We start from the raw sequence: 135000 nt of genomic DNA, 5'->3' as shown, positions 1-135000 counted from the left end.
TAGTTTTCTATGCATTTCGGGGGTTTGACCCCCAAAATGTTTTTGCGTCGCCCACCCTACATTTCCATGTCTTCTTCCATGTCTCTTTACAGATGTTTTCCCACAGTGAGTGTTATGACCGGCTCGTGGAAAAATACCACAAATACCCGATGGTATTGGGTAGTTATTTATTTTAAAAAGTGGTAACAATGAGGCAACTAAGAACCAAACAAGTACTGCTAAACAATAAAAAAACTGAATTTCCTTTAAAAAAAAGAGAGAAAGTGGCTTTGCCAAAGTCATATTTGGCAAGGTGAAGTGTCAAAGACATGCAAGGTGAGTGAACACTTGTTTGAGGAAGGAGAGATGTTCCTCCCACATCATGGTGTACACAATTAGATTGTCCAAATAAGAATTACAGTTAGGCAACCCAGAGAGACCTGTGTTTATAAGCCTCTGAAAGGTAGCAAGGGCATTACACATTGCAAAGGCCCTAACTGTATACTGCAGAAAACAATCAGGAGTTACAACGGCAGATCTCTCAGACGCACGTTCAGTTAAAGGGACTTGCCTGTACCCTTTTAGTAAATCTAGTTTTGTAATAAATCTGGCAGTACCAATGGTTTAAGACAATCTTCCATTCTAGCAAGAGGATCACAGTCTCACAGTTACTGAATTAACTCTCCAGAAATCTGTAATGAAGCGACATGAACCGTCTCGCCAGAGCAACAAAAAGTGAACAATGTTTAGGAAGGTTAAAATAATCAAATGACTGTTACTCATAAATGTTAATGTTCCTCAAAAAGGGGCTTTTCACCCTGTCCAGCTTCTGCTTAGCTATGACTGACAAACAGGATGAAAACTGAGTTGAATTGCAAGTGGAATGGTGGATGGCATACACGTGTTTCATGCTCTAGGTCTCTTTGTGATCTTTGTGTTTACTGGTAAAATTAGGGCAGCAGGAATGAGCCGATTTCCAGGACTAATTCAATGTTCCATTTTGCAGTGTAGTAGCGTGCTGGTCCAAAACCCCCTGCCAGCTGAATGCAATGTTTTCTTTTCCAATCCTTGCCCCACTTTCTTTCTTCATTTGATTTCTCTGCGTTCCCCATAGGCAGCCATTGTTTCATCCTCTGCCAGATGCCATGTTGCTTTCTAGAAGTATGTTAAGTATGTTAAATAAAACTCCAAGGGACGTTCATTCAGATAGGCATCATCACCTCTGCTACTTTTATTATATCATACACTGCAATAATTAACCAGTCGAGTATTTTGTCTTCATTTACATATTCACACGTTTTTTGTTGTTTTTTTAACACTTTTTTTATGTGAAACACTGATTTTTCGAAGAATTTGCCATGCAGCTTTAAATGCCGGGTATGATCTCTGGTGGGAGTTCTAGGACTTTTTAAGTGATATAACATGATGCAGTAACCACGGCGACTGGACAGCTTTTAACTATGGGAGCAGCTGATTGAGATCTTCAAAGCCCCTCAACCCTAGAGTAGGATCCCCCAATCACCAAGGCTTTGAAGAAGAGAAATGGCTGCTAGGTCAGCAGCATATACACAAGGCACAAAGATGATTTTAATTTACCGTTTTGTAGAACATTAAACATCAATCTTTCCCCACTTGTGGAATTCACTCAATAAATCTCTTAAATCATCACCATCCTTGCCAATATTCAAAAAACATTTAAAGAACTTTCTTATTTTTTCATCTTTGTAGTGTTTATTATTTAATCTGAGTTACATTTTCTTTTGTGTGTTTTTTTTTACTCCCCCTTGTGTAGCTTTTGTTATGTTTTTTATTCATATATGGAAAGGATTCTATATAAGCCACCAGGCTTCTTCCTTTCCTTGCATGTTATTTCAATGTTTTTTTTATTTTTTGTTCAATTTGTCTTATATTGCTAAATAAAGAAACTAACTAAAAAAACTAAACTAAAACTATAGGAGAGAAAGAAAAAGGAAGTTTTAATCACTTCTTCCTTCATTCACTATCAAGAATCTGAGATTACTGGCAAATAAACTGGAAAAAACAAAAAGCTCTGAAGAGCAGACATAGAGAATATATGGTTTGTTTCATGGAGAGGTTGCTTCATCTCTCACCCGCTTTCCAGATAAACATCTGGTATCTGAGACTAGTTTGGTGCCCCAGCATAATTTCATTGAGAATCACAAGCAGAGGTTCTTCCAGACAACCAGAGCTGTCTTCCCATCAGCGAGGGTCCAGGGTGAAACCTGGGAAGTTATAAATGTACCAGACCTTCTCATTGGTCCTTTCAGCCATTGCTTCTCCATTTACAGTGACAGACAGATCCACTGATTTAATGAAGTGCCATCCCCTAACACCTGGGGATGGAAATAAACCACATTCTCTGTTTGTCAACCACCAATAAATGAAATAAGAAGAAGACAGCAAAGATGAGGGGAAAAAGAAGCATTCAAACTAAGGGTGCTTTCACACCTGTGGCCCGTTTGTTTTGTTCCGTTTCAGGGGCTGAATCGATACAGTTGTTCCGTTTCTCGTTTGTGGAATTTGTGTTCACAAGGCAAACGTCTGTACCGTTTCAAAGCTGATAACAAATGCCATGCGCGAACCAGCTGCTCTCTGATTGGTCAAATGAACGCGGAAGGAGTTTCCTCTTCCGCACCCCGGGATAAACGACACGCCCCTTTCAGCGCAGCACAGACCGCAGCCGTTGGCTTTGGCTGATTTATGGTTCCGCGTTACACCAACGTAGAGCCTACGGCGTAAAGTACGGTGTACGCACTGCGTCGATTTAACGCGGAACCATAAATCAGGCTTATGCGCTCGGCGCAGAGCGGAGCCCGGCAGCGACAAGAGGCCGCCTGCCGCAGCCGGGTTTGTGCTGCTGTTCAATTCGGGCAGGATTTGCGCTGCTGTTCAATTCGGGCAGGGTTTGCGCTGCGCAAACCCTGCCCGAATTGAACATTGTTTAATTTCATACAATGTTTAATTTGTGCCGTGCTGGGAAGTGGGAAGACATCTCGGCACGTCCAATAAGAGAGAAGCTGGTGGAGGCTGCAGCAACTCCTCTCCTTGCGCCGCGGTCCCACATACACATGAATGGAGTTGTGTCGGTTGCTGCGTGGATCATGTTCTCACTACAAATAAAAAAAATTAACCGTTTCAGGTCTCGATTGGAATCGGGCCGAGACCACCTCTCCTAGGCGATCTCGGAACGCTTGTTTTGTACCGTTTCAGAGCGCGATTGCTGTGTTCACATATACCAAAACGTTCCGATCTGTAGGGGGAAGCGTTCCCTGTTCCGGTACAACTGCTTGAAACGGTACAGGTGTGAAAGCACCCTAAGATGACATGGTCAACATTGATGGAACTGAGATATTTGCTGTGTCTTTTTGCCGTTTACAGTTCAGCGGTGAGAATGAATGACAGATTAGTCATGCTCGAAGATGACATTGAGATGGCTGAACATTGTCATCTCCTCCCCTCAGTATAACCAAAGCTGCACCAATGAATGTATGAATGTACAAAATCAACTCCATACACTTACTTACATTGCCAACACAGGCTTGTTACTTTATCAACCTCCACGACGATGACATGACACTTTTCGGCTCTGTCTGTTATTAATTACAAGCCCATCCAAAATGATGTTGGCTCAATAGAAATCCTGGCACCACGACTGGTTTGAACCCTGTAAATATGTCCTTGTAAAATTATCTAATCCTGTTTTTTATCTCAGCATTATCTTTAAACCTCCATCTATGGTTTTGTGTTTCGTAGATCTTGACTTTATGGAGAAACCCATGGTCCATCTAAGTGACTGCCCATTCTTCAGAGGAGGACTGATTTTGCCTCATCAAGCAGTGACACACTCAAGAAACCTCCAAGCAGCTAGAGTCCTCGCTAACCCATCCAGATACCATGGATGTCCTGAAATCTTTCCCAGGAGTCAGCAACCTTTTCAGACCCTGTACTTTCTTACTTTTACTTGAGTAAAGAAGCTGAAATGGTATTTCTACTTTTACCATTGTCTTTTTTTACATAAATATCTGTACTTCTACTGATGTATAGCATGTGAGTACTTTTTCCATAAGGCGAAGCTCTCGATTTACCGGTCAATCTACGCCCCTACCCTCACCTATGGTCATGAACTTTGGGTAGTGACCGAAAGGACAAGATCGCGGATACAAGCGGCCGAGATGAGTTTCCTCCGCAGGGTGGCTGGACGCTCCCTTAGAGATAGGGTGAGGAGTTCGGTCACCCGGGAGGAGCTCAGAGTCGAGCCGCTGCTCCTTCACATCGAGAGGAGTCAGCTGAGTTGGCTGTGGCATCTGTACCGGATCCTCCTGGACGCCTCCCTAGGGAGGTGTTCCAGGAATGTCCCACCGGGAGGAGACCCCGGGGAAGACCCAGGACACGCTGGAAAGACTATGTCTCTCGGCTGGCCTGGGAACGCCTCGGACTCCCCTCGGAAGAGCTGGAGGAAGAGCTGGAGGAAGAGCTGGAGGAAGTGTCTGGGATGAAGGAAGTTTGGGCATCCCTGCTGAGGCTGCTGCCCCCGCGACCCGGGAATGGATAAAGCGGAAGAAGATGAGTGAGTGAGTGAGTACTTTTTCCACCTCTCCCAGCAGGACCTTATCAACTGCAAACAATTGTGAAATTGTGACGCCACAGAGCTGGACTTCTCTGCCACTTGGCTGCAACTAGCAATTCCAATCCAGAAAGCTTATGAACACAATCTGTGATCAGTGCTCTTCTATGACTTAATGGCCTGGAACAGAACCAGCACCCCATATTCCTGGTGCAGTTTCCACAGAATACCCCAAAGAACATGGTCAGGACTCTAGAGATGGTAGAGTGCTGGTCCAGTGTTCCTTTAGTGTGTTTTCCTTCAGTATTACTACTACCACTACTACTACTGTCATTTAGCAGACACTTTTATACAAAGACATATATATATATATATATATAAATATATATATATATATATATATATATATATATATATATATATATATATATATATCGGTATATGTATATATTTTTTTTTTTTTTTTTTTCAGTAACTCTGCTTCTTCTCTGACTTTGTTAAGCACACCAATTCTTCTCAGACAGACAGGTCTTTTTGGTTAAATTCTCTGGTAAACCCACTGTAATGTATACACTTTTCCCTAAAAGTCATAGTTTACATTAGGAGCTGCAGTCAGAAACATGACTTCTTTTTAAAACTAAAATCAACCCAGTATCATGTGATGAATCTGGAGCTGAAGACAACTGGGCCACACACTCTAACTGAGCCACAATTGTCAAAAGTAACTCACACAAGGCCCAAATGTGCCCACTATCTGGAACCTACTTAGTTAAATGCAATCAATATTTTTCTAATTAGTACCCAAATCTATTTAAAGCTGGGCCTCCCTCTTGATTTATTGATCAACCAAATTACACATCTGAAAAATTACTTTTTGAAGCACTGACAAGAAATCTGTCAAACACAGAACTGTGCATAAATTATATGAAGTGTTCATGCAGTAAGGGTTTAAATTAGCGACTCGAGTGAGTAAACTGAGATGATATCAGCTAAAATACCAAATGCATCTGGAAGAGAAGAGTGTTAGTACAACTGTGGTTTTTATTCCTTGTCAACTTGAAACTGTTAAATGTCAAAGTAGCTGATCGGTGTGAGCTGTCAGCCTGGAACATGCAGAATGTGCCATGTATATATACATGGCACATTCTGCATTTAAAATTCTGTTATTTCGCATTTCAAGGCAGTTTTAAGCCCATAATGTAAATCATTTCTTACCATTGTGTCTTAATTGGGAATCAAATGAACACAAAGAAAGAATTTCCTTTTTGACCTTTTGTATTTTCTTTCAAAAAAGTGCCATGTAGACCAACTTAAAACACTGTCTACTTCAAATACAGTTTTTCAAATTAAACAAAGTGCCATATAGACAGGGCTGCACATAATTATTTTGGTCTGGTGCTCAGAGGAGCCCCTGGATATGTGACTTGGGGCTCCAAAAACGCGGTGACCCGTCTCGCCGGATCAATAAAAGAGGGATGCAGGAATAAGTTATAGGCAAAACAATATTTATTCACTTATAAAGATGAATGGCTCAATATGGTCCTTTACAAAGTTAATTTATTTCAATAATTCAACTAGAATATGGTGTAACAGTTAATTTATTTCAATAATTCAACTAGAATATGGTGTAAAAGTTAATTTATTTCAATAATTCAACTAGAATATGGTGTAAAAGTTCATCTATTTCAATAATTCAACTAGAATATGGTGTAAAAGTTAATTTATTTCAATAATTCAACTAGAATATGGTGTAAAAGTTAATTTATTTCAATAATTCAACTAGAATATGGTGTAAAAGTTAATCTATTTCAATAATTCAACTTAAAAGGTGAAACTAATATATTACCTAGTCTTATTACATTCAAAGCAAGATATGTTGAACCTTTATTTGTTATAATTTTGATGATGGAATTGTTTATTGATTTCATAAAATATTCTCTAATTTATTTTTTATTTGGGGTTTTCATAAACTTTGAGCCATAATCAGAGAGCAGCGTCTTGCTGCTGCACGCAGTGACGGACGCTGGCTGATTTATGGTTCCGCGTTGCACCAACGCAGAGCTTACGGGGTAGGATACGCGGGAGCGCGAACGTACGGTACGCATCGCCGCGTAACATCATGCAGCCACTTCTCGGCGAACACACGTTTTCTGTTTCTATCCACGGGTAGTGGTTCAGTTTGGCGTCTCTTTGTAGTTGTTGGTGGTGGAAGTTTACTTTAGGAAACAGCAAACATGGCGCTACAGAGGAGTCTTCTTCTTCTTGAGGTTTATTGGCGGTTGGCATCCAGTTTTTTCCGGTGCATTACCGCCCTCTTCTGGATCATTACAGAAGAGTCGACTACGGGTGAGTAGAAGGGACAAAAAGGTTTGCGATTAAAATGCGATTAAAAAAAAATAACGCATTATGGATTGCATTAATCTAATCGCGATTAACGCGTTAACGCTGACAGCCCTAATATATATATATATATATATATATATATATATATATATATATATATTAGTGCTGGCCAACGATTAATTAATCCATGATTTCTGTAATTAACTATGTGATTAATTGCGATTAATTTATTCACACATTTTGTGCTGTTCTAAATTACCTCAAGGTACTTTTTTTTTAATGTTTTTAATACTGTTAACAACCTGAGAAAGGGCAAATATGCTGCTTTATGCCAATGTTTATTCAACTTTCCCCCAAAAAAGCTTTTGACCTGAATGTAACATTCCTTCATAAATACAAACAAAATGTAGTCCCCAACTTTACACTTGTAAAGACTAACTTAAGATTCCTTGTTTTTTTAAGCAGGGGGATACAAAAACTAAATTACAAACAAATAAAGTGCACATGTAACAGCAGGGAGTGTTACTCCACCTATAAAGTGCAGACCGTTTCCTCACCTGATCCTCAGCCATAAACTCGTGCGCTCGTCTGTGCGCGTGTGTGTGTGCGGAGGGGCATTATTGAGTTTTATGTTTTATGTAAAGCGCTTTGCGTTGCATTTTTTATTTTGTAAGAAAAGCGCTTTACAAATAAAGTTTGATTTGACTGGTCATTTTTTGCAAGCTGCTACAGCGTTGTCTGCTTTTGACGAGGGGGAGGGGGCGGAGCGGTGCGGAGCGCTGCGCTCTTTAGGCTGATTTATGGTTCCGCGTTACACCAACGCAGAGCCTACGGCGTAGGGTACGGTGCGTGTCGCGGCGCTCTCTGCTCGTGTGTTTGGCTGCAGGTATTTCAGACTCGACGTACTTCCATGGTAATTCATTTCAAATCGACAGTACATGCAAATAACTTTAGTCTTGTCCAGCGAACCATCTGCATCTTTTTGAAAGTGAACTAACCGTTCAAAAGTCCCTTTTCATTCTCCATCTTTCAATCCACCATACATTTCCTCAGGCTACGGTGCCGACGAGCGCCAGAAATGTTGCACCTTTTTTTTTTTTAATCTCATGTGTTAAAAAAATTGTCGGCGTTAAGAGGACGTGAAGTTAACGCATCGTTAACGCGTTTACTTGGACAGCACTAATGTTGTCCTGCCTATACTTACTTCCCTGCTGGTCCATCGTTTAATGAGTCCATCATTTTGCTCCTTGTGTTCTTAAGGTCATCACTTCTCTTTAGTGTTTTGGATGTTTGCCTTATAATTAAAATGATCCCTGTTTGCTCCTCTTGCCTTTACGTCTCCTGAATATTGGACAAAGAAAAAAAATCTTCCCTACTCTATAACTTTTACAAAAGCTAGTGTTCTCGTGCAGTGTGTCGAAACTCTGACTAACCACCAAGTTAAACCATTGCTAATGAAGACAGAGTCGTATTAAAGTTGAGCATTTACTGTCACACTTCTTCATTTAACATTGTGGTGAAAACTGTGAATAAAACAATATTCTGTGTTTTTAACTAAATATTGTATTGTACATGAATTTAAACATGAATTTACATCACTCTATGCACTTTAAGTAGAAATTAAAATGGCTACTAGCATGTTTTTAACCTTGTAAATAGACGTAAATAAACTTCCCTTTTTTAACCGCTCATCAAATATAATTTAAAAAAAAAGCATGACTATTTTTTAAATTACTTTATTACTTTAAATATATGAACTTAGGGCATTGCCTCAATGATGTTTCCTCGCAGATGGACGCAGATTACTTTCAGAGCATGCACCACATTTATTTTTTTATAAACTTTATTTAAAAGAATTATCACAGAATAGTATACAGGAACAGTATACAAATAGAATACAGAACATGTGCCCGGGGTGATGTTCATTATTCAAGAAGATTATACATTTTACACAAGTCTAAGGTTTTAACAGCCTTTTCATTTGTTGATTTAGTGATTAATTTTAAGTAAAGTTCCATTTCTTTCTGGAAAACATAAAAGCAAGGTGTTTTCTTTGAAAATTTACTCTTATGAATATGAAATTTGGCAAGAAATAAAAACAGATTTATCAAAAAGTAACATTTTCCTTCTTTCTTAGGGAAACAATGGAAACCAAAAACCTTTACATTTTCCCAATGTAAATTAAAATCTATGGTGAAAGAGTCAATAATAAATTTGCTAATATCTGCCCATAGTTTTTTCTAATGAGAGCAAAGCCAGAATAAATGACCAATAATAAATGATAAAACTGTTTCTGGATGTAAAGAAACAGGAAGTGACCTAACAGGACGTGATGTCATCAGTGACCAAATATCAAAATAAATCGTTCTTATAAACAATTTAAACTTATAGCATATTAATACATATTTCAAACTGAAATAAATACCAACAAATGATTTAAGGGACAAATAAAAAAAAAACAAAGGAATGCCTTAGAGGCAGCACAAGCTATATTATTGTTTTGAATGTTTTACCTCATTCCAAAAGTAATTTGTTCTACAGCTCATTGTGTTCCTTACATATCTTTAGTAATTGCCTTTTTTTCAAAATCAGACATGGGTGCGCCTGTAAAAGATGATATACACTTCTATGCATGTTGCCTAGGTATAAAATAACCCGCCAAATAACCTGAATGTATAATACTTTTTAGAACAGCTCTTTCCAGATATAATTATTATTTCTGCAGGTAAAACTGGTCCGGAGCAAACAGGGCTTAAGGCTTTAACGTAAACATCGATCCTCACAGCTGGGCCAAAACTCCTGAACACAAAACAAGGCTGCATGCTGACACCAACGTTTAAGGGGGAACGAACAGACATGTTGGGTGTACGTCTGAACTCAGAACTGTCTTCTGAATGAATCTTATATATAATCGTGGCTCATCTACAGATTCTCTTCTCTCCTGACGCACTTTGAGAAAAACAGAGGAAGCTGAGCACATTTCACACGTTTCATCCTTGCCTCGGCATACCACCCAAAAAAAGAATAAAAAACCTTTCTCACTCGCTCAAATACACAGTCATGCACACTGGAGCTCATGCACACTAACAGTTTGATATTTTCTTTAAAGAGCTTTGCTCTGTGACTCTGTTTCTGGGGGCTGCAGCAAGACAAGCACAAGTGTGTGCATGTGTGCGCGCATGTGTGTGTGTGCAGCCACTCTGAACCAAAGTTTCTTGCCCTCGTTCACGTCTCTGGTTGTCCATAATGCTGCCATAAAGTGACCGGAAGGAAATATCAGCTCCGACTCAACTCTGACACCCCCCCAATATAAATGTCACGCGCTTGGTCATTTCTGCTGTAAATCCTTCATGCCAGATCATGTAATGTCACAAATATATAATTATTTACCAAACATCGGTCCAGCCAACGACTGACGGTGAGAGGGTGGGGTTAGGGGGAGAGGCTTGGGAGAGTTCATGATGGGCTGTTTTTTATTAGGGAGCATAAGGGAGGCTTGAGGAGGGATGTTTTGTTTCAAATATGATTAGAAGAGATGGCATTCATCCCACCCAGGGTGGTGCAGCTCTTATTTCTAGAAATCTGGCCAATATTATTAGACACTCCCCCTTCCAGGGAGGGTACAGGCCAGGATTCAGAGCTCCTCTGCTCCTTCTTGAGCACCAACGCCTGCCAATAAAACTGTAGGATTGCATTATGTAATTGGCGACTCTTACAAGGTGCCTAGCAAAATAGAAGTGGTTGCAGTTCCCCGCCCTCCAAAAGTTCCCCAGGTGTGGCATTTTAGAGGCGTTAATCAAAATAACCTTGTAAAAATTAAAACCGATGCGCATTTGATACCAATTAGAGACCGAAAAATGAGATGCAGACTACTAAATATACAATCATTAAGCTCCAAGTCTCTGTTAGTAAACGATCTGTTAGTCTGAATGAATCGATTCCGCCCGGCTACTTAAATCATCATATTCCTCAAGGCCCGGGCCAAGGCGGAGGAGTCGCAGCAATTTATAACTCCAGTCTTCAAGCCAAATTTGAACCTAAATGCGATTATAATTGTTGTGCCACACAAGGAGATGCTGTTTCAGTTCTCAAGAGAGTTATTAATAATTGTCTTTCAACAATTAATAATAATTAATAAGGTAGATTATTTATCTTTTATCAAATTTAATTATCAAAATGACTTAATCAAGACGGGGCACCACCTGATCATTATCAGGGAAATGATAACTACAGCAAAATCAGTCTCAAGATTAATTATTGTACAGAATAATTCTTGAAGGATGGAATCCGAACACAGGCTCCGGCACCCAACATTAGCGGCAAACGTGCGTATAATAAACAAAGACGACTTCTTTCAATCAGAATTTACTTACACCAGTGTCAAGCAGATGGTAAAGCAACACTTCAGATACATTTTGATGGCTCACTACATTAACAGGGACAGTAAATGAGATAATGCAGATCTTCCGATCATCCGTGTGTGTGTGTGTGTGTGTGTGTGTGTGTGTGTGTGTGTGTGTGTGTGTGTGTGTGTGTGTGTGTGTGTGTCAGAGCAGTGTCACGTCGCAGTCAAGGGGTGGGCCACGCTGCATTACGTAGGCACGCAGACAAGTGGGCGGACCACGCCACGTTACTGTTAGGGTTTGGCACACCTTTCCTCCACCTGATGGCGCCAAAGTCTGGTCAGGCTTGGCCAGAGCACCACAGCTGATCCCGATCACCGTCCCCACACCTGACACCACTCAGCCTCGTCACCCAGTCTGCTCTTAAGCTTGCCTCCCACAAGCTGTGGTGTCGGATTATTTTCTCCAACTCAGAGCCCTGTATGCTGCCCGTTTTCCTGGTCTTCCTTGGTCTCCTGTTTGTGGGCCTTCCCTTCCTGGGTCCTTGGGATTACTTTTTCCAGCCGTGAGTTTCCCTCCGGTCTGCGCCTTTTGTTTGGTTTTTCCAGCCGTGAGTTACCCTCCGGTCTGCGCCTTTTGTTTGGTTTTTCCAGCCGTGAGTTTCCCTCCGGTCTGCGCCTTTTTGTTTGAATCTTCCAGCCGTGAGTTTCCCTCCGGTCTGCGCCTTTGTTTGGATCTTCCAGCCGTGAGCTTCCCTCCGGTCTGCGCTTTTAGTTGGACTTTCCAGCCGCGTTTTTTCGGTCTGTGATTTTGTGTTTGCATTCCTTCCCTCCTGTGGAGCGCTTTTTGTTTAATAAACTTTATTATACCTGAACCTTGCTTGTGTTGTCCTGCATTTGGGTCCGCCCTCCTTCCCTCGAGCCTTAACAGTTACTGCCCGAAAGGAAGGTGGCGGACAATGTAACTCAGACCACGAGTAAAAATGGCGAACCGCCACGTGAGTCTGAGACGTTACCGTGTTAGTCAGAGGGGAGAAGGAGGAGCGGGGATCACAGTAAAAGTATTACACTCTGACGACCGCCGGTCTGTCTACGGGTTCCTCGATGCGTTGCGCAAAAGGCACAGCTGCAGATGATCACGTCCACGGCCGTGGAAATCAAATAGGTGTGACCTCTCACGGCCAATTTGATTGATCGTTCCACGGGTCCCACTCGGGAGTCGGGTCGGGGTTGAAATCACCCGCCCGCTCTGGGATTTAACAGGGAAGCCGTGGTTCGATCACTTCGGCGGTGAGGGCTCAACCCAACAAAACGAAATGAAACACCACACAAAAGTACTCTAAACTAAGTTTGCCCAGACACCTAGAGTCTCTTTGAGATCGGACCGGTGGTAGCGGCAGCGTCCTCAGGGGGGGGCTTTAAAGCTCTCAGGCACGTTCGGTTCCGAAGCGCGCTCTGCACTCATAAGCGAACCGGGCGACTCCCGTCTCGCTCCGTTCGACTCTGGGGAAAAAAAAGGGACACAAGTGGCGTTGCAGGACCGGGGTGAACCCGTTTACCAGCGCTGGCAAACTCTCAAGGCTTTTCTTTGCGGCCGGGGCCCGGTCCTTGAGTCGGGATGCTGCGGGGAATCCGTTTACCGCTGGTGAGGCGCGGGCACGAGCCAGCTGGCGGGCGGTCCGGGGCTGATGCGGCGCTGATTGAGGGAAAAGAGTCATGATCGTCCCCCTTGTAGGGACGGGGTCTGAGCGGGCCGAGTCGTGACAGAGGACCACTCAAAAACGGGTCTTTGAACGGGAAGCAAAAAGGGCGAAAAAAAAAAGAAGAAGAACCCGAGTTTTCGGGAGTCGCCGTTATTTATTTGCTCTCTGACTTCATGCAGCCCTTGTCGGCTGCTCTACTGTAAAAACAGTGTGCGCATCCTCTTCTGCGCGTCTTTTCCTGATTCCTGATTCAGGGGACCACAGGGCTGTGGAAATGTCCATGGTCTTTGTTCTCCAGGCCATGCACTCCAGGTGTCATAAAACTTTAGTGTGGTTTCAGTCGGAGGCCCAGAATCTGGCCTTGTAACCTGGTCGAAGCCTGACTGTTCACATAATCACACATTTTTATATGAGTTTATAATCACCCCATGAGTTCCTAATCACACATGACTTCATAATCATATGGGCAGTGGCCTAACATAATACATTTGAAAGCCTCACGCTTAGTCTCAAACTCCAGAGCTGGGAATCAGAGAAGCCAGTTGTGTTAGTGGTAGTGTACCGACCCCCTGCTGGTGCTTATCTAGAGTTTCTGTCTGAATTTTCAGATTTCCTATCTGGTTTATTGATCAATACAGATAAATTCATCATAGTGGGGGACTTTAATATTCATATGGATGTTGAAAGTGATAATCTTAAATGCTTTCAATTCTCTTCTAGGATCGATGTTTATCTCACAAAAAGTAAACAAACCGACGCACTGTTTTAATCATACCCTGGATCTCGTTCTCACCTACGGTGTTGAAACTGATAATCTGTTGGTGTCGCCTGTAAACTCCCTCTTATCTGACCACTATTTAATAACATTTGAATTTAATATTGTTGATGTATAAGCGCAAAATATGAGGTATTTTATTTTAGCAGATGTTTGTCCGATGAAGCTATTGCTACATTTAGGGAGGTCATTGCTCATCTTACGATAGTGAAAATAGTGAAACAATAGAGGCCAGTGGCCTGGGTTCTACCTCTGCAGATGTTGATTTCCTTGCTAGTAACAGTGCTGATTTGTTACATTCAGCTTTAGATGAAGTTGCTCCTTTGAAAAGGAGGGTTTCTAGCCACAGGAGCTTAACTCCCTGGTATAATTCAGATATTCGCATGTTGAAACAAAATGTGCGTAAAATAGAAAGGAAGTGGTACTCTTGTAAGTCTATAGACTCCTATCGTGAATTGAAAGATAGTCTAATAGTATATTAAAAAAAGCCATTCGCAAAGACAGAGCAGCTTATTAGTCATCGGTGATAGAGGATAACAAAAGTGACTAATTCCCTCAAGTTTAATCCTTAGCTAGATTGTTGCCAATAGCTTGACTTAGATGTTTATATAACCACAATGAGTTACTCCAACCCTGTTGGTGGTGAACACGGTGATCATGGATACGTGTTGAAAACAGTGTTAAAGTGTTACCCCACACTGTCTAGTGTTCATTTAACACTAGTGATTTTTTTTATTTAGGAACTTGCACAGCTTTCTCCACATGCCAGGGCTCTGCAAAATATTAAGTTTCATATTTTGTTTTCTGAGGAGGAGATTGCAAGAGGATATGTGGCCAACAATTGAAACAGTCAAGTAGCTGCTTTCTCAGTTTTAGATTTGACTCTGGGTGTTTTTTAAAGGGCTAGTGCTTGCAAACCACCTAGACACACACACACACACACACACACACACACACACACACACACACACACACACACACACACACACACACACACACACACACTCACACACTCTCTATATATTTATATATGCCAGAGGTCAGAGGAGAATAACCAGACTGGTTCAAGCCGATAGAACGACAACAGTGACTCAAATTACCACTTGTTACAACCCAGGTATGCAGAAAAGCATCTCTGAACGCAGAACACGTCCAACCTTGAGGCAATGGGCTACAGCAGCAAAAGACCACATCGGCTGCCACTCCTGTCATCTAAGAACAGGAAACTGAGGCTATAGTTCACACAGACTCACCAGAACTGGACAACAGAAGATTGGAAAAACATTGCCTGGCCTGATGAGTCTCGATTTCTGCTCTCACATTCGGATGGTAGGGTCAGAATTTGGCATGAGAGCATGGATCCATCCTCCCTTGTGTTTAGTTGTGAATCAGTTCTATAATAAAGTGAGTTGCATTAAAATGAAAGAAGAATAAAAAACACCCTAAAGTCAAACTTAAATAATTCCCACGTCTGAGAGTTTAAGAACCCTCTCCAACACACTTAACTTTAGTAAACAAAGTCTGTCTACCCAATATCTGTCACCAGGGCCAGCATGCACACACTGTGGTGACTACAGCAGACACTGATATTGGATTTGTCAGAGACATTTTTCCCCAATTTCCTGAAGTTCATAATCTCTAGAGCCTCTAATGTAAACATATCGCTCAAAATATGATTGCATCAGCCATTATATTCTTATAAAATATAATTTGACTTCTATGTTTATCAATTTAGGCCATTTCCTTTGGGTTTTCTTTTCCAACAGTATTCATTGTCCAAACCCAAGCCATCCCAACAGTGTGGGCGGGGTTTTCTGCGATGATTTTGGTCTTGCAGGTTTGAGAGCTCTTGCAGATGCTCCAGAGGATTACTTGCGTCGGGCTAGTGAGAGATCAGTGATCTTCTCAGCTGCTTTCATGATCCACTGCTGGGAGTGCCAGCTGAGCAGTTCCCACATCATACAGTGATACAACTGCCCAAGCTTCAGTCCCACAGGCAGAGAGAGAGAGAGAGAGACGTGGTTCTAAGTTGCACTAGTTTCACTCCATTTTCAGGGAGTTTTTCATCTTCTAAACTAAACCTCATCGTAGATGGCTCAAATTTAATCTAAAATCCTCTGAATTATCTACCACAACCCCCAATCCAAGGTTGATGTGGTGTTTTTTTTTTTTTTAAATGCCCTGTCTCCTCTCATGTCATTTTCATGTCTGACTTCCTGCCAGCTGGAGCTGACGTGTGTACATTGATGTAGCGTAGCTGGAGACCAGCGCCGAAATAGACTCGACACATATTGTTAGCAGAGGGTTGCTCCTCAATCCCAGTGACTAGAATGACCATATTTCACAGCTGATGCCGTTTCAGAGCTTCAGAAATCTTTCAGTGGAAGGTGTGCATCACCAGAAGTTTAAATAAAGACAGCAAAGAAGGAAGTAAAAATCAGCAGTCTCAAACAAAGTCTCAGGCAGGGCAGTTGGTTTTCTGTCATCTTCTTTGCCTACTATATTCTTACACAATCTATGACTTTTTTGCTGAGAAGTCAGCATCATATATGTATGTTTTTGTTTTTCTGTTTAATTTGTTTGTTTTTTGAAAATGTGTTTTATTTGCATGCTTAGGACAGAAGACTCAGTTTTAAAGAAGATTTGAGACACATACGAATCCAATTAGACTTGATGTGATGGAACTGTAAAGAATAAATAAATGCAGTTTATAACAAATTAAATTTAACTGGAACTTAATTAGATTACATAAGTCTGGAGTTGGACTTAACCACTTTCTTGTTAAAGTGAGTTAAGACAAGTTTAGTTGTGAATTGGTTCTATAATTGAAAATGCATTGAAATGAGAGAAAAAAACCTGATTGCTCATTTCGGTTCTGTACTCATGGAAAATTCCATGAGTCTTGGTGCATAATAGGTGTGCTAGTTACTGGTATCAGGATATATCTCAATTTAAAAAATCAATGGTTTCAAAACTACAAAAAAAGTGGGATACCATTTTCATGGTGACTAACTGTTCCCTTGGATGTGTAGAAAAGTGCTGGTGGTTCCTCTTCTTTGGTCACTGGAAAACAGACTAATGATCAAAGTTGTTAATGTGCTGATTTTTTTCGGATGACTAAAATACCCAGACGGATACAGCTTGGAGGATGACCTGCGAAGCATATTTTAAAGGAGCATGAGGCAGGATTGAGGCAGGATTTATGAAAAAAAATTGTATACGTTTTAAGTTTTCTAGTAATAATGTCAGATGAAGCGTTCCAAACCCAAACGAATGAGCCCTCTAGTGTATCTCTCTGTTGCCTATGTGGCTATGTGCTGCAAAATGTGCTGCAATTCCGTCAAATGACGCTGCATGTGCGTTCTCCCCGTTCTCCCGTGCCGGCTTCACTGTTGGCTGCAGTACCCCCGACGGCCGTCGTGGTGAAGGGTGGCGCTAGAGAGTCTCATTTCTTAAAAGGAGCCTCATGCTCCTTTAAAGTGATTGCAAATTCAGACCATTTTTCCAACATGAAGGACTGTATTAAAATGTACTGTATGTAATGTATGCATAAAGTAAATAGTCATGTTATCAAAAGCTCACAACATGAACGTGATGATGAGCAGAGAAGTGTATTCTCATTTTTCGCCTGATTCTATGTCTCTGCCACCAATGTGTGGCTCTATTCCAGCTTACTATTACTTATCTGGGAATCTCCTGCTGGCTCTCAAACAAGAAGCTACGTGTGTCAAAGTGAACGTTCCCGTTGAGCTCATGCAGAGCAGAATCTCTGTTCATTACTTCTCTAACTTCACAAATCATCCAATTTAGAACTGTGATTGCAATAGCTTAATAAGATCCTGGTGCTTCCCATGCCTAGCACATAACAACAAAACTTTGTCATCCATCATGTTAGAGATCTACTATGCCAATTTCTGCAGAATTATGCAAAATTGGACAGGAGAAGTGGAGAAAACAGCTGATGACCATTTTTTAAGAGAAGCAGCTAATGTAAATCCTTTCCCTGTGCAACATCCTTTCAGAGAGGAATCTGCTAAGTGAAAGATGATGGGCTGATGATGGAAATCCTCACTGCCGGTAAATATCTTGAAGCTCCTTATATGTGCTCTTATTCTATCTAACCACTAACAGTTCTGTTCATTACCTGCAATATTCAACCATGTTTCTCTTTTTCTCTACTTTCTCTACAGTTTCACTACTGGCTTGCAGTGAAACTGATGACATTTTCGAATGCATGACAATAATTGACAATGCTTGCAGCTCTATGAGTGACATTATGTTGTGGAATAATGAGTTATAATCAGATTATATTAGTCGGGCATGAATTTTTATTTACATTTTTTATAGTCATTCAGGGTACAATATTCATGGGGACACACAGATGTGCACAAATTCAATATAATATTCAGAAACATCATAACTTTGTGAAATTGTGTCCTTTTACCTATTTAGAACAAGTAATATTCATCCAAAAATGCTGCAGGACACCCTCCTCCCCTCTGTAGTGTTGCTTGTTACAATGGTACCCAAAAAGGAGGAAATCAAGCGCTGGCTATAACATAGGTCTGTCACGTTATAGCCACCATACTTTGGGTTCGTTCGTTTTAATTAGCATTTTGAGCCATAAGATGCCTCAACATACCCAACACTTGACCTTTATTGGATTGATTTTTCACTGAGCAAGACGGGGATGGCTAAATTGTCCAATTTGAATTTTCCTGATTACTCTAGCCTTTTTTAAACTTTAAAATGTTCATATTGAAGCATGGCAGGAGCATGATGCCAAGCATCCAATTAGTCCATTCCTTTCCTCTTTTCCTCGTCTGTGGATTTTAACATGATGAAGCAGCTCATGGAGTGTTCTAGCTGCTGAGCTGAGGAAGAAAGGGTTTGCCACATCAGCAGAGACCTTCTACTCAATCACTCCAGACAGAAATACATTAAGGCCTGCAACGTGGAGAGGGGTTAAAACCAGGATTACCTCCATTATGTTTCGATTTTAGTTGCGGCTACCTTAAGCTACTGGGATTTCATTTCCCTCTCACAATCTTTTTTATTGAATTCCCTTGCAGGGAAAATGAAATTAGGTATTTTCTCTGCAACTAAAATAGCCACCAGGCAGAAGGTTTTAGAGCACGTCAAGAACCCTGAAGTTCCTGTTTTGAAGGAACAACCGCTGCAAGTCTGAAATGAGAGAAACACAAGAAAACACACAGCGCACACAACCCTTTGGAAAACAAAAAAAAAGAAATGGGAACAGGCAGAGACACAAACAGCAACCATTTCAGGTCTATAAAACTGAATCAAGATTTTGCGATTATTTGTCCCCCAAAACTGTGGCGTGAGTATGTAGGTGAGAGAGCAGGTGTGTACGTCCGTGTAACTGTGTGTGTGCAAAGTGAAAACAAAGCTTTATCTGAACTGCAAATACAGTGGAGGAGGGAGGGAAAAACCACGCCACCCGAGAGACCAGAAGCCGAACCCAGGCCACCAGCAGCCCCACGAAGGACCAGAAGAGGGTGGGAGGAAACCTCCTGCCAGTAGCCCCGCCCCCTCCCAGCAGGTGACAGAGGGAAGCCCCGGGTGGGGCCCCTCTATGCCCCCCGGGGAGGAGGCAGCCAGGAAACCCATGATGATGGACCAGGACCAGCCGAGCACCAGCCACCCGGCATGGGCCCATCACGTGGCCGAGAGGTCCACACCCTCCAGGCCAACCAACCCCATCCGGCGAGAGGCCAGCCTGCCCGGAGAGACGGGGCCACCCAGACCGTTGACGCCGGCGGGCCGGCGACCGCCCCAACAAAAGCGTGAACCCCACAGCCAAAGGCGCGCCCAGCTGCAAGTGCAGAGGGGGGAGTGGAGACGGGCACGGAGTGCGGGAAGCCATTTTCAGGCGAGAGGCAGGGGTTCACCCTGGACAGGTCTCCAGTCCATCACAAGACGTCCATTTACACAGATACTGGAATGGATATTTGCAGCAAAATATCTGTTAACATTAGCTTGTGAAGAAATCAATCGACTTCAGAATAAATTGCCAATTTTGGCCCAGACAAGACTCACAAATATCCCTACAGACAAAATAAAATATATTTTTAAGTGTCCAAATATGCTTAAGTAGGAGTCTTTGTACAGAGAGATTTCTTATTAATGTTGATACATGCAAAAGGAAAAGTTCAAAGCTTCTTCTTCCTATTATGTCAAACATATGTCCATGAGCCGCTTGGTGGCACAGTGGGTTAAGCAAGTGGCTCATATACTGAGGCTACAGTCCTCCTGCAGTGGTTGCAGGTTCGAAGCCTAGCCTGCGCACCTTTGCTGCATGTCTTCCCCATTCTCTCTCTCTACCCCCTTCCTGTCTGCAACTTGAACAAAGGGTCACTAGAGCCGTAAAAATCTTTAAATAAAAAAAAATGATGTCCATTGTTTTGATCCATCCATCATCATCCGCTTCATCAGGGACCGGGTCGTTGGAGCCGCAGTTTAAGGAGAGATGCCCTCACCCCAGACACTTCCTTCAGCTTTTCGGGGGGGGGGGGACTGAGGCGTTCCCAGGCCAGTCGAGAAGAGTGCTCATTTAAGAGGAAAACACTGAATCATCCCTGTCATTATCCAAATCTGGAATAAGGAGTTGGTGTTGAGTTAGGACGTGACATGAATGCAAATCAACTCACTGATCTGGTGACTACAGTCTGTATTCAGAACCAGAACAGCTTACGGGAAGAAGCTTCTTCCTCATTCCCTTCATGTGGGCCTTCAGAGCATGAAACTTTTCACCTCACCAAAGCAGAGATGGGAGCCTATTTTCCAGATGGGTGTGGACCCAAACTATTCCCCTGGCTGTGGTCCAGCAGCACTTGTGGTGAATAAACGGCATGTCTGACAGCTCTGTGTGAAGGATGCGTTCAGCTGAATGCATTACTCTTTGAAGAGTCCTTTGATGCTGCTTTGTGCCGTTTCCAAACCAGGCCGTTAGATTCCCGTCAGGATGCTCTGGATAGTGCAGGTTTGGAGGATGTGAAGCACCATCACTGGGAATGTGAAGCTTGATCTGTTGATAACATAAGATCAGGACACAGAGGTGGTGAGCCTTTCACAATCAAATCTGAGTGGCTGGAGAAATAAAAAATTAAACTGAAGGTTAACTGGAAAATTGAGTTATAAATCGTGACATGATTTGATTAAAACAGTAGTAATATGAAAAACAGAGCCATGTTTTACCATTTTCCCTGTCTGACAATCATCAGTCATCGTTCACAGAACAAAGCGGCTGTTTATCATTTCAGGAAAGAGGCATCCAGGTGGACGGTAAGAAATTAATTAATAAAATGGAAAAGAATTGAAAAAAACTGTAGTAAAAGTCAAAATTAAAGCTGCAAGCGGCGATGAACGTGCCCTCGCACTCACGGCCAAGGCCCCCCATAAGCATATCAGAAATGAAACCACTCACGACTTTCTATGTCAAACCATTCAAAAGTTATGGCAGAAAAAAGGAACTATGAAATATTGACCAATCCCAAGAAGGGGCGGAGCTAATTTACACCAATTATGGTCAAGGACTCAAAACCATGTCCGATGACACCACCCACGAGTCCATATGTCAAACCATTCAAAAGTTATTGTAGAAAATAGGAACTATCACATATCCACCAATCAGAAGAAGGGGCAGGGCTACTTCATGCCAATGAAGGTCAAGTACTCAATACCGAGTCAGATAACACCACCCACGAGGCCTTATGTCAAACCATTCAAAAGTTATGGCAGAAAGTAGGAACTATCAATATGGACCAATCAGATGAAGGGGGGGGGGCACGCTTTTAGGCGTCTAGCGTCGCCACGGTAACGCTTTTGACTGAGAAAAGTAATGCCCATCGTCGCAGGATGGAGACGCACATTTTGATGTATAACACATCTGGGTGCACGTTATGGTTCGGGCTGTATTAACTGCCGAAGGAATGGCATAAATTGCGCCAAAATTACACAATTAATTGAAAATGGCCGACTTCCTGTTCGGTTTCGGCCATGGCGCCAAGATACTTTTCTTTAAGTTGCAACATGATACAGGTGTGTACCGATTTTCGTGCATGTACGTCAAACCGTATTGTGGGGCTTGAGGCACAAAGTTTTCTAGGGGGCGCTGTTAAGCCATTAGGCCACGCCCATTAATGAAAACCATGAAATATCAAATTTTCGCCAGGCCTGGCTTGTGTGCAAAATTTGGTGACTTTTGGGGAACGTTTAGGGGGGCAAAAAGGCCTTCATTTCATTGGAAAAATAAAAAAAAGAAAGAAAGAAAGAAAAAAAAAATCCTACAGATACAATAGGGCCCTAATAATCCTTGCAAATCAAAAATATAAGTAATGCAACTATTGCTACTATCTGGTGAGACTGGGTTGGCCATGACTGAAAGGATATTATATTTAAATTCAGCCAAGCTTCACTTAATAGACGACCCAGAAACAAGAAACGGCTCATGGTGTTACCTACAGTTCAGGTTTACACCTCTGTTTTAACATTTCACTGGTTTGTGATAAGTTAATTTGCAACACTAAAGCGAATTCAGGAAATATTCATGTGAGGCTCTTGATGTTTAGTTTTGCATGCATTTTGCACTAAACACACAAACTTCAGAGCAAAGACATAAACTCATGTTTGGTGCAGATCACAGGGAAATACTGAATTACTAAATTACTGACAGATTCAATTAATGTGAATTTGATAGTTTTCAAATATGACTGACCTAGCAGAATAAACTGCTGCCAGTGAGCATTCATGCTAAAAAAACAAACTTGTTTTGCTCAATTATCCAAATGGCTGTCAAACAAATACTCATCCATCCAACTAATTGTTTTAGCTCTACGCTGTTCCTGAGAGCTTGGGATAATAAGTGCTAAGAAATAGTTAAGGTAGCTAACGTCTGGACATTACATGCTATCACCATTTATTCAGTGATAGATACAATTACAGGTCTAGATGGTGAAATATATTTTTAGAGTGATGATGATGGAAGACCTGTATATGTGAGTCTAACAAACACGAGTCTCCCAGCTGGTCAAAGGCATCTTAGGAAGGGAAAAGATGGTATTGTGATGTCTTCCAGTGCAACTGTGAGAAACCTTGGTGTTGTTTTTGATCAGGATTTGTTGTTTGAAGCGTATATTAATCTTGTTTGTAAAATAGCATTTTTCCATCTCCGTAATATTGCAAAGATTAGGAACATCCTCTCGCAAAGTGATGCGGAAAAACTAATTCAAGCGTTATGTTGGGCCACCGTTCTGTGATTATGAACTCATGTGAAATGTGATTATGTGAACTTTAGGCTTTGACCAGCTCAAGGCCCGATTTCGGCCTCCAACTGAAACCAAACTAAAGTTTCACGACACTGTGACCACATGGATTGGAAGAAAGGAAACCCCTGTGGACACAAAACTTTGCAGGATTTGCATCTGTGGCCCTTCAGTGATAAAGGACCACGCTCTGATTGGACATGACCCCAAACTGCAGGAGGGGCCGCATCAACTTCCTGGGCCCCGCTATAAAAGAGCAAGGCCCCCCTCTCGCTCGCTCTCTCTTCTCTGCTTTTTGCTCTCCCCTACAGGTCTGCTGTAGTACCAGGAGTGACCTGCCAAGGACCGACCTCCTCCAGGATCGTTGACCGAAGGAGCGTCCGTTTTGCATAGCTGCACGAGTGACCCACAAGGTTCCGAGCACCAGAAAGCTGAACCAGGGACCCTGCATGCCTCGACGTGAACGCCTTCGGACCGACCTGAAGCTGAAGGAGGCCAAACTGCTGTGTCCATGCTGCTATCCCCTCGTCCACAGTACAGATAACAGGAGGGAGTGAGAGCAGCTCTTATCAGGACCCCCTGCTAAAGCGTAACCACCTTTGTTCAACAAAGAACCGGCCGGCCAGACCAAACCACTCTTTTCTTCAGTTACAAAAATTCACGTAAGAGGCCGTTGTGTCTGGGCAGAAAACTTAGTAACACATTGGCAGAAAACTTAGTAACACATTTTAAAAGTTAGTTTTACGTGACACACACACACACACACGCACACGCAAACGCACACACGCGCACACACACACACACACACACACACACACACACACACACACACACACACACACACACACACACACACACACACATTCCTACTGACATACACACACACACTGCACGCACTGACACCCACATACGGAAAACTTCAGATTACATGCGTATGTGGGTGTCAGTACAGTGTGTGTGTGTATATGTCAGTAGGAGTGTGTGTGTGTGTGTGTGTGTGTGTGTGTGTGTGTGTGTGTGTGTGTGTGTGTTAAATTAGCGTTGTTTGTGTAGTTAGCCATCAGAATTTATCCGAAGTGTCATCTTTACCATCTTCTTGACACTTATGTAAATACATTCTGATTAATTTGAATGAGAGAAGTTGTTTGTGCTTATTTTACACATTTTACACAACTGCTGGTTGACAAAGGCCTGTCTTCGAACTCCTCCCTTCACTATTATGCTGAAGAATAATCTACCTTGAGACTGAGTTCCGCTGTTTGGTTATCATTTTCCTGATTATATCAGGTGGTGCCCCGTTTTAATTAAGTCCCTTTGATAATTCAATTTGATGAATAATCTACTTTATTAATTATTAATAATTGTCAAAGGACAATTATTAATAACTCTCTCTTGATAACTGAAACAGCATCTCCACTGTGTGGCACAACAGTTATTTCTTTAGACTAAATTACTGTAATGTGTTATTAGCAGGATGTCCCTGAATAGGCTCCAGCTGATCCAAAATGCAGCAGCACGAGTGCTGACAGGAATTAGCAGGAGAGACCACGTCTCTCCAGTGTTAGCGTCGCTCCATTGGCTCCCGTTAAAATTCAGAATCCAATTCAAAATTGTATTACTTGCTATATAAAATGGCTTAGCTCAGCGATATATGCAAGACCTGATAGTACCGTATGTTCCTAACAGAGCTCTCCGTTCTCAGAGTGCAGGTTTACTCGTAGTTCCCAGAGTATCCAAATGCAGATTTGGAGGGCGGGCGTTCTGCTATCAGGAACCATTACTATGGAACCAACTTCCAATCTGGGTTAAGGAGGCTGACACCACCTCCACCTTTAAAACTAAACTTAAAACCTTTCTGTTTAGTAAAGCCTATAATTAGTGTTTAGTAAACCTCTAGTTAGTGTTAATAAGCCTCTAGTTGGTGTAAACAGGCCCTAACCTGTGTTAGGGCCTGTAGTCATAGCTACAGCTATAGAACAAGGCTATGATAGTTAGTGTCAAACATAGCTTCGTGGTACATATGCTGCTATAGGCCTATGCTGCAGGGGGACACCGACATGATCCACTGGGCGGTGCCCACTGGGCAGCGGCAGACGGAGCCAGCCGGGGAAAAGCAGTGCAGGCTTCGGACCTAATTTATAAAGTTCAGACATTATGTCTATACTCCGCTCGCTGAGTCGTAACTTCAGGGCTGTAGTCCTCTACGATCTAAATTGGCTGGCCGCAATGTTTGAGTTTCCCTCGTGCCTCTCTGTTGAGGAGATCTGTCTGTAGGTGGAGGATGACTGGTCACGGCCGCCGTCCGGGGGCTGGTCTCTATGCTAGAGAGCGGTGAGCCTTGTCGAATTAGGGTGGCGATATCAGTAACTTGCTCCAAAATAAACCTCATACAGCAGTAGGACATCTGCTTTCGGTAGATTCCGGCAGCCTCAAAATGCACACATTTTGACCAACCAGAAGATGTGTGAAGCACTTTAAGTTTAAAGTGTGCTATATAAATGAAGTTGACTTGACAATTTTTTCTTAGTAATATTTAAGTTTCAGGCAACAGTGAAGTTATATAAAGCAGGTGTGCTTGGTTTGGAAAAGTTCTGACCTGCACATGTTCCTAAAACAAGGCTCCAGGCTAAACATTGTTACTTTCTCATTAAGCTGCTCTGATCTACAAGTTTTTTTTCACCCTCCACCACGTTCTCTCCTATTGGACACGCCGAGATGTCATCACAGCCCAGCAAAGTTAAAAATTGTTCAATTCGGGCGCAGGCAGGCGCGGCACAGGCAGGCGCGGCGTAAACGCGAGCTCGGTGGCAGAGCGGGCCGCTCTTGCCCCGCGGCAGCACATACACAATGAATGGGAAAGTGGCGGTCTGCGCTTTGCGCCCTCTATGTGTAAGTTTGTGGGAGTTTTTTAAAGACAAACAGCAGAAAAGCCGACACCAAGATAGAAAGTAGAGAGGGGAAACAGAATACGTGAGCTGTGTGCTTCCACCTCTGTCTCTGTCCAATCATAGAGAAGACACTTTTTGTTTTTTGTAAGGCAAAAATGAGCTTCTGTTGTCCAAAGTGGAAACATTTGTTCCACTATGGAGCCAAATCAAGGCCAAAAGTTTTGCTAATTTGAAAATAAAATTTGAACCTGAAAATTCTTTTTTACAGTTTCAATTTGATTTTTTTCAGTATCAGATCTTTTTTTCAGTTTCAAATCTTTTTATTTCAGTTTCAAATCTTTTTTTTTCAGTTTCACATCTTTTTTTTCAGTTTCACTTCTTTTTTTTTCAGTTTCAATTTTTTTTTTCAGGTTCAGACTTTTGGCCCCGATCTGGCGTGGGGGGCGTGGCATCAACTGAGAGGGGCGTGGCATCATGAGTGACAGCAGAACAGAGAAGGCGGGGGACGTTCCTCAGTCATGTTGCCTTCAGGAAACGTAGGTTGCAGAAGTTATCAGTAGAATTATGACACTGTTATAACACTGTATAGACACCATATTCACGTGATTGGCAGTGGAAAAAACTGATACTAGTGACACATTTCTGTTTAAAAAGCTGTTTTAGATCGTACTTGGCACCAATCGCAGTATAAAAGCAATAAACTATGCCAGACTGTACAGTTCAACAGCCACACTTTAAAGTTTGACATTTCCCACTTCCACATACTACCAAGTACGGTCTAAAACAGCTTTTTAAACAGAAATGTGTCACTAATATCAGTTTTTTCCACTGCCAATCACGTGAATATGGTGTATATACAGTGTTGAATCATACTTCTACTGATAACTTCTGCAACCTACGTTTCCTGAAGGCAACATGACTGAGGAACGTCCCCCGCCTTCTCTGTTATGCTGTCACTCATGATGCCACGCCCCTCTCAGTTGATGCCACGCCCCCCACGCCAGATCGGGGCCAAAAGTCTGAACCTGAAAAAAAAAATTTAAACTGAAAAAAAAAGAAGTTAAACTGAAAAAAAAAGATGTGAAACTGAAAAAAAAGACGTGAAACTGAAAAAAAAAGATTTGAAACTGAAAAAAAGATTTGAAACTGAAATAAAAAGATTTGAAACTGAAAAAAAGATCTGATACTGAAAAAAATTTAATTGAAACTGTGAAAAATAATTTTCAGGTTCAAATTTTATTTTCAAATTAGCAAAACTTTTGGCCCTGATTTGGCTCCATATTCCACCTGCTCTATCTTCCTGATTGACAAAATATATAAACACAACAACAAGAAACACCTGTACACAACAGAACCGATGATCTTCCAAGTCAGGTCCAGCTCGGTACCAGTGAGTCTTACATCAGAATGTCATGACTGAGCAATAAATGCTAAAAGGCAGCAAACATCCAATCTATATTATTCTTTGCAGCAGGGTTTGAGGAGTATTCTCTTCATATCTTCAAGTGTGAGAACTTATTTTGGTACTTGAGAAGCAAAGTCATCATGCCAGTGGACAATATTTCAATCTAATTACTAATTACACTGCAACGCAATATAATTGGAGCACAACAATTAACTAGTATTGTCTCATTTTGGTATTTAATGGAGCAATCTTTCATTAATAGCCTTATTCAATTGGGTCAAAGCAAATTTCTTTCCTGTTATTAAAAAGTATTCAAAACTAAAAAATAAACAAGAGAGACTGTGGGCTTCAGTGTCAATATTCCAGTTTAGGAACACATTATCTTCCACTGAGCTTATTGTTTGGTGAAAAGAAAAAAAAAGAAATAACCATCTCTATAAATAGATGGACTTTTTCTGGAAATATTCTTACACTTTGCAGCTGCAGAGTATACGAGCGAATGTAAAAGCATGGGTTTGTCCAGGATATGAGGTGCGTATGAATTTAAGCCTTGCTCTCGTTATGGATTTTTTATCATTCTCTACCTCATGTTGCCCCCTCATTTTGCAGTGCAGCCCTTTCAAATGAATCTCAATTTAAAATGCATTAATTTAAATGTCAAGAGGAAAAGAGTCACACATGTCACATTGGACAATGTCTTGCAGAAAGTGCTGTTTTTAATATATATATATATATATATATATATATATATATATATATATATATATATATATATATATATATATATATATATAAATAAATAAATGGGGTACACTCAAGCAGCTTCAGAGTAAAAGATTAGATAAATTAAACCTCCAATCATTTTTCCCACTTGCTCCTCACCAGCCGACGGTCTCGCCCTGCCTCTCTCTCTTCCTCACACCCTGGGCTATTAGTTTAAATATGATTGGAAAATTCCCTTAAAACTCTAGGGATTTTTGCTGCCAGAACAGCTGCGAATAAGAGCAGAAACTCTTCAGGCACTTGGAAATTGACAGTTCTGTCATCTCTCACAAGGCCTGACTTTCTCAGCCATTATCTTCTTCCAAATCAGGATCAAAAGCAGTGGGGCTGCCCTCCCTCCTTGACCCACGTCAGAATCCCCCGTTCTGAAGCATATTTCAAGGGGCTTGGATAACTGTAGAAATAAAAGGGAAGCTGTGATGAGGTCTTGGCTAAGACTTGGTGGAAAGTAAGAGACAGGATGATTTTTCAGCCTTAGACACTTTGATTGGCCTCCAGATGAAAGAACCATCACAGAAGGTGAGGAAAGGACTGACAGATGAACGAGGCAGAGAGCTGCTGACACCATAAATAGAAAGAGACTTTTACATATGACAATTACTGACATATGTATAAATAGCCACTTACCTGCTAACGACTGAGTCACAGCAGAGCTCCAGAGCAGCGGGAGAGTCGGCCGTTTCAGCCCTCCTCTTGCGTCTGTAAATTTTCAGGACTCTTGTACGTGCAGCCAAGCTGGCAATTCAAGCTGTTATCGATTGAACATAATAAATATACCTCATACAAGCAGATCTGTGGTTATTTATGTCTATGTTTCTCAGCTGAATTGGGCACAGGAGTATTTAGCGCCGCTGTCATGCTGGGTTACAGTCCACCAGTATATTTGGCCCTCTGAATCAGCACTTTTCCAATACTGCAGCTTTAGCTCTTCCTGCACGTGGATCCTTTAAATTATTTGAACCTTTGCTTTGCAGGGTGCGGAAAGCTCAACCTCTATGAAATAAATCTAACCGTTTAAAACGATGGGAGCATGCTCCAGCTGTGGTAAGAAAGTTAACAGATGTTCATGTTTGAGCATCAGGGACAGCGACCCACGGAGCCAACCCACGTTTTACGGTCTGTCCAAGCTGCTGATGGTGTGATGCTGGTGGAAATGACTCACTTTATGTCCCTTTCACCATCAAATTAGTCACAGCTTGAATGCCATTGCCTCTTGTTGCATGGATGGATGGATGGATGGATATTAAATCATGTCAGGTGACAAAAGAGTTGAACGTCTCCAAGAATGTAGCTTCAGGTTGATCACTGGACAGCATAATACAATACTGGAAACATCTTTTTTGTTTTCTATAGACACAGTAGGCCTGTCCTTTTCTTTTGTCCGTTTTTTTGTTTTTAGCTTTTCCAGAGCTGGTCCTGACATCTCGGACCTCAGACTCATCTGGGATGGATCATCACATGGGTGCACGTTGCGGCTCGGGCCGCAAAAAAGCGTGCGAAATAAAAATAATAAGAAAAGGTAAACCTTTTCCGGATACTAATATTTCGCCTGCATTTTCATGTTTTTCCTCGTTTTTTCAGGCGTGTTTTATTTTTTGGTGATTTTTTCTTCCACATCAGAGCGGGGTCATGCTCTACACCGCGCAGGGGGATTTTTGCGACTTTAGCTTGTTAGCGGCAGGGGCGCTAACAACCAGGGCAGAGCGGGGCGGCAGTAGCTCAGGTGGTGGAGCGGGGCGTCCAATGATCGGAGGGTTGGTGGTTTGAATCCCGCTCCGTCCCAGTTTGCTGTCGTAGTGTCCTTGGGCAAGACACCTTACCCACCTTGCCCCATGTGAATGTGTTTGAATGTGTTTGAATGTTGGTGGTGGTTGGAGGGGCCGTTTGGTCAATATGGCAGCCACGCTTCTGTCAGTCTGCAGGTCAGTTGTGGCTACAAACGTAGCTACCACCACCACTGAGAATGTGTATGAATGAATAATGGTCTCTGTAAAGCGCTCTGGGTGTCTTGACGGGCGCTATATAAAACCAAGCCATTATTATTATTATTAGCAAAATGCTAGCAACATTGCCCTTTGGGCCGTTTTGGACATTTGCAATAATAAAGAATAAAGATTTCCTTCAGGTTACATAGGGTCCTCACACTCTCAGTGTACGGGTCATAATGATAAAAATTTCCTTCTAATTTTAATACCTTGCATTTATTTATTTAGTTAGTCGGGACAATGCATATTCATGAACACTACATTAAGCAGTGTAAATACACCAGGTTTTAGCAGAATTGCTAGTTTCCACCCACAGTCCCCACAAACAACCAGACACACTCACACTCACACCATGGGCAATTTAGAATGATCAATTTACCTAGCATGCATGTTTTTGGACTGGGGGAGGAAACCGGAGTACCTGGAGGAAACCCACGCAAGCACGGGGAGAACATGCAAACTCCACACAGAAAGACCCTGCTGGGCCTTGGAGTCGAACCGGGAACCTTCTTGCTGTGAGGCAACAATGCTAACCACTAAGCCACCGTGCTGCCATACGGTCCTCGTACCCTCAGTGCTCGGGCCCTAACAATAAGAATAATAGAGGCGACAGGGGCCGCCACAGCAGTAAGTATGGTTTTAACTTGCATAGTATTAGATTCTTATCAAGGATTTACTTAACTAACTTAGCTAAAATAATCCTAGTAGAGATTAGTTATAAGCATCAATGCACGTTATGAATAGTGTATGAATAGAGTTCTGGGCATATCTATGCTAAAACCCACAAAAGAAAATAGTAAATTAACACAAAACTAGTATTTTGTAAATGTCTTTTAAGGTTTAGTATGTGGGGTGAAATATGTCCACTCTAATTCTGATCATGGTGGGATATTTCACACATTACTAGTATTTACTACTAATACTTTGATTTGATAAATTGCTACAGCATCACCTTCCACAGGTGAAAGTGTGAGAGAGAGAAGTGAAAATGGAGGAGCATGTGAAAGTTGTTGGTCCAGTGAATGGGAAATTGACATTTCAAAAACGCCCAGACGGCACCGTTGATAGAGGTAGAGTGATATGTGTTCTTTGTGGAAAGGAATTTGCTTACCAACAAGGCAGCTCAAGTTTAGCCACAGCTAACGTTAGCAGCAAAGATGTTATCAAGCCACAGCAATAATCTTCTCCAAATACAACTCGAGGAGAGCACGCCGCGCATGAGCAAGTCTGTGACCGAGAGGATGGCGAATGTTCTTCCCAAGTGGATGTAAATGGCTAAGACTGTCTCTGTTCAAGTCTGTTAAAAAAATGAATTAATGACTTTATAAAGTCAAGTTATATATGAATCTTTTGATCTGCCACAATCATGTAATGGGACTTGCTGATTGGGCCGGAGCTTCGGGAGCTGCGTGCTGGCCTGCGGTCCCCACCCCTGGTCATCCCGTTGCTGGCCCCCCCTTCTCCTCCCTTTTCTCTCTTTTGTCCTGCAGGTGGTCGTGGGTGGCTGTAGCTTGCATTACGGAGCACAAGTCTTTCCCTGACCCTGCACCCCAACCTGGGGCTTGCTGATTGGGCCGGAGCTTCGGGAGCTGCGTGCTGGCCTGCGGCCCCCACCCCCGGTCATCCCGTTGCTGCTTCCACCTGCCTGCTGTGCTGTTGCCGTCCCTGACCCACCAGTCTGGCCCTCGGCAGGAGGGTCCCCCCTGATGAGCCTGGTCCTGCTCAAGGTTTCTTCCCTGCTAAAGGGGAGTTTTTCCTTGCCACTGTTTGGCTTAAGGTTTTTCTCCCACTAGGGGAGTTTTTACCTGCCATTGTTTATGTAATAACTGCTCGGGGGTCATGTTCTGGGTATGGGTCTCTGGAAAGCGTCTAGAGACAACTCTGTTGTATTAGATGCTATATAAATAAAATTGAATTGAAAATTGAATTGAATGTAATTAATTTAAAGGAAAACACCTCAAGTTGAGGGCTTTTCTCTGCAGGTTTTAGGTGAGATTAAAAGAGAGATTAATTATTAATTTCATTTTTCATTTTATTCTTTATTTCATTCAAAAAACAAAACAATTTAATACAAACACAAATACAAATGTTCCTAACTTATGAATGAAAAGGGAGCAGAAAGAAGAAGAATCTTATCTGATCTGCCCCTTTCACAAATAACATAAATTAAAAATAATAATAAAAAAAAACAACTAAGTGAATAAAAACAACTAAAATAAAATTAAAATAACATTAAATAAAATTACCACCGCCTACGGGTATGTCAATCAAACTCAACATTTTTCGTTATATTTCCTTAACATACAGACTTTAATTGTTCTTTTGAATGTAATGTTTGATTTGGATTATTTGTTTTCTTTGTTCAGATTGTTCCAAAAATTTAATTATTTAATTATATTGCAATCCAATTGATGTCAGATGAATTAATCTCTAAAAATGTTTATCGCTTGTCAGCACTAAATATAACTCATGACAGCTGGCATTTAGGCTGTACAGATGGTATTACAATCTGCAGCTTTATGTTCTGTAACTGTAGCTCACCTACCCTCTCCCTCATTTGTCATTCAGCGGTGTTCAACTTGCACTATCATATATCTTTTAGTGGGGAGAGAGGAAGTACTACTAGTTCCCCGTCTTCTTCCATTACACTAAAATGTGCAGAGTAAAACTTAATGTTGTACTCTGCACATTAACTTAAACTGCAGACTTGAGCACCTTCCCACTCATGTTCCAGCGCTGCATGTGAAGCTGCTTTCCTCTCTGTGTGAAGAATTTTTAGTTCCTCGCATGAACACATGGTTCGTCTTCCTGATTCATCATCTGCCAAAAGCACTTTACCATTCTCAGCTTTTCAGTGGATGTGGAGCAGAAGTTGCGATCAGGCTTTTTCTTACACTTTAACTCAGACTTGCCTTGAGTTTATTTGTTATGCAACATCATTTAATTACTCAATATATCCATTTATTAAATGAAGATTTCATCCAACAACTGTTTTTTTAATACTCAGAGGTACCAGAAACGTAAGCCTATAATCCAGTTTTCTTATTATTGTATGAAGCTCTTTTTTTAACATATTTATAAGGGGGATAGGAGGGGAGGTGAGGGTGGCATCTGCTGGAAGTCTGAAATGAGAAAAACACAAGAAAACACACAACAGGCACACAAGCCTTTGGAATCTGCAAGAGAGAAAACAAACAAACAGAAACGGGAACAGGGAGAGACACAAACATCAACCGTTCCAGGTCTCTAAAACTAAATCAGTACTAGGCTACTGCGATTATCTCTCCCCAAAACTGCGGCGTGAGCATGGAGGTGAGTGCAGTACTGGAGTTGAGGGGGATGAGGGGGGATGGCATTCCCCCCTGAAATAAAAACGGTCCAAATCATCCCCCCTGCAAACTGTCATCACCAGGAAAATAACACCAGAAAAATAACTTATTTGACAATTTTCACCTGTTTCAAGTAAATTTTCACTTGAAATAAGTAGGAAAATCTGCCAGTGGGACAAGATTTATCTTCCACTGGCAGATTTTTCTACTTATTTTAAGTGAAAATCTACTTGAAACAGGTGAAAATTGTTGTTTTTTCCAGTGATGAGTCTTGTTTTAAGTGTAATGAGATTTTTTTTAGTAAAATAAGACATTTTAACTAGAAATAAGACAAATATTCTTGTTAAGATTGTGAGTTTTTGCAGTGATCCATGTTACTTATCCTGTGAAGGACAGAGTCATATTGATAAGTTCAGAAAAGTGTTTTTTATTGTTGTGTTTGGATGTATTTGATGTAAGCCCAGTGGATATTTAAAGCTTACAGAAGGCTGCATTTAACTGCTGCTATGTCATTCCTGCAGTATTTCTGCAGGTGTTTTGGTCACTGCTATTATTTGTAATATATTATATTATTTGTAATCAGCACAAATTATCTGTCCCCATATGATTAAATCCACCATCCCCCCTGATTTTATTTTACAACTCGAGTACTGAGGGAGTGAGCAGGTGTGTATGTCTGTGTAACTGTGTATGTGCAAGGTGAAAACAAGGCTTTGCCTGAACTGCACCAACAGTGGAGGACAGAGGGCACAACCACGCTACCCGAGAGACCAGAAACCAACAAGGAAGAAACTCAAACCCAGGCCACCAGGAGCCCCACGGAGGACCAGAAGAGGGACAGGAGGAAACCCCCCACTAGCAAGCCCCGCCCCCTCCCAGCAGGCGACAGAGGGAAGCCCAGCAGAGCCCCCATGACCACGGGAGAAGGCAGCAAGGAAACCCACAGAAACAACTGTTATGATGTAACTGCTTTGACCTAGTTAAAACTCATATTCTTCTCCCTGGTATGAGTGTGAGTGAGTGTGTGTGTACGCGTGGGGGGTGGGGTCGTATGGGATGTTTTAAATTGTGTTTTTGATTGTTATTTTATTCTGCATGTAAAGCACCATGTGTAGCATTTATATTGTATGATTTGGTGCTATATAAATAAATAAAGTTTGAGTTTGAGTTTGGTATTTCCATGCTGTTATTGTAGCCAGCATGCAGGTGTAATGGATGCGACCTGATCTGGTTGCTAACTTTTAAGGAGATCAGATATCTGCCAGAGCAACTGTGAAAACTATACTTGCAGAGTGAGAGGAAACCAGAACCTTCGCCTGTCTCTCTTCATGATGAAAGGCTTAAAATAAGTTTCCTCCCAGTTGGACACACCCAAAAACTCCCTAGGAAGGCATCCAGGATGCATCCTAACCAGATTAGCTAGCTGCTCGCGGCAGGGAAGAGCAGCAACTTTACTTCGAGGTGCTTTAAAATGCCACGATGTCTCATCCCAGCTCGAAGCAGAGTCTTCTGTATTTGTGATTCGTTTTCTTGTATAATGTGCCTTAAATCACAAAGCATTTCCATTTCTTTATGTCACCATGGGAGAACTGGAGAGAGTCTTACCATTTGGTTCAACTCTCCTTTTACCCCAACAGACCAGAGTGCATTATGCAGGCACCACATAGATCCTCCTGCTGGTCATTGTTCCCCCACTGTAAACACACTCTTAGATAAGTTAAATGTCCCAGCTGATAATTCCTCATTCTCAACCCATCCAGCAATTATTATGCGATTTAGTAATCAGAAACACAAGTCTGCGCTGCATAAACAGGGCAGGATGCTAAAAGGGTAAAGCTGCTTTCACATAGAACGCGGTTTGCGCCGCGCACACCTCCAGGTGGCCGCAGAGTCAGCGCAGAGTCGTGCAAGGTGGGCACAGAGCAAGGCGGACATACAGGCGGACATACACACATCGCGCACATATTTGTTGCAAGTTACTAGGCGACCGAAAAAGGTTTTTCCGGTCTGGCGCCCTTTTCCCACTTGTTTGGACGTACAGTAGCTACAGCTCGGTTTGAAAAATGCATCTGTCCCTGCTTCAAAGAAAAGCCCTGGCTTTAGTTCTTCTTCTTCTGAGGAGGAGACGAGCAGCAGCAGCAAGGAGGGGATGGGTCCATGAAATCCTCATGAGAAGATTTGGGGGAACACAGGCTCATACCACTTTTAAACACACCTGGTGTTGTGCAACAGGTTAGCTTAGCTGATCAGTTATCAGGAGGTTATTAATAATTATATTCATAAATTATTAATAATTAATGAAGTAGATTACTTATCAAATTGAATTATCAAAATGATTTAATCCTCGTGGGGCACCACCTGTTTCCAGGAAAATGATAACTTTCACGGCAGGAATCAGTCTCAGAAATTAGGGATTATTCCACCAGAATATCAAGAAGGTGCTATTATTCCTGGTGAACCGGGTACCAAAGCAGATGTAAAGTAATACCCAAAATAAATTCCGGTGACACACTACGATAAACATAAAATTATCACTAACAGGAAAAACAACAACAATAAAAAATGAAACTTAAATGCATGGGATGTAAAAGAAATCAAAACAATAATAATAAACACAATCCAACGGTCATGTACGGTTCAAACATTTAAAGATGGCGGGGCTCTTTGGTATTTAAAGATGGCGGAGCCCTCACCACGCCACGTGCAATTAGACCGGATGGCAAACGCGGCGTCTTAAAACGTGAGTAACTGGCAGAAAATGTCGCCAGAAAATAACGAACACAATAATGATAATGTACAGCAATACGCATACAGTAATCTCATTAAACATAAATTCAGCTCTAAACCGCTGTAAGTGAACTGATCACCCAAACACAGCCTCAGCTTCAGCCCAAGGCTGAAGCTTCTACGGCGGGTTCTGGCTCCCGGAGCGCCCCGTTCCTAGTGTAGGACAGGGTTCGGAGAAAAGAAAGGAGTTAGCAGACAGGAGAGTGAAGAGGCTCGATCAGGGCTCACACCTGGCCGGTCGATCCGGTCCAAGCGGCTCCTCCAACCCTCCCACAGCTCTTAAGAAGCTGGGGAGAAATGGTCCACATGCTGGACAGCAGCACGCGTCTGTCCCGGCTCAGCTGGGCTGGCGAAGAGAGGGAAGAGTGGTCGCAGCGCAGCTTGGCGCTCCGCGGGTTGGGTTACGTCATCAGTACCTCGCTCGTGATTGGATGCGCGCCGCTTTAGGTGCCGCCCCCCCACGCAAGGCACGGTGGGCTTTGTAGTTTCTGACAAGGCGGCCATTTTAGGAGGCACATTAAAGTTGAATGTACATATTCACGAAATGTTCATGAACATTTATAACAGTCCACATGATCACTGGACGTGGTCCAACACTGGTATGTCCAAATTCTGGGAGATTTCTCTCCACTTTTGTCCCTTTTTATTGAGGTCACGATAGGCCTGCAATCTCGTATCCCACAGCTCCTCACAGACTCACAGCCAAGATAATTTTTCCTCCATCTTGATCGTCTCTGATCTACAACCTGCAAGTTTTTTTTACCCTCCACCACCTTCTCTCCTATTGGACGCGCCGAGATGTCGTCACAGCGTGGCACGGTGAAATTAAAAAATGTTCAATTCGGGAGCAGGCAGGTGCCCTCTTGCGCGCCGTTTTGCGCGTTCTATGTGAAAGGGGCTTAAGACGTCTACATTAACGAACACCTGACCAGGAAGGACGCTGACATTGCGAGGAAGGCCTGTTTCCTGAGGAAGCAGAAGAAGATCCAGTCTACGTGGATCATGAACTGTAAGGTCTTCCTTAAGCTGAACGGAACACTGGAGGAGGCGAAGGTTCTGGTTGTTCGGGACATCACTGAGCTGGACAAATACGATTGATTGGATCAGCTCTGAGAAGGAGGATGACTTTGACCTGGAGGTTATGGGTTCAATTATATCAACAGAGAAGGGAAAACTGGTGGAGGAGTAGCTGTGTATGTGGACAGAAACCTGAAGTATAAAATAGTAGAAAACATGACCAGAGTGACTAAAGATGAATATCTGTTGAATTATATATAGAGAAAAAACAAAAAATGTATTGTTAGTTGCATATACAGGACTGTCTCAGAAAATTAGAATATTGTGATAACGTCCTTTATTTTCTGTAATGCAAAAATGTCATACATTCTGGATTCATTACAAATCAACTGAAATATTGCAAGCCTTTTATTATTTTAATATTGCTGATCATGGCTTACAGCTTAAGAAAACTCAAATGTCCTATCTCAAAAAATTTGAATTTTCTGGGAATCTTAATCTTAAACTGTAAGCCATAATCAGCAATATTAAAATAATAAAAGGCTTGCAATATTTCAGTTGATTTGTAATGAATCCAGAATGTATGACATATTTTTTTTTTTAATTGCATTACAGAAAATAAAGAACTTTATCACAATATTCTAATTTTCTGAGACAGTCCTGTACAGAGCACTTGGTTCTAATATGGAAATAATCAGAGTATGGTTTAAGCAAACATACAGTTGCATCTCCAAACGTCTTTTTCATCTGTGTTGAATTTAATATAGATGTACTTAACTCAAACAATCTTAAACTTACTGAAGAGTTCATTAATACTTTATAAAGTTGGAGCCTTTTTCCCAGCATCACTAGACCCAGCAGGATCACACTTAACAGGGCCACATTAATAGATAATATACTTACTAACATCTGAGATAACAATACAATAAGTGGATTAATGATTCAGCATATTAGTGATCATCTACCTGTCTTTGTAGCTAGCGACAATTTATTTATGAAATGTATGGAGAGAATTAGGTCATAGTTTAAAAGAGTAAAAACAGAAGAATCAATCAAATAATTTAACGTTGAATTATTGAAACATAATTGGGAGTCTGTATTGCAGGAAGATGATATGGATAAAGCATATGAACATTTTCTGAAAATCTTTATATTATTATAAGATGAAAACTGTACATTAAAAATGTTCTCTCATAAAAATTAATACTTAGAAGCTCCATGGATCACGAAAGGATTGCAAAATGCCTGTAAAAAAAAGAACAAACTAAAAACCGTAATAATTAGCATGATGAGGTTGTACGGTCCTTTAGTGCCAATCGGGCCGAGTGTTTGTAAATTTGAACAATGTCTCTACGATAAAGTTCGGCCGAGTAATAAGCGTCCGAATTTTCATCTAATGATGTATGCCATGCACGTTGCGGTTCGGGCCGCATTAACAAACAAAAAAAGCGTGCGGAATAATAAGAAAAGGGAAACCTTTTCTCTATACTAATATATCGACTTCATTTTCATGTTTTTCATATTAAGAATTAATTGCAGTCGTCCATCTGCGTTTATTTTGGCCGATTTTTCCAGCTTTTAAAAGGCTGTAGAATAAGCCACTAGCTATCGGCTTCTATGACCAATCGGAATGTGGGAGTACTAGCCCTTGACTAGTGAATCAAAGTTAACCGTAAATGACGATGGTAAACATACTCGATAGACAAAGATAGCACAGATGCTAAACGACACTCTACCATTGTGCGAAACCATGAATGTGTCACCACATTAATTTAAATTTAAAGGAAATTAATCCTTCTGTTAAATTTTGCAGATTGAAGATGATTCCCCGGTAATATATGTTAGACATTCTATTTTTCATGTATTGTGGAGTAAAAGTAAAAATTAATAAGTGGTACCTTTGAGGCTGGAACTGTTGCCATTCGGGTGGTCTCAGGTGTGGAGTTTCGCTCACTCTCCAGATGGAACTTGGACTGCACATGAACCACTCCGTGTCTCCATTGCTCTTCCTGTCACATCCACTCCAGCTCCATACCTGCATCCATAGACATATATAAAGGCTAGATGACTCGCCCGCGCTGCTGCCAATGCAGAGCAACGTCGTTCACCGGCGGCCATCTTGCCACAGGAGAGCTCGCTCAGAATAACATTGTGTTTAATGGTGCCTGTACTGCTTAAACAACCTTAACTTGCTCAATTCTCAACAGATTTTCAAACAGTTTGCTTTGTTATGACGTCAGAGATGTAGTTATGACACTGCATAGTTGTGAATAATTATAAACATTGAAAAACCTACTTTTATTTGAAAATAACAAGAAATAGCTATGACATGGTATTTATATTAAATGAATATTTCTATAGTATTCTTAGTAATATTTATATTTACATTATAACATATTATTACCTTATAACATGTATATATATATATATATATATATATATATATATATATATATATATATATATATATATATATATATATATATATATATATATATGCTATAACAATCGCATCGGTTTGGATTTGGATTGTATTTTATTGTGTTGTGAACGCCAGTGTATTTTCATTAGCCGTCGTATTTTCGATCCTTCTTGAAACTGCTCTGGTTTTTCAAAACATAATGCATATCATCGACTCATCAGAAAATAAAAGCTGCTGTCAGCTCAAAATGAAAAGACTGACTGATGACAGCAGGCTCTGCTTAAAACTCTAGACAGTAGCGTTCCGTCATTCCCGGTTCTTTTCTTTTTGGGCATCATAACCAGTGTTGGGACTAACACGTTATTTAGTAACGCGCTACAGTAACGCCGTTAGTTTTGGTGGTAATTAATACTCTAACCCATTATTTTTTAAATTCACTAACTCAATTACCAAACGGTGCGTTACTCCCTTATTTCTGGCTACAGTGAAGCTTTTTTTCCCCACACGTGGAGACCAGAGGAAATGTAGTGGGCGAGTGTGTGCGTTCAGAAGCATGACAGTCATGGTGAGCCAAGAGAGCAAGGCGAGTTTCGCAACGTGGAGATATTGTCATTACAGTAATCCCTGGTTTTTCGCGGGGGTTACGTTCCAAAAAGAACCTGTGATAAGTGAAATCCACGAAGTAGCAACTTTTTTTTTTTTTTTTTTTTACAATTATTATACAAGGCTTCAAATTGCGGAGATCAGCACCGCCTCGCACGTATTTCACTGCACCGCTGCATCCCGATTCGCTCTGTAGCATCTTTTTCTTCTGAAGCCCGTGTTGTAGGTGTGTTTTTTCGAGAGAAGAAAATAGTTATGGGTCATTTTGGTTGCTCTTTTTTCTTCTGGACAAAAAGATTCTTATAAACCAACATGCCACCATGGATTCTATCTGAGACTGTAATGAACGATTCATCAAAGAGTCCTGTTCTTCAGCTGCTGCTGAAGCTCATTGGCCGTTCTCAGCTTGTTGCTAAGCAACCAACGTTATTGACACAGGAAGTGAAGAAGCGGGGAGACTGTTTAGCCAATCAGAATGCAGAACACGATGCAAGTTTGTATTATTCTCCATACAGTACCTGCTGAAATGAAGGCTAGAGGGGCATTAATGGGAGCATTTTAAATGTTTTTTTTTTTAAGTAACTAAAAGTTACTTTTCATAGTAACTCATTACATTTTGGTCTAAGTAACTGAGTTACTAACTGAGTTACTTTTTAATGAAGTAACTAGCAACGGTAACTGGTTACTATTTTTCAGTAACTAGCCGAACACTGATCATCACGGACTGGTGCCTGCAGTTATGGCAGTGGTCCTCACTCCTGGTCCTCCAGAGCTGCTGTCCTGCATGATTTTGATGTCTCCCTGCATCAACACACCTGATTCTAATTAGTGGTCATCACCAATCTTTCCTCTGGGTCTGCACAGTTCTGTTGGTGACACAGTCATCTGTATCAGGGTTTACTGGAGCAGGGAAACATCAAAAACATGCAGGACAGCGGCTCTCCAGGACCAGGAGTGAGGACCACTGAGTTATGGGGACGTATTACGCCTCACGCATGTGCACAACGTACGCTCCAGTCGGCGTCAGGTTGGTGTGTTCGGGAGTATTTTTTTCTCTGAGCCTGCTTTCAGTCCAACTGCTTTTCTGCCAACGGCCGGCCGTCGGGTTGGTGTGTCCCGGCCTTTATTCAGCTGCTCGGTCTGCTGGTAAGGCTGTTTTACATGCCACACAGTCCCACATTAAACATAAAGGGGACAGAGCTTTTAGAGTTGCTGCTCCAGGTCTGTGGACCCATTGACTCCTCTTCATTAAAAGCATTCACCGCATCTCTGGCTTCATATCTAATCAAAAGACCCACCTTTAGGCAAATCATTTAAACAGCTTTTTTTTTTTTTTTTTTTTTAAATAAATGTGCTTTACAAACAGAATATACTTATTTATATGCCTAGTGTTCAGTTTTTTTTGGCATACTTATTTACGTAAATGTAATAGAGTGAGTAATAGAGTAATAAATCTTGCTGAGAAGATGAGATATTAAGTGAATATTTCCATGTAGACTGAGGTCATGGCTGAAAATACGTTTTCATTTTTGGAGAACAGAGAATTTAAAGCTGCCTTGACCTCATCAGAAATAGTATCTTAAGTAGTTTATATTCTCTTCTAGCCGATTAAAGAGAAAAGACAGCCTTTGCTATATCACGCCCTTGTATTCCTCTTAGTTCATGTTCCCTGACATGTTCACTACCAGCTCATAAAGAAGGAGGGATACGCATCGAATAAAATTATCTTCATTGATTTCACGGTAGCTCGGTCAGTAGATTAATTTCCATATTATGCTTTACAAATATTTCCACTAGTGTGCCTCTGCACACAACACAACCCTTCAGCACATTGCATCGCTTGAGACCTTAATGAGTACTAATTAATGAGGGTGGATAAAGCAATGCCTCTTCAATTAAATGATACTACTTCTACTACTGACTGCCTCAGACATACAGAGTGACTGTTTATCTCAGAAGCATTTACGTTGCAATTAGCTTCAGAATGTCGTCTCAGCTTCATGAAGAATGTCACATGACACTGATTACAGTGTCTCGGCTCTGAGCTGATCCAGCGCAGAATAAACCCTTAAAGACTGTGCCTCGTTAATTTTAAATATCCTGTTGCATGTGCATTTGAGCTTCCTGCACAGGTGCAAATCAGATTCTTTCAATCTTGGCGAGGTAATGCACCCTAAGGGGAATTACAATTTGAAAGTGTCCTGCTGATAAAGTTAGAGCATTTTCACCTGTGCTGCTCAGTATTCTGTGTGGCACAGCACACAGGGGTGGACATAAAGGTGGAAAAGTTAATTAAAACTCCTATTTTTCCAAACCTAAGCACATTTTGTTTTAGTAATATTGTTTCCTGTGAAAAGATTTTATCATTCAATGAACACAAACAAGACTTAGAGTTGTATTAAAAGCCGTTGTAGACAGAAATAATGGGAAAAAGCGCAAGTGCCCATGCTGTGTAATGTATTGCAGCACAACGGAAAGATACTCAAACATCATAGCTTTTGTTTTCGTCACATAAAACATTTTCTAGCTGATTTGTTTCGAAAAACAAACTCCCATTCTGCAATGCATTTCTGCATGTGAGGCGCCCCGCTCACATCCTTAATGTAACTGCTGTTTGGTCTTACATTTTTCCAGCTTTTAAAAGCTCAGAGTTTAAATTTTACACCATGTTGTCCAAGCTAATAACATCTCCAAGTGCACAGCAGGCAACCAACTCTGTTAATTGAGCTCTGCTGTTGTCCTGTTTTTTGCTGACAGACTACATAATTAAACCTTATAGCCTATGCTGGGTTCTTTTTTGAACTGTGTTGCTTATCAGTAGCTTCTAGCTTAGTTGTTCAAAATGGGGAGTGATTGTTGCTCGGGGTGTGGGCAGTAAACCTGCCATGAAAAAACAAAAACTGGTGGATTTGGAGTAAGCAGATAAAGAGACATGCTTCACAACTGCAGTTTTCTGTGTTCTACATTTGGCCTTGACTGACAGGTACGTGGGGATGCCTAAACCTAGCAACATATCTAACATGACCCAAACCTCTGCACTTCCTGCACTTCAGGGGCCGTAACAGGACCCCCCCCTCCGATGGGAGCCACCTGGCGACCAGGACGGCGCGTCGGGATGGGCCCGAGTCTCGCAGGAGCCCTGGATCCATGATGAGAGCCCGGGAGACCCAGCTGCGCTCCTCGGGTCCGTACCCCTCCCAGTCGACCAAGTACTGGTAGCCACGTCTCCGGCGCCGCACTCGCAGAAGCCCCTGCCCATTGTGGATGCCCGTCGACCATCTGTGGTGGGGGAGGAGCAGGGAGAGGCGGTAACACAGTAGACTCAGAGCATGGTTTTACCTTGGAGACGTGGAAGACTGGGTGAATCCGCCGCATAGAGGAGGGTAGACGGAGGCGTACAGCAGCTGGTTTGATGATGTCCACAATAGGGTAGAGACCCAGGAACCGAGGTGCCAGCTTCTTGGACAGGGAAATTAACTAGAAAGAAAAAGCAGCTTTTTTCCATCCATAAGTGGTAGTGTGGCCGAGAGGTCTAAGGCGCTGGATTAAGGCTCCAGTCTCGGAAGAGGCGTGGGTTCTGAAAACTATGTACCGTATACGCTGTCTTTTCTTAACTTGTGTGATCGGCATAGTCCACTGCAGCTCTGAGCTCAAACATTCCACCATCCTCAACCTCCCAATAACTTGGATTACAGGCGTGTGCCAATACACACGACAGGTACGTTTCACACTCATCTGTCTTTTGACCTGAGTTTGACACATGTCCAAACGAAGCAGACTAGTATGAGAAACAATCTCTGATCCATTTAAAGTGGATCAAATGTCTATGTTCTGATAGCAGTCTGAGATTCAAGATGGGAACCATTTTGAGTTAATGCACAAACCTCTGAATGGATGGAGACTTGAGATCACCTTTGTTGTGAATTGACAGAAAACGGCAAAAATTCAGGGAAATTAACTGGAAAGAAAAAGCAGCTTTTTTCCATCCATAAGTGGTAGTGTGGCCGAGTGGTCTAAGGCGCTGGATTTAGGCTCCAGTCTCGGAAGAGGCGTGGGTTCAAATCCCACCACTGCCATCAAGGCTTCAAAGATATGTTGATGCCTACATGTTACATCAAATACTAAACCTTCTTTGTGATGATTCTTGGTTTGGTAAAAACAACAAACATTGACTGTTACAGGAAACTATGGATATGCTGTCTTTTCTTAACTTGTGCGATCGGCATAGTCCACTGCAGCTCTGAGCTCAAACAATCCACCAGCCTCAACCTTCCAATAACTTGGATTACAGGCGTGCGCCAATGCACACGGCAGGAACGTTTCACACTCATCTGTCTTTGAGATGAGTTTGACACATGTCCAAACGAAGCAGACTATGATAAAAAAACAATCTCTGGTCCATTTAAAGTGGATCAACTGTCTATGTTCTGCTAGCAGGTCTGAGATTCAAGATGGGAACCATTTTGAGTTAATGCACAAGCCTCTGAATGGATGGAAACTTGAGATCACCTTTGTTGTGAATTGATATGAAAACGGCAAAAATACAGGGAAATTAACAGGAAAGAAAAAGCAGCTTTTTTCCATCCATAAGTGGTAGTGTGGCCGAGAGGTCTAAGGCGCTGGATTTAGGCTCCAGTCTCGTACGAGGCGTGGGTTCAAATCCCACCACTGCCATCAAGGCTTCAAAGATATGTTGATGACTACATGTTACATCAAATACTAAACCTTCTTTGTGATGATTCTTGGTTTGGTAAAAACATTGACTGTTACAGGAATCTTTCTGAAACTATGGATATGCTGTCTTTTCTTAACTTTCGCGATCGGCATAGTCCACTGCAGCTCTGAGCTCAAACAATCCACCAGCCTCAACCTTCCAATAACTTGGATTACAGGCGTGCGCCAATGCACACGGCAGGAACGTTTCACACTCATCTGTCTTTTGACATGAGTTTGACACATGTCCAAACGAAGCAGACTATGATAAGAAACAATCTCTGGTCCATTTAAAGTGGATCAAATGTCTATGTTCTGATAGCAGTCTGAGATTCAAGATGGGAACCATTTTGAGTTAATGCACAAGCCTCTGAATTGATGGAGACTTGAGATCACCTTTGTTTTGAATTGACAGAAAACGGCTAAAATTCAGGGAAATTAACTGGAAAGAAAAAGCAGCTTTTTTCCATCCATAAGTGGTAGTGTGGCCGAGAGGTCTAAGGCGCTGGATTTAGGCTCCAGTCTCGGAAGAGGCGTGGGTTCAAATCCCACCACTGCCATCAAGGCTTCAAAGATATGTTGATGCCTACATGTTACATCAAATACTAAACCTTCTTTGTGATGATTCTTGGTTTGGTAAAAACAACAAACATTGACTGTTACAGGAATCTTTCGGAAACTATGGATATGCTGTCTTTTCTTAACTTGTCCGATCGGCATAGTCCACTGCAGCTCTGAGCTCAAACAATCCACCAGCCTCAACCTTCCAATAACTTGGATTACAGGCGTGCGCCAATGCACACGGCAGGAACGTTTCACACTCATCTGTCTTTTGACAAAAGTTTGACACATGTCCAAACGAAGCAGACTATGATAAGAAACAATCTCTGGTCCATTTAAAGTGGATCAAATGTCTATGTTCTGATAGCAGTCTGAGTTTCAAGATGGGAACCATTTTGAGTTAATGCACAAACCTCTGAATGGATGGAGACTTGAGATCACCTTTGTTGTGAATTGACATGAAAACGGGAGAGATACAGGGAAATTTACTTGAAAGAAAAAGCTGCTTTTTTCCATCGATAAGTGGTAGTGTAGCCGAGTGGTCTAAGGCGCTGGATTTAGGCTCCAGTCTCGGAAGAGGCGTGCGTTCAAATCCCACCACTGCCATCAAGGCTTCAAAGATATGTTGATGCCTACATGTTACATCAAATACTAAACCTTCTTTGTGATGATTCTTGGTTTGGTAAAAACAACAAACATTGACTGTTACAGGAATCTTTCGGAAACTATGGATATGCTCTCTTTTCTTAACTTGTCCGATCGGCATAGTCCACTGCAGCTCTGAGCTCAAACAATCCACCAGCCTCAACCTCCCAATAATTTGGATAACAGGAGTGCGTCAATACACACGACAGGTACGTTTCACATTCATCTGTCTTTTGAGATGAGTTTGACACATGTCCAAACAAAGCAGACTAGTATAAGAAACAATCTCTGGTCCATTTAACGTCGATTAAATGTCTATGTTCTGATAGCAGTCTGAGATTCAAGATGGGAACCATTTTGAGTTAATGCACAAACCTCTGAATGGATGGAGACTTGAGATCATCTTTGTTGTGAATTGACATGAAAACGGGAAAGATACAGGGAAATTTACTGGAAAGAAAAAGCTTCTTTTTTCCATCGATAAGTGGTAGTGTGGCCGAGTGGTCTAAGGCGCTGGATTTAGGCTCCAGTCTCGTAAGAGGCGTGGGTTCAAATCCCACCACTGCCATCAAGGCTTCAAAGATATGTTGATGCATACATGTTACATCAAATACTAAACCTTCTTTGTGATGATTCTTGGTTTGGTAAAAACAACAAACATTGACTGTTACAGGAATCTTTCTGAAACTATGGATATGCTGTCTTTTCTTAACTTTCGCGGTCGGCATAGTCCACTGCAGCTCTGAGCTCAAACAATCCACCAGCCTCAACCTTCCAATAACTTGGATTACAGGCGTGCGCCAATGCACACGGCAGGAATGTTTCACACTCATCTGTCTTTTGACATAAGTTTGACACATGTCCAAACGAAGCAGACTATGATAAGAAACAATCTCTGGTCCATTTAAAGTGGATCAACTGTCTATGTTCTGCTAGCAGGTCTGAGATTCAAGATGGGAACCATTTTGAGTTAATGCACAAGCCTCTGAATGGATGGAAACTTGAGATCACCTTTGTTGTGAATTGATATGAAAACGGCAAAAATACAGGGAAATTAACAGGAAAGAAAAAGCAGCTTTTTTCCATCCATAAGTGGTAGTGTGGCCGAGAGGTCTAAGGCGCTGGATTTAGGCTCCAGTCTCGTACGAGGCGTGGGTTCAAATCCCACCACTGCCATCAAGGCTTCAAAGATATGTTGATGACTACATGTTACATCAAATACTAAACCTTCTTTGTGATGATTCTTGGTTTGGTAAAAACATTGACTGTTACAGGAATCTTTCTGAAACTATGGATATGCTGTCTTTCCTTAACTTTCGCGATCGGCATAGTCCACTGCAGCTCTGAGCTCAAACAATCCACCAGCCTCAACCTTCCAATAACTTGGATTACAGGCGTGCGCCAATGCACACGGCAGGAACGTTTCACACTCATCTGTCTTTTGACATGAGTTTGACACATGTCCAGACGAAGCAGACTATGATAAGAAACAATCTCTGGTCCATTTAAAGTGGATCAAATGTCTATGTTCTGATAGCAGTCTGAGATTCAAGATGGGAACCATTTTGAGTTAATGCACAAGCCTCTGAATTGATGGAGACTTGAGATCACCTTTGTTGTGAATTGACAGAAAACGGCAAATATTCAGGGAAATTAACTGGAAAGAAAAAGCAGCTTTTTTCCATCCATAAGTGGTAGTGTGGCCGAGAGGTCTAAGGCGCTGGATTTAGGCTCCAGTCTCGGAAGAGGCGTGGGTTCAAATCCCACCACTGCCATCAAGGCTTCAAAGATATGTTGATGCCTACATGTTACATCAAATACTAAACCTTCTTTGTGATGATTCTTGGTTTGGTAAAAACAACAAACATTGGCCCGGTTTCCCAGATCAGTTAAGTAGTTCTTAACAGCGAAAGACTTCTTTCACAGGCTCCTTAAGATGGTTTGAAAGAAGTCTTTCGCTGTTAAGAGCTACTTAACTGATCTGGGAAACCGGGCCATTGACTGTTACAGGAAACTATGGATATGCTGTCTTTTCTTAACTTGTCCGATCGGCATAGTCCACTGCAGCTCTGAGCTCAAAAAATCCACCATCCTCAACCTCCCAATAATTTGGATAACAGGAGTGCGTCAATACACACGACAGGTACGTTTCACATTCATCTGTCTTTTGAGATGAATTTGACACATGTCCAAACAAAGCAGACTAGTATAAAAAACAATCTCTGGTCCATTTAACGTCGATTAAATGTCTATGTTCTGATAGCAGTCTGAGATTCAAGATGGGGACCATTTTGAGTTAATGCACAAACCTCTGAATGGATGGAGACTTGAGATCACCTTTGTTGTGAATTGACATGAAAACGGCAAAAATTCAGGGAAATTTACTGGAAAGAAAAAGCTTCTTTTTTACATCGATAAGTGGTAGTGTGGCCGAGCGGTCTAAGGCGCTGGATTAAGGCTCCAGTCTCGGAAGAGGCGTGGGTTCAAATCCCACCACTGCCATCAAGGCTTCAAAGATATGTTGATGCCTACATGTTACATCAATTCTTTGTGATGATTCTTGGTTTGGTAAAAAAAAAAAACATTGACTGTTACAGGAATCTTTCGGAAACTTCGGATATGCTGTCTTTTCTTAACTTGTCCGATCGGCATTGTCCACTGCAGCTCAGAGCTCTTGAGCTTAAAAAATCCACCATCCTCAACCTCCCAATAATTTGGATAACAGGAGTGCGTCAATACACACGACAGGTACGTTTCACACTCATCTGTCTTTTGAGATGAGTTTGACACATGTCCAAACAAAGCAGACTAGTATAAGAAACAATCTCTGGTCCATTTAACGTCGATTAAATGTCTATGTTCTGATAGCAGTCTGAGATTCAAGATGGGAACCATTTTGAGTTAATGCACAAACCTCTGAATGGATGGAGACTTGAGATCACCTTTGTTGTGAATTGGTTTGGTAAAAACAACAAACATTGACTGTTACAGGAATCTTTCGGAAACTATGGATATGCTGTCTTTTCTTAACTTGTCCGATCGGCATTGTCCACTGCAGCTCAGAGCTCTTGAGCTCAAAAAATCCACCATCCTCAACCTCCCAATAATTTGGATAACAGGAGTGCGTCAATACACACGACAGGTACATTTCACATTCATCTGTCTTTTGAGATGAGTTTGACACATGTCCAAACAAAGCAGACTAGTATAAGAAACAATCTCTGGTCCATTTAACGTGGATTAAATGTCTATGTTCTGATAGCAGTCTGAGATTCAAGATGGGAACCATTTTGAGTTAATGCACAAACCTATGAGTCGATGGAGACTTGAGATCACCTTTGTTGTGAATTGACATGAAAACGGGAAAGATACAGGGAAATTTACTGGAAAGAAAAAGCTTCTTTTTTCCATCAATAAGTGGTAGTGTGGCCGAGCGGTCTAAGGCGCTGGATTAAGGCTCCAGTCTCGGAAGAGGCGTGGGTTCAAATCCCACCACTGCCACCAAGGCTTCAAAGATATGTTGATGCCTACATGTTAGATCAAATACTAAACCTTCTTCGTGATGATTCTTGGTTTGGTAAAAACATTGACTGTTACAGGAATCTTTCTGAAACTATGGATATGCTGTCTTTTCTTAACTTTCGCGATCGGCATAGTCCACTGCAGCTCTGAGCTCAAACAATCCACCAGCCTCAACCTTCCAATAACTTGGATTACAGGCGTGCGCCAATGCACACGGCAGGAACGTTTCACACTCATCTGTCTTTTGACATAAGTTTGACACCTGTCCAAACGAAGCAGACTATGATAAGAAACAATCTCTGGTCCATTTAAAGTGGATCAAATGTCTATGTTCTGATAGCAGTCTGAGATTCAAGATGGGAACCATTTTGAGTTAATGCACAAGCCTCTGAATTGATGGAGACTTGAGATCACCTTTGTTGTGAATTGACATGAAAACGGGAAAGATACAGGGAAATTTACTTGAAAGAAAAAGCTGCTTTTTTCCATCGATAAGTGGTAGTGTGGCCGAGTGGTCTAAGGCGCTGGATTTAGGCTCCAGTCTCGGAAGAGGCGTGGGTTCAAATCCCACCACTGCCATCAAGGCTTCAAAGATATGTTGATACCTACATGTTACATCAAATACTAAACCTTCTTTGTGATGATTCTTGGTTTGGTAAAAACAACAAATATTGGCCGGGTTTCCCAGATCCAACCTCTCTTAAGGATTTAAGAGAGGTTCAAAGAAGGTTTGAACTAAGAGAGAACCCTAAGATACGGGTGTTTCCCAGATGACTTCTTAACACCGTCCTTTAGTTTCGCTCTTTCAGAAGCTCTTTGGAGCAGCTGTCTGGTTCTGAAACCAAATCAATCGATGCCAGGCAAATCGATCACCGATCACTATCAGCGCATTTTTACACGCAGCACTGCTACCTAACGCACTAATTCCCTGCTGCCTGTGCGTTATAATGAAAAATTAAGATGATAAATATAATTCAATGACCCTTTTTCATCCAGACGGTGCGTTACTCCGTTATTTCTGGCTACAGTGAGGCTTTTTTCCCCACACGCAGAGACCGGGAGGAAACGGGGTGGGCGGATGTGTGCGTTCAAAAACATGAGCCAAGAGAAGGCGAGTTTCGCAAATCGCAACGTGGAATTACAGCAATCCCTGGTTTTTCATAGGGGTTATGTTCCAAAAAGAACCCGTGAAAAGTGAAATTCTTTTTACAATTATAGAGGGCTTCAGATTGCAGAGATCATCCCCGCCACGCACGTATTCCACTGCGCTTCTGAGACGCTGCATCCCGACTCGCGTCTTTTTCTCCTAAACCCCGCGGTGCAGCTGTGAAGAAAATAGTTATGGGTTGTTGTCTTCGCTCTTTTTTCTTCTGGGCAAAAAGATTCTTTAATATAAACCGACACCATTGATTATATTTGAGACTGTAATGAACGATTCATCAAAGGATCCCTGCTTCCCTGTCATCACACAGGTGTAGGTGCGCTCGGGCTCGGGCAGGAGGATCGGTGTCGGTGTCTGGACAGCCCGGTCCGACTGCACGTCCAGGGGACTGAAGTGCTGACGCACGAATGCGTTCATAAAAACAGTTCTGCTTCGCGCACGGCGACGCGGTTGATTTGCAGCGAGAACATGCTGTATAGCAGCCAAATTATCAAATAAATGATATTCATGATGATCGTTTTATTTGTGCGTAATGCATAAAGCATATACAGGAACACACTTGTTATTCCTTATTTTTCTTCTTTTTTTTCTCCCCTTTGCTGTCACCAATAAATGCTAAACAATATAATTCTAAAGTATAAAATAGATCAAAATTTGTGCGGGGTGCATTGTTTTAATATCTCATTACTTGGTGTGATATTGATTTGCCTGACGCGGCTGGATCTGTGAGTCTTTGTTCACTAAGATGGTTGTAAAGACTGGGTCAGCAGCATCTTTCATTTCCTTCTTAATGAAAGAGATACTTAAGCTAAGAGCAACTCTGGGAAACGCGATTTTCTTTCACAGGCTCCTTAAGAAGGTTTGAAAGAAGTCTTTCGCTGTTAAGAACTACTTAACTGATCTGGGAAACCCGGCCATTGACTGTTACAGGAATCTTTCGGAAACTATGGATATGCTGTCGTTTCTTAACTTGTCCGATCGGCATTGTCCACTGCAGCTCAGAGCTCTTGAGCTCAAAAAATCAACCATCCTCAACCTCCCAATAATTTGGATAACAGGAGTGCGTCAATACACACGAAAGGTACGTTTCACATTCATCTGTCTTTTGAGATGAGTTTGACACATGTCCAAACAAAGCAGACTAGTATAAGAAACAATCTCTGGTCCATTTAACGTCGATTAAATGTCTATGTTCTGATAGCAGTCTGAGATTCAAGATGGGGACCATTTTGAGTTAATGCACAAACCTCTGAATGGATGGAGACTTGAGATCACCTTTGTTGTGAATTGACATGAAAACGGCAAAAATTCAGGGAAATTAACTGGAAAGAAAAAGCAGCTTTTTTCCATCAATAAGTGGTAGTGTGGCCAAGAGGTCGAAGGCGCTGGATTTAGGCTCCAGTCTCGGAAGAGGCGTGGGTTCAAATCCCACCACTGCCATCAAGGCTTCAAAGATATGTTGATGCCTACATGTTACATCAATTCTTTGTGATGATTCTTGGTTTGGTAAAAACAACAAACATTGACTGTTACAGGAATCTTTCGGAAACTTCGGATATGCTGTCTTTTCTTAACTTGTCCGATCGGCATTGTCCACTGCAGCTCAGAGCTCTTGAGCTCAAAAAATCCACCATCCTCAACCTCCCAATAATTTGGATAACAGGAGTGCGTCAATACACACGACAGGTACGTTTCACACTCATCTGTCTTTTGAGATGAGTTTGACACATGTCCAAACAAAGCAGACTAGTATAAGAAACAATCTCTGGTCCATTTAACGTCGATTAAATGTCTATGTTCTGATAGCAGTCTGAGATTCAAGATGGGAACCATTTTGAGTTAATGCACAAACCTCTGAATGGATGGAGACTTGAGATCACCTTTGTTGTGAATTGGTTTGGTAAAAACAACAAACATTGACTGTTACAGGAATCTTTCGGAAACTATGGATATGCTGTCTTTTCTTAACTTGTCCGATCGGCATTGTCCACTGCAGCTCAGAGCTCTTGAGCTCAAAAAATCCACCATCCTCAACCTCCCAATAATTTGGATAACAGGAGTGCGTCAATACACACGACAGGTACATTTCACATTCATCTGTCTTTTGAGATGAGTTTGACACATGTCCAAACAAAGCAGACTAGTATAAGAAACAATCTCTGGTCCATTTAACGTGGATTAAATGTCTATGTTCTGATAGCAGTCTGAGATTCAAGATGGGAACCATTTTGAGTTAATGCACAAACCTATGAGTCGATGGAGACTTGAGATCACCTTTGTTGTGAATTGACATGAAAACGGGAAAGATACAGGGGAATTTACTGGAAAGAAAAAGCTTCTTTTTTCCATCAATAAGTGGTAGTGTGGCCGAGCGGTCTAAGGCGCTGGATTAAGGCTCCAGTCTCGGAAGAGGCGTGGGTTCAAATCCCACCACTGCCACCAAGGCTTCAAAGATATGTTGATGCCTACATGTTAGATCAAATACTAAACCTTCTTCGTGATGATTCTTGGTTTGGTAAAAACATTGACTGTTACAGGAATCTTTCTGAAACTATGGATATGCTGTCTTTTCTTAACTTTCGCGATCGGCATAGTCCACTGCAGCTCTGAGCTCAAACAATCCACCAGCCTCAACCTTCCAATAACTTGGATTACAGGCGTGCGCCAATGCACACGGCAGGAACGTTTCACACTCATCTGTCTTTTGACATAAGTTTGACACCTGTCCAAACGAAGCAGACTATGATAAGAAACAATCTCTGGTCCATTTAAAGTGGATCAAATGTCTATGTTCTGATAGCAGTCTGAGATTCAAGATGGGAACCATTTTGAGTTAATGCACAAGCCTCTGAATTGATGGAGACTTGAGATCACCTTTGTTGTGAATTGACATGAAAACGGGAAAGATACAGGGAAATTTACTTGAAAGAAAAAGCTGCTTTTTTCCATCGATAAGTGGTAGTGTGGCCGAGTGGTCTAAGGTGCTGGATTTAGGCTCCAGTCTCGGAAGAGGCGTGGGTTCAAATCCCACCACTGCCATCAAGGCTTCAAAGATATGTTGATGCCTACATGTTACATCAAATACTAAACCTTCTTTGTGATGATCATTGGTTTGGTAAAAACAACAAATATTGACTGTTAAAGGAATCTTTCGGAAACTATGGATATGCTGTCTTTTCTTAACTTGTCCGATCGGCATTGTCCACTGCAGCTCAGAGCTCTTGAGCTCAAAAAATCAACCATCCTCAACCTCCCAATAATTTGGATAACAGGAGTGCGTCAATACACACGAAAGGTACGTTTCACATTCATCTGTCTTTTGAGATGAGTTTGACACATGTCCAAACAAAGCAGACTAGTATAAGAAACAATCTCTGGTCCATTTAACGTCGATTAAATGTCTATGTTCTGATAGCAGTCTGAGATTCAAGATGGGAACCATTTTGAGTTAATGCACAAACCTCTGAATGGATGGAGACTTGAGATCACCTTTGTTGTGAATTGGTTTGGTAAAAACAACAAACATTGACTGTTACAGGAATCTTTCGGAAACTATGGATATGCTGTCTTTTCTTAACTTGTCCGATCGGCATTGTCCACTGCAGCTCAGAGCTCTTGAGCTCAAAAAATCCACCATCCTCAACCTCCCAATAATTTGGATAACAGGAGTGCGTCAATACACACGACAGGTACGTTTCACATTCATCTGTCTTTTGAGATGAGTTTGACACATGTCCAAACGAAGCAGACTAGTATAAGAAACAATCTCTGGTCCATTTAACGTGGATTAAATGTCTATGTTCTGATAGCAGTCTGAGATTCAAGATGGGAACCATTTTGAGTTAACGCACAAACCTCTGAATGGATGGAGACTTGAGATCACCTTTGTTGTGAATTGACATGAAAACGGCAAAAATTCAGGGAAATTAACTGGAAAGAAAAAGCATTTTTCTCCATCAATAAGTGGTAGTGTGGCCGAGAGGTCTAAGGCGCTGGATTTAGGCTCCAGTCTCGGAAGAGGCGTGGGTTCAAATCCCACCACTGCCATCAAGGCTTCAAACATTTGTTGATGCCTACATGTTACATCAAATACTAAACCTTCTTTGTGATGATCATTGGTTTGGTAAAAACAACAAATATTGACTGTTACAGGAATCTTTCGGAAACTATGGATATGCTGTCTTTTCTTAACTTGTCCGATCGGCATTGTCCACTGCAGCTCAGAGCTCTTGAGCTCAAAAAATCAACCATCCTCAACCTCCCAATAATTTGGATAACAGGAGTGCGTCAATACACACGAAAGGTACGTTTCACATTCATCTGTCTTTTGAGATGAGTTTGACACATGTCCAAACAAAGCAGACTAGTATAAGAAACAATCTCTGGTCCATTTAACGTCGATTAAATGTCTATGTTCTGATAGCAGTCTGAGATTCAAGATGGGGACCATTTTGAGTTAATGCACAAACCTCTGAATGGATGGAGACTTGAGATCACCTTTGTTGTGAATTGACATGAAAACGGCAAAAATTCAGGGAAATTAACTGGAAAGAAAAAGCAGCTTTTTTCCACCCATAAGTGGTAGTGTGGCCGAGAGGTCAAAGGTGCTGGATTTAGGCTCCAGTCTCGGAAGAGGCGTGGGTTCAAATCCCACCACTGCCATCAAGGCTTCAAAGATATGTTGTTGCCTACATGTTACATCAATTCTTTGTGATGATTCTTGGTTTGGTAAAAACAACAAACATTGACTGTTACAGGAATCTTTCGGAAACTTCGGATATGCTGTCTTTTCTTAACTTGTCCGATCGGCATTGTCCACTGCAGCTCAGAGCTCTTGAGCTCAAAAAATCCACCATCCTCAACCTCCCAATAATTTGGATAACAGGAGTGCGTCAATACACACGACAGGTACGTTTCACACTCATCTGTCTTTTGAGATGAGTTTGACACATGTCCAAACAAAGCAGACTAGTATAAGAAACAATCTCTGGTCCATTTAACGTCGATTAAATGTCTATGTTCTGATAGCAGTCTGAGATTCAAGATGGGAACCATTTTGAGTTAATGCACAAACCTATGAGTCGATGGAGACTTGAGATCACCTTTGTTGTGAATTGACATGAAAACGGGAAAGATACAGGGAAATTTACTGGAAAGAAAAAGCTTCTTTTTTCCATCGATAAGTGGTAGTGTGGCCGAGCGGTCTAAGGCGCTGGATTAAGGCTCCAGTCTCGTACGAGGCGTGGGTTCAAATCCCACCACTGCCATCGAGGCTTCAAAGATATGTTGATGCCTACATGTTACATCAAATACTAAACCTTCTTTGTGGTGATTCTTGGTTTGGTAAAAACATTGACTGTTACAGGAATCTTTCTGAAACTATGGATATGCTGTCTTTTCTTAACTTTCGCGGTCGGCATAGTCCACTGCAGCTCTGAGCTCAAACAATCCACCAGCCTCAACCTTCCAATAATTTGGATTACAGGCGTGCGCCAATGCACACTGCAGGAATGTTTCACACTCATCTGTCTTTTGACATGAGTTTGACACATGTCCAAACGAAGCAGACTATGATAAGAAACAATCTCTGGTCCATTTAAAGTGGATCAAATGTCTATGTTCTGATAGCAGTCTGAGATTCAAGATGGGAACCATTTTGAGTTAACGCACAAACCTCTGAATGGATGGAGACTTGAGATCACCTTTGTTGTGAATTGACATGAAAACGGCAAAAATTCAGGGAAATTAACTGGAAAGAAAAAGCATTTTTCTCCATCAATAAGTGGTAGTGTGGCCGAGAGGTCTAAGGCGCTGGATTTAGGCTCCAGTCTCGGAAGAGGCGTGGGTTCAAATCAAAGCAGACTAGTATAAGAAACAATCTCTGGTCCATTTAATGTGGATTAAATGCCTATGTTCTGATAGCAGTCTGAGATTCAAGATGGGAACCATTTTGAGTTAATGCACAAACCTATGAGTCGATGGAGACTTGAGATCGGAGGGTTACACGGTAACCCAGGTTCTCTGAGTGGAGAGACTGACTCTCCACTACAGATTAATTTCATTTATCTGTATGGGAACTGACCTCGAACGAGGCAGTCTCGTGGAATACCTCTTTAAGACACACGTACTGGTGGCCCTGCCTCCATGCCAATCACGGGGCTACATAAGCCCCCCGTGGGCAGTGCCACCCTGATTTAATTTTTGATTGACACGACGTTCAGAGCGGCTCTTGTGTGGAGAGTCAGTCTCTCCACTCAGAGAACCTGGGTTACCGTGTAACCCTCCGTTCTCTTTCGTGTTCGAGACTGACTCTCCACTACAGATTAATTTCATTTATCTGTATGGGAACGCTGTAAGACACACCGCGAAGAACGAGCAGACCAGCCGCCCCGCGGCAGCCAAAGCGGTTCAACCCCAAATGAGCCCGCCTATCGAAAAAACTCCGCCAGCAAAAGCCGTATAACTCTTGGCCTAGGCGCGAGACGCTACCTAGGCCCAGCTGACCCCGCCAGACGCAGAAGGCCAGTCAAACAAGACGTCACGGCCTAGGCGCAAGACGCAACCTAGGCCCAGCTGACCCCGCCAGACGCAGAAGGCCAGTCAAATAAGACGTCACGGCCTAGGCGCAAGACGCAACCTAGGCCCAGCTGACCCCGCCAGACGCAAAAGGTCAGTCAAATAAGACGTCACGGCCTAGGCGCAAGACGCAACCTAGGCCCAGCTGACCCCGCCAGGCGCAAAAGGTCAGTCAAATAAGACGTCACGGCCTAGGCGCAAGACGCAACCTAGGCCCAGCTGGCCCTGCCAGACGCAGGCCAGTCAATAAAGTAAAAATAGCCGGCCAGACGCACGGCTAGCCGAAAACCCAACATCACCCCGAGCCAAACCGAGGCGACCGGAGGCACGGTGAGAACGAGCTGTTCTACTGCGCAGCGCCCAGGACACGCTCCGCGAACGGAGTGCCGGCTGCCATATTCATGCAGTAGAACCTAGCAAATGTGGAGGGCGCAGACCAAGAGGCTGCCGCACAAACTTCGGACAACGAGGCACCCCGCCACAAAGCCCATGAGGTAGAGACGCCTCGCACCGAATGTGCGCGCACCCGGGTCGGGGCCGGCTTGCCCGCCTGCCTGTAAGCCTCCAGAATCGTCTCCACGACCCAATGAGACAGCCGGTCCTTCGAAACCGGCTGACCCCTACAGTTAGGCCGATAACAGACGAAGAGCTGGTCCGTCGCCCTGTAGGCCCGAGTCTGCTGAATGTAGGCCCTCAGGGCCCTGACAGGGCACAAGGACGTCTGCAATTCGGCGTCCCCACCCTGCAGGGGATTGAAGGGGCGCAGGACCAAGGACTGACTAGCCTGGGACTCCCACACCTTCGGTAGGAAAGCTGGGTTCGGCCGCAGCTCCACCCCAGCATCACCCGGCAGGAACCGGCAGCAGTCTTCATGGACCGACAAGGCATGGAGCTCTCCTATCCTCTTCGCAGACGCGATAGCCAGCAAGAAGGCCGTCTTGAAAGAGAGCCACTGAATCTCGACCGACTCCAGGGGCTCAAAAGGTGCGTGACGCAAGGCCGCCAGGACTAGTCCCAAATCCCAAGGAGGGGGGGGCGGTCTCGGCCCTCTAAGTGAGGGGCGACCCCGACGGGCGCCCCGAAGGAACCGGGCAATAAGGGCGCAACTGTCCCCCGACAGCTTGCGCGGCCCGACACGGGCTGCCTTTATGGCCGACACCATCCCCCTGAGAGTCGAAGGGGACCTACCCGCCTCCAACAGTCCCTGGAGGAACAGGAGGACGTCACCAGCCCCACAAGTCAGAGGATCTAACTGCCTCGCATCGCACCACGATCGGAACACTCCCCATCTGTATACGTATGCCCTCGTCGTAGAGAGAGCCCGGGCCCCCTCCATAGTGCCCACTACAGCCGGGGCCAACCCCATGGCTAGAAACTCGGCCCTTTCAGGGGCCAGGCCCAGAGCTTGAGACCCCGGGGAAAAGGATGAAAGAGAGTCCCGTGGGCTTGCGACAGGAGGTCCCGGCGCACCGGAAGCTCCCAGGGTTGACCCTGGAGAAGGGGCGCAATCGCCGAGAACCAGAACATCTGCGGCCAATAGGGAGCCACCAATATGAGGCTCACGCCCTCGACCCGGACTCTCTGAAGGACCGAGTGAAGGAGAACAAAGGGAGGGAAAGCGTAGAGGAGACCCCGGGGCCACTGATGCGCCATCGCGTCTGTGCCCAGCGGAGGGTCGTCCCTCCCCACGGAAAAGAACAGGGGACAGTGTGTTGTCGCCCTGGACGCAAACAGATCGGCCACTGCGGTACCGAACTGGTCCCAGATCTGTTGCACCACCTGGGGATGCAGTCTCCATTCCGTGGCGAGGGGGCCCCCCCGCGAGAGTCGGTCCGCAGCGACGTTCACGACCCCCGGCACGTGCATCGCCCTCAGGGACTTGAACCGTGGGTGAGCCCAGTCCCATAGTATCCGCGCCATCCTGCAGAGGCGAGGGGAGCCCAAGCCCCCCTGCCTGTTGACATACGCTGCTGCCACCGTGCTGTCTGTTCGCACCAGCACATGGCGGCCCGCCAGGACTGGCCCGAAGTGGAGAAGCGCCCGATATATCGCACGCAGCTCCAACACATTGATATGCTGGGCCAACCAATGACCCTGCCAGCGACCGCTGACGCCGCTGCCCTCGTGGACCGCACCCCAGCCGACCGGGGAGGCGTCCGAAGACACCACCTGGCGACGCACAACAGGGCCCAGTGTGTTGCCCCTTGTCAACGTGGCGGGCTGCTCCCACCAAAGGAGAGCCAGCCGCATCTTGCGTGTCACTGACACCCTGGCCTGCCCGTCTCTTTGTGGACAGAGACCCAGTCCCAGGAAGCGCCGTTGTACCGGCCGCATATGCAAGAGCGCCAGGGGCACCACGTGCACCGTGGCCGCCATCAACCCCAGCAGGCGGAGGCACAGCTTCCAGCGCACTCTGGCTCCCAGCCGAAAGTGAGACAAGCACGTCCTGATGGCAGCCTGTCTCACCGGAGTCAGGGACAGTGTCCCCGCCCTGGAATCCACACACATGCCCAGAAAGTCCGTGGACTGCGACGGCTGAAGCCTGCTCTTCGCCAGATTGAGACGCAGGCCCAGGAGATCCAGATGCCGCCGGAGTCGAGCAACGTTGTCGCGACATAGCTCCGCTGAGCGAGCACACACCAGCCAATCGTCCAGATAATTCAGGATGCGCATGCCCTCCTGACGCAGGGGACCCAAGACCGCATCCATGCACCGCGTGAACGTGCGAGGGGCCAAAGAAATGCCGAATGGAAGGACACAGAACTCGTAGACTTTGCCGTTGAAGGCAAATCTGAGGTAACGTCTGTGACCCTCCCAGATTGGAACTTGGAAGTAGGCGTCCTTCAGGTCGATGGTGGCAAACCAATCGCCCGGAAGAACCGCCTGACGGACCCTCGGCACCGTCAGCATCCTGCAACGCAGGGGTCTCAAAAATCTGTTGAGCCCCCTCAAGTCCAAAACAGGTCTCAACCCCCCATCCTTCTTGGGGACGAGAAAATAACGGGAATAGAACCCAGCCTGCCGGTTGATCTGCGGCACCTCCCTGATGGCTCTCTTCGCCAGGAGAGTGCCGATCTCCGCCGCCAAAACCCCTCTCTGCTGTGCGTCTGTCACTACCGTGAGGGTGACGGACTCTGTTTGTGGGGGCTTGTGCAGAAACTGCACCCGATACCCCTGGGTCATGGTGGAAACTACCCAGGGGTCGGCCCCGATTGTCCCCCAGAACAAGGTCTGAGCCAGGGGACGGCAAGAGGGGGCTGGGCCCCACCAACTGTCAGGGACGAGACGAGGCCGCACGGGGACCCTTGCCCCGGCCTCGACCCGAACGCTGCCCGCGTCCCGCGTTCCCGCGCCGAGCAGCATCCAGCTGGACCCTCAGGTCGCCCTGATCTGACTGCCGTAGTACCGGCTGCCGCCGCTGCGCCACCTGGGGAGCCCTGAAGCCCTGTCCACGGCCCCGTCGTTTCTGGAGGCCTCCTGACAGGTCTTTGGCACACTTGCGGGCCTCTCGGGCCTCCTCGAGCAGTGCCTTGGCGTCCGGGCCGAACATGGCAGACGGCACCACCGGCAGCTTAAACAGCACATTCCGGTCTTCCGTACCAAACGACGATTGGGACAACCACAGATGGCGCCTTGCCAGCCAAACCGAGGCTGTGGCCCTACCGGACGCCACCGCCTGCTCCTGCATCAGCTTCGCCGAGAGCGAGGACACTCGATGCAGCTCAGCCGCTACACTGGAGTCCCCGCCTACCAGTCGCTTGGTTAGGTGGCGCTGGTACAGAGCCAGGATGGACCCCGTATTGACCAGCTTAGACTGCACCGCCGTGGTTGCGTGCACTCTAGTAAGCAATGCGTCCAACGGCTTAGTGTATTTGCCCGAGCACTTCGGCTGCCCCAGAACCGATGCGGAGGGGGGGGTGAAGAAAGCCCTCATGGACTGATCCACCTCGGGAGCCGGCCCACAGCCAATCTTCTGACTGTCACTCACGTTTGACAGCTGTCTACACATCCCTGACCACCTGCGGGCCTTGGACGGGTCAGTCCACTGCCGGAGGACAATATCCTCTACATCCGGCAGTAACGGGACCATTCGGGGGCGTGGCTGCTCCTCATCCTCATCGGCAAACCGGGAGGCCCCCCGGCGATGCTCGGTCGGCAGCTCGACGCCCAATGCCTGAGCGGCGCGAGCCATGATCTCATGCAGGAGAGGTGGAGGGTCCCTCTGCTCCTGGTCCTCCCCCTGCTCTTGCTCCGCCTCCCCCTGTTCTCCTTGACTGAAGGGGTCTTCTCCCTCTGAGTCGAACCCAATAATATCAACCTCATACACTGACTCCGCCGCATCGTCCATAGGCTGCTCGACAGGCTGCTCGGTCACTGAGGCGGCATCAGAGTCTGATGCGGGCGGCGGCACGGACACCGTCGCCTCCGGAGGTGGCGTAAACAATGTGCCGTCCCCCACCGACCGCCTTTGTCGTTTGGCTGGAGCCGGACCACCGCCCGAGGGGTCCAGAGAGAATGACTCAGCTCTAGCTCTCCTCACCCTGGCCGGCAAGATGAAGCAGCTCATACATGCCGATGGGTCCCGCATGGACATACGGGCATGTTCCGGTCCCAAACACAGCCGGCACATGTCATGGGCATCCTCTGCAGGCATCCTGACTTCACAGGTCTGACATAAGGGAGCCTGTGAACCGGGAGTGGCCATTGTTCACAGAGGTAAACTGTATTTATATAATATATATATATATATATATACATATATATAATACAGGAGAATCCTGTATATATAAATGACAGTGGTAGCCAACCTACAAACTCAACGCGTTGCCGCGGTGTAGGCTGCTAACGCCGTTGCAACAATAATATGTCTATGTGTGTAAACCACACCATATATATATAACGCCAGGTAACAGCCAGCAAACCGCAGCACAGGCAACAGTGCCCTCTCGTGGACACCGGCCACAGTGTGGCCTGCGCTCACCCCTCCCGCCGACGCCGACGTCACGCGGAAGCGGAAGACAGATGCCGGTGCTGCTGCTAATGCTGTCCCCTGGTCGTTTGTTTACAACGTGACGCGTGTTGTACACGACGCCACGAGCGCTCCACCAACTAGGTCGGTTTCACGCTGAGGAACGCCGCGTACAGTCAGTTCGTGAAGCGCCGACTACCAGGTCTCCCCCACCTTAGGCGGGTTTAACACAAGCAGTACGACGCGACGAGTCAACGGCGACTACTGCACCTCCCCTGCCTGAGGCGGGTTCGGTACAATGTCCCGCTGTCTGACAAGGCAACAGTGCTTCCCCCGCCGCCGGCGGGTTCGACTACCGTGCCCGGATTTTCTATGGGAATATCTGTACAGCTGGGACCCCAAGGGATCCTGAGAGGAGCCCCGCAGGACCTGCTCTCTACACAAAGGTAAGCTACGATTCACAGAAACGCTTTGAGGTAACCCCACGTCTGCCAACGTGGAAATCAAATGAATCAGGGTGGCACTGCCCACGGGGGGCTTATGTAGCCCCGTGATTGGCATGGAGGCAGGGCCACCAGTACGTGTGTCTTAAAGAGGTATTCCACGAGACTGCCTCGTTCGAGGTCAGTTCCCATACAGATAAATGAAATTAATCTGTAGTGGAGAGTCAGTCTCGAACACGAAAGAGAACACCTTTGTTGTGAATTGACATGAAAACGGGAAAGATACAGGGAAATTTACTGGAAAGAAAAAGCATTTTTTTTCCATCAATAAGTGGTAGTGTGGCCGAGAGGTCTAAGGCGCTAGATTTAGGCTCCAGTCTCGGAAGAGGCGTGGGTTCAAATCCCACCACTGCCATCAAGGCTTCAAAGATATGTTGATGCCTACATGTTACATCAAATACTAAACCTTCTTTGTGGTAGTATAAGAAACAATCTCTGGTCCATTTAACGTCGATTAAATGTCTATGTTCTGATAGCAGTCTGAGATTCAAGATGGGAACCATTTTGAGTTAATGCACAAACCTCTGAATGGATGGAGACTTGAGATCACCTTTGTTGTGAATTGGTTTGGTAAAAACAACAAACATTGACTGTTACAGGAATCTTTATGAAACTATGGATATGCTGTCTTTTCTTAACTTTCGCGATCGGCATAGTCCACTGCAGCTCTGAGCTAAAAACAATCCACCAGCCTCAACCTTCCAATAACATGGATAACAGGAGTGTGTCAATACACACGACAGGTACGTTTCACATTCATCTGTCTTTTGAGATGAGTTTGACACATGTCCAAACAAAGCAGACTAGTATAAGAAACAATCTCTGGTCCATTTAACGTGGCTTAAATGTCTATGTTCTGATAGCAGTCTGAGATTCAAGATGGGAACCATTTTGAGTTAATGCACAAACCTCTGAATGGATGGAGACTTGAGATCACCTTTGTTGTGAATTGACATGAAAACGGGAAAGATACAGGGAAATTTACTGGAAAGAAAAAGCTGCTTTTTTCCATCCATAAGTGGTAGTGTGGCCGAGTGGTCTAAGGCGCTGGATTTAGGCTCCAGTCTGGGAAGAGGCGTGGGTTCAAATCAAAGCAGACTAGTATAAGAAACAATCTCTGGTCCATTTAATGTGGATTAAATGCCTATGTTCTGATAGCAGTCTGAGATTCAAGATGGGAACCATTTTGAGTTAATGCACAAACCTATGAGTCGATGGAGACTTGAGATCACCTTTGTTGTGAATTGACATGAAAACGGGAAAGATACAGGGAAATTTACTGGAAAGAAAAAGCTTCTTTTTTACATCGATAAGTGGTAGTGTGGCCGAGCAGTCTAAGGCGCTGGATTAAGGCTCCAGTCTCGGAAGAGGCGTGGGTTCAAATCCCACCACTGCCATCAAGGCTTCAAAGATATGTTGATGCCTACATGTTACATCAATTCTTTGTGATGATTCTTGGTTTGGTAAAAACAACAAACATTGACTGTTACAGGAATCTTTCGTAAACTATGGATATGCTGTCTTTTCTTAACTTGTCCGATCGGCATTGTCCACTGCAGCTCAGAGCTCTTGAGCTCAAAAAATCCACCATCCTCAACCTCCCAATAATTTGGATAACAGGAGTGCGTCAATACACACGACAGGTACGTTTCACATTCATCTGTCTTTTGAGATGAATTTGACACATGTCCAAACAAAGCAGACTAGTATAAGAAACAATCTCTGGTCCATTTAATGTGGATTAAATGCCTATGTTCTGATAGCAGTCTGAGATTCAAGATGGGAACCATTTTGAGTTAATGCACAAACCTATGAGTCGATGGAGACTTGAGATCACCTTTGTTGTGAATTGACATGAAAACGGCAAAAATTCACGGAAATTAACTGGAAAGAAAAAGCAGCTTTTTTCCATCCATAAGTGGTAGTGTGGCCGAGAGGTCAGAGGTGCTGGATTTAGGCTCCAGTCTCGGAAGAGGCGTGGGTTCAAATCCCACCACTGCCATCAAGGCTTCAAAGATATGTTGATGCCTACATGTTACATCAATTCTTTGTGATGATTCTTGGTTTGGTAAAAACAACAAACATTGACTGTTACAGGAATCTTTCGGAAACTTCGGATATGCTGTCTTTTCTTAACTTGTCCGATCGGCATTGTCCACTGCAGCTCAGAGCTCTTGAGCTCAAAAAATCCACCATCCTCAACCTCCCAATAATTTGGATAACAGGAGTGCGTCAATACACACGACAGGTACGTTTCACACTCATCTGTCTTTTGAGATGAGTTTGACACATGTCCAAACAAAGCAGACTAGTATAAGAAACAATCTCTGGTCCATTTAACGTCGATTAAATGTCTATTGTCTGATAGCAGTCTGAGATTCAAGATGGGAACCATTTTGAGTTAATGCACAAACCTATGAGTCGATGGAGACTTGAGATCACCTTTGTTGTGAATTGACATGAAAACGGGAAAGATACAGGGAAATTTACTGGAAAGAAAAAGCTTCTTTTGTCCATCGATAAGTGGTAGTGTGGCCGAGCGGTCTAAGGCGCTGGATTTAGGCTCCAGTCTCGTACGAGGCGTGGGTTCAAATCCCCCCACTGCCATCGAGGCTTCAAAGATATGTTGATGCCTACATGTTACATCAAATACTAAACCTTCTTTGTGGTGATTCTTGGTTTGGTAAAAACATTGACTGTTACAGGAATCTTTCTGAAACTATGGATATGCTGTCTTTTCTTAACTTTCGCGATCGGCATAGTCCACTGCAGCTCTGAGCTCAAACAATCCACCAGCCTCAACCTTCCAATAATTTGGATTACAGGCGTGCGCCAATGCACACTGCAGGAATGTTTCACACTCATCTGTCTTTTGACATGAGTTTGACACATGTCCAAACGAAGCAGACTATGATAAGAAACAATCTCTGGTCCATTTAAAGTGGATCAAATGTCTATGTTCTGATAGCAGTCTGAGATTCAAGATGGGAACCATTTTGAGTTAACGCACAAACCTCTGAATGGATGGAGACTTGAGATCACCTTTGTTGTGAATTGACATGAAAACGGCAAAAATTCAGGGAAATTAACTGGAAAGAAAAAGCATTTTTCTCCATCAATAAGTGGTAGTGTGGCCGAGAGGTCTAAGGCGCTGGATTTAGGCTCCAGTCTCGGAAGAGGCGTGGGTTCAAATCCCACCACTGCCATCAAGGCTTCAAACATTTGTTGATGCCTACATGTTACATCAAATACTAAACCTTCTTTGTGATGATCATTGGTTTGGTAAAAACAACAAATATTGACTGTTACAGGAATCTTTCGGAAACTATGGATATGCTGTCTTTTCTTAACTTGTCCGATCGGCATTGTCCACTGCAGCTCAGAGCTCTTGAGCTCAAAAAATCAACCATCCTCAACCTCCCAATAATTTGGATAACAGGAGTGCGTCAATACACACGAAAGGTACGTTTCACATTCATCTGTCTTTTGAGATGAGTTTGACACATGTCCAAACAAAGCAGACTAGTATAAGAAACAATCTCTGGTCCATTTAACGTCGATTAAATGTCTATGTTCTGATAGCAGTCTGAGATTCAAGATGGGGACCATTTTGAGTTAATGCACAAACCTCTGAATGGATGGAGACTTGAGATCACCTTTGTTGTGAATTGACATGAAAACGGCAAAAATTCAGGGAAATTAACTGGAAAGAAAAAGCAGCTTTTTTCCACCCATAAGTGGTAGTGTGGCCGAGAGGTCAAAGGTGCTGGATTTAGGCTCCAGTCTCGGAAGAGGCGTGGGTTCAAATCCCACCACTGCCATCAAGGCTTCAAAGATATGTTGATGCCTACATGTTACATCAATTCTTTGTGATGATTCTTGGTTTGGTAAAAACAACAAACATTGACTGTTACAGGAATCTTTCGGAAACTTCGGATATGCTGTCTTTTCTTAACTTGTCCGATCGGCATTGTCCACTGCAGCTCAGAGCTCTTGAGCTCAAAAAATCCACCATCCTCAACCTCCCAATAATTTGGATAACAGGAGTGTGTCAATACACACGACAGGTACGTTTCACACTCATCTGTCTTTTGAGATGAGTTTGACACATGTCCAAACAAAGCAGACTAGTATAAGAAACAATCTCTGGTCCATTTAACGTCGATTAAATGTCTATGTTCTGATAGCAGTCTGAGATTCAAGATGGGAACCATTTTGAGTTAATGCACAAACCTATGAGTCGATGGAGACTTGAGATCACCTTTGTTGTGAATTGACATGAAAACGGGAAAGATACAGGGAAATTTACTGGAAAGAAAAAGCTTCTTTTTTCCATCGATAAGTGGTAGTGTGGCCGAGCGGTCTAAGGCGCTGGATTAAGGCTCCAGTCTCGTACGAGGCGTGGGTTCAAATCCCACCACTGCCACCAAGGCTTCAAAGATATGTTGATGCCTACATGTTAGATCAAATACTAAACCTTCTTCGTGATGATTCTTGGTTTAGTAAAAACATTGACTGTTACAGGAATCTTTCTGAAACTATGGATATGCTGTCTTTTCTTAACTTTCGCGATCGGCATAGTCCACTGCAGCTCTGAGCTCAAACAATCCACCAGCCTCAACCTTCCAATAACTTGGATTACAGGCGTGCGCCAATGCACACGGCAGGAACGTTTCACACTCATCTGTCTTTTGACATAAGTTTGACACCTGTCCAAACGAAGCAGACTATGATAAGAAACAATCTCTGGTCCATTTAAAGTGGATCAAATGCCTATGTTCTGATAGAAGTCTGAGATTCAAGATGGGAACCATTTTGAGTTAATGCACAAGCCTCTGAATTGATGGAGACTTGAGATCCCCTTTGTTGTGAATTGACATGAAAACGGGAAAGATACAGGGAAATTTACTTGAAAGAAAAAGCTGCTTTTTTCCATCGATAAGTGGTAGTCTGGCCGAGTGGTCTAAGGCGCTGGATTTAGGCTCCAGTCTCGGAAGAGGCGTGGGTTCAAATCCCACCACTGCCATCAAGGCTTCAAAGATATGTTGATGCCTACATGTTACATCAAATACTAAACCTTCTTTGTGATGATTCCTGGTTTGGTAAAAACAACAAACATTGACTGTTACAGGAATCTTTCGGAAACTATGGATATGCTCTCTTTTCTTAACTTTCGCGATCGGCATAGTCCACTGCAGCTCTGAGCTCAAACAATCCACCAGCCTCAACCTTCCAATAATTTGGATTACAGGCGTGCGCCAATGCACACTGCAGGAATGTTTCACACTCATCTGTCTTTTGACATGAGTTTGACACATGTCCAAACGAAGCAGACTATGATAAGAAACAATCTCTGGTCCATTTAACGTCGATTAAATGTCTATGTTCTGATAGCAGTCTGAGATTCAAGATGGGAAAAATTTTGAGTTAATGCACAAACCTCTGAATGGATGGAGACTTGAGATCACCTTTGTTGTGAATTGACATGAAAACGGGAAAGATACAGGGAAATTTACTGGAAAGAAAAAGCTGATTTTTTCCATCGATAAGTGGTAGTGTGGCCGAGCGGTCCAAGGCGCTGGATTTAGGCTCCAGTCTCGGAAGAGGCGTGGGTTCAAATCCCACCACTGCCATCAAGGCTTCAAAGATATGTTGATGCCTATATGTTACATCAAATACTAAACCTTCTTTGTGATGATTCTTGGTTTGGTAAAAACATTGACTGTTACAGGAATCTTTCTGAAACTATGGATATGCTGTCATTTCTTAACTTTCGCGATCGGCATAGTCCACTGCAGCTCTGAGCTCAAACAATCCACCAGCCTCAACCTTCCAATAACTTGGATTACAGGCGTGCGCCAATGCACACGGCAGGAACGTTTCACACTCATCTGTCTTTTGACATGAGTTTGACACATGTCCAAACGAAGCAGACTATGATAAGAAACAATATCTGGTCCATTAAAGGTGGATCAAATGTCTATGTTCTGATAGCAGTCTGAGATTCAAGATGGGAACCATTTTGAGTTAACGCACAAACCTCTGAATGGATGGAGACTTGAGATCACCTTTGTTGTGAATTGACATGAAAACGGCAAAAATTCACGGAAATTAACTGGAAAGAAAAGCAGCTTTTTTCCATCCATAAGTGGTAGTGTGGCCGAGTGGTCTAAGGCGCTGGATTTAGGCTCCAGTCTCGGAAGAGGCGTGGGTTCAAATCCCACCACTGCCATCAAGGCTTCAAACATCTGTTGATGCCTACATGTTACATCAAATACTAAACCTTCTTTGTGATGATCATTGGTTTGGTAAAAACAACAAATATTGACTGTTACAGGAATCTTTCGGAAACTATGGATATGCTGTCTTTTCTTAACTTGTCCGATCGGCATTGTCCACTCCAGTTCAGAGCTCTTGAGCTCAAAAAATCCACCATCCTCAACCTCCCAATAATTTGGATAACAGGAGTGCGTCAATACACACGACAGGTACGTTTCACATTCATCTGTCTTTTGAGATGAGTTTGACACATGTCCAAACAAAGCAGACTAGTATAAGAAACAATCTCTGGTCCATTTAACGTGGATTAAATGTCTATGTTCTGATAGCAGTCTGAGATTCAAGATGGGAACCATTTTGAGTTAATGCACAAACCTATGAGTCGATGGAGACTTGAGATCACCTTTGTTGTGAATTGACATGAAAACGGGAAAGATACAGGGAAATTTACTGGAAAGAAAAAGCTTCTTTTTTCCATCGATAAGTGGTAGTGTGGCCGAGCGGTCTAAGGCGCTGGATTAAGGCTCCAGTCTCGGAAGAGGCGTGGGTTCAAATCCCACCACTGCCATCAAGGCTTCAAAGATATGTTGATGCCTACATGCTACATCAAATACTAAACCTTCTTTGTGATGATTCTTGGTTTGGTAAAAACAACAAACATTGACTGTTACAGGAATCTTTCGTAAACTATGGATATGCTCTCTTTTCTTAACTTGTCCGATCGGCATAGTCCACTGCAGCTCTGAGCTCAAACAATCCACCAGCCTCAACCTCCCAATAATTTGGATAACAGGAGTGCGTCAATACACACGACAGGTACGTTTCACATTCATCTGTCTTTTGAGATGAGTTTGACACATGTCCAAACGAAGCAGACTAGTATAAGAAACAATCTCTGGTCCATTTAACGTCGATTAAATGTCTATGTTCTGATAGCAGTCTGAGATTCAAGATGGGAACCATTTTGAGTTGATGCACAAACCTCTGAATGGATGGAGACTTGAGATCATCTTTGTTGTGAATTGACATGAAAACGGGAAAGATACAGGGAAATTTACTGGAAAGAAAAAGCTGCTTTTTTCCATCGATAAGTGGTAGTGTGGCCGAGAGGTCTAAGGCGCTGGATTTAGGCTCCAGTCTCGGAAGAGGCGTGGGTTCAAATCCCACCACTGCCATCAAGGCTTCAAAGATATGTTGATGCCTACATGTTACATCAATTCTTTGTGATGATTCTTGGTTTGGGAAAAACAACAAACATTGACTGTTACAGGAATCTTTCGGAAACTATGGATATGCTGTCTTTTCTTAACTTGTCCGATCGGCATTGTCCACTGCAGCTCAGAGCTCTTGAGCTCAAAAAATCCACCATCCTCAACCTCCCAATAATTTGGATAACAGGAGTGTGTAAATACACACGACAGGTACGTTTCACATTCATCTGTCTTTTGAGATGAATTTGACACATGTCCAAACAAAGCAGACTAGTATAAAAAACAATCTCTGGTCCATTTAACGTCGATTAAATGTCTATGTTCTGATAGCAGTCTGAGATTCAAGATGGGGACCATTTTGAGTTAATGCACAAACCTCTGAATGGATGGAGACTTGAGATCACCTTTGTTGTGAATTGACATGAAAACGGCAAAAATTCAGGGAAATTAACTGGAAAGAAAAAGCAGCTTTTTTCCATCCATAAGTGGTAGTGTGGCCGAGAGGTCAAAGGTGCTGGATTTAGGCTCCAGTCTCGGAAGAGGCGTGGGTTCAAATCCCACCACTGCCATCAAGGCTTCAAACATTTGTTGATGCCTACATGTTACATCAAATACTAAACCTTCTTTGTGATGATTCTTGGTTTGGTAAAAACATTGACTGTTACAGGAATCTTTCTGAAACTATGGATATGCTGTCTTTTCTTAACTTTCGCGATCGGCATAGTCCACTGCAGCTCTGAGCTCAAACAATCCACCAGCCTCAACCTTCCAATAACTTGGATTACAGGCGTGCGCCAATGCACACGGCAGGAACGTTTCACACTCATCTGTCTTTTGACATGAGTTTGACACATGTCCAAACGAAGCAGACTATGATAAGAAACAATCTCTGGTCCATTTAAAGTGGATCAAATGTCTATGTTCTGATAGCAGTCTGAGATTCAAGATGGGAACCATTTTGAGTTAACGCACAAACCTCTGAATGGATGGAGACTTGAGATCACCTTTGTTGTGAATTGACATGAAAACGGCAAAAATTCACGGAAATTAACTGGAAAGAAAAAGCAGCTTTTTTCCATCCATAAGTGGTAGTGTGGCCGAGAGGTCAAAGGTGCTGGATTTAGGCTCCAGTCTCGGAAGAGGCGTGGGTTCAAATCCCACCACTGCCATCAAGGCTTCAAACATTTGTTGATGCCTACATGTTACATCAAATACTAAACCTTCTTTGTGATGATCATTGGTTTGGTAAAAACAACAAATATTGACTGTTACAGGAATCTTTCGGAAACTATGGATATGCTGTCTTTTCTTAACTTGTCCGATCGGCATTGTCCACTGCAGCTCAGAGCTCTTGAGCTCAAAAAATCCACCATCCTCAACTTCCCAATAATTTGGATAACAGGAGTGCGTCAATACACACGACAGGTACGTTTCACATTCATCTGTCTTTTGAGATGAATTTGACACATGTCCAAACAAAGCAGACTAGTATAAGAAACAATCTCTGGTCCATTTAACGTCGATTAAATGTCTATGTTCTGATAGCAGTCTGAGATTCAAGATGGGAAAAATTTTCAGTTAATGCACAAACCTCTGAATGGATGGAGACTTGAGATCACCTTTGTTGTGAATTGACATGAAAACGGGAAAGATACAGGGAAATTTACTGGAAAGAAAAAGCTGCTCTTTTCCATTGATAAGTGGTAGTGTGGCCGAGCGGTCCAAGGCGCTGGATTTAGGCTCCAGTCTCGGAAGAGGCGTGGGTTCAAATCCCACCACTGCCATCAAGGCTTCAAAGATATGTTGATGCCTACGTGTTACATCAAATACTAAACCTTCTTTGTGATGATTCTTGGTTTGGTAAAAACATTGACTGTTACAGGAATCTTTCTGAAACTATGGATATGCTGTCTTTTCTTAACTTTCGCGATCGGCATAGTCCACTGCAGCTCTGAGCTCAAACAATCCACCAGCCTCAACCTTCCAATAACTTGGATTACAGGCGTGCGCCAATGCACACGGCAGGAACGTTTCACACTCATCTGTCTTTTGACATGAGTTTGACACATGTCCAAACGAAGCAGACTATGATAAGAAACAATATCTGGTCCATTTAAAGTGGATCAAATGTCTATGTTCTGATAGCAGTCTGAGATTCAAGATGGGAACCATTTTGAGTTAACGCACAAACCTCTGAATGGATGGAGACTTGAGATCACCTTTGTTGTGAATTGACATGAAAACGGCAAAAATTCGCGGAAATTAACTGGAAAGAAAAGCAGCTTTTTTCCATCCATAAGTGGTAGTGTGGCCGAGTGGTCTAAGGCGCTGGATTTAGGCTCCAGTCTCGGAAGAGGCGTGGGTTCAAATCCCACCACTGCCATCAAGGCTTCAAACATTTGTTGATGCCTACATGTTACATCAAATACTAAACCTTCTTTGTGATGATCATTGGTTTGGTAAAAACAACAAATATTGACTGTTACAGGAATCTTTCGGGAACTATGGATATGCTGTCTTTTCTTAACTTGTCCGATCGGCATTGTCCACTGCAGCTCAGAGCTCTTGAGCTCAAAAAATCCACCATCCTCAACCTCCCAATAATTTGGATAACAGGAGTGCGTCAATACACACGACAGGTACGTTTCACACTCATCTGTCTTTTGAGATGAGTTTGACACATGTCCAAACAAAGCAGACTAGTATAAGAAACAATCTCTGGTCCATTTAACGTCGATTAAATGTCTATGTTCTGAGAGCAGTCTGAGATTCAAGATGGGAACCATTTTGAGTTAACGCACAAACCTCTGAATGGATGGAGACTTGAGATCACCTTTGTTGTGAATTGACATGAAAACGGCAAAAATTCAGGGAAATTAACTGGAAAGAAAAAGCATTTTTTCTCCATCGATAAGTGGTAGTGTGGCCGAGAGGTCTAAGGCACTGGATTTAGGCTCCAGTCTCGGAAGAGGCGTGGGTTCAAATCCCACCACTGCCATCAAGGCTTCAAACATTTGTTGATGCCTACATGTTACATCAAATACTAAACCTTCTTTGTGATGATCATTGGTTTGGTAAAAACAATGAAATATTGACTGTTACAGGAATCTTTCGGAAACTATGGATATGCTGTCTTTTCTTAACTTGTCCGATCGGCATTGTCCACTGCAGCACAGAGCTCTTGAGCTCAAAAAATCAACCATCCTTAACCTCCCAATAATTTGGATAACAGGAGTGCGTCAATACACACGAAAGGTACGTTTCACATTCATCTGTCTTTTGAGATGAGTTTGACACATGTCCAAACAAAGCAGACTAGTATAAGAAACAATCTCTGGTCCATTTAACGTCGATTAAATGTCTATGTTCTGATAGCAGTCTGAGATTCAAGATGGGAACCATTTTGAGTTAATGCACAAACCTCTGAATGGATGGAGACTTGAGATCACCTTTGTTGTGAATTGGTTTGGTAAAAACAACAAACATTGACTGTTACAGGAATCTTTCGGAAACTATGGATATGCTGTCTTTTCTTAACTTGTCCGATCGGCATTGTCCACTGCAGCTCAGAGCTCTTGAGCTCAAAAAATCCACCATCCTCAACCTCCCAATAATTTGGATAACAGGAGTGCGTCAATACACACGACAGGTACGTTTCACATTCATCTGTCTTTTGAGATGAGTTTGACACATGTCCAAACAAAGCAGACTAGTATAAGAAACAATCTCTGGTCCATTTAACGTGGATTAAATGTCTATGTTCTGATAACAGTCTGAGATTCAAGATGGGAACCATTTTGAGTTAATGCACAAACCTATGAGTCGATGGAGACTTGAGATCACCTTTGTTGTGAATTGACATGAAAACGGGAAAGATACAGGGAAATTTACTGGAAAGAAAAAGCTTCTTTTTTCCATCAATAAGTGGTAGTGTGGCCGAGCGGTCTAAGGCGCTGGATTTAGGCTCCAGTCTCGGAAGAGGCGTGGGTTCCAATCCCACCACTGCCATCAAGGCTTCAAAGATATGTTGATGCCTACATGTTACATCAAATACTAAACCTTCTTTGTGGTGATTTGTGGTTTGGTAAAAACATTGACTGTTACAGGAATCTTTCTGAAACTATGGATATGCTGTCTTTTCTTAACTTTCGCGATCGGCATAGTCCACTGCAGCTCTGAGCTCAAACAATCCACCAGCCTCAACCTTCCAATAACTTGGATTACAGGCGTGCGCCAATGCACACTGCAGGAACGTTTCACACTCATCTGTCTTTTGACATGAGTTTGACACATGTCCAAACGAAGCAGACTATGATAAGAAACAATCTCTGGTCCATTTAAAGTGGATCAAATGTCTATGTTCTGATAGCAGTCTGAGATTCAAGATGGGAACCATTTTGAGTTAACGCACAAACCTCTGAATGGATGGAGACTTGAGATCACCTTTGTTGTGAATTGACATGAAAACGGCAAAAATTCAGGGAAATTAACTGGAAAGAAAAAGCAGCTTTTGTCCATCAATAAGTGGTTTGGCCGAGCGGTCTAAGGCGCTGGATTAAGGCTCCAGTCTCGTACGAGGCGTGGGTTCAAATCCCACCACTGCCATCAAGTCTTCAAAGATATGTTGATGCCTACATGTTACATCAAATACTAAACCTTCTTTGTGGTGATTCGTGGTTTGGTAAAAACATTGACTGTTACAGGAATCTTTCGGAAACTATGGATATGCTGTCTTTTCTTATCTTGTCCGATCGGCATTGTCCACTGCAGCTCAGAGCTCTTGAGCTCAAAAAATCAACCATCCTCAACCTCCCAATAATTTGGATAACAGGAGTGCGTCAATACACACGACAGGTACGTTTCACATTCATCTGTCTTTTGAGATGAGTTTGACACATGTCCAAACAAAGCAGACTAGTATAAGAAACAATCTCTGGTCCATTTAACGTGGATTAAATGTCTATGTTCTGATAGCAGTCTGAGATTCAAGATGGGAACCATTTTGAGTTAATGCACAAACCTATGAGTCGATGGAGACTTGAGATCACCTTTGTTGTGAATTGACATGAAAACGGGAAAGATACAGGGAAATTTACTGGAAAGAAAAAGCTTCTTTTTTCCATCAATAAGTGGTAGTGTGGCCGAGCGGTCTAAGGCGCTGGATTAAGGCTCCAGTCTCGGAAGAGGCGTGGGTTCAAATCCCACCACTGCCATCAAGGCTTCAAAGATATGTTGATGCCTACATGTTAGATCAAATACTAAACCTTCTTTGTGATGATTCTTGGTTTGGTAAAAACATTGACTGTTACAGGAATCTTTCTGAAACTATGGATATGCTGTCTTTTCTTAACTTTCGCGATCGGCATAGTCCACTGCAGCTCTGAGCTCAAACAATCCACCAGCCTCAACCTTCCAATAATTTGGATTACAGGCGTGCGCCAATGCACACTGCAGGAACGTTTCACACTCATCTGTCTTTTGACATGAGTTTGACACATGTCCAAACGAAGCAGACTATGATAAGAAACAATCTCTGGTCCATTTAAAGTGGATCAAATGTCTATGTTCTGATAGCAGTCTGAGATTCAAGATGGGAACCATTTTGAGTTAACGCACAAACCTCTGAATGGATGGAGACTTGAGATCACCTTTGTTGTGAATTGACATGAAAACGGGAAAGATACAGGGAAATTAACTGGAAAGAAAAAGCTTCTTTTTTCCATCAATAAGTGGTAGTGTGGCCGAGCGGTCTAAGGCGCTGGATTAAGGCTCCAGTCTCGGAAGAGGCGTGGGTTCAAATCCCACCACTGCCATCAAGGCTTCAAAGATATGTTGATGCCTACATGTTACATCAATTCTTTGTGATGATTCTTGGTTTGGTAAAAACAACAAACATTGGCCGGGTTTCCCAGATCAGTTAAGTAGTTCTTAACAGCGAAAGACTTCTTTCAAACCTTCTTAAGGAGCCTGTGAAAGAAAATCGCGTTTCCCAGAGTCGCTCTTAGCTTAAGTATCTCTTTCATTAAGAAGGAAATGAAAGATGCTGCTGACCCAGTCTTTACAACCATCTTAGTGAACAAAGACTCACAGATCCAGCCGCGTCAGGCAAAACAATATTACACCAAGCAATGAGATATTAAAACAATGCACCACGCACAAGTTTTGATCTATTTTATACTTTAGATTTATATTGTTTAGCATTTATTGGTGACAGCAAAGGGGGGAAAAAAAGAAAAATAAGGAATAACAAGTGTGTTCCTGTATATGCTTTATGCATTACGCACAAATAAAACGATCATCATGAATATCATTTATTTGATGATTTGGCTGCTATACAGCATGTTCTCGCTGCAAATCAACCGCGTCACCGTGCGCGAAGCAGAACTGTTTTTATGAACGCATTCGTGCGTCAGCACTTCAGTCCCCTGGACGTGCTGTCGGACCGGGCTGTCCAGGCAGCCGGGACACCGATCCTCCTGCGCCGCGCCCGAGCGCATCTATGTGATGACAGGGAAGCAGCAGCTGATCAACGGGATCCTTTGATGAATCGTTCATTACAGTCTCAAATATAATCAATGGTGTCGGTTTATATTAAAGAATCTTTTTGCCCAGAAGAAAAAAGAGCGAAGACAACGACCCATAACTATTTTCTTCTCTTGAAAAAACCCACCTGCGGGATGCAGCAGCATCAGAAGAGCAGGAATACGTGCGTGGCGGGGATGATCTCTGCAATCTGAAGCCCTCTATGATTGTAAAAAGAATTTCACTTATCACGGGTTCTTTTTGGAACATAACCCCTGCGAAAAACCAGGGATTGCTGTAATTCCACGTTGCGATTTGCGAAACTCGCCTTCTCTTGGCTCATGTATTTGAACGCACACACACGGCCACCACGTTTCCTCCCGGTTTCTGCGTGTGGGGAAAAAAAGCCTCACTGTAGCCAGAAATAACGGAGTAACGCACCGTTTGGATGAAAAAGGGTCATTGAATTATATTTATCATCTTAATTTTTCATTATAACGCACAGGCAGCAGGGAATTAGTGCGTTAGGTAGCAGTGCTGCGTGTGAAAATGCGCTGATAGTGATCGGTGATCGATTTGCCTGGCATCGATTGATTTGGTTTCAGAACCGGACAGCTGCTCCAAAGAGCTTCTGAAAGAGCGAAACTAAAGAACGGTGTTAAGAAGTCATCTGGGAAACACCCGTATCTTAGGGTTCTCTCTTAGTTCAAACCTTCTTTGAACCTCTCTTAAATCCTTAAGAGAGGTTGGATCTGGGAAACCCGGCCATTGACTGTTACAGGAATCTTTCGGAAACTATGGATATGCTGTCTTTTCTTAACTTGTCCGATCGGCATTGTCCACTGCAGCTCAGAGCTCTTGAGCTCAAAAAATCCACCATCCTCAACCTCCCAATAATTTGGATAACAGGAGTGCGTCAATACACACGACAGGTACGTTTCACACTCATCTGTCTTTTGAGATGAGTTTGACACATGTCCAAACAAAGCAGACTAGTATAAGAAACAATCTCTGGTCCATTTAACGTCGATTAAATGTCTATGTTCTGAGAGCAGTCTGAGATTCAAGATGGGAACCATTTTGAGTTAATGCACAAACCTATGAGTCGATGGAGACTTGAGATCACCTTTGTTGTGAATTGACATGAAAACGGGAAAGATACAGGGAAATTTACTGGAAAGAAAAAGCTTCTTTTTTCCATCGATAAGTGGTAGTGTGGCCGAGCGGTCTAAGGCGCTGGATTAAGGCTCCAGTCTCGTACGAGGCGTGGGTTCAAATCCCACCACTGCCATCAAGGCTTCAAAGATATGTTGATGCCTACATGTTAGATCAAATACTAAACCTTCTTTGTGATGATTCTTGGTTTGGTAAAAACATTGACTGTTACAGGAATCTTTCTGAAACTATGGATATGCTGTCTTTTCTTAACTTTCGCGATCGGCATAGTCCACTGCAGCTCTGAGCTCAAACAATCCACCAGCCTCAACCTTCCAATAATTTGGATTACAGGCGTGCGCCAATGCACACTGCAGGAACGTTTCACACTCATCTGTCTTTTGACATGAGTTTGACACATGTCCAAACGAAGCAGACTATGATAAGAAACAATCTCTGGTCCATTTAAAGTGGATCAAATGTCTATGTTCTGATAGCAGTCTGAGATTCAAGATGGGAACCATTTTGAGTTAACGCACAAACCTCTGAATGGATGGAGACTTGAGATCACCTTTGTTGTGAATTGACATGAAAACGGCAAAAATTCAGGGAAATTACAGTTTTTCACTATTGCTTAAACACATTTCACGATACTGCCCTCACTTTTCACAAAACTCTAAACACAAAACACTTTTCTAAAGCTACGTACACTAAACCTCACAGTTTCTTTTCAAAACCAACCCATCACACCAAAACAGATGCTCATATGCACAAAAACCAACCCATCACACCAAAACAGATGCTCATATGCACAAAAACCAACCCATCACACCAAAACAGCTGCTCATATGCTCAAAAACCAACCCATCACACCAAAACAGATGCTCACATGCTCAAAAACCAACCCATCACACCAAAACAGTTGCTCATATGCTCAAAAGCAAACTCTGACACCAAAATACCACTCAAGGCTTGCAGAAATGTAAACACTACTGAGCATCATTAACCACATTACCAAAAAAATTTAAAACACAATGTTCACAGTGTGAGACTGTTCTTTTTACAGTTTCACAACTGCCAGGATGCATTTGAGCAACCCTTATTTATTCTCAAATATGTTTTGGGCATTTACTATAGATTTGTGCATTTCATGGGAATAGTTACATAATGCAGAAAATGCAGTAATATCACAACTCAATGCAAAAATTAGTACTGTAAACTCCATAGAGGATCCATTACACACAATACAGTACAGTAACAATTGAGAACACAATGTTCAGGGTGGTATTTCTTTTATTACAGTACGTTTGAAAATTGACACAGTATGTTGTATGTTGACACCGAAATCATGGGGCGGCATCACGTTGGGCTGGGTGGGGCCACAAGACCTCATCAACGTCACAGGCAATATTGTCCATAGCCAAACAACGTGGGAAGAATGCCCTGGCATGCCACACTCAGCCTTGGAACGCCTGCACAGCCACATCATCACAGGCCAGGTCCATAGCCCTGAGAAGGTTCTCTCTGGTGTAAGGTTGGCGGTCATAGACCTTCCACCGCCATGATGAGAAGAACTCCTCTATTGGGTTTAGGAACGGAGAGTAGGGTGGCAGACATACACTAATGAATTGCTGATTGATGTTACAGTTTTTCACAATTGTTTAAACACATTTCCTGATAGACTACCTCACTTTCTCAAAACTCTAAACACAAATTACAAAACTCACACACAAAATGCAAAATCCTACACTTCTCTTGCAAAAGCACACTCTACCCTCAAAACAGTGTTAACTCTTCACTAAATGGTATTTCCTTCTCAAATGCCAAACACATCTGACACGAACTCCTCTTCTCCTGTCTTGATCATCTATTTTTGTTTTTGAGCCTTCAGCTAACTGCACTGACTTATATAGGTGTGGTCACATCATTTGCAATAGGTGTTTTCAATTATGAGTAGTTGTGTTTACTGATTGACACCAGGTATGTTCATTGTGTTCAAGTTTTGCTGATTGTGGGTAGCATTTTGCATCACATGAGCTTCACAATGCATATTGGAGCAGAGTTATATGCAAAATGTGTTTTAGCACGGCAAAATGTGTTTAGAGTTTTGAGAAAAAGGGGATGGGTTTTGTGAACAGTGTCTACAGGTGAATTGTGTTTGTGGTTGTGGCAAAAGGGGGGTAGTTTTACTAAATGTGTTTAGGCAACTGGTCATTTGGTTTAGAGTACTGGGTTTTGTGTTTTGGCAATAGAGAAAAACTGTAACTGGAAAGAAAAAGCATTTTTTCTCCATCAATAAGTGGTAGTGTGGCCGAGAGGTCTAAGGCGCTGGATTTAGGCTCCAGTCTGGGAAGAGGCGTGGGTTCAAATCAAAGCAGACTAGTATAAGAAACAATCTCTGGTCCATTTAATGTGGATTAAATGCCTATGTTCTGATAGCAGTCTGAGATTCAAGATGGGAACCATTTTGAGTTAATGCACAAACCTATGAGTCGATGGAGACTTGAGATCACCTTTGTTGTGAATTGACATGAAAACGGGAAAGATACAGGGAAATTTACTGGAAAGAAAAAGCTTCTTTTTTCCATCGATAAGTGGTAGTGTGGCCGAGCGGTCTAAGGCGCTGGATTAAGGCTCCAGTCTCGGAAGAGGCGTGGGTTCAAATCCCACCACTGCCATCAAGGCTTCAAAGATATGTTGATGCCTACATGTTACATCAATTCTTTGTGATGATTCTTGGTTTGGTAAAAACAACAAACATTGACTGTTACAGGAATCTTTCGGAAACTATGGATATGCTGTCTTTTCTTAACTTGTCCGATCGGCATTGTCCACTGCAGCTCAGAGCTCTTGAGCTCAAAAAATCCACCATCCTCAACCTCCCAATAATTTGGATAACAGGAGTGCGTCAATACACACGACAGGTACGTTTCACACTCATCTGTCTTTTGAGATGAGTTTGACACATATCCAAACAAAGCAGACTAGTATAAGAAACAATCTCTGGTCCATTTAACGTCGATTAAATGTCTATGTTCTGATAGCAGTCTGAGATTCAAGATGGGAACCATTTTGAGTTAATGCACAAACCTATGAGTCGATGGAGACTTGAGATCACCTTTGTTGTGAATTGACATGAAAACGGGAAAGATACAGGGAAATTTACTGGAAAGAAAAAGCTTCTTTTTTCCATCGATAAGTGGTAGTGTGGCCGAGCGGTCTAAGGCGCTGGATTAAGGCTCCAGTCTCGTACGAGGCGTGGGTTCAAATCCCACCACTGCCATCAAGGCTTCAAAGATATGTTGATGCCTACATGTTACATCAAATACTAAACCTTCTTTGTGGTCATTCGTGGTTTGGTAAAAACATTGACTGTTACAGGAATCTTTCTGAAACTATGGATATGCTGTCTTTTCTTAACTTTCGCGATCGGCATAGTCCACTGCAGCTCTGAGCTCAAACAATCCACCAGCCTCAACCTTCCAATAATTTGGATTACAGGCGTGCGCCAATGCACACTGCAGGAATGTTTCACACTCATCTGTCTTTTGACATGAGTTTGACACATGTCCAAACGAAGCAGACTATGATAAGAAACAATCTCTGGTCCATTTAAAGTGGATCAAATGTCTATGTTCTGATAGCAGTCTGAGATTCAAGATGGGAACCATTTTGAGTTAACGCACAAACCTCTGAATGGATGGAGACTTGAGATCACCTTTGTTGTGAATTGACATGAAAACGGCAAAAATTCAGGGAAATTAACTGGAAAGAAAAAGCATTTTTTCTCCATCAATAAGTGGTAGTGTGGCCGAGAGGTCTAAGGCGCTGGATTTAGGCTCCAATCTCGGAAGAGGCGTGGGTTCAAATCCCACCACTGCCATCAAGGCTTCAAACATTTGTTGATGCCTACATGTTACATCAAATACTAAACCTTCTTTGTGATGATCATTGGTTTGGTAAAAACAACAAATATTGACTGTTACAGGACTCTTTCGGAAACTATGGATATGCTGTCTTTTCTTAACTTGTCCGATCGGCATTGTCCACTGCAGCTCAGAGCCCTTGAGCTCAAAAAATCCACCATCCTCAACCTTCCAATAATTTGGATAACAGGAGTGCGTCAATACACACGACAGGTACGTTTCACATTCATCTGTCTTTTGAGATGAGTTTGACACATGTCCAAACAAAGCAGACTAGTATAAGAAACAATCTCTGGTCCATTTAACGTGGCTTAAATGTCTATGTTCTGATAGCAGTCTGAGATTCAAGATGGGAACCATTTTGAGTTAATGCACAAACCTCTGAATGGATGGAGACTTGAGATCACATTTGTTGTGAATTGACATGAAAACGGGAAAGATACAGGGAAATTTACTGGAATGAAAAAGCTGCTTTTTTCCATCGATAAGTGGTAGTGTGGCCGAGTGGTCAAAGGTGCTGGATTTAGGCTCCAGTCTCGGAAGAGGCGTGGGTTCAAATCCCACCACTGCCATCAAGGCTTCAAACATTTGTTGATGCCTACATGTTACATCAAATACTAAACCTTCTTTGTGATGATCATTGGTTTGGTAAAAACAACAAATATTGACTGTTAAAGGAATCTTTCTGAAACTATGTACCGTATACGCTGTCATTCCTTAACTTGTGCGATCGGCATCGTCCACTGCAGCTCAGAGCTATTGAGCTCAAAAAATCCACCAGCCTCAACCTTCCAATAACTTGGATAACAGGAGTGCGTCAATACACACGACAGGTACGTTTCACACTCATCTGTCTTTTGAGATGAGTTTGACACATATCCAAACAAAGCAGACTAGTATAAGAAACAATCTCTGGTCCATTTAACGTGGATTAAATGTCTATGTTCTGATAGCAGTCTGAGATTCAAGATGGGAACCATTTTGAGTTAATGCACAAACCTATGAGTCGATGGAGACTTGAGATCACCTTTGTTGTGAATTGACATGAAAACGGGAAAGATACAGGGAAATTTACTGGAATGAAAAAGCTGCTTTTTTCCATCGATAAGTGGTAGTGTGGCCGAGTGGTCAAAGGTGCTGGATTTAGGCTCCAGTCTCGGAAGAGGCGTGGGTTCAAATCCCACCACTGCCATCAAGGCTTCAAACATTTGTTGATGCCTACATGTTACATCAAATACTAAACCTTCTTTGTGATGATCATTGGTTTGGTAAAAACAACAAATATTGACTGTTAAAGGAATCTTTCTGAAACTATGTACCGTATACGCTGTCATTCCTTAACTTGTGCGATCGGCATCGTCCACTGCAGCTCAGAGCTATTGAGCTCAAAAAATCCACCAGCCTCAACCTTCCAATAACTTGGATTACAGGGGTCCGTTTCACAAAGCAGGTTCAACAAACTCTGAGTCTAATCCTGAACTCTTAGTTGATCTACTCTGAGATCGGAAACTCTGAGTTTTCGGTTCCAGAACAGCGGATTTGAGGTAATTTACTCAACTCTAAGTAGTTTCACCTGAAGTTAAGCGCGAGCGTGAGGGAAATCAAAAGCCATCATCAGTAGAGCGCTGATACAACGATTCACCATGGCAACCGGCGACAACAAAAGAGCGACATACATTTTCTTTTTTTTCTTTTTAACTTTATTTATCTTTTCAATTTACAAAATCCGTTTGAGGAAACATTAGTTTGCATCTCAAGATCCACATACTTCACGCCACTGGAGTTAGAAGTGTTAATACGTGCATATGGCGAGTATGAGAGCATATTTTGGGAATTAAATGAAATTTTATTGTCATTTAGATCAGGGCCGTCACTTGGTTACGGCAGCTGCCACACCTCGGCTTCAGGGGAAAATCTAAATGTTTTTTTTTTAAATACATTTATGGAATTACTCTGTATCTATTTGTATTGATTTATTCTATTACTTCATACATATAAAATAACTACAAATGCATATCAGATCAACATGATGGATTTCAGTATGTATTATCTATCCCAACACTTGTATACTCCCCTCATATCTTGAAATGTCCCAGCGTCCCTGACGACAGTCGTCGCTATCAATCTGGTTTTTAGTGCGCTCTGCAGTGTTACTAACTTACAAAAATGAAAAGGAAGCAGACAACCACGTAATAAAAAAAAAGAAAGAAGGCAAGTGATGGGTCCAGAAGATATTAATGAGGCTGTTAGCCACTGATGGATTAATTATGCAAGTTCATCTCAAAGTAAGATATAAATCCTCTTATACATCTGTTTAAGGGAAATATTTGACTTTTTTTTACTCTCCCTCTCCTTTTTGCATTTGGACTTTAACTGTTTGAAGTTAAACTGGGATGTCCCAGTGATATTGTTGCACTGACATAGTGAATAAAGTGAACGAGTTAAATTGCGTTTGTTAGATAAGCTTTTTCCGCTCTCTAACTTTGCCGCTTGCTGTCCGTGGTGCAGAAAACTGCGTATTGCGTAAAGACCCATTGGCTGAATTGACGCCACTGAGGGAGGAGACAGAGAGAAACTCCAGGTTCACTGAAATAAACCTGGTCCCGACCAGGTTAGGTTCAGAGCGTCTGTTACTACGGTAACTGACCGAGAGCTTAAGTTACCTCTCTTTGTGAAACAGGCTAGAGTTACCTCTCTTTCTCTAGTTTGAGTGACCTCCCTTTGTGAAACGGAAAACTCAGAGTTTCCCTCAATTCAGGGTTAACAGAATCAGAGTTTTCACTAAACCTGCTTTGTGAAACGGACCCCAGGAGTGCGCCAATGCACACGGCAGGAACGTTTCACACTCATCTGTCTTTTGAGATGAGTTTGACACATGTCCAAACTAAGCACACTAGTATAAGAAACAATCTCTGGTCCATTTAAAGTGGATCAAATGTCTATGTTCTGATAGCAGGTCTGAGATTCAAGATGGGATCCATTTTGAGTTAATGCACAAACCTCTGAATGGATGGAGACTTGAAATCACCTTTGTTGTGAATTGACATGAAAACGGCAAAAATACAGGGAAATTAACTGGAAAGAAAAAGCAGCTTTTTTCCATCCATAAGTGGTAGTGTGGCCGAGAGGTCTAAGGCGCTGGATTTAGGCTCCAGTCTCGTACGAGGCGTGGGTTCAAATCCCACCACTGCCATCAAGGCTTCAAACATTTGTTGATGACTACATGTTACATCAAATACTAAACCTTCTTTGTGATGATCATTGGTTTGGTAAAAACAACAAATATTGACTGTTACAGGAATCTTTCGGAAACTATGGATATGCTGTCTTTTCTTAACTTGTGCGATCGGCATTGTCCACTGCAGCTCAGAGCTCTTGAGCTCAAAAAATCCACCAACCTCAACCTCCCAATAATTTGGATTACAGGACTCCGCCAATACACACGACAGGTACGTTTCACACTCATCTGTCTTTTGAGATGAGTTTGACACATGTCCAAACGAAGCAGACTAGTATAAGAAACTATCTCTGGTCCATTTAACGTGGATTAAATGTCTATGTTCTGATAGCAGTCTGACATTCAAGATGGGAACCATTTTTAGTTAATGCACAAACCCATGAGTGGATGGAGACTTGAGATCACCTTTGTTGTGAATTGACATGAAAACGGCAAAAACACAGGGAAATTAACTGGAAAGAAAAAGCAGCTTTTTTACATCTATAAGTGGTAGTGTGGCCGAGCGGTCTAAGGCGCTGGATTAAGGCTCCAGTCTCGGAAGAGGTGTGGGTTCAAATCCCACCACTGCCATCAAGGCTTCACAGATATGTTGATGCCTACATGTTACATCAAATACTAAACTTCTTTGTGATGATTATCGTTTTGGAAAAAAACACAAATATTGACTGTTACAGGAATCTTTCTGAAACTATGTGCCGTATACGCTGTCATTCCTTAACTTGTGCGATCGGCATTGTCCACTGCAGCTCTGAGCTCTTGAGCTCAAACAATCCACCATCCTCAACATTCCAATAAATTGGATTAAAGGCGTGTGCCAATGCACACGGCAGGTACGTTTCACACTCATCTGTCTTTTTAGATGAGTTTGACACATGTCCAAACGAAGCAGACTATGATAAGAAACAATCTCTGCTCCATTTAAAGTGGATCAAATGTCTATAGCAAGTCTGAGATTCAAGATGGGAACTATTTTGAGTTAATGCACAAACCTCTGAATGGATGGAGACTTTAGATCACCTTTGTTGTGAATTGACATGAAAACGGGAAAAATACGGGGAAATTAACTGAAAAGAAAAAGTAGCTTTTTTCAATTGGTAGCTGGTAGTGTGGCCGAGCGGTCTAAGGCGCTGGATTTAGGCTCCAGTCTCGGAAGAGGCGTGGGTTCAAATCCCACCACTGCCATCAAGGCTTCAAAGATATTTTGATGACTACATGTTACATCAAATACTAAACCTTCTTTGTGATCATCATTGTTTTGGAAAAAAAACAAATATTGACTGTTACAGGAATCTTTCTGAAACTATGTACCGTATACGCTGTCATTTCTTAACTTGTCCGATCGGCATTGTCCACTGCAGCACAGAGCTCTTGAGCTCAAAAAATCAACCATCCTTAACCTCCCAATAATTTGGATAACAGGAGTGCGTCAATACACACGAAAGGTACGTTTCACATTCATCTGTCTTTTGAGATGAGTTTGACACATGTCCAAACAAAGCAGACTAGTATAAGAAACAATCTCTGGTCCATTTAACGTCGATTAAATGTCTATGTTCTGATAGCAGTCTGAGATTCAAGATGGGAACCATTTTGAGTTAATGCACAAACCTCTGAATGGATGGAGACTTGAGATCACCTTTGTTGTGAATTGGTTTGGTAAAAACAACAAACATGGACTGTTACAGGAATCTTTCGGAAACTATGGATATGCTGTCTTTTCTTAACTTGTCCGATCGGCATTGTCCACTGCAGCTCTGAGCTCTTGAGCTCAAAAAATCCACCATCCTCAACCTCCCAATAATTTGGATAACAGGAGTGCGTCAATACACACGACAGGTACGTTTCACACTCATCTGTCTTTTGAGATGAGTTTGACACATATCCAAACAAAGCAGACTAGTATAAGAAACAATCTCTGGTCCATTTAACGTCGATTAAATGTCTATGTTCTGATAGCAGTCTGAGATTCAAGATGGGAACCATTTTGAGTTAATGCACAAACCTATGAGTCGATGGAGACTTGAGATCACCTTTGTTGTGAATTGACATGAAAACGGGAAAGATACAGGGAAATTTACTGGAAAGAAAAAGCTTCTTTTTTCCATCGATAAGTGGTAGTGTGGCCGAGCGGTCTAAGGCGCTGGATTAAGGCTCCAGTCTCGTACGAGGCGTGGGTTCAAATCCCACCACTGCCATCAAGGCTTCAAAGATATGTTGATGCCTACATGTTACATCAAATACTAAACCTTCTTTGTGGTCATTCGTGGTTTGGTAAAAACATTGACTGTTACAGGAATCTTTCTGAAACTATGGATATGCTGTCTTTTCTTAACTTTCGCGATCGGCATAGTCCACTGCAGCTCTGAGCTCAAACAATCCACCAGCCTCAACCTTCCAATAATTTGGATTACAGGCGTGCGCCAATGCACACTGCAGGAATGTTTCACACTCATCTGTCTTTTGACATGAGTTTGACACATGTCCAAACGAAGCAGACTATGATAAGAAACAATCTCTGGTCCATTTAAAGTGGATCAAATGTCTATGTTCTGATAGCAGTCTGAGATTCAAGATGGGAACCATTTTGAGTTAACGCACAAACCTCTGAATGGATGGAGACTTGAGATCACCTTTGTTGTGAATTGACATGAAAACGGCAAAAATTCAGGGAAATTAACTGGAAAGAAAAAGCATTTTTTCTCCATCAATAAGTGGTAGTGTGGCCGAGAGGTCTAAGGCGCTGGATTTAGGCTCCAATCTCGGAAGAGGCGTGGGTTCAAATCCCACCACTGCCATCAAGGCTTCAAACATTTGTTGATGCCTACATGTTACATCAAATACTAAACCTTCTTTGTGATGATCATTGGTTTGGTAAAAACAACAAATATTGACTGTTACAGGACTCTTTCGGAAACTATGGATATGCTGTCTTTTCTTAACTTGTCCGATCGGCATTGTCCACTGCAGCTCAGAGCCCTTGAGCTCAAAAAATCCACCATCCTCAACCTTCCAATAATTTGGATAACAGGAGTGCGTCAATACACACGACAGGTACGTTTCACATTCATCTGTCTTTTGAGATGAGTTTGACACATGTCCAAACAAAGCAGACTAGTATAAGAAACAATCTCTGGTCCATTTAACGTGGCTTAAATGTCTATGTTCTGATAGCAGTCTGAGATTCAAGATGGGAACCATTTTGAGTTAATGCACAAACCTCTGAATGGATGGAGACTTGAGATCACATTTGTTGTGAATTGACATGAAAACGGGAAAGATACAGGGAAATTTACTGGAAAGAAAAAGCTGCTTTTTTCCATCGATAAGTGGATTCTTGGTTTGGTAAAAACATTGACTGTTACAGGAATCTTTCTGAAACTATGGATATGCTGTCTTTTCTTAACATTCGCGATCGGCATAGTCCACTGCAGCTCTGAGCTCAAACAATCCACCAGCCTCAACCTTCCAATAATTTGGATTACAGGCGTCCGCCAATGCACACGGCAGGAACGTTTCACACTCATCTGTCTTTTGACATGAGTTTGACACATGTCCAAACGAAGCAGACTATGATAAGAAACAATCTCTGGTCCATTTAAAGTGGATCAAATGTCTATGTTCTGATAGCAGTCTGAGATTCAAGATGGGAACCATTTTGAGTTAATGCACAAACCTCTGAATGGATGGAGACTTGAGATCACCTTTGTTGTGAATTGACATGAAAACAGCAAAAATTCAGGGAAATTAACTGGAAAGAAAAAGCAGCTTTTTTCCATCAATAAGTGGTAGTGTGGCCGAGAGGTCGAAGGCGCTGGATTTAGGCTCCAGTCTCGGAAGAGGCGTGGGGTCAAATCCCACCACTGCCATCAAGGCTTCAAACATTTGTTGATGCCTACATGTTACATCAAATACTAAACCTTCTTTGTGATGATCATTGGTTTGGTGAAAACAACAAATATTGACTGTTACAGGAATCTTTCGGAAACTATGGATATGCTGTGTTTTCTTAACTTGTCCGATCGGCATTGTCCACTGCAGCTCAGAGCTCTTGAGCACAAAAAATCCACCATCCTCAACCTCCCAATAATTTGGATAACAGGAGTGCGTCAATACACACGACAGGTACGTTTCACATTCATCTGTCTTTTGAGATGAGTTTGACACATGTCCAAACAAAGCAGACTAGTATAAGAAACAATCTCTGGTCCATTTAAAGTGGATCAAATGTCTATGTTCTGATAGCAGTCTGAGATTCAAGATGGGAACCATTTTGAGTTAACGCACAAACCTCTGAATGGATGGAGACTTGAGATCACCTTTGTTGTGAATTGACATGAAAACGGCTAAAAATTCAGGGAAATTAACTGGAAAGAAAAAGCAGCTTTTTTCCATCTATAAGTGGTAGTGTGGCCGAGCGGTCTAAGGCGCTGGATTTAGGCTCCAGTCTCGGAAGAGGCGTGGGTTCAAATCCCACCACTGCCATCAAGGCTTCAAAGATATGTTGATGCCTACATGTTACATCAAATACTAAACCTTCTTTGTGATTATTCTTGGTTTGGTAAAAACATTGACTGTTACAGGAATCTTTCTGAAACTATGGATATGCTGTCTTTTCTTAACTTTCGCGATCCACATTGTCCACTGCAGCTCTGAGCTCAAACAAGCAGACTAGTATAAGAAACAATCTCTGGTCCATTTAACGTGGATTAAATGTCTATGTTCTGATAGCAGTCTGAGATTCAAGATGGGAACCATTTTGAGTTAATGCACAAACCTATGACTCGATGGAGACTTGAGATCACCTTTGTTGTGAATTGGTTTGGTAAAAACAACAAACATTGACTGTTACAGGAATCTTTCGGAAACTATGGATATGCTGTCTTTTCTTAACTTGTCCGATCGGCATTGTCCACTGCAGCTCAGAGCTCTTGAGCTCAAAAAATCCACCATCCTCAACCTCCCAATAATTTGGATAACAGGAGTGCGTCAATACACACGACAGGTACGTTTCACACTCATCTGTCTTTTGAGATGAGTTTGACACATGTCCAAACAAAGCAGACTAGTGTAAGAAACAATCTCTGGTCCATTTAACGTGGATTAAATGTCTATGTTCTGATAGCAGTCTGAGATTCAAGATGGGAACCATTTTGAGTTAATGCACAAACCTATGACTCGATGGAGACTTGAGATCACCTTTGTTGTGAATTGACATGAAAACGGGAAAGATACAGGGAAATTTACTGGAAAGAAAAAGCTGCTTTTTTCCATCGATAAGTGGATTCTTGGTTTGGTAAAAACATTGACTGTTACAGGAATCTTTCTGAAACTATGGATATGCTGTCTTTTCTTAACATTCGCGATCGGCATAGTCCACTGCAGCTCTGAGCTCAAACAATCCACCAGCCTCAACCTTCCAATAACTTGGATTACAGGCGTGCGCCAATGCACACGGCAGGAACGTTTCATACTCATCTGTCTTTTGACATGAGTTTGACACATGTCCAAACGAAGCAGACTATGATAAGAAACAATCTCTGGTCCATTTAAAGTGGATCAAATGTCTATGTTCTGATAGCAGTCTGAGATTCAAGATGGGAACCATTTTGAGTTAATGCACAAACCTCTGAATGGATGGAGACTTGAGATCACCTTTGTTGTGAATTGGTTTGGTAAAAACAACAAACATTGACTGTTAAAGGAATCTTTCGGAAACTATGGATATGCTGTCTTTTCTTAACTTGTCCGATCGGCATTGTCCACTGCAGTTCAGAGCTCTTGAGCTCAAAAAATCCACCATCCTCAACCTCCCAATAATTTGGATAACAGGAGTGCGTCAATACACACAACAGGTACGTTTCACACTCATCTGTCTTTTGAGATGAGTTTGACACATGTCCAAACAAAGCAGACTAGTATAAGAAACAATCTCTGGTCCATTTAACGTGGATTAAATGTCTATGTTCTGATAGCAGTCTGAGATTCAAGATGGGAACCATTTTGAGTTAATGCACAAACCTATGACTCGATGGAGACTTGAGATCACCTTTGTTGTGAATTGACATGAAAACGGGAAAGATACAGGGAAATTTACTGGAATGAAAAAGCTGCTTTTTTCCATCGATAAGTGGTAGTGTGGCCGAGTGGTCAAAGGTGCTGGATTTAGGCTCCAGTCTCGGAAGAGGCGTGGGTTCAAATCCCACCACTGCCATCAAGGCTTCAAACATTTGTTGATGCCTACATGTTACATCAAATACTAAACCTTCTTTGTGATGATCATTGGTTTGGTAAAAACAACAAATATTGACTGTTAAAGGAATCTTTCTGAAACTATGTACCGTATACGCTGTCATTCCTTAACTTGTGCGATCGGCATCGTCCACTGCAGCTCAGAGCTATTGAGCTCAAAAAATCCACCAGCCTCAACCTTCCAATAACTTGGATAACAGGAGTGCGTCAATACACACGACAGGTACGTTTCACACTCATCTGTCTTTTGAGATGAGTTTGACACATATCCAAACAAAGCAGACTAGTATAAGAAACAATCTCTGGTCCATTTAACGTGGATTAAATGTCTATGTTCTGATAGCAGTCTGAGATTCAAGATGGGAACCATTTTGAGTTAATGCACAAACCTATGAGTCGATGGAGACTTGAGATCACCTTTGTTGTGAATTGACATGAAAACGGGAAAGATACAGGGAAATTTACTGGAATGAAAAAGCTGCTTTTTTCCATCGATAAGTGGTAGTGTGGCCGAGTGGTCAAAGGTGCTGGATTTAGGCTCCAGTCTCGGAAGAGGCGTGGGTTCAAATCCCACCACTGCCATCAAGGCTTCAAACATTTGTTGATGCCTACATGTTACATCAAATACTAAACCTTCTTTGTGATGATCATTGGTTTGGTAAAAACAACAAATATTGACTGTTAAAGGAATCTTTCTGGGGTCCGTTTCACAAAGCAGGTTCAACAAACACTGAGTTTAATCCTGAACTCTTAATTGATCTACTCTGAGATCGGAAACTCTGAGTTTTCGGTTCCAGAACAGCGGATTTGAGGTAATTTACTCAACTCTAAGTAGTTTCACCTGGAGTTAAGCGCGAGCGTGAGGGAAATAAAAAGCCATCATCAGTAGATCGCTGATACAAGGATTCACCATGGCAACCGGCGACACAAAAGAGCGACATACATTTTCTTTTTTTTCTTTTTAACTTTATTTATCTTTTCAATTTACAAAATCCCTTTGAGGAAACGTTAGTTTGCATCTGAAGATCCACATACTTCACGCCACTGGAGTTAGAAGTGTTAATACGTGCATATGGCGAGTATGAGAGCATATTTTGAAAAAAAAAATGAAATTTTATTGTCAATTAGATCAGGGCAGCTGCCACACCTCGGCTTCAGGGGAGAATGTAAATGTTTTTTTTTAAATACATATATGGAATTACTCTGTATCTATTTGTATTGATGTATTCTATTACTTCATACATATAAAATAACTACAAATGCATATCAGAACAACATGATGGATTTCAGTAGGTATTATCTATCCCAACACTTGTACCCCCCCCTCATATCTTGAAATGTCCCAGCGTCCCTGACGACAGTGGTCGCTATCAATCTCGTTTTTAGTGCGCTCTGCAGATATAATATATGTCCTGCCATTTTCTTTCTTTTTATTTAAATTGATTTATTTTATTTTATTATATTTATGTTACTTATGTAATGACTTATGCACTTCATCCACTTTATGTCTCATACTGTATTTGTTTATTTAATTCCTTGATGCCTGACTGTCCACGGTCAATGTTCTGACTGTAATTGGAACTTTTAAATAAAGTTTTAAATAAAGTTAAAAAAAAGTGCGCTCTGCAGTGTTACTAACTTACAAAAATTAAAATGAAGCAGACAACCACGCAATAAAAAAAAAGAAAGAAGGCAAGTGATGGGTCCAGAATATATTAACGAGGCTGTTAGCCACTGATGGATTAATTATGCAAGTTCATCTCAAAGTAAGATATAAATCCTCTTATACATCTGTTTAAGGGAAATATTTGACTTTTTTTTACTCTCCCTCTCCTTTTTGCATTTTGACTTTAACTGTTTGAAGTTAAACTGGGATGTCCCTGTGTTGCACTGACATAGTGAATAAAATACGTTGCGTTTGTCAGATACGCCTTTTCTGCTCTCTAACTCTGCCGCATGCTGTCCGTGGTGCAGAAAACGGATGTGTATTGCGTAAAGACCCATTGGCTGAATTGACGCCACTGAGGGAGGAGACAGAGAGAAACTCCAGGTTCGCTGAAATAAACCTGGTCCCGACCAGGTTAGATTCAGAGCGTCTGTTACTACGGTAACTGACCGAGAGCTTAAGTTACCTCTCTTTGTGAAACAGGCTAGAGTTACTCCTCTTTCTCTGGTTTGAGTTACCTCCCTTTGTGAAACGGAAAACTCAGAGTTTCCCTCATTTCAGGGTTAACAGACTCAGAGTTTTCACTAAACCTGCTTTGTGAAACGGACCCCAGGAGTGCGCCAATGCACACGGCAGGAACGTTTCACACTCATCTGTCTTTTGAGATGAGTTTGACACATGTCCAAACTAAGCACACTAGTATAAGAAACAATCTCTGGTCCATTTAAAGTGGATCAAATGTCTATGTTCTGATAGCAGGTCTGAGATTCAAGATGGGATCCATTTTGAGTTAATGCACAAACCTCTGAATGGATGGAGACTTGAAATCACCTTTGTTGTGAATTGACATGAAAACGGCAAAAATACAGGGAAATTAACTGGAAAGAAAAAGCAGCTTTTTTCCATCCATAAGTGGTAGTGTGGCCGAGAGGTCTAAGGCGCTGGATTTAGGCTCCAGTCTCGTACGAGGCGTGGGTTCAAATCCCACCACTGCCATCAAGGCTTCAAACATTTGTTGATGACTACATGTTACATCAAATACTAAACCTTCTTTGTGATGATCATTGGTTTGGTAAAAACAACAAATATTGACTGTTACAGGAATCTTTCGGAAACTATGGATATGCAGTCTTTTCTTAACTTGTGCGATCGGCATTGTCCACTGCAGCTCAGAGCTCTTGAGCTCAAAAAATCCACCAACCTCAACCTCCCAATAATTTGGATTACAGGACTCCGCCAATACACACGACAGGTACGTTTCACACTCATCTGTCTTTTGAGATGAGTTTGACACATGTCCAAACGAAGCAGACTAGTATAAGAAACTATCTCTGGTCCATTTAACGTGGATTAAATGTCTATGTTCTGAGAGCAGTCTGAGATTCAAGATGGGAACCATTTTTAGTTAATGCACAAACCCATGAGTGGATGGAGACTTGAGATCACCTTTGTTGTGAATTGACATGAAAACGGCAAAAACACAGGGAAATTAACTGGAAAGAAAAAGCAGCTTTTTTACATCTATAAGTGGTAGTGTGGCCGAGCGGTCTAAGGCGCTGGATTAAGGCTCCAGTCTCGGAAGAGGTGTGGGTTCAAATCCCACCACTGCCATCAAGGCTTCACAGATATGTTGATGCCTACATGTTACATCAAATACTAAACTTCTTTGTGATGATTATCGTTTTGGAAAAAAACACAAATATTGACTGTTACAGGAATCTTTCTGAAACTATGTGCCGTATACGCTGTCATTCCTTAACTTGTGCGATCGGCATTGTCCACTGCAGCTCTGAGCTCTTGAGCTCAAACAATCCACCATCCTCAACATTCCAATAAATTGGATTAAAGGCGTGTGCCAATGCACACGGCAGGTACGTTTCACACTCATCTGTCTTTTTAGATGAGTTTGACACATGTCCAAACGAAGCAGACTATGATAAGAAACAATCTCTGCTCCATTTAAAGTGGATCAAATGTCTATAGCAAGTCTGAGATTCAAGATGGGAACTATTTTGAGTTAATGCACAAACCTCTGAATGGATGGAGACTTTAGATCACCTTTGTTGTGAATTGACATGAAAACGGGAAAAATACGGGGAAATTAACTGAAAAGAAAAAGTAGCTTTTTTCAATTGGTAGCTGGTAGTGTGGCCGAGCGGTCTAAGGCGCTGGATTTAGGCTCCAGTCTCGGAAGAGGCGTGGGTTCAAATCCCACCACTGCCATCAAGGCTTCAAAGATATTTTGATGACTACATGTTACATCAAATACTAAACCTTCTTTGTGATCATCATTGTTTTGGAAAAAAAACAAATATTGACTGTTACAGGAATCTTTCTGAAACTATGTACCGTATACGCTGTCATTTCTTAACTTGTGCGATCGGTATAGTCCACTGCAGCTCTGAGCTCTTGAGCTCAAACAATCCACCATCCTCAACCTTCCAATAACTTGGATTGCAGGGGAATGAGAGATCTGGGTCTCCGATGAGCCTTGTCTTTTGCCAGTTTGGGACAGCCGTCTCTGATGTTGCAACGCTCTGACTCCTCGATGCTCACGGAGACGTTGGTCAACATCTGTAGCCGGGGTGATGAGGGCATTTAGGGTGGAAGTCTTGTCTCTCACCAGCTCGTCCTTCATAGCATCCGACAGCACACCTCGGAATATGCAGCGCAGATCCGAGTCCTCCCACCCGGTGCTGGCGAGAGTCCGAAACTCAATGGCGTAGTTTAAAACAGTGCGGGTTCCCTGCTTGATGTTTAGCAGCTGGGAGCCTGCATCCTGTCCAGAAACCGGGTGGTCGAACACCCGCTTGAACTCCTCCTCAAACATGGCGTAGTTGTGCTTCATGGCTGGGTTGGAGATCAGGTAGGATTGTACCCATTGAAGGGCATTTCCGGTGGTATGAGTGGTGATGTAGCCCACTCGGGCTGCATCAGAGGAAAACATCCTGGGCTGGAGGTCAAACACAAAACCACACTGTATCATAAACCCACAGTACTCAGAGAAGCCCCCGTCATAGGGCACTGGGTTCGACAGAGGTGGATTCAGAGCAGGTATGGCAGCGAGAGGTGGGGCCTGGGGGGGTGTCACGATGGCAGGGGCTGGTGCGTAGCAAGCTGCAATGACAGGGTGTTCATCTGGGTGGTGAGTGCAGCTTGCTGCTAAAGGGGCTGTTGAAGCTGACCAGACTAATTCTCCTGCTCCCCCCTCAGGGTCTGTACCATGGTTGCTGCATTGGTAAGCTGCTGGGTGTGATCCGCCAACAGCGCCCCCTGGAGCTGGAGAGCACGGAGTGTGCGGGTGGAGGTTAGCTCCGCTGATCGGCTCTCGGTGGTTGCTGGTTCATCCATGGCCAGATCTTCTGTTATGTCCCGGTAGAGTTGAGAACCAGACGACACACAGGAGGCAGAGAAAGGGTTAATATCCTTAAGGCTTTATTTTGTCAAAACGTGAGAAAAACTGAAGGGGAGCTACAAGGAGGGCTGGTATCCGAACTGGATACTCCAACAGGAAACAGCAGGTCCGGGTCACACGCAGTTATGGGAAGATCTGGCAAAGAGTAGACTGCTGAACCAGTTGTTATAGGCAGTGGTGATGATGAGATGATAGGCTGCAGCTGTGCCACGCTGTCCTGTGAGCTCATTAACGACGGGGACATAGATTGGGTCCAGCTTGTGCAGAGGTGTTCGTGCTAGAGGCAGAGCTCTCAGCAGTGGGGAGATGGACTGGGAGATGGTGCAGGCAGAGAAGCAGGGGTCGTAACAAGAATTGCCTCAGTGCCAAGTAGACAGTCCGGAGTTCTAGCACATTGATGTGCCGTCCTCGCCACCGAGGGCCCCAAACCCCTTGGACTGACCTCTTCTGCCATAGCGCACCCCAACCCTGAGGTGAGGCATCTGTTGTCACCACCTCTCGCCTCGAAAGGACCGAGCCGAGAGGAACACTGTGCAAAAGAAAAGTGCTGTCCCGCCACCGGTGGAGATGAATAAGGCACTGGCGTGGAACTTTGACCTTAACCCACCTTTGAAGACGAGGATCCATATGGAGGCTGTTGAACCACATCTGCAGGGGGCGCAGGTGCAGCAGCCCCAGAGGTGTCACAGCCGAGGCTGCCGAAAGCATCCCCAGCAATCGGAGCCATGTGTGGACGGGCAACCTTGCCCCCAGGCGGAAAGACCGTAGCAGGCCCTGAATCCGCTCCGCCCGCTCTGCAGTCAGGCGTGCCTGCTTCGATACGGAATCAAGAGACAGGCCGATGAAGGTGGTCCGCTGTGTAGGACGCGACAAGCTCTTTTCCCAATTCACCGAAATGCCCAGAGCCTCGATATGTGTGAGGACCCTGGATGTCGTCAGCTCCACCTACTGGAACGAGGGGCCGCATATAAGCCAGTCGTCCATATATGGGAGAATCTTCACCCCCGACAGACTTAGCGATGTCAAGGCCGCCCTCATGCATCTGGTGAAGATGCAAGTAGCCAGCGGCAGGCCGAAAGGCAGGACAGCGAACTGGTAGGCGTGGCCTTGAAAGTCAAAACGGAGAAACTGTCTGTAGTCCGGGTGTATTGGAACGTGAAAGTAGGCGTCCTTGAGGTCTATGGAGGTGAACCACTCCCCCTGGAGTGACAGAGTGAAGAACGTCGTGTGTGCGCAGCATCCGAAATGGGAGGACCTTCAGGTACTGGTTCAGCCCCCGAAGGTCCAGTATAGGCCGAAGAGAAGTGTCTTTCTTTGGAATGAGAAAGTATGTTGAGTAAAACCCATCGCTCTGTGTACGTGAACTCTTGTGATGGCTTTTTTGTCCAAGAGTTTAGCTATCTCTTGAGACAAACACAGGGCCCTCCCGGGGTCTCTGACTGAGGTCTGCCTGACCCCGGATGGTGGTCGAGGCCAGCGGCGGAACTGCAACCTGTAGCCCTGGGACAGTGTTTTCAAAACCCATACGTATGGAGAATGGGCTGCCCAATAGGCCAGGGGCCTCATTTATAAAGCTCGCTTGCGCACAAAACAGGGCTTGGAAGATGCACAAGCCACCTTCTACGCAAAGGTTGGGATTTAAAAAGAAAAAAAATAACCAAAAAATGTGTGTATCTCTACGCCAACCCTGACCCTCGCGCACGAACATTTTGAAGATATGGGGAACTAGCGACGCAGGCGGTGAGGTGGTGAAATGAAGCCAGATTCATGTCGTACTTTTAATGTCATCACATATCAGACTTATAATATAATATTGAACTTAAACAGTAATGCGTTAGAGTATTAGTTACCGCCAAAACTAACGACTTTACTGTAACACGTTACTAAACGCGTTATTCCCAACACTGCTGGCAGGACACTGAGTCATAGGACTGATGAAATTTCACCAGGGACAACTGTGGACTTATCTTTTAGTTTACATATCAGACAGGAATGAAGCAATGAACGAGCCAGTCAGTGCAGTAGGTGGTAGAAGAGAGTCTGTTCCCAGTTACATGTCATATCAATGAACGCTAGTTTTCCTTGCTCCATTATACTTGACTGCGCATGATTGTATCGCCCTGTAATTACATCATCAGATGTTAGATAGCAGTGGACTTGCTAAGTGGTGAGCCTCCTCTTGTTTATTTCCTTTATTTAGCTCAGAGGAGGCAATGGAGTAAATAAAGGTCTCATGTGTTGCAGCTGAGAAATGTTGACAAGACATTTCTATCGACACTGCAGTAATCTATAATTCTATCTGGCTTTAAAATGATGAGGAAGTATTTACTGGCAGGAAATTCTTGGAGAGAAACAAAATACTTCCAAACAGAGCGATAATAATGGTTGTGTGTGCTGACCCAACACTTATATATACACTTACATTAGTAAGAAGGCTGCAGCGGAGGTCATGACGAAAGGCTCTTTGTTAAAGTGGACATCCGTCATCAGTTTGACGTAGAGAAAATTGCCATGTTTAACACCCACAGGCAAGAGTTTACCAAGAGAATGCATGTGTGCTAGATGTTAAGGCTTTCTGAGCACGTCTGTCCGGAAAACCTGGAATTGAAGCAGCAAGAAAGTATTTGAGATCTGCTACACAGGCCACATTGACCATTCTAGCACATCTCCCCAGTTATTGTACCAAGACTGATTTTCAATAGCAGAAAGGTTATACAAAGTTTTTCAAGAAGAATGTTTGGACCCAAATGTTAAATCTGTGTCCATCATAATGTAACTGGAGTAAGCCCATATAATAGCCTTCACTATTCATCAATATCCACTTTACTCACTGGTCATATCATTAGCTACACCTTGCTAGTACCAAACCCCTTCAGAACTGCCTTTATTCTCCGGGCAACTGATTCAGGAAGGTTTACATTCCTCAGACGTTTTAGTCCATATTGACATGGCGGCATTACACCGCAGCTGCAGATTTGTCGGCTGAACATCATTGTTTCAAAGTTTCAAATATTAAATTGTCGTCTACAGTTTACCAATTGTAACCATCTATTTCTAGGTTCCCCATCTCAACGCCACTTTTTAAAATCCTCTCAAGGAACAGGACACAAAACACCTTACACCGTTCAAACAAGCTTTTTGTGATTGTGAAAGTGAGAGTTATAGAAGATCGATGAGAACAATAGCACTTGCTGACAAGGTGTGACTTGAGGGAGCCTAAATTGAAAATATTCTGCACCTTCTGAACTGAACCTGCTACCTTGTAGAGTTGGTGACAAAAACAGCTAAAGGGACGATGGGATGAGAAAAAACCGGTTTGAAGGACAGGTATGCTTTTATAGACATGAGACATTAAAAAAGAAAATAAATCTTCAATAACCCTTCCATGAAACTATAATGTTATTTCATTGATATCTTGATTTGATATCAAGTTTTATGATCTTACTGAAATGACTCCAGTGGAATCAATATGACCCAATATAGTTCCACTTAACCATGTTCCCATCGCACATGAATTTGACTTTGGTGTCCCTCTCAAGAGGTCAGTGTACTGTACTCCAGATCAATTATTGAGCCTGAACTCCAGCAGGTTCTGACAGTAACTCAATACGTTTATGAGTACCTAGATGAGCATCTCTGACTATCTCTGACTTCCACATTCAAAAGCCGGGCAGTAGTTTTCTTTTTTCTTTTTCTGAAATTGCTGCAGAGGGAGAAGCAATGGAAAGTAACTGTAGCTGAAAGAGAAGAGTAAAATGATATTCAGATCGGGGAAAGGTGTCTAAGGAGTGTCTGAATAAGTTTATCTGTTAAAACAGCCTTGGCTGTGAGAGTGGCGGTGCGGGCCACCAGGAGGAGGAGTGGCAGGCGTGGATGGATTACTGTGGAAGAGAGAGAACGGGATTGGAGGACAGAGGCTGATTCAGAGAAATGTGTTGATCCTGCGTCGGGACTTCATCTCGGCTCCTTACAGTACGATCTGTCCGTGTTGTGGGATCTTCAGGAGTGAAATAAAATGGAGGAAGAATTAAACTGAACTCAAAAGCAGGAGTTGTGCACATCAGAACAGAACTAAAAGCTGCAGCTATTTTTATTTCATTTTATTTTATTACTCTGGTCAGATATTTTTTTATTTAATTTTTTTTGTGGGTTTGGGTTTTCAATGTAAACTCTTTGAAAAGGTTAAATTTAATGTGTGTTCAATCAAATCAAAACCAAATCAAGTGACGGTGTGTGTCATTCTTTGTGTGAAGTCCAGGACATTTACAGTTAATAGATTTATTAGTTATTCAGGGTCATTTAATACCTTTCTGATAACTGTCTATTCCTCTCAAACCGGAGCATCATTTGCAGATGTGGTGACTCTAGACCTTGAGATATATATATATATATATATATATATATATTTCAGGTGAAACATCATAGGCTGATTAAGACTTGGTTACACACACACTGTATATACAGTTTACATGTAATTCTTTGGCTAGAATTAATCAGTGTATGAAGGTTCTTTTTAAAAGGTATTGTGACATCATTTTTAACATGCTTTTAACACTATTAAAAGTCTTGGCCAACATCCCTCAAATGTGTCTAAAAGAGTGTAACAAGAAAAACTTCACTCCAGTACTCCATTCCTGGCTTTTTATGACAGTGTTTTTTTGCGCCGTGAAAAACGCTTCCTTTCCCCCTTTCCTGTCAATCATTGCCCCGCTCCTCCTCCAAACCTCTTCCAACCCAACCGTACGCTCACAGCGGCGTCGGAGAGTTAAGCCGGGAGCGACAGGCGAAGCATGCACGGAAAAGCAGGAGGGCGAACCACAGCAAACAATCATAAAAATAAAGGCATGCAAGCAGCACTGTCCCCTTATCTTAAGTCCAGTCAGTGGCCGCGGGTCTTCTTAGCAGTTTTCCTCCGGTGATGACAACAAAAGAGGCTCTAAACAGCTCCGTGTTAAGCCTGATTTATGGTTCCGCGTTAAATCGACGCAGAGCCTACGCCGTAGGGTTCAGCGTACGGAGCGCGTCGCCGCGTAACCCTACGCCGTAGGCTCTGCGTCGGTGTAACGCGGAACCATAAATCAGCCTTTATGGTGCGCTGGAGAGGAGAGGAGGCAGGGAGCTGGGTGGAGGGGGCGGTGATTTAGCGGATCGTTACGTAACGATCCGCCACCAAACCACATGCGCCGTTTTTGCATAGTTATGCGGAAAATCCCAGAAAGCACACAATACACTGAATGTTAAAAGTTCGTTGTTTTTTGGGTGTAATTGATGTCAAGACACCCAACAAAACACAAAAAATCAAGAAAAATGTGTTTTTCATGTCACAATACCTTTAATGCCTTTCTCTTAAGGTATAGGGTTTTCAAGATTTTGTAAACGTTTTATATCTTGCAGTGGTTAACCCACTAATGTCACATGTATCATTTGATCCCCTGTGCCACCCCACACTTGGTTTAGTACAATAAAAAATACATAACAATTTGAAAAAAAACTAGAAATAGAGTTACCCTATGCATTTATATGTATACAAGATGATCATTTAGAAACTATCAAAGACTAAATTGGTGGCGTTTTTTATTTCAATATATGACAAAAAAAATAAAAAAAGGATTTTCTCTAAATTATTTACTCTCAGGCACTAAAGAGTTAAACCATGTCAAGATGATTGAAGATGGAAAGAAAAAAATAATTTGTTTGTCATATTCCCCACTGCCAAAATAAAAAAAAGAAAGAATTCCAAAAACTGCCATATTTCAGTAACCTTCACAAATAGCTGAAATTAAGACCAAGAATGTGTCGTATGAACAGCTAAAATCACAAAGGAGCCCCCATTAGGAAAAGAACATTACAGTTAGTTGATTCTATCCTGCTATGGAGTTTAATAAAACGTAAAAATGATTCAACACAAAAAAGCAGAACAACACCTGGACTGAAAGCTTGAAAAAAGACAAAAGTTGGCAGATACTGTGATTTTTTTTTTTTGTGCCGTGAGTATCCAGTCACTGGCAGTGTGTTCAATAAGTTCAGCGAAAAACAAATCCACAAATGCATTTGCAAAATCACAGGATTTCCAATTGCATCTTGGAAGAGCAATTTCTTCTCTTTAAGTAAATGTGTCTAATAACCTGTCTACAGCTAAAGCCTGAATTATGGTTCCGTGTTATATCAACGCAGAGCCTACCGTAGGGTATGCGGCTACGCGGGAGTCTCTCCGTCACACAGAGCCGGGTTTACCCAGGGGCTTCGGCAGCATTTCCTCTGCAGGTATAACAGCACAACACCAATGATACTCTACTGCTTGCTCAACATCTTCAAAATCTGAATCAGGCTGCTGCATTTTGTACTCAAATACAAAAAAACTGAATCCAAGCAAGAATATCCTTGGTTGGTTACAGTATGGTACACCCACGTAATGCAAACGTTTTTATTTTTTTTTCCTAAGTCATATTTCAGTGAGATTAAAAGTCTACTACCTTTTTCTGGCTAACTGGTTGAATATATATATTTTTGTATTATTTTAAGTTGAAACCAGGATGCACCTGAAATATTAAAGCACACACCTCTATGTGACCATACCGGGGGACGGATCCCACTGCGTGCGAAATTGCTTGTGAAAAGTGGACATGTGGCCTTTTTACTGTTTTAATCAGTAATCTTTTTTATTTCAAAAAGTATAGTTTTTTAATGTCAAAATTATAGGATATGCATACAACCTTTTTTTCTCTTCTTAATTTTTCCATTTTGCTCAGAAAAAAATCAAATGATCAAATATCAATTCAAGGCTGCCAGCATTTTCAAACTCTATAAGTTAAAATCCTTACTCTACCAAACACAAATGACTGACTTTCAAACTAAACAACACAAGAAAAAGTCCTGACTTAAACACACAGTCTGAGAAGAAGTAGTTCCTTTGTTTCTGGTGTGTGTGTGACTCCTGAGGTGGATTGGTGTGTGTGAAGTGGAAAACCAACATGGTCCGTCTGTACCACATGCCCCAGGGAATCAGTCAATCAATAATACAGCAAAGTGCAATTCCTCCAGTCTGTTTTACACACACACACCTGGTGTGTGTGTGTGTGTGTGTGTGTTTCACAGAGGAAATGAGAAATAGGTGCACAGATGTGAGAAAGTGTGCAGCACGTACTTAGCCGCGAGGAGCTGAGCTGCTCAACTGCAGCTTTTGTTAGTTTACTTTTCTACAGTTTTAGAGACACAATCATATTTTTTACAAACAAAAAACATCATAATCTTACAATGTTCTTTTTTAACGTTACTAGCAACAAGTCTCGTTCAGTCACAGTAAGGAAAGGCCAAATTATTCTAATTTAAAAGACTTTCTAAATACTCAACCTGTCAAGGTTTGTCCCAACAGTCCCCTAGATGATTTCCTACCGCTATTTCTTCTACTTTAATGGGCTCTTCTTGCTTTGTGGCCATCAGTTCTTTCAATCGTAACAGTGTTTTCAGATAAAAGCTACCAAGTCTGTAATGTAATCAAGAAATTGCACTTATGGTCAAGGTCAGGCGGAGGTCTGGAAGACCGAGAAGACTTTCTGAGAAAATGTCACAGGAATGCAAGAAAAGAATGAGACTGTGGGAAGATTTAATACCAGCTAAAGTGGTGGTGCACTGTTTTCTCGTACAGTCTCACCTACAAAAACATGATGTGCATGAAAATCAGTGGAAACTCTTTGGCCCAGTCATCACAGACCACCACCTACATCTGAAAATGATCGATTACATGTAAAGGAAAGCACACTCTTTTGACAGTCAAGATTTTAGACATAAGGGAGAAACAGAAGTCAAAAGAAAAAAAATATCCTCTGTTTTGTTAGTTTTTTTTTTTTAATTTTCACCAAGATGACCGTGTCATAAAACACCCCATGTGGCTGCGATAATGGCGTACATTGACAGGAAGCTGTTAAACTGCAAACTCAAACAAAAAACATTTGAACTTATCCACTTTATAGGACGTAAGAGGGCAATGTGCTGCTAATCAAATACGTTCGATGAACTGATCTTTTATAAGTGTGAGTACCTCTATAAAAGCTCACGTCTTGAAAATGTTTTGGTCTGGAACATCCAACTGCATCCAAACCAAATTCCAGAAAGGACATAAATCCCCACTCGTCTTGTTGCTGCACAACAATCTGAGAAGATGTTGCATCCCTGCAAGTTCACCACTCAGTCCAGATGGCAGTGCTCAGAGAAACCATCCAAAAACAAGGCTGTGACGCTGTGTTTCTAAGTTAGCACGTGTTGTGCCACAAAGACACTCTTTTTGCCAAAATGACCCACTCGTATTTTCCTATATTCTATGGTGCCATCTTTACTAGCATTAAAGAAAAGCTGGGAACATCCACCTTACATCATCTGAAACCATCAAACGTCATTCTGCTTCCTCCAAACCTGATGTGCCAGATGGTTTGTTCAAGTTAATATGCTTATAGATACCTAAAGTGGTTCCAGCTAGCCATTAAACATGGTCAGACAAAGACATTTTTGTCTTCTTAGGACATTTTAACATGAGATGAATCAGTAGAGATCACCTCACTCCTGGGTGTTGCCCTTTGGTTCATCCACTTTGCTTGGTCACAAACTCTTCCAGTACTGTCATGAGGATGATGAAGTTGAGAGGATCCAAATGCAGGAGATCCATAGGAATTAAGAAAAATGTCCCTCCTTCTGCTAATGCCGACTCAGCCCACAATGTCCTAAACTCCAGTGTAAGCAGGCTTCAAACACAGCATCCACATGCCCACCTCTTAATTACCGGTGACTTCAATCATGCCTGTCCTTCATCCACACTGCCAACCTTCAGCCAGTATGTCACCTGCAGCACCAGAGGAAATAAAACACTGGACCTTTTTGATGCCAACCTTAAAGAGGCATACATCACCCCCCGTCCTCTCCTGGGAAGATCTAATCACGACCTGATACACCTTCTCCCCCTGTATCAGCCTCTGGTACGCAGACAACAGCAGTCACCCACACCAGACAGATCTGTTCCAAAGAGTCGCTGGAGACTCTTAAGGACTGTTTTCAGACTACGGTGTGGGTTGTGTTCTGTGAGGACTACAGGGAGGACATTGACAATCTCACCAGCTGTGTCACGGACTACAATAACTTCTGTTTAGACTCTACCATATCAACCAAGACAGTTAGAGTGTTTGCAAACAGCAAACCATGGCTCACTCCTGACATTAAAGACCTGCTCAAGGTCAAAAGGAGGGTCTTTAAGTCAGGAGACAGGGACCTGCTGAAGACGGTGCAGGGGGACCTGAGGAAGAAGATCAGGGAGGGGAAGAGCAGCTACAGGAGGAGGATGGAAGAACAATTGCAGCTGGAAGACGTCAGCGGGGTCTGGAGGAGCCTGAACACCATCTCAGGACAAATCAACTCCAGACCTGCGCTACACAGGGATCAGGAGTGGGTGAATGACCTGAACCGGTTCTTCAACCGGTTTGAACAACCAGCCACCTCTCCCCCCACCCAACCAGCCTTGCTGCAACTTCCCCCTGCTGCTCAAAGGACTCACACCTCAACCCCCCTCCGTGCTACCCCCCTTCCACAACCCCTCTACTCACTCTCTACTCCACCAACCCCCCTCCCACCCCCCTATGCTCCTTTACAACCCCCAGCCCACTCCCTACTCCACCCAACCCACCAATCCCCCTCCCTGCAACCCCGCCCAGCCCACTCACCACCTCCAGCATTGTGCTCTCCACAGCTCAGGTGGAGAGAGGACTGGCCAGGCTCAAGGTGAAGAAGGCGACAGGTCCAGATGGCATCACCTCCAGGCTGCTCAAATCCTGCTCCAGGCAACTGTGAAGGATCATGGAGCACATCTTCTACCTGAGCCTGAGGCTGCACAAGGTACCACAGCTGTGGAATACGTCCTGCGTGGTACCGGTGCCCAAGTCATCTCGACCCAGCGACTTCAACCACTACCGGCCGGTGGCCCTAACATCCCACCTGGCAAAGACCCTGGAGAGGCTGGTCCTCCACCACCTGGAGAGGCTGGTCCTCCACCACCTGGAGAGGCTGGTCCTCCACCACCTGCGCCCCCTGGTGAGCTCCTCCGCCGACCCGCTGCAGTTCACCTACCAGCCGAGCATCGGGGTTGAGGACACCGTCATCTTCTCATGCAGAGGTCCCTGGCCCACCTGGAGCGGGCTGGAAGCACTGTGAGGATCATGTTCTATGATTTCTCCAGTGCCTTCAACACCATCCAGCCAGAACTGCTGAGGGACAAACTGGACCATGCTGGAGTCTGCCAGCAGCTGACGTCATGGGCCTTCTTCACAAACAGACCACAGTTTGTGAGGACAAGAGGTTGTGTGTCTGACACAGTGGTCTGCAGCACAGGAGCGCCACAGGGGACCGTCCTGGCCCCCCTCCTCTTCACCGTCTACACGGCCGACTTCACCCACCACACAACAAACTGCCACCTACAGAAGTTCTCGGATGACTCTGCTATCATCGGTCTCATCAACAACGGAGACGGGAGGGAGTACCGAGAACTGAACCACAGATTTGTGGACTGGTGCCAGCAGAACCACCTCCAGATTAATGCTGGGAAAACGAAGGAGCTGGTAGCGGACTTCCGCCGGCGCAAAGTCCTCCCCTCTCCGGTGAACATCCAGGGAACGGACATAGAGACTGTGGACTCTTATAAGTACCTGGGTGTTCACCTGAATAAAAAACTGGACTGGACTATAAACACTCTTTATAAGATAGGCCACTGCAGACTCCACCTGCTGCGCAGACTGAGGTCCTTTCGAGTGAGGGACGGCCTCCTGAGGAACTTTGGAGTGAGGGACGGCCTCCTGAGTACCTTTTATGACTCTGTGGTGGCGTCGGCCATCTTTTATGGTGTGGTCTGCTGGAGCAGCAGCATCACTGCAGCAGAGAGGAAGAGACTGGACAAGATGGTGAGGAAAGCCGGCTCTGTCCTGTACTACAGTCTCCATCCTGTGGAGGTGGTGGGGGAGAGGAGGATGGTGGCTAAGCTGTCATCCATCATGGACAAAGTCTCCCACCCCCTTCATGAGACTGTCAGAACCCTGGAGAGCTCCATCAGTGACCGGCTTCCTCACCCACGATGCATCACTGAGAGGCATCGCAGGCCCTTCCTCCCCGCTGCCATCAGACTCCACAACTAGGCCTGATCACAGTAGTAACAACAAGATGTGCAATATCTTTCTACCTCATAAACATCCTACCTGCTTTTTTTCACACTGTTTCTCATTCTTTCTTGTACTACACTACATGTATTTTCATTCCAATGTGTATACTGTTTATATTTTGTAATTATATATTTTTGACTTTTTTACCCTTTCGCTGCATGTGTGTGTTGAGTGTACCGCTGCTGCACAAAGCAAATTTCCCCCCTAAGGGAATAATAAAGGACTAATCTAATCTAAAAAAGTACTTTATTTTCACAAAAAGCTGCACAGGCAGGAATCTAAAAAATACATACAATAATACCTCTAACAGGAAACAAAGACAATCCAAAAGATGACTGGTGGGCATGTAGACAGAGAGACAGACACTGAAAAGCAGCACTACACACCAGCATCCAAGAAGGGAAGGACAAGACTTTCTATGCTCACAGGGTTTGACAAAACACAGCAAACAACCAAAACCCCAGGGATCATGAGAAGTCGAAAAAGAACCTATACAAATAAGGACACAGACTTTCAAAATAAAACAGGAAACAGGTCACAAACACAAGACCAAGGTCGTTTCCGAATTCGGACACTACCGCACTACATGCTACATACATGTACTGCAAAGTATGCACTGAATACTGCCTACTAAATGAAGGATTCAGAACGCTGCTCCAGCAGACCGTTCACACAGCAGTGTGCTACAGTGTATCCCAGAATGCATTTTATCACCAAAACGCAAAAGATGAGATTTAAAAGCAGACTAGAAGCTGTTTTAATTTCAGCTGTAGCGCTGTTAATATGCCACTTCATTACGTTTTAACATCTTTTCAGGTGTAAAAGTAACCGTTAAGATCCCCACCCTGGGCTCAGTTTATCCAAATAACGCCTGTTAAGAAATTTGATCCGATTTTCCGGGGATCGAAGGAGCCGCCGGTCCGGCCGCATCAGCAGCTCACGGCCGGAGAACAGACGCGATCGCCTGGTCAAACTACGGCGTCGTCCCGGGGAGAAACTGCAGCTCTGTGGAGAATTGTCGCCGGCTGAAATAAATCATTTAGGAAAATAAATGTTGGTTTAATAGATGAAATCTAACAGTCGTAGCTGTCACGTTAGTTTGTCTGAATATAAAGTGAAGCTTCATGTTTTTACTAGATAGATAGATAGATAGATAGATAGATAGATAGATAGATAGATAGATAGATAGATAGATAGATAGATAGATAGATAGATAGATAGATAGATAGATAGATAGATAGATAGATAGATAGTAATTATTTCATGAAAATACAACGAACTACCGATATATAACGTTGTCATAACACTTAGTTCACTTTTATTTACGTAGCAAGCACGCTAAGATAACTAACAAAAACCTAACATACTATTAAAAACCCACAATTTTTAATCGTTGTCCTTACACTAAATTGAATTAAAAAGGTTATATATTAAAGTTACTTACATTTATATTCCTCCTTCTCCCTCTCCACGGTGCAACTAGTCTTTTCTGCCTTCACACCACATCACTGTCCGGTTGCAGCTGTTTTCTCAATAAAGCTTTGAGAAAAAAAAAAAAAAGCGCTGCCCGGCCGAGGCCGCATTGCATTCTGGGATAAAGTAGGCGAGCTAGACTGATCTGATGGATGCTGCGGATTCTTTTCCAAATCAGTAAAACATCCGGGTATTTTTCGGATACTGCAGATTTCCTTCTGTTCACATACAGCATACTACTTACTACACTTTGGCCAAATCAGTGTATACTTGTAGTACAGTATGCAAATTCGGAAATGGCCCAAGTCTAAAGAACCAAGTACAGCAGTACAAAAAGAAACCCAAACCCAACAGATGGCCTTGACTAGGGGTTTTGAATTCCTCTGGACCCCCTGCCCTGCATGTTCTAGATGCTACCCTGCTTTCAGCACACCGTGATACTGTGAGCTGTGTCATCAACAGAGATGCCCAGACCCTGATGACAAGCTAATGAGGACCATTAATTAGAATCAGGTGTGTTGATTCAAGGCAACATCTAAAACATGCAGGGCAGGGGGTCCCGAGGACCAGAATTGAAAACCCCTTCCCTAGACCACAATAAGTACAACTAGAAATTTTTTTAAGAATTCCTTTGTGGTTGTTATCACTCAATAAATCCGCCTCCATTCACATTTAGATTTTCATTAGCTGTGCTAATGAACCTTTTCTTCATTTCTTCAAAGGAAGTTATATAGCTTTGGCAGAAAACCTTGCATAAATAAATCAGATAAATACTGATATAAAACTTCAGCCTTGATAAAAAACTTTTTTTCATCAATAATTGAAATTCCCAGAAATTTCTGAAATTGATTCATTCTATGTTGTAATTACACCTTGGAAGTGGATTTGAGTGACCATAGAAGTGATTAACTGTCAATCATGGTGTCTCCAACTGAAGTGGTGTCAGGTTAGTTTTTAGTAAATATACCTGCTTGGGTAGCAAAGAACAAGCCATTTATGATCTATTACTGTGGTGTGATGTACAGAAACAGGTAAAAAATACCACTACATTAAACTCTCACTGCTCTCTTTTTTCTTATATCAAATTTGCTGACTACTGTTATAATGATCGTGTTGGCAGTATTTAATAGTAGCATCATTTCTTGTGTTCTAGTTTTACTCTCAATACATTGTTCAGGCAGGTGTTTTTCAGTAATTGATGTGTCAGGTGATTATCAAAAATCTTTTTTTATTATTTTTTAAATGCTGCTTTACATTACTTTTTAATTTTGAACTCAGTCTCCTTTCTGAAGGAAGCTCCATGACTCATAACTGCTCTGCCTTTATCACCACACACAGTATTTTCATACCTTCAGCAACATTTTGAAATTCAGATGAGGCAGCAGTAGGAGTAAACAATATTGCCATGGAGCTCTATACTCCCATATTTGTCGACAGACAGAGAAGTAAGTGGCTCTAGCAGCAGTGGGAAAAGGACTCTGGAGAGTGATGGGAATTTAATTTGGAAAGGAGCATCCTCCGGTGAGGCTTAGGATAGTGCAAAAGGGTGCAGTAGTGAGACGCAAAGCAGGGCACACATTTTATTCATTTTGAGATTTAGCTAAGAAGGCTGCTATTAGTCATAGCCAGTGAGGAGATTTCCCTGCAGAGCTCAGGTTTAACCACGGAAAGCAGCCGTTTGGGGAGTGCATGGATGGAGTCATATTTTATTCTATTTTCTGAAAGGATTGTATTTGAATATTGAAAGAGCCATAACACTGTCAGCTTTATAGTTACATTCCTGTCATGTAATCTAATCTAATCCTCAAAGTGAAACTCCAAAGTGAAGCTATTCTCCTATAACACGATAAAAGATAATTACATCACTGCTACGTTTTGAGAACACCTTTGTTTCAGAACAAGAATCATTATTATAATCATTAACAGAAAATGTGGGTTTTACGGTTGCAACCAGGGTTTTACAAACAAAAATTACAGAAAGACATTTGGCTTGATTCATGAAATGCATTAACACACCTGATTCTAATTAATGGTCGTCACCAGCTTGTCATCAAGGTCTGTACATCTCTACTGATGTCACCAGAGGTGGTAGAGTTACATTTACTTGAGTAAGTTTTGGGAAATGTTGTACTTTTAGGAGTAGTTTTGAATCACAATACTTTTTACATTTACTTGAGTAGATTTGTGAAGAATAAACTGTTCCTCTTACTCCGCTACATTAGGCTACGTTGAGCTGTTACTTTTCTTTTATCCCTTTTATCCACGTACGCATCAATCTCATAACATCACTGGGTGATTCTTTGGGAAAAATGTTTGTTTTTGCATGTTTTGTCACATTTACACAGACTCAAACACACACAGAGTTTCTATGAGTTCATGTTTGTTCTAGTTCTGCCTGGTTAAAAAAGAAAAGTACAAAGGCTTGAAATTTTGTGCTACTTGTGCTTAATTTATTTTTTTATTCTGTTATTTTATTTATTTTATCATTATTAAAGTACTTGAATTTACTTTAAGATTATTTTAGTTTAAGCTATTTTTTATTAATTTTAATTTTTTTAATTATTTTATTGATTTTTTTGATTTTTATTGATTCTGTGTGGAGTTTGCATGTTCTCCCCGTGCTTGCGTGGGTTCTCTCCGGGTACTCCGGCTTCCTCCCACAGTCCAAAAACATGCATATTAGGTTAATTGGTTCTAAATTGCCCGTAGGTGTGAGTGTGAGTGTGCATGGTTTGTGTGTTTATATGTGTCCCTGTGATGGACTGGTGACCTGTCCAGGGTATAACTCCTGCCTCTCACCTGAAATGAGCTGGGATAGGCTCCAGCAGATCCCCGTGACCCCGCAAGGGATAAAGCGGGTATAGATAATGGATGGATGGATTTTATTGATTTAATTTGCCTGAAGATGATTATTTTGTACTTTTGTCTGTTTGAATGGTTGTGTTAAAAAAATAAATCAGACATTACTCAACAGTTACTCAGTACTTGAGTAGTTTTTTCACCAAGTACTTTTTTACTTTTACTCAAGTAATTATTTGGATGACTACTTTTTACTTCTACTTGAGTCATATTATTCTGAAGTAACAGTACTTTTACTGCGTAACATTTTTGGCTACTCTACCAGCTCTGGATGTCACAGATCCTTGTATCACGGTGTGCTGAAAGCATGGTAGCATCTAGAACAGGGGTGCCCAATCCTGGTCCTGGAGAGCCCCTATCTAGCATGTGTTAGATGTTTCCCTGCTTCCTCACACCTGATTCTAATTACTCGTCATCATTAGCTTGTCATAAAGGTCTGGGCAGTTCTGTTGTTGAAACAGCTACTTTTATCATGGTGTGCTTAAGCAGGGAAACATCTAGAACATGCTGGATAGGTGCTCTGCAGGACCAGGGTTGGTGACCCCTGGCAAAATGTTTTATCTCAACAATGTATACTGTTGTAATCTATTTAGAAATAAGTCACCTCAGCTTAATCTAAATCAATGGTTGGTTCTAAATCCCTCTGTGCAAGTTCCCTCTGTTTCACTGGATGCATGAATTATTTGCTTCTCTTCACAAACTCTACAATCTTTCTTTGTTCTCGCAGGGTTTTAAGATTTCTTTCTCTAATCACAAAGGAGTGTGTGTGTGTGTGTGTGTGTGTGTGTGTGTGTGTGTGTGTGTGTGTGTGTGTGTGTGTGTGTGTGTGTGTGTGTGTGTGTGTGTGTGTGTGTGTGCATAAGCAAGAAAATGGATTTTATCCAGTTGAGTTCACTGTGGCTGTTGAATAACTTCCATCATCATTGATGCATTAAACCATATTTTGATTTAATTCCCAGAACATTACCTGCTAATTTCTCAGCAGCCAACCCCATTAGCGGTCCCTGAAGAAGATAAGGCGGGAAAAGACGTACAGTCATTTGAAAAAGAAACATACTTGTCAGTTTTAACAACTGAGATATCAGGACGTAACATATATTTGTCCTTAGGTGTATTTTAAGCGACTTTGGACTTGTTTTTGTTTGAAGTCACTTTGAAATATCAGGAGTTGTGGGTTGTGCGTTTTTGGGCTTGTTTTTAGAAGCTGTGGCCTGTTGTGGTTTTGGTCAAATCTGCTGCCTCTCCATTGCACTGTGTAGAATTTGTACGCACAACCTTGCGCCAAAAAGGCTGCTTTTGAAATGTGACCAAAGTATACACAAATCACCGTAGTGCACTGTGGCTCATTACGGTGGGCCTGCAGGTTGAATGTTATTGTTTTTGCAAGATCTCCGTCCATGTAATGTGAGGACGTCCGGGTGTTCTGCACTTGAGTTTCTTGTCAGGCGTGAAATGCCCTGACCAGAATGAACTTTGTTCTTGTTTTTACCACCTTGAGATGTAACAGCCTTCAGTGTGATGCCAGAGGAACAGGCAAAGAAAGAAAGGACTTCTGGTTTCATACCCACTCACCACCAGGTGATGCTCATCAGAAATCAGTCGCCATTGTGGTGGACAGTCACACAGCCACAAAGATAGTTCTCAAGTCTCATCAGGAGCCGTGTGCCTTTTTAAGTCCAAGGCCAAGTGGCGTGTATGACTAGAAGCACAGTTTTTTCCTATTTTGTCTGACAGGTAGCTGTTTGCCTTGCCTCTAGTCTGCACACCAACGCCAACACATCATTTTTCCCTGTGTTGATATTTGAAATTAAGATATGACTAAGGAGACCTTTCTGTATTCAGTCTATGTGCCACACTGCACTTGAGGGACTTTTTGCTCTTGCTTTTTGTCTCCATGGCCTGTATCATCCCAAGGCACTAAACAGAGACGCAGAGAGGCCAGGGAACTCTTGCTCCATCTTCTCACTGCAATCACCTCGAAACAGTTGAGTAACAGTGTGAGAGAACTCAAAGAAAGACGGGAATGAAAAAGCTGGAGAGTAAGATGCAGGACACAAAGTGTGTGTGTGTGTGTGTGTGTGTGTGTGTGTGTGTGTGTGTGTGTGTGTGTGTGTGTGTGTGTGTGTGTGTGTGTGTGTGTTTGAGAGAACATTATCCCACAGTAGGAGTAAGCAACTTGAGTGATGTACTCTAACCCTTGGTTACATCAATCTGTTTTACGTACACACACACACACACACACACACACACACACACACACACACACACACACACACACACACACTGTGAACCTCAGCACTTTTCTCATCGGTCTCCTCCCACAGGTTATACATCACCTCGGTGTGGCGGTATCCCCACGACCCCACAACTTATGGAACTGAGACGCAGATACACGTGCACGCAAGCGTGCTGACCACCATTCATCACTCCAGCTGAGGAACAAGCCCAGAGACCCCACAAGTTACAGCTGGAGATATTGATGACCGTAACACCCACTTACACACACGTATCTCGGTGGTCAAAGCTAGAATACATCAAGTAAGCTATCACACCCCTCAACTACCATCACTGAGATATACTGCCTCATGCATGTGTGTGTAAGTCTGTTTCACAATTTATCACTTCTACAAGCTAGTACCTCACAGGAGCGAACAATGTGGTTACTGCTGAAAAACAGCAAAGTCATGTGCAAAGACGAGTCCTCGCTCTTTAAGTCCTGTTTATTTGCAAAAGCGTATATAATTTCTTATCTTTTCCTGGGCCTCAGTATAACCTCATCCTCAGGTAAAGAATATTTTAGTTTTTGTCAGCATGCGTTTGACAAAGGTGAAAAAAATAAATAATTACTGTCCGTTTATAACAAAAGTTGCAGAAGAATGTTGGAACGTTTTTCTTCAGAATGTTGCTTTGGTTCATTGAGGTTGTTGGACGGTCGCTCATGAAGCGCTCTCTTAAGCCTGATTTATGGTTCTGCGCTAAACCAACGCAGAGCCTACGCCGTTGCCGTGACGCCGTCATGAATCCTTCGGACTTCTCCGTCACTCCATATGGCCGCGGTGCAGTACCCCCCCAGACCACTAGGGGGTTGCATTCTTTTCCTGAATGGTTTATCGTCGTCTCTAGTTGATTATTTGTTGTTTTTTTTACGGACTTCCTCAATGAGTCGCTCCTCGACTCGGTCCATGTGGATAATGTTCTGTCCGTGTACAACAACAAGATGTTTAAAAATGGCGGGGATGGCGCAGTCTGGAACCGGAAATGGGTTGCTACCAAGCAAACCAATCACAGCCCTCTCAGTCTGCGTTGGGTCTGCGTCGCCTCGACGCGTAGTTACATTTTTTGGGAGGTGCACGTCAGGCTACGGTGTAGGCTACGGAGAAACTCCCGCGTAGCTGCGTACCCCGCGGCGTAGGCTCTGTGTTGATTTAACGCAGAACCATAATTCAGGCTTTAGCTGTAAACAGGTTATTAGACAAATTTACTTAAAGAGAAGAAATTGCTCTTCCAAGATGCAATTGGAAATTGCGTTGATTTAACGCCGAACCGTAATTCGGCCTTTAAGTTCCTGCCAGAGCGTTTCAGTCAGGTTGAGGCCTGGCCTTCAGACCATTATAGCACCATGATTATTTCATTTTTAAACCATTCTGATGCAGCTTTGCTGCTGTGTTTGGGATCGTTTCCTGTCACATGACCCAGGTTCAGCCGTGTGGAGTTCATGTGTCCAGGTCCCAGACCATCATCCCTTCACCACCATGCTTGACAGTGGTTATTAAGGTGTTTCTGCTTAAACACTTTGTGGTTTTCTTCAGACATGATTGTGGACATCAAGTTAAACAACTCTCAATGTTCCAAAAGTCGTGTGGTTTTGTTCAGATGAAGACTTGAGAACCTCACTTCATGTGTTTTTAGAGAGAAGAGGGTTTCTCCAGCTCAGGAATAATAACACTTTTGCCTTCCCATCCTCTAGTAAATCTGGGACATTTCAGCCTCTTCGATTATACAACCTTAACGGAAACGGTTTCAAAATTAAAGCCCACGACATACTGTCTTGATATTCTGCCTTCAAACTTTTTTAAAACAGTTTTTAACTTCATAGCTCCGGATATATTACAGATAATAAATACTGTTTCCCCAAGCCTTGAAAACTGCAGTAATAAAACCTCTTCTAAAAAAATCTGATCTGGATGCTACAACACTTAGTAACTATACACCAATATCAAATTTCCCCTTTTGGGGGAAAATCATTGAAAAGGTTGTTTTCCAACAAATCCATGCTTTTATGATGCAAAACAATCTTTTCAACGCATTTCAGTCTGGAATTCGGCCACACCACAGCACTGAGACTGTACTCATCAAAGTCTTAAATGATATTCATCTGAATAATGATGCAGGGAAATCCTCTGTTTTGGTATTACTGGATCTCAGTGCTGCATTTGACACAGGTGATCTTAACATGCTACTCAGCGGACTGGAACAGTGGTTTACAAAGACCTGAATGGTCTTGGACCAAAATCTATGCTGGATCTGTTAGTTCCTATGAAACTCCCAGACCCCTGAGGTTCATCTGGATCTGGTTTGTTGTGGTTCCAGAACCAGAACCAAGCAAGGTGAGGCAGCGTTCAGTTATTCTGCTCCTCACCGGTGGAACAAACTTCCTGTAGACCTGAGGTCTGCTCCAACTGTAGATCCTTTAAATCAGGATAAAAACATTACTGTTTACTGAAGCGTACTCCTAAATTAAATACTTACCTGCTGGACTCTACTGCCCTTACTTTTTAACAACTTGTGCTTTTTTATTATTTTACCTCTTTTCTTATCATTTTATTTAATTTATTTGTTATTTAAGCGTACTCTTAAATGAAATACTTTCTGAAAACTGCAAATAAGATGTGAACCTGCGGTACTCTACTCCCCTTAGTTTTCAGCCACTTGTGCTTTTTATTATTTTACCCTCTTTCTCAGAATTTTATTTCATTTTATTTGGTATTTACTGTCTAATTATGTCTTGCCGCTTTTAATGTTGAAGTAAAGCATGTTGAATTACCTTGTGTTGAATTGTGCTATACAAATAAACTTGCCTTGCCTTCTTCTGACATCTCTTCCAAAGGAACAACACGTGGTCAATCTTCTAGGGGTCTTGTCCTGGACTCTTTTCTTTTTATTTATCTAAACAATGCGTGGTCTGACCTTGATTTAAATTTGCTGAGAAGTCCACTTGTAGCAAAGTTGGCAACTGGCTTGAAAACAACTCATCCGTCCATCTCTTTTTCAGGGTCAAATCCCTGCATCCCTGTGTGGCAGGGCAGCTGCTTTGCTGCAGAGAGGACGGCTCTGGAGAGGGGGGTGAAGGCTGCACAAAGGACCAGCCGACCCATCCACAGACATACAGTATACACAACCAGATGCAGGAAGAGGGGCATCCGCATCATGGACTCCACCCACCCCACCATCAGACTCTCTGACCCCGTTCCCTTTGAGCAGGCAGCTGTGGAGCATCGAGACAAAAACCACTAGGGGCCTGATTTACTAAAGGTTTGCGTGCGTAAAAACGTGTGCAAACGTGACATCACCCGCAAACCAATGTGCAAGCTGATCTACTAACAGCGTGCAAAGAGGACTGCGTCTCTCAAATGAGCAAAATAGCACACGCTATTCATTTAGTACTTTTGCCCTGATGAATAATCAATATGGGGCGTACCCGCCAGAAATCGCTAAATACTGGGAGGGGAAGATGCAAATATCTCCTTTTACCACGCGCAATGAGATTTACCAAGCCTGAAAGTTTTTGCGGGGATTGTGATTGCGTCTGTATTTAATACGTTCGAAAGGAAGGTGCTAATCTGCACAGCATTACGCAGGGATGCTTGTTGGTGCCTGATTTGAGGACTGGGGTGGGGATGGCTCAATTTATTGTGAGGATTCTCCACATACAAAAGGAGAAATATTTTATTTGAATGTTAAATCGAGTATTATTCAGCAAAAGGTTGCCACAGGAGGCACCTTCATTTTTTTATTTGTGATAATAAATAAATCACGTGTTTTCATGGAGAAAAAAGTGTTTCTTATTGTGCGCAGGTCTGCAGTTGTCATACCCCGGTGTTGTGCCGTATTCAGCACCCCTGCCGTGAAAAGCACCCCCTCGTCTGACAAATATTATATTCTCATTCCGTGCCATGTTCTGTTTAGCGTCCAGTTTTGTGTTAATGATTCATGTTTAAATGCGCTCATGGATTCCACAATAGTCATACACATAGTCCCACAATCACAGTCACAGATAACAAAAATCGGGTAAATGGTTATTGATGTCATCAATTAATAGCCTGCTTACTGTGTTGTCTTCCATAATATTTGTAAATATATATAATATAAACTCCTAAGTATGTGTTTGTGTGAGTGTGTATATATAAATATATTGAAGTGTCAGTGTGTTGTTTTTTTTCTTGGTCTACTTATCATTGAATATACGAGGGGGTGCTTTTCACGGCAGGGGTGCTGAATACGGCACAACAATTTGCCTCTTCCACTAATATCTCTAACTCCAACTCGTCAAATTTCATTTTGCGCTCGCAAACCGTAAGACACGCAACACCTCATTTAAATACTGAGGTTTGCACCTGTTATCAATTGCGCACGCAATCTTAGTTGATCACCCGCAAAACACACAACAACAGCACGCGCAAACTTTTTCAGTGCACACGCAATTTAGTACTCTTTATTTAGGATCTTAGTAAATCAGGCCCTAGCTGTAGAAAACGTTTCTTTCCAGAAGCTGTTAGACTCTTGAACTCCCGTAGGACTCTGCTTTTGCACTGTGGGAGGAGAAGAGAGTACCCACAAGGTCCGGGAAAGCATGGGGAGTACACGCAAAGTCCACAAGGACAAGCCCCAGCTGGGCTTCAAAAAGGACCTGTGCTTGTGTCTTTTCTTTTTGCCATTCATGGGCAGCAGAATTACCAAAATAGCAGCTTTGATAGAGGTTTGCACAGCTGCTGATGTTTGATTGCTCAAGAGCTGATGATTAGCAGCATGTGACAGCATGTGACATGATTTTATGTGAAAATCAAAACAAAACAAAAAAAGAAATTAATAAAAGAGTGAGATGTCTGTCTTCATGAAGAATTTGCTAATTACCTCTGACATAAGAGTTTGTCCCAAAACAGAGACACATTAATGGGTTCATGAAGGCTTCAATCCCACAATCCCAGCTGGCCTTGTCTCTCTGCAGTGTTTGAGTCAAATCTTCCTCTTTACACACACACACACACACGATGCTGTCAAGCCCTATTTCACACAGATTGCCATGGGATGCAAGAGTTATTACAGTGAAGCAGCTCAAGAGAGGGTTTGACAGTGATTGTGATGAGAGGTTGGGCATAGGCTGCAGATGCTGCAGGTGGAGATTGCTGCTGCAGAGCTGTGTCACTGAACTTCTGTCCTCAAATGGGCTTTGCCTACGTGGAGTTTTTCCTCTTCCTGCACACAGCTCACGTGAAACCTCTCGGCATCTCACCACTACCTGAGGCGTTGGGACCATTTTATTTTCAGACATAGTCAAGAGGGTTGTGAAAGTAGATTCATTTGACCCTTCTGACAGATTATATAATACTAATTGAAAAGGCCTGTAAAATAAGAACTATAGCAAATGTCTAACGTATGTAGTGCCGTAAATATGCGCTAATATGTTGTGCCCATGTCGTGTTAACAGAATCCTGGGAGATGGGAGTCTGACATCAACTGTTGAATATTTGTGGATGATAAAAGTAAAGTGTTTTATTCCCACATACGGTGTTATGTAAGTCGCAGCTCTTCTGCGGCTCTGAGTAGACATGAAATTTTCCCTGCTGAGTCATGAGGCAACAAGATTGACAATTACATTAGAAAATATCGGCTTCTTCCGGGAGCTTGATGGTGGAGTAGTGGAGACACATACCACGAGGACAGAAATGTCTTGTGACAACTGTGCTCCTACAAAGTTACTTAATGGTGTGTGTGTGTGTGTGTGTGTGTGTGTGTGTGTGTGTGTGTGTGTGTGTGTGTGTGTGTGTGAACTCCTGATTAACCCTTGTGCTGTCTTTGGGCCTTCCTTCTTTCCTTGTTTTCTTCCTTCCTTCCTTCCTTCCTTCCTTCCTTCCTTCCTTCCTTCCTTCCTTCCTTCCTTCCTTCCTTCCTTCCTTCCTTCCTTCCTTCCTTCCTTCCTTCCTTCTTTCCTCCCTTCCTTCCTTCCTTCCTTCCTTTTTCCCTTCCTTCCTTCTTTCCTCCTGCTCTCTCCTTCCTTATTCCCTTCCTTCCTTCTTTCCTTGTTTTTTCCCTTCCTTCCTTCCTTCCTTCCTTCCTTCCTTCCTTCCTTCCTTCCTTCCTTCCTTCCTTCCTTCCTTCCTTCCTTCCTTCCTTCCTTCCCTCTTGTTTCCCTTCCTTCCTTCTTTCCTCCTGCGCTCTCCTTCCTTCTTCCCTTCCTCTTTTCTCCCTTCCTTCCTTCATTCCTTGTTTTCTCCCTTCCTTCTTTCCTTCCTTCCTCCATCCTTCCTTCCATCCATCATTCCTTCCGTCCTTCCTTCCTTCCTTCCTTCCTTCCTTCCTTCCTTCCTTCCTTCCTTCCTTCCTTCCTTCTTTCATTCCTTCATTCCTTCCTTCCTTCCTTTTCCCCTTCCTTCCTTCTTTCCTCCTGCTCCCTCCTTCCTTATTCCCTTCCTCTTTTCTCCCTTCCTTCCTTCTTTCCTTGTTTTTTCCCTTCCTTCCTTCCTTCCTTCCTTCCTTCCTTCCTTCCTTCCTTCCTTCCTTCCTTCCTTTTCCCCTTCCTTCCTTCTTTCCTCCTGCTCTCTCCTTCCTTATTCCCTTCCTCTTTTCTCCCTTCCTTCCTTCTTTCCTTGTTTTCTCCCTTCCTTCCTTCCTTCCTTCCTTCCTTCCTTCCTTCCTTCCTTCCTTCCTTCCTTCCTTCCTTCCTTCCTTCCTTCCTTTTTCCCTTCCTTCCTTCTTTCCTCCTGCTCTCTCCTTCCTTATTCCCTTCCTTCCTTCTTTCCTTGTTTTTTCCCTTCCTTCCTTCCTTCCTTCCTTCCTTCCTTCCTTCCTTCCTTCCTTCCTTCCTTCCTTCCTTCCTTCCTTCCTTCCTTCCTTCCCTCTTGTTTCCCTTCCTTCCTTCTTTCCTCCTGCGCTCTCCTTCCTTCTTCCCTTCCTCTTTTCTCCCTTCCTTCCTTCATTCCTTGTTTTCTCCCCTCCTTCTTTCCTTCCTTCCTTCTTTCCTTCCTTCCTCCATCCTTCCTTCCATCCATCATTCCTTCCTTCCTTCCTTTTTCCCTTCCTTCCTTCTTTCCTCCTGCTCTCTCCTTCCTTATTCCCTTCCTTCCTTCTTTCCTTGTTTCCAGAACGCGGAAGCAGCAGCGTTTGACAGCAGCGTTTGACAGCGTGGGAAAACGCTGAGAAATTCTCACCTCTACCGCCGAGCTTACCGGATTGCTTACCGGATACCTTCTCATCTCACCGGGCCCTTTACTGGGCCCGCGCCGGTAAGTGCCTGTACCTCAGGCTATCCTTAAAGGATACAATCTACCTCTCCTGAATCTCAACCGCTGTGGACCACACACCTTGCTGCCGGAGCTCTTTTTCTGTTCTCCCCAGCTACACAATGCCAGCCCTGCCGTGTGAGGAAAACAAACTCCTCACACGAGCAAACAAAAGAATCACCGACCTGGAGGATGATGTCAGACGACTCCACGAGGATCTGAAGAAGAAGGATTCCCTGCTCTCCAGCGTCATGGAGGTGGCGGCCGGGCAGTCCAGGAAGATCTCAGAACTGAGCGCGGCTCTCCTGGATACAGCCGTGTGGGATCCTTCCACCTGTCCACGGCTCTCCTCCTGCTCCACACCGAACCGCGAACCACCCTGGTCTGAAGTGGTGGTTCGCGGCCGCAAGAAGCACTCAGGCGGGGCCGCCTCTCCTCCTCCGCCGCTGAGCCTCTCCAACCGCTACACGGCTTTGTCACCGGATGAAAATCCGGTCCATCCGGCTGATGTCCCGTCACCTGCGGTTCCAGCTCTGCACCCGACAACAGCGCCGGCCGACACCACAGCCCCTCCACCGTCAGCTGGCGACACCCAGGAGCCTCAGCGACGCTCAACCTCATCCCGGCCGACGACCTCCTCTGCCCGGCGGGAAATCCTTAGGGAGGCCGTGCTCCGACGCTCCGGGGGCCCTCCTCGTCCTCGTCCGGAGCCGGCAGGAAATCCCCGTTCCACGTCTGATGCCGCGGCCACAGCCTCACCACCTCACCCGTCTACCCGGGCACCCAGCGGGGACCCTGCATCCTCCAACCGTGAGTCCCCACAACCTTCTTCTCCTCGCCCCCTCTTCTCCCCAACCACACTGGTCGTGGGAGACTCAATATCCCGGAACATTAGGTTCTTCAACGCAGCCACGCATTGCTTCCCTGGAGCCACAGTCCCGGTGATTCTGGAGAAACTCCCCGCTCTACTACAGTCTGCTCCATCCACCATTGCTCGCGTCATTGTCCACGTGGGATCCAATGATTGCTCCAAACCGCGCTCTGAGCTTTTAAAAAAGGATTTTAATGAGCTGTTCACCTTCCTTAAAAACTGTGGGAAGTCCATTTTTATCAGCGGCCCCCTTCCAACGCTGTCTCGGGGAGCAATGCGCTTCAGCAGGCTGCTCTATCTGAGCTCTTGGCTACAGAACACCTGCAGAGCCCTTAACATTGGTTTTATCGACAATTTTAATCTTTTCTGGAATCGTCCCTCGTTTTATAGGCCCGACGGACTTCACCCAAACAGGCTAGGGGGCCGCGTGTTGGCTGCAAACATTCAGCACGCGGTTCTGTCGGCTCCACGGGAGTGACTATTTTCTGGCCACACCCACACTCCCAGCTCGGGCCCGGAGTCTTCTTCTCCACCTGTGGAGCCAGCCGCTCACAGCACTGCCCCCCTCTCCAGCTTCCCCCACAGGTCACAGTCACCACTGCCACCCCCACCAGATAATTCCTCCATAAAACCAGCTACATCTGGCGCCACCAACACACCCGATCCTCAACCAATTCATCCCCTGGTCACCACCCGTTTTCCCCGTCAGATCCACAGACCCACTGGTTTTAACAGAGACAATCTTGTTTTTATCAACCCGGTACGTTGTGGTCGTGAGCGCACGTTCAACACAGACATTAACTTGGCTGTGTTGAACGTGCGCTCTCTTTTAAACAAAACCTTTATTTTAAATGATCTTATTGTACATCATAAACTTGATGGTATTCTTTTAACAGAGACATGGCTTGGCACGGACGCTGCATTTTCCCTCATCCAGGCTTCTCCACCAAATTTTAATTTTTTATTTACTACACGGGGTGTTAGAAAGGGAGGCGGCACAGCTTCAATTTTTAAAAACATATTAGCTACAAAGGAGGTCTCTTTTAACAACCACTCCTCATTTGAACACCTTGCCTTTGTTTTTAGCAGTCCTCCTATTCTTTGTTTAACTGTTTATAGACCACCCCATCACTCCACTGTTTTTATCAGTGAATTTTCAGAGCTTTTATCAGTCATACATACCACTTACAACAGAATTTTAATAACTGGTGATTTTAATCTACACATTGACAATACCTCCGACCCACTGTCGAGAGAATTTTTAAACCTTTTAAACTGCATGGATTTTACCCAACATGTCACACAGCCGACTCACAACAGAGGACACACCCTGGACCTGGTCATAACCTATGGCCTGTCCACCGGTGTGTCCTCTGTTGTCGACCTGGCTGTGTCTGACCATTACTGCGTGTTTTTTAACATCACCAGTCTTAATCATCAGGAAGCCTCGATGAGAACGGTGAGGAAACGCTACCTAACTTCTGAAGTGGCTGCAAATTTTATTGAGATTTTAGAGAGCACTCCTGCTGATGTTTTACCTGCATCATGTGATTTTATTGTTGATAATTTTAACAGGAAACTGGAATCTACGCTGAACTCAGTTGCTCCACTTTTAACAAAAACCATAAAAACTAAGCCTACACCCCCATGGAGAACTGAGGAAGTCAAAAAATCAAAAAGAAAATGCAGGAGTGCTGAGAGAAGGTGGAGAAAAAGTAAACTTACAATACATTATCAAATATTTCGTGAACAACTCAAATCCTACAATAAAACCGTCAAACAGGCAAGGATAGCTCATTTCTCAAAACTCATTACAGACAATAAAAACAATCCTCGATTTCTTTTCTCCACCTTCGACCTTTTAACAAATGTACATTTTAAGAATTCCTCACAACCACCAACAGACAATCTTTGTGAGGATTTTGCAGACCACTTTGGAAGTAAAATTGACAACATTAGGTCCAGTCTTTTACCACATCAAAATGTCATTTTTAACACATCTGGACAGTTGCTTTTATCCGAGGAAACACTGGAGAGTTTTGCCCTGGTTGATGCGAGGACCCTTGGTCGAGTTTTCTCCCAGGTAAACCCAACAACCTGCCTTTTAGATCCTATTCCCACATCACTTTTAAAGACATTTTATGAATTCTTTGAGGAACATATTTTAAATATAGTAAATTACTCTCTTCAGACGGGTGTCTTCCCTGCCGCCTTTAAAATGGCGGTGGTGAAGCCCCTTCTGAAGAAGAGCAATTTAGATCACAGCATTTTTAATAACTACAGACCTGTATCCAACTTACCCTTTTTAAGTAAGATTTTAGAAAAGCTGGTTTTTAACCAAGTAAATTATTTTTTAATAAGAAACAATATTTCAGAGAAATTTCAGTCTGGCTTTAGGATGAACCACAGCACCGAGACAGCCCTTTTAAAGATTTTAAATGACATCAGGTGCAATTTAGATAACCGCAAACTGACAGTCTTGGTTCTACTGGATCTTAGTGCCGCCTTCGATACAGTAGACCATCACATTTTATTAAACAGACTGAAGCACCTGGTGGGCCTCTCTGGTACTGTTTTTAACTGGTTCCGCTCCTATCTCACAGATCGATCTTTCTTTGTAAGTTTGGATACATGTTCCTCCAGAATGCATGAAATTAAGTGTGGGGTCCCCCAAGGGTCAATTTTAGGTCCGCTTCTTTTTAACCTTTACATGCTTCCCTTGGGGGACGTCATCAGGAGACACGGCAACAGCTTCCACAGCTACGCTGACGACACACAGCTGTACATCGCCGTGTCTCCTGATGACACAGGGCCACTTGATGCCCTTTTTAACTGTATTTTAGATATTAAGTCATGGATGGCAGATAATTTCCTACAGCTCAACCAGGACAAAACAGAAGTTTTAGTTATTGGTCCTGAAGGCCAGAGAGAGAAACTTTTACCAAAACTACAAGATTTTAAACCTTCGAAATGTGTAAAGAACCTGGGTGTTATTTTTGACTCTGAGCTCACTTTTATTCCACACATAAAGAATATTACGAAGATAGGTTTTTACCATCTTAAGAATATAGCCAGAGTCCGCCCGTTTCTCTCTCAGGCCAGCACGGAGGTGCTGATGCATGCTTTTATCTCATGTCGTTTAGATTATTGTAATGCCCTGCTCTCTGGTCTTCCTAAAAAGAGTATTAAGAACCTACAACTATTACAGAATTCAGCCGCTCGCGTGCTGACGAGGACCAGAGGGCGGGAGCACATTACACCTGTTTTAAAATCGCTGCATTGGCTCCCCGTCCGCTTCAGGATTGATTTTAAGGTTCTTTTACTGGTTTTTAAATGTCTTAACGGTCTTGGGCCATCTTATTTATCTGATCTGCTTTTACCGTATCAACCCTCACGGACCCTGAGGTCCTCTGGCACCGGCCTTTTAACCATTCCCCGAACCGCGACCAAAACCCACGGTGAGGCTGCATTCAGCCATTATGGCCCTTATTTATGGAACAGCCTGCCAGAGAACCTCAGGACCGCAGAGAACGTTGATACTTTTAAAAGGAGGCTCAAGACACACCTTTTTAGCTTGGCTTTTATCTGATCACCTTTAATCCATTTGAGTGACTTTGTATTTTATGTTATTTATTATTCATCTTAAGTTTTGTATAGATTTTTCTAAAATTTTACACTTTTTAGGCATTTTTTACTTTCTTTTAATCTTTTAGTTTTTAGCTCCAGTGTTTCCTCAGGGGGGTCGTCCACACTGGGAGGTGTGCCTGCTCCGCCCATGGGGGTGTCGTCATGGGGATCCCTCAGGCCTGGGTAGCTGGGGGAGGGACTCCACCTTCTGTGTGGGGTCTGTCCTGGTCTGTCCAGGTTGGGGGGGTCTCTGTGGCGATGCTCCTTGTGGTCGTGGTCGGTGGAGCCTCTCAGTGTGGACGGCCACCCATAGGTAGTGTTTTCCTCACCTGGATCGTTAGTGCTAAGCCATGTCACCAGTCCACTTATTGTGTGTGTGTGTGGGTGTGGGCGTGTGAGTGTATGCACATGTGTATGAGTGTGAGTGAGGGTGTGTGTATGCGTGGGGGGTGGGGTCGTATGGGATGTTTTAAATTGTACTTTTGATTGTTATTTTATCTCTGTATGTAAAGCACCATGAGTTGCACTTACACTGCATGAGTTGGTGCTATATAAATAAATAAAGTTTAAGTTTAAGTTTAAGTTCCTTCCTTCCTTCCTTCCTTCCTTCCTTCCTTCCTTCCTTCCTTCCTTCCTTCCTTCCTTCCTTCCTTCCTTCCTTCCTTCCTTCCTTCCTTCCTTCCTTCCTTCCTTCCTTCCTTCCTTCCTTCCTTCCATCCTTCCTTCTTTTCTTCCTTCCTTCCTTCTTTCTTTCCTTCTTTTCATTCTTCCTTCCTTCCTTCCTTCCTTCCTTCCTTCCTTCCTTCCTTCCTCCTTTCTTCTCTTCCTCCTTCCTTGACCCAAAGACAGCACAAGGGTTAACAAAAAGACATGGTTTACACCCTGGCATGACTGAACAAAAACCAGACCAAAGTACGTCCACCATCTTGTAGAACCTCCTTTAGTGCCAATAACTAATTGATCATTAATTGTCAGTGTCTCATGTTGCGGAGGAGGCCCTGTTCTCTACTACGATGCTTTAGTTGACTGAGGTTTGCAGACATTTGTTCATACACAGTTGCTTTCAGGACCCAGCATTTCAGTCAGTGCTAAGGTCTGGACTTTGCTGCAATGCAGTACCCTTTAGTCTTTTCTTTTTTGAGACGACTGCTGATATTTGTGTTGCATGACCCAGTTTCCATCAAGTTTTAGCTGTCAGACAGATGTCCTCACAGTTTACGATACAATATTCTGGTATGCAGGGCAGTTGGATATGATCACTGCAGAAATGTGCAAATTAAAGAGGTGGTTTGACAGAAATAAATTATCATTAAACTTTAGTAAAACTAAAATCATGTTATTTGGTCATTGTAAAAGGGATACTCAAGTGCAGGTGCAAGTAGAAGGTGTGGATATTGAAAGAGTTCATGAAAATAAGTTTCTTGGTGTAATAATAGATGATAAAATAAACTGGAAATCTCACTCAAAACATGTACAAAACAAACTATGAAGAAGCATCTCAGTAATCAATAAGGCACAACATATTCTGGACCACAAATCACTCCACATTCTCTATTGTTCACTGGTTTTACCATACTTAAATTACTGTGCAGACGTTTGGGGCAATACTTATAAATGTACACTACAATCATTATCAATGCTGCAAAAACGAGCCATAAGGATCATTCATAATTCCGGTTACAAAGATCACACAAATTCACTCTTCTTAAAATCCAAAACATTAAAATTTAGTGATCGGGTTCACTTTCAAACAGCAAACTATGTACAAAGCTAAAAACATGCTTCCTGGAAATATCCAAAAATAGTTTTTTAAAAGAGATGGGGATTATAATTTGAGGGGGGAAAACAATTTAAAACATATTTGTGTCCGCACAACACTAAAGACATTTACCATTTCCATATGTGGAGTGAAGTTGTGGAACAGTTTGGGTGCAGAGCTCAAGCAACGTCCAAGCATGAGCCGGTTCAAACAGCGGTACAAAAATATGGTTTTCACAGGAAACAGGGAGGATGAAGAGCTTTGACAATCACCAGGTGTTGCACAGATCATTTATTCACTTATTTACTCACATTATTTATGTTCTTTGTTGTAAATGTGTACATATGTAATGTAAATATGTAATATGATACTGAAATCAACTGAGGATTGTAATTACTGAGAAGGGAGAAGGGGTAGGATTAAATAAGCACATGCTTCTTTCCACTCCTTTTCGGACATGCTAACATTGTTTTGTTTTATTTATCTATTTTTTTTGTTGCTTTGACTATTTTGACTTATGTGGTATTTTATGTTTTTACCATGTCCGGAAAAAAGCTTTAATTCATTCATTCATTCATTCATTCATTCATTCATTCATTCATTCATTCATTCATTCATTCATTCATTCATTCATTCATTCATTCATTCATTCATTCATTCATTCATTTATTCAGTTCATGGTCCACTCAGTGACTGCAAGGTGTCCAGGACCTGTGGCAGCAAATCAGCTGTTCATAGTATGTTGTTCAGAAGACTTGTGGTTTGTTCAGATGTAGTTTTGCAAATCTCACTTAATCTCAAAACATTTAGCATGCTCAGAGACCTGGGGTCCGTTTCACAAAGCAGGTTCAACAAACTCTGAGTCTAATCCTGAACTCTTAGTTGATCTACTCTGAGATCGGAAACTCTGAATTTTCGGTTCCAGAACAGCGGATTTGAGGTAATTTACTCAACTCTAAGTAGTTTCACCTGGAGTTAAGCTCGTGCGTGAGGGAAATCAAAAGCCATCATCAGTAGAGCGCTGATACAAGGATTCACCATGGCAACCGGCGACAACAAAAGAGCGACACACTTTTTCTTTTTTTTATTTTAAACTTTATTTATCATTTCAATTTACAAAATCCCTTTGAGGAAACATTGCATCTGAAGATCCACATACTTCACGCCGTGTCCTTTTTTCACCCGAATGGAATTAGAGATTTTAATGCGCGCATACGGCGAATTTGAACATTTTTTTCGAAAAAAGAGTAACACTGCAGCACAGAATAATATAAAATTAATTTAACAGATCTCTACATCATTCACCTGCAATCCTGTGGAACCCCTTGATGGCTTGGACAGGTTTATGTAGGCTTGCCACCCGTCCCTTGAAATACGGAATTGTTCCGTAATTGGGAATTAAAAGTTGCGTTCCGTATTGAACCAATACACATATTATGCCAGGGTTCTCCAACTCCGGTCCTGGAGAGACCTATCCAGCATGTTTTAGATCTTTCCCTGCTTCAGCACACCATGATACAAGGAGCTGTGTCAACAACAGAACTGTCCGGACCTTGATGACAAGTTAATGACGACCATTGATTAGAATCAGGTGTGTTCATGCAGGGAGACACCTAAAACATGCTGGATAGGTCTCTCCAGGACCGGAGTTGGAGACCCCTGTATTATGCTCTTATTTATTCATGTAATAATATACAGGTGGAGGTCGGAAAATTTTAATATATTGCAAAACTTAATTCGTAGTAAATTCAACTTAAGGTGAAACAAATATTATTTCCCACTACATGCAAAGTGAGATATTTCAAGTCTTTATTTGTTATAATTTTGATGATTATGGCTCACAGTTTATGAAAACCCCAAATAAAAAATCTCAAAAAATTTGAATATATTATGAAATCATTTAACAATTCAATCATCAAAATTATAACAAATAAAGGATTAACATATATTGCTTTGCCTGTAATGAGACTATGTACTGTAATGTACATGTATTACGTGGTCTGATAACCATCTCCCGACGAATATTTAATTCTCTGTGCATTAATGCTGCACCTTCATCAATTGTGTCTTCATCAAAAGGACATGCCATGTTCGTGACAATGGACTTCTAATATATATACTGACTCTGTTTTTAATGACAGACGGCAGAACTTCGCCAAAACTGGCCTGCTGACTGAATGAATGAGGAAATCAAATGTACGTGTGTCTCTGAAAGAGGCAGAGACGCAGAGAAACTCCAGGTTCATTGAGATAAACCTGGTCCCGACCAGGTTAGTTTCAGAGCGTCTGTTACTACGGTAACTGACCGAGAGCTTAAGTTATCTCTCTTTGTGAAACAGGCTAGAGTTACCTCTCTTTCTCTGGTTTGAGTTACCTCCCTTTGTGAAACGGAAAACTCAGAGTTTCCCTCATTTCAGGGTTAACAGACTCCGAGTTTTCACTAAACCTGCTTTGTGAAACGGACCCCTGTAGGCCTTGAGATGTAGCTCTTTTTACATGAGATCTTATAAATGAAAGAAGTTGTACTGTCTTTTTCAAATGACTGTACATTGCAGACTGATTTCAGACTGATGTATAAGAAAGCATAGTTAGGAAAAACCAAGACGATCTATTTTTTGGCTGCTCTGTCTCATCTGAAGACAATTCTTGAATGAAGAGAACATGAGTGCAATGGTAGCCGTTCGGCTTGTGAGGATTCTCAGAGTCCACTGTTGAGTGTTTTACAATCACTTCCAAAATTGCCTGCTTTCGCCACTTTTACTTGTATTATATCCTGAACACTTCTGTAATGTCTTTTCTGTCAAGAATCCAATAAAGGCACCCCTTATCCTGGACATTTTGCTGGAAAAATGAAGATGGAAGAAAATCTAGCTGTCACAGAGGAGCTGAAAAAGCCCATCAGAGAAATAATTCTAATGGATCACTGCAGCAGCTAAGATGTCATGGAATTGGTATTTTACTGACATGTTTGTGGTCGTGAAAAAGTGCACCCTCTTTCCTTTCCTTCCAGTTCAAGGTTGTAGGTTTGAGGAGATACATCATTAATATTGGAGCACTAACTCAGTGACAAGGAGAAAAGAGATCAGCACAAACATTAGACAAGTATTTTTATGAATCTGCGAGGCCTTACAAGGTTACTTCCAGACACTTTGGAGTCCAACCTTCTACAGTGAGATAGATTATTCAGAAAGGGTCCAACGTGCACCTCCCCAGAACTATGCGCCTCTCAATGACTACATTTACATGCAGTCAAAATTCGGGTTACGGTCAACATTCTGGTTACTGAAACATTGGGAATATTCTGTTTCCATGCGTGAGCAAACAGGGTTATCCCTGTATACATGGTGATTAATCATTTGGGATATCTGGATCAAACCAGCGACGCACGGAGAACGTCATGACGCAATTCTTGTCATTTCTGCTTCTTCTTCCTGTATCCAAATCCAAAACAACAACAATAACAGCAGCACGGTGGATAATCAACAGTCCAGTAGAAGTCACCTTCTTTTACGCTTTGGTGCTGGTACTGACCCACAACTTTGCACAGCTTTTCGCTCACCTTATTGTAAATCTTCTATCCCGGTACTTTCTACCGTCTACAAATGCAGAAATGTTCATATCCTTCATTACATTTATGAAGTGATTAGTCTCCTCCTGGTCTTGGTTTCTCCGTGTTTATAAGAACTTCCTGGACTCAAAAGACCAAGATTCCTTGTGAACAGAGCATGAGCAGAAAACAGATTCCTGTTCCTTTTGATGGGGATATTCCGTTATACATGACCAAATATTCGGGTTAGAAAAGGAGTAAACCAGGGCTCATTTTCGGGTTTTTAAAAACCGTAATAAGAGCAAATTCCGGTTTTTCCAAGGGGTTATTGGTGTTTACATGGCTGTGCGCAACCGGGTTATTGCTAATATTCCGATTAGGAAAGGGTTATTGACTGCTTGTAAATGTAGTCACTGTGATCTACAAAAAGGTACATGGGTCCAATTTGTAGCATTTCATCTGCGTACAGTGGATATAAAAAGTATACAGACTCTTATCATTTTTTCTTTTAAAAAAATATGAAGGAAACTTTTCTTTTACAAAAACATTCAAAATAGAACAACAACAAATTTCAAACTTGGTGAACCTCCAACAAATGGAAAATAATTTGGTATGTAATGTGATGGCTGGAGGAGTCTTTGCAGCCAGCTCATTAGCCAGTTCAGCTCATCAGCCAGTTCAGCTCATCAGCCAGTTCAGCTCATCAGCCAGTTCAGCTCATCAGCCAGCTCGTCAGGCTGATGAATGGCCCCTGGTGGGGTGTGGCTTGGCCGGAGCAGAAAGGCTCAGCACTGGAACATTCATGGGCTCTCGAGACTCCGGCTGGGGTGGAAGTCCGGCTCCACCTGTGGACTTTTTTGTTTCTTTGTTTTGTTTTGTTGATTTGTTTTGTCTTGGTTGGAGTTGTTTTTAAGTTCATTAATAAATTATTTTTGTTAAAATTGCAAAACTCAGTTGTCTCTCCACCTTTTGTCCAGTTCCTGGAACATGGAACGTGACAGTAAACACATTTCTATTTTTTTAAGTATAAAAGACATATACGAGATTCCACAGGCAAAGGGCCATTAAAAGGAGACTGTGACCCAAGGAGCACAGACACAATATTGGCCTGACCTAAGTGGAGTCAAAATGGACCTCACAGAGTGACTGAGAATTCCCATCACAGGGGGCATGGATTTGTGAATGTCACCAACAAAGATCCAGAAGATGGGGATATGGATTTTATGGGCCAGTCTACAGACCAGGGGCCTCATTTATAAAAGAGTGTGTAGGATTCATACTAAAAGTGTACGTGCGCTCAAAAGCCAAAAATGGCGTGCGGACAAAAAAATCCTGATTTATAAAACCGTGTGCACGGACACTTGCACGTAATGTTCTCTTTATAAATCACAGTCCAGCTGGAAGGTTGCGCACGTGAATTTGCCTCATACCTCGCCCTCTACACGCCCACTTTCTACCATAAATGGGCAATGCAAAGTACTTGATGACTGTATTTGCATATGAATGAGCCTGCTGAGCATGTGCAGCGGCTTCCTGCAGTCTGTTTCTGCTTTGCGTCGGGATGAATGAGACATATCGAGCCGGTGTTCTGCCGAGTTGTCCTACCTCGGCAGAAAATACTACTGTACCATCCCTGTTTCTTTTATCTCAGTTTCTTTTTTTTTCAAAGGTTTTTTCATGCAAATAGACAATTTAGACGACAGCAAATAGACGACAGCAGGAAGTAAGAATGTGATTCCATCTATGTGTACGATGCTTCGGCGGAAGAAAAAAACCCGTCAAATCACGCTTCCACATAGACATCAACATTTATCTATGTGGAAGCGTGATCTGACGGGGTATTTTCATCTGTCAAATCATCCTACCTGCCAATATCTATGTGGAAGCGTGATTTGACTTTTTTTTTTCTCCGAAGCGTCGTACACATAGATCTATGTGGAAGCACATTCTGACTTCCTGCTGTTAAATCGTCTATTTGCATGAAAAAGCCTTTGAAAAAAAAGAAACTGAGATAAAAAAACGGGGATCGTACGGTAGTATTTTCTGTAGGTGGGACACCTCGGCAGAACACCGGCTTGGGTGTACGTGGATCTATAAGTCTGATATGATGACATTATTAAGAGTATGACATGAATCTGGCTTCATTTCACCATCTCACCGCCTGCGTCGCCAGTTCCCAATATCTTCAAAATGTTCGTGCGCGAGGGTCAGAGTTTGCGTAAAGATACACACATTTTTCAGTTAAGTTTTTGTTTTTTAAATCCCAACCTTTGCGTAGAAGGTGGCGTGCGCATCTTTCAAGCCCTGTTTTGTGTGCACGCAAGCTTTATAAATGAGGCCCCAGCCGATGGACCGGTGGCAGACTACGTCTGCTTTCTGCTTCGAGTTCCACACCTTTGTAAAATTTTTTAAGTCTTTTTTCTGTCACCAGTATTTTAGTTGTAAAACCGTTTTCTGAAGAACAGTAAGGGTGCTTTCACACCTGTCCCGTTCTGAAACAGGGAGCGTTTCCCCTAAACATCGGTTAGTTTGGTATATGTGATCACAGCAATCACGCTCTGATGCAGCACAAAACAAACGATCCGAGATCTCCTAGGAGAGGTGGTCTCTGCTCGCTTCCATTCCAGACCTGGAGCGGTTCATTTACAGTGAGAACATAATCCACACAGAACAAACAGAAACAAACTAGCCACACTCGCTTACGATGCTCCATAGTTGTTTTCTTTCCGGGGTACGGAAGAGGAAAATCTTTCCACGTTCATTTCTGACCAATGAGAGAACAGTTGGTTCATGGCATTAGTTAACAGTTTTGAACCGCTACAGACGGTTGCCTTGTGAACACAAACATCACAAACGAAAAATGAAACAACTGTATTGATTTAGCCCCTGAATCGGAACAAAACAAACGGGCCACAGGTCTGAAAGCACCCTAAGTCAATCAAACACAAAGTCATCAAAGATAAACAGACAGTCCAAACAGTTTTTATTCCTTTATTCAAAATTAAGCGTGTGTTTTTGCTTTTTAATCTTCAATACATGTTTTTACTGTATTGCAATCTGAATTCTTATTGGTGGGTTTTTAAAATAAAGCAGTTCTGTGCACTTTTCCATATGAACATATTTTATCCTCATATATCCTCCATACATGGCCATACATTCCTTTTCATTCTCCCAGATCAGATTCCAGCCAATCTGCGTCCAATACTTTCTCATACTTTAGCTTCTTAGTAACTTTGACTTACTTTTACAGCACTTCAGGACTCATTCATTTTATACCACACATATCATATCACACATGTGCCTTTTTAAGAGGAAATTACACCACAATGACTTCTAATACCAGGTCTGCTTCATCAGACCAGACCCCAGGCACAATAGAGACCACAGCCACTGTCAGAAAATAAATGTGCAACTTTGTCTGTGGTGTTTGTTAGTCTGCTGTTTCAATAAACCTCTTACAAACGCTTCACATCTAGTTTCCCTCAAGCTTGGATTGGTATTTAAATGCATTGCAAGCTGAAGGTGGGGAAAATATGACAACAACAAACTTACCAACTGCAACTTTAAGAAGATGCAACAAATGTTTAACCGCTGTGGAGTATTGGTTAATTATTAAACTAACATAAATTACAAGTA

At 42.9% G+C, this 135000-nt stretch overlaps 53 non-coding genes across 53 annotated transcripts; all 53 read left to right on the top strand.

Moving 5' to 3' along the window:
• The first annotated feature begins 44224 nt into the window (after positions 1-44224).
• Positions 44225-44306, top strand: trnal-uag (transfer RNA leucine (anticodon UAG)). The gene has a single exon. It is a non-coding gene; the product is annotated as a tRNA-Leu (tRNA).
• Positions 44307-44822: 516 nt separating this feature from the next.
• On the top strand, positions 44823-44904 carry trnal-uag (transfer RNA leucine (anticodon UAG)). The gene has a single exon. It is a non-coding gene; the product is annotated as a tRNA-Leu (tRNA).
• A 517-nt stretch (positions 44905-45421) lies between these two features.
• Positions 45422-45503, top strand: trnal-uag (transfer RNA leucine (anticodon UAG)). Its single transcript has one exon. It is a non-coding gene; the product is annotated as a tRNA-Leu (tRNA).
• Positions 45504-46028: 525 nt separating this feature from the next.
• On the top strand, positions 46029-46110 carry trnal-uag (transfer RNA leucine (anticodon UAG)). The gene has a single exon. It is a non-coding gene; the product is annotated as a tRNA-Leu (tRNA).
• A 525-nt stretch (positions 46111-46635) lies between these two features.
• trnal-uag (transfer RNA leucine (anticodon UAG)) lies at positions 46636-46717 on the top strand. The gene has a single exon. It is a non-coding gene; the product is annotated as a tRNA-Leu (tRNA).
• A 526-nt stretch (positions 46718-47243) lies between these two features.
• Positions 47244-47325, top strand: trnal-uag (transfer RNA leucine (anticodon UAG)). The gene has a single exon. It is a non-coding gene; the product is annotated as a tRNA-Leu (tRNA).
• A 517-nt stretch (positions 47326-47842) lies between these two features.
• On the top strand, positions 47843-47924 carry trnal-uag (transfer RNA leucine (anticodon UAG)). The gene has a single exon. It is a non-coding gene; the product is annotated as a tRNA-Leu (tRNA).
• A 645-nt stretch (positions 47925-48569) lies between these two features.
• trnal-aag (transfer RNA leucine (anticodon AAG)) lies at positions 48570-48651 on the top strand. Its single transcript has one exon. It is a non-coding gene; the product is annotated as a tRNA-Leu (tRNA).
• A 917-nt stretch (positions 48652-49568) lies between these two features.
• Positions 49569-49650, top strand: trnal-aag (transfer RNA leucine (anticodon AAG)). Its single transcript has one exon. It is a non-coding gene; the product is annotated as a tRNA-Leu (tRNA).
• Positions 49651-50168: 518 nt separating this feature from the next.
• On the top strand, positions 50169-50250 carry trnal-uag (transfer RNA leucine (anticodon UAG)). The gene has a single exon. It is a non-coding gene; the product is annotated as a tRNA-Leu (tRNA).
• Positions 50251-52191: 1941 nt separating this feature from the next.
• Positions 52192-52273, top strand: trnal-uag (transfer RNA leucine (anticodon UAG)). Its single transcript has one exon. It is a non-coding gene; the product is annotated as a tRNA-Leu (tRNA).
• Positions 52274-53190: 917 nt separating this feature from the next.
• Positions 53191-53272, top strand: trnal-aag (transfer RNA leucine (anticodon AAG)). Its single transcript has one exon. It is a non-coding gene; the product is annotated as a tRNA-Leu (tRNA).
• Positions 53273-53790: 518 nt separating this feature from the next.
• trnal-uag (transfer RNA leucine (anticodon UAG)) lies at positions 53791-53872 on the top strand. Its single transcript has one exon. It is a non-coding gene; the product is annotated as a tRNA-Leu (tRNA).
• Positions 53873-54798: 926 nt separating this feature from the next.
• Positions 54799-54880, top strand: trnal-uag (transfer RNA leucine (anticodon UAG)). The gene has a single exon. It is a non-coding gene; the product is annotated as a tRNA-Leu (tRNA).
• Positions 54881-55413: 533 nt separating this feature from the next.
• trnal-uag (transfer RNA leucine (anticodon UAG)) lies at positions 55414-55495 on the top strand. Its single transcript has one exon. It is a non-coding gene; the product is annotated as a tRNA-Leu (tRNA).
• Positions 55496-56018: 523 nt separating this feature from the next.
• On the top strand, positions 56019-56100 carry trnal-aag (transfer RNA leucine (anticodon AAG)). The gene has a single exon. It is a non-coding gene; the product is annotated as a tRNA-Leu (tRNA).
• Positions 56101-63154: 7054 nt separating this feature from the next.
• Positions 63155-63236, top strand: trnal-uag (transfer RNA leucine (anticodon UAG)). The gene has a single exon. It is a non-coding gene; the product is annotated as a tRNA-Leu (tRNA).
• Positions 63237-64196: 960 nt separating this feature from the next.
• trnal-aag (transfer RNA leucine (anticodon AAG)) lies at positions 64197-64278 on the top strand. Its single transcript has one exon. It is a non-coding gene; the product is annotated as a tRNA-Leu (tRNA).
• A 1128-nt stretch (positions 64279-65406) lies between these two features.
• On the top strand, positions 65407-65488 carry trnal-uag (transfer RNA leucine (anticodon UAG)). Its single transcript has one exon. It is a non-coding gene; the product is annotated as a tRNA-Leu (tRNA).
• Positions 65489-66005: 517 nt separating this feature from the next.
• trnal-uag (transfer RNA leucine (anticodon UAG)) lies at positions 66006-66087 on the top strand. Its single transcript has one exon. It is a non-coding gene; the product is annotated as a tRNA-Leu (tRNA).
• A 533-nt stretch (positions 66088-66620) lies between these two features.
• On the top strand, positions 66621-66702 carry trnal-uag (transfer RNA leucine (anticodon UAG)). The gene has a single exon. It is a non-coding gene; the product is annotated as a tRNA-Leu (tRNA).
• Positions 66703-67225: 523 nt separating this feature from the next.
• Positions 67226-67307, top strand: trnal-aag (transfer RNA leucine (anticodon AAG)). Its single transcript has one exon. It is a non-coding gene; the product is annotated as a tRNA-Leu (tRNA).
• A 518-nt stretch (positions 67308-67825) lies between these two features.
• Positions 67826-67907, top strand: trnal-uag (transfer RNA leucine (anticodon UAG)). The gene has a single exon. It is a non-coding gene; the product is annotated as a tRNA-Leu (tRNA).
• A 525-nt stretch (positions 67908-68432) lies between these two features.
• Positions 68433-68514, top strand: trnal-uag (transfer RNA leucine (anticodon UAG)). Its single transcript has one exon. It is a non-coding gene; the product is annotated as a tRNA-Leu (tRNA).
• A 517-nt stretch (positions 68515-69031) lies between these two features.
• trnal-uag (transfer RNA leucine (anticodon UAG)) lies at positions 69032-69113 on the top strand. Its single transcript has one exon. It is a non-coding gene; the product is annotated as a tRNA-Leu (tRNA).
• A 533-nt stretch (positions 69114-69646) lies between these two features.
• trnal-aag (transfer RNA leucine (anticodon AAG)) lies at positions 69647-69728 on the top strand. The gene has a single exon. It is a non-coding gene; the product is annotated as a tRNA-Leu (tRNA).
• Positions 69729-70253: 525 nt separating this feature from the next.
• Positions 70254-70335, top strand: trnal-uag (transfer RNA leucine (anticodon UAG)). The gene has a single exon. It is a non-coding gene; the product is annotated as a tRNA-Leu (tRNA).
• A 523-nt stretch (positions 70336-70858) lies between these two features.
• trnal-uag (transfer RNA leucine (anticodon UAG)) lies at positions 70859-70940 on the top strand. Its single transcript has one exon. It is a non-coding gene; the product is annotated as a tRNA-Leu (tRNA).
• A 518-nt stretch (positions 70941-71458) lies between these two features.
• On the top strand, positions 71459-71540 carry trnal-uag (transfer RNA leucine (anticodon UAG)). Its single transcript has one exon. It is a non-coding gene; the product is annotated as a tRNA-Leu (tRNA).
• A 533-nt stretch (positions 71541-72073) lies between these two features.
• trnal-uag (transfer RNA leucine (anticodon UAG)) lies at positions 72074-72155 on the top strand. The gene has a single exon. It is a non-coding gene; the product is annotated as a tRNA-Leu (tRNA).
• Positions 72156-72672: 517 nt separating this feature from the next.
• trnal-uag (transfer RNA leucine (anticodon UAG)) lies at positions 72673-72754 on the top strand. Its single transcript has one exon. It is a non-coding gene; the product is annotated as a tRNA-Leu (tRNA).
• Positions 72755-73287: 533 nt separating this feature from the next.
• Positions 73288-73369, top strand: trnal-uag (transfer RNA leucine (anticodon UAG)). Its single transcript has one exon. It is a non-coding gene; the product is annotated as a tRNA-Leu (tRNA).
• Positions 73370-74297: 928 nt separating this feature from the next.
• trnal-uag (transfer RNA leucine (anticodon UAG)) lies at positions 74298-74379 on the top strand. Its single transcript has one exon. It is a non-coding gene; the product is annotated as a tRNA-Leu (tRNA).
• A 1123-nt stretch (positions 74380-75502) lies between these two features.
• On the top strand, positions 75503-75584 carry trnal-aag (transfer RNA leucine (anticodon AAG)). The gene has a single exon. It is a non-coding gene; the product is annotated as a tRNA-Leu (tRNA).
• Positions 75585-76102: 518 nt separating this feature from the next.
• On the top strand, positions 76103-76184 carry trnal-aag (transfer RNA leucine (anticodon AAG)). The gene has a single exon. It is a non-coding gene; the product is annotated as a tRNA-Leu (tRNA).
• Positions 76185-78102: 1918 nt separating this feature from the next.
• trnal-aag (transfer RNA leucine (anticodon AAG)) lies at positions 78103-78184 on the top strand. The gene has a single exon. It is a non-coding gene; the product is annotated as a tRNA-Leu (tRNA).
• Positions 78185-80644: 2460 nt separating this feature from the next.
• On the top strand, positions 80645-80726 carry trnal-aag (transfer RNA leucine (anticodon AAG)). Its single transcript has one exon. It is a non-coding gene; the product is annotated as a tRNA-Leu (tRNA).
• A 523-nt stretch (positions 80727-81249) lies between these two features.
• Positions 81250-81331, top strand: trnal-aag (transfer RNA leucine (anticodon AAG)). The gene has a single exon. It is a non-coding gene; the product is annotated as a tRNA-Leu (tRNA).
• Positions 81332-81849: 518 nt separating this feature from the next.
• trnal-uag (transfer RNA leucine (anticodon UAG)) lies at positions 81850-81931 on the top strand. Its single transcript has one exon. It is a non-coding gene; the product is annotated as a tRNA-Leu (tRNA).
• Positions 81932-82464: 533 nt separating this feature from the next.
• On the top strand, positions 82465-82546 carry trnal-uag (transfer RNA leucine (anticodon UAG)). The gene has a single exon. It is a non-coding gene; the product is annotated as a tRNA-Leu (tRNA).
• A 538-nt stretch (positions 82547-83084) lies between these two features.
• Positions 83085-83166, top strand: trnal-uag (transfer RNA leucine (anticodon UAG)). The gene has a single exon. It is a non-coding gene; the product is annotated as a tRNA-Leu (tRNA).
• Positions 83167-85085: 1919 nt separating this feature from the next.
• trnal-uag (transfer RNA leucine (anticodon UAG)) lies at positions 85086-85167 on the top strand. Its single transcript has one exon. It is a non-coding gene; the product is annotated as a tRNA-Leu (tRNA).
• A 533-nt stretch (positions 85168-85700) lies between these two features.
• trnal-aag (transfer RNA leucine (anticodon AAG)) lies at positions 85701-85782 on the top strand. The gene has a single exon. It is a non-coding gene; the product is annotated as a tRNA-Leu (tRNA).
• A 530-nt stretch (positions 85783-86312) lies between these two features.
• trnal-uag (transfer RNA leucine (anticodon UAG)) lies at positions 86313-86394 on the top strand. Its single transcript has one exon. It is a non-coding gene; the product is annotated as a tRNA-Leu (tRNA).
• A 931-nt stretch (positions 86395-87325) lies between these two features.
• On the top strand, positions 87326-87407 carry trnal-aag (transfer RNA leucine (anticodon AAG)). Its single transcript has one exon. It is a non-coding gene; the product is annotated as a tRNA-Leu (tRNA).
• A 518-nt stretch (positions 87408-87925) lies between these two features.
• trnal-uag (transfer RNA leucine (anticodon UAG)) lies at positions 87926-88007 on the top strand. Its single transcript has one exon. It is a non-coding gene; the product is annotated as a tRNA-Leu (tRNA).
• A 989-nt stretch (positions 88008-88996) lies between these two features.
• Positions 88997-89078, top strand: trnal-uag (transfer RNA leucine (anticodon UAG)). The gene has a single exon. It is a non-coding gene; the product is annotated as a tRNA-Leu (tRNA).
• A 534-nt stretch (positions 89079-89612) lies between these two features.
• Positions 89613-89694, top strand: trnal-uag (transfer RNA leucine (anticodon UAG)). The gene has a single exon. It is a non-coding gene; the product is annotated as a tRNA-Leu (tRNA).
• A 1647-nt stretch (positions 89695-91341) lies between these two features.
• On the top strand, positions 91342-91423 carry trnal-uag (transfer RNA leucine (anticodon UAG)). The gene has a single exon. It is a non-coding gene; the product is annotated as a tRNA-Leu (tRNA).
• A 538-nt stretch (positions 91424-91961) lies between these two features.
• On the top strand, positions 91962-92043 carry trnal-uag (transfer RNA leucine (anticodon UAG)). Its single transcript has one exon. It is a non-coding gene; the product is annotated as a tRNA-Leu (tRNA).
• Positions 92044-94041: 1998 nt separating this feature from the next.
• trnal-uag (transfer RNA leucine (anticodon UAG)) lies at positions 94042-94123 on the top strand. Its single transcript has one exon. It is a non-coding gene; the product is annotated as a tRNA-Leu (tRNA).
• Positions 94124-94656: 533 nt separating this feature from the next.
• Positions 94657-94738, top strand: trnal-aag (transfer RNA leucine (anticodon AAG)). Its single transcript has one exon. It is a non-coding gene; the product is annotated as a tRNA-Leu (tRNA).
• Positions 94739-95268: 530 nt separating this feature from the next.
• Positions 95269-95350, top strand: trnal-uag (transfer RNA leucine (anticodon UAG)). Its single transcript has one exon. It is a non-coding gene; the product is annotated as a tRNA-Leu (tRNA).
• Positions 95351-135000: the final 39650 nt, after the last annotated feature.

This window comes from Cololabis saira, chromosome 7 (genome assembly GCF_033807715.1).
Source record: "Cololabis saira isolate AMF1-May2022 chromosome 7, fColSai1.1, whole genome shotgun sequence".
Lineage (NCBI taxonomy): Eukaryota > Metazoa > Chordata > Actinopteri > Beloniformes > Belonidae > Cololabis > Cololabis saira.
This window is presented reverse-complemented; position numbering and strand designations above follow the sequence as displayed.